Raw genomic sequence first — 142,369 nt, forward strand, 5'->3', positions numbered from 1 at the left:
AACATGTATTCTCAATTAGGCCCACGGACAAACATTCACTCACTGTTAGAGCCACACTCCGATAATTAACATGAGCAACCTTTCAGGCAAAGTGCTCATTCGTGGCAAGGCTTGCAAGGAGCATCCTCTATCTCACATCAGAGTAGGCAGCACAGCGGACGAAGAGAAGTAATCACTCAATCCAACTTAAGTTCAACCAACAGCCTGCGAGTTACCCGTTCTCCTGCTAGGAATATACTACATACACCGCACCCGTGACATAGACGAGTCGAACACATGGAAGAACAACTTAGACCAGCATGTAACGACTGGGGGTAACCGAGAGCTCCACCACTGCAACAAAGGTAAATTATGAAGAAGTAGAAAGGCTCTTGACCGAATGATTGCGTAATTTCTCGCGCAGTGAAGCTATTGACAATGCGTTCCAATGAGACATGACCAACATAAGCGAGTCATCTTTCAATGACAAGATCAAGTAGACGAAACTACCCCACATAGATTATGGGATACAAATACTAATTCTGTTCTGACAAACACAACAGCTCACCCTAATGGCGTGCCGGGGGCAGACAAGTACCATAATGACACATCAACCCAACTACCAAGAACCGGGGGCAGGCTTTGATCTCAACAATCCAGACAATTCAATACTAAAACAGCACATCACCAGTAGCCAAACATCACGGATCTAGTGGTTCTATTCCTCTTACTGCACACAACTTGGCCTAAGCCAACCCCAACTCTATTTTCATAGTTGTGCGTACTTGCTCCACGACTCCCGGCAGCCATTGACCTATCACTATGGCTCATAACTGTGCTAAACCAACACCACGGCTCCCAGCCGTGCCGATTTTTCCATGTTGCTCGCGTCAACCAAGCCTCAAAAAGGCACACGATGAAACACCTAATGAGAGCGTAATAATTATGGGAGCAACTCACTACGCTTACACCCTTACGTGGGTTCCACAAGCAGTTTGCCAAACAAGACCTCGCATGCTGAGGATTATTTCAGTTGTCCAGTAGTCTAACTTTCCTCAACTACACTCACGACAACGACTTCCAAGGTAAACTAATAGCTCTTCAGTGCGAGAGGGTAAACTAATTGCTCTCCAGTGCGATAGGGTCAACTAATTGCTCTCCAGTGCGATAGGGTAAACAAATATCTCTCCAGTGTGAGAGGGTAAACTAATAGCTTTCTTGGTAAACTAATTGCTCTCCAGTGCAAAAGGGTAAACTAATTCCCTGACACCCATTTGGGTAAGCTCTCTAATGCGAGATGGTAAACTAATTGCTCTCCAGTGCGATAGGGTAAACTAATTACTCATAAATGTGAGATGGTAAACTAATTGCTCTCCAGTACGAGAAGGTAAACTAATATATCTCCAGTGCGAGAAGGTAAACTAATAGCTTTCTTGTGCGAAAAGGTAAACTAATTGCTCTCCAGTGCGAGAGGGTAAACTAATTGCTCTCCAGTGCAAAAAGGGTAAACTGATTCTATGACACCCATCTGGGTAAGCTTTCCAGTGCAAGAATGCCACATAGCTCAAAAGATCGAATGCTTGAAGACCAACTAGGCCGCGAATGGTCAGGGAGCAGCAACCACTTTGCACTCAATAGTTTGCTCATCCGACATTTCATCTTAGTAGCTTCGATCTTGGTAGCTCCATCTACGGCAACTGAGAAATCAAACTCAAGCAGTTTTGTCATTTTTTACAAGCTGCCCAAACGAGGCAGCCCAAACTATGGCCCATGCCACGCTACTTCCTCGGCCCATCCTTAGCGTCAGTCAAACCGAGCAGCACAAGCAATGGCCTCTGCCACACGACGTGTCGCACCACCCGACAGTTGCTCCGTGGCAACACCACCCAAGAAGAAGACAAGGAGAATTAAGTTTTTCTTACATCGGTGCAGCGCGGAGAAGACAAAGAAATCAACGGAAGACGGTTATTTGCACGGGCAAGCAAAGAAGAATGCTAGGGGAAGGGGAATTAATATCTTCTAGTTTTCTCTCTTTCTTGTAGGAATAAATAATTGCAATAATTGCCCTCCGAAGTTGATTTAATCCCCTACTTAAGGTAGGCTTAAATAGGCTTTGGAGGTGATTTATTTCCCTTTCCTAGAAGAATCTAATTCCAAGTCCACCTGCTGCCATTTCCTATGAGCAGCCCAACAGGTGTGGGGGCATTTGTGGAGCCAAAAATAATCATAAGGCGACACATGGATTTTTGGATAAAAATGACAAAATTAGCCTCGAGGCATATCGGGATTCCTATGCTCGAGCAGTGGGCAATCATCCCTCAACCAAGTCAAAAGTGCCCAAAATAGGTAATAATTCAAAACTTATTTCATCCATCCCCATCAAATTCTGTCCACAAGGTAACTCCCAAATCATTCCTCTTTTATTATATTAATTAGCTAATCAATTAGGAAATTATTCTATTAATTAGCTAATTAATTGATTTATTATTCAATTATTCCTAATTAGCTACAAATCATGAACCTTACCCAAAATACCAACCAAATGGCCGGTCCTCCTCCTCCTAAAGGGGTCGGCCACACCCCTATAAATACTACCTCAATATCTCCAAAACTCAATTCAAATCTCTTGCTAAATTCTTTAAATTCTCCAAACACTTTTCTCTCAAAATTTTAACTTTGGCATAAGAGGTTCTTCAACCAAAGCCCCCCCACTCATCATGGGCACGCGAGGCTCTTGGCCTTGACTTAAGGTGTTATTTGTTTTGTAGGTGCAATTTTGTCCAAGATCAAGAAGGAAGAAATTTGTATCCACAAATAGTTTACTCGAAAACATTTACTTTTGAAGGGATCCACTCACAGGTATGCTTAGTGTAACTTCTCATTAGGCTCATTGCCAGATTCCCTTTTTACCTTGCTCAACCTAGGAATGTAACGTTTAGCTTAATTAAGCATTTCTAGACATCTTTTGGACATTCATCCAAAACAATCATTTAGACATTGAATTTGCACAAACGGAGGGTGCTACATGATTTAGGACACTGAAAAAGCTAGGATTAAGTCACAAGTCCTACATGTGCTGCCCACACACCACCATATGTCGCGTGCTCCAACCACGCACCCATGCAGTGGTGTGACGCCCCGCCACAGTTCGGCGATTAGACACCACAATCGTCATCTCAGGAGTCACACGCCAATCATCTGAAAGATTGACTCAGGAAGATGGAAAATACCTTTTCCATTGGGAGATACCGCTATTTCTAAAGGGTTCACCATTGCCGGTGTCAAAGTGAACGACATTCACAGCTTACCTTCGCCGAAATTTGCAAAATTCTAGAACACGAGCAAGCTTAGTTCTAAGCTCAAATTTGATGCATTTATACTCCTCATTCAACCAAAACCACAAAAAGAAGTCTAAGAATTTACCTACAATTAGATTGGCCCAAAGGATGTTGAACCCTCATCGTATTCAATAGGAACTCCCCGAACCTCATCGCTGGTCTCTGGAAATGCGAAAAACACAACATGTAGAAGGTTAAAACCTCGAATCCAAACCCAAATTTCACCCCACAACATGAGTATTGGCTTAAGGAAATTACCCAAGTCAAACGCATAAGAATTTCAGAACGGATTGCACCTTAAACTCGCTGGAGCCTGTCCGTTTCCTTTTACCGGAAACTGAAAATATGCACAATGAGCAAACAGGGTTAAAAACCTTCTATTGGAGCTCAAAATTCACCACGCAATATCTCAAGACACATAATCATTCAAATTTATAAGAAATATAGCTAACACCCTCACCTGAGTTCAAATTGGAACTCGAAGCTCTCAAGCTCAATCCTTTCCCAGCCACTGATCGTACATGCAAGACCACCCTCATGATCCTTAGGTCACGATGAGTCTAAATATAGTGGTGTGGGGCTAAATATTGAACGAAAAATGGTTGGGGGTTGTAAGGATCCAAATAAAGAGGTTAATCCAAGTGAAGAGAATATCAAGAGTCATATTAAATGACAATTGTCAATAGATTAATGAATGAGCTATTATAAGTTGTTACAAGTTAGTTGAGATAAGGATGAGAATTAGTTTTTAGCTAAATATCAGCTAAGTAACGAAGAAATATATAACGACCATTGTAATCATAGCTTGTTCATCAAGAAATCAATATACATTTTCACTTTCTCTATGTTCTCTATCTCTCTTTTTCCATGTCTCTCATTCTTTATTCTTCTGCATTCTGTGAACCTTTCAAGAACACATTCATCAATATTAACATGGTATCAGAGCCGGCGAATGAACTGGTGCTTCTGCACATTCATTAAAAGCATTGCTTTCTTTCTTTAATCCTCTGTTTTGCATACTGTTATGATTCTACAAATTGGGATCTTCTCTTATCTCCGAGTTCTTCACGATTCTATTGTTCTTCGATTGCCTTCTATGTGTTTGATCAAAAGTCTCAGTGAAAGTTTCTTCTCAAAAGTTTAACAATGGTAACTGCAAATCAATTGAGAATTGTTTAGTCTCCGATCACAAACCTTATTTCCACGGTTTCTACTTCGGTTATAGTGAAGTTGGATGACTCTAACTATTTTACTTGGAGTTTCCAGATCATGTTGCTATTTGAAAGCCATGACATCATGGGGTTTGTTAATGGATGACTCTAACTATTAAACTATCTTACTTGGAGTTTCTAGATTAGCACCCTTGTTTCAACAACACTATGGCAATCTTATGCTCAGTTCACTTGAGCATACGATTGAGGGGGGATGCAAGGATCCAAGTGAAGAGGTTAATCCAAGGGAAGAGAAGATCAAGGGTCAAACTAAATGACACTTGTCAATGAATTAATGAATGAACTATTATAAGTTGTTACAAGTTAGTTGAGATAAGGAGGAGAATTAGTTTTTAGCTAAATATCAGCTAAGTAAGGAATAGAGATATAACTACAATTGTAATCATAGCTTATTCATCAAGAAATCAATATACAGTTTCACTTTCTCTTCTCTTTCTCTCTCTCTCTCTCTCTCTCTCTCTCTCTCTCGCTCTCTCTCGTTCTCTCCATCTCTATTCTTCTGCATTATGTGAACCTCTCAAGGATTCATCAATATTAACAGGGGTGAGTGGTGGTTCTCGATGAGTTAGATAGAGTGAGGGTGAGTTGCAGAGAGAGAGTGTAGAAAGAATGAAAGAGTGAGAAAGAGGGATTGTAAGAGAGACGGAGTAGGTTAATCCAACTCAATAATTTCCTTTCTTAGAAATTACTAAAATGCCATCAAAAATTTAATTTCGTAACTTAACTCTTGTAACTCAAATTCTAATTTCGTCTTCGCCTACATAATTGTGAGTATGAAAACAATTTAAGAACTAAGAAAATACGAGAAAATGATATTTAAGCTCAAGGCTCGTTAGTTACTTAAGAAACCCAACCAGGAGCATTTTGGTCATTTCACATCATTCGAGAATAAAATAAAATATTTTTAAGGTACAGGTTGCAACATAGTTGTGTCAAATAATATTTTCATGTGAATAATATTATGTTGCCCTTAAATAAGTTGAATAGCAAATCTAAATTTTGCGTTATTTTTTTAGTTTAAAATTTGCGTTTGGAATCTTTAAACGTTCATCGTACGTTGGCTAAATTTGTTAAAGAAAAGTTACAAAAATTAGATAAAGGGACTTGAAAATAAGACACAATAATTTTAAGAGAACTTTCAAATTACTCTTGAAAGATGTCATTTGGAAGAGCTTTGTATTGTCTTTCAGTTATAGTGTTTTTTTTTTATAAATAAATTATATTGATGAGAAAAAAAAGAGAAAACAAGCTACAAAGAGTAGCTAAAAATACAAACACATAACAAGAGATGCAGCCATAAGAAAAAAAGACAACAAAGCTAACAATGTCGCGTCAAAGCAGCAAAAACAAGCATTAACTATTCATAGTTGTATTCCATTCTCGTAAAGTAGAGTCATTAGCAGTGGAATGAGTGATTTTCAAAGAACTTAACCGAAGTCTAATGGTAGACATAATTGAGTTAAGAACCACCGCAGCAGATTGACATGAGTTCTTAAATATACGGTTGTTCCACTCCCTCCAAACATAATACACAGCCTTCACGTGATCACATTAGGTGTTCTGACTCATAGGTGACTTGCGATAATTCGCACAACCTTCACGTGATCGTAGCACTTGAGAGTATTTATTTACACACATCCTGTCATACAAACCACATTAGGTAGTTCTGACTCGTGTGGAGGAATTCGTATATGAGTTATAGGCTTAGCCACATAGGTCATGTTGGGTGACTCCAGCTGACATATCATTTTACATTGATTTATTCCTCCTAGCTTACTTATTTCATTGCTGAGATGCTTGACATGGCATACACTTGATTTTCACTACTCTCGAGCATGATTTCTATATACGTATGTATTATTATTTTCTGGGAAACTATATGGGTTTTACGGTGAGGGGTTATTATTTCTAAAAGGAGAAATGGTTCTGAAAGCTTTGTTTTTGCCCACTCACGTTTTCTATTTTGCGCCCCTCCAGGTTTTAGCTGCTGAACGTTTGTATCAATGAGGATTCTTGGCGAATCTCAGTATAAGTGGCTACCTATGAGGGTATGATCCTTACCCACACTACTGTACTTTACTTATACTCTGACATCGAATGTGAAATGGGTTCATTCCCGCTCACCAGCTAATAGGAGCATATTTATGTTACTTTGTTAGCTTGTTTCTTTGCATTGAGTGAGTTAGTCTCTGTTTATTATAGTGATTTATGCTATTTTCGTGTGTTTGTAGGTCCAATTGGCAAAAATGACAATAAATGGCTAAATGGAGCAATTTGGAGCAGTTTTGGACTTGGATTGGATAATATGCGTAGTGAGCACTTTGGATGGACGTTTTTGGTGTTTAAATAATGCTAGAAATGTGCTACAATCTGGAGGAATTAAGAGTGAGGCTTGGGAGACAAGGAATCAAAAATTAAAGGGAAACCTTATCCTTAACAAACATTATCTAATCCTATCATTTCCTTATCCAAACTTACCTTATCTTATCCAGTCTTGTTTTATCTCAATCTTATCTTATTTTATCTTATCATATCCTAATCCTACCTTACCTTATCTCAAGTTGCAAGGGGGATTCCTTATCACATTCAACCACTTTTAATCTGATTTAAGGAGTCCTAAAACACTGCAAACAACTCAATCTTTTTCCACCACAAAGTAGGCCGTGCCCTAGCCCTATAAATACAAGTTATTGTCGCAGGTTTCTGGAAAAGTTTAAAAGAAAAAATATAAATAGTGATTCAACTTTGCAAGGAAAGAAAGAGAACAAGAGTTTTGTGCCGTGACCTGCCATCCAAAGCCATTGGAGTGCTGGAGCGTTCCTGGGTTCTTTCTATCCTTAGTTTTCGTTTAATGTTTAAATTAGATTGGTTTTGTTTAATTGCAAACATGTGGAACTAATTGAAGGAATTATTTTGTAAAACATGTTCATTTGAGCAACATCATATAGCATGCAATTAACAATTAAAGGCGGAATCATGCTTGTATGCACCCAAAAACAAAACATTACCATGAAATTCAAAGCCTAGTATATTGGTGAACCAATAATCAACTCAAAACAAAGTGAGTTGAAATTTTTACCTTTGTGGATTCCTCTTTGCATAAGCAAAGGCTAATCACCCAAAGAGATAGGGCCTTCATTCCTTGCTTCTTAGATCCATGGATTTGGATGGAAAAATAGGTTCTCCAAGTTCCCAAAATTGAGAACCTCTAAGTCTCTTCACCAAGGTTAGATTGTAGAAGAAATGAGTGACCTTGGAGTTGTTAGGATTGCTAGATGTACCCTCCAAGGTGTTGGCCTCTTTAGAGAGAAATGGAGAGACTATTCTCACCAATTTCCCCAAAATAAAAACCCTTAATCACATAATGAATATTTGGCTATAAAGTCCTTTATATAGTCCCTTCAAATAAGTGACCTAAAGAACCAAAACCCTAATTCATCTAACATGGCCGGCCTACCTAGGGATTTTTGGGCTTTTGGGCCTTTGTGAATCTTTATTCATTAAGTTGTCATACAACTTAAGTCAATGGGCTTGACTTTCGAAGCCCATTGGGCCTTAAGGTCCAAAACTATCCCGAGGTCTTTAACGAACTTATTCGTTTGATTAATTAACATATTAATTAATCCTTGCCATAATTTAAATGATTAAACCATTTAATCATTCTTACTCATCTCCGTTTAATCTTCAATCTCCACCTTTTATGGTGTGCGATCCATTAGGTTCCTTTTAGCGAGGTAGTGGGCGATTAAAACCATTTTACATCGATTGTGAATTGAAACTATTTTCAATTCTCCATTTAGTGATTACACACGTTTAGGGCTTCCACAAACCATGGTTGACGCCTAGCAGCATGTCATGGTTACCCAAGCTAATCAGAAGAGGTTAGAGAACCTATTCAGTTCGGGATTACAAATGCAATACGGTCTTTCTCTAATCTAATACTCTTGACCACATTGTTTGGTTTGATAGTTTATTTGTTCATGTCTACTATCCAATGTGAATCTTGTGCTTATATGATTTACTTGAATGTGATTTGGAACGCATTCCCTAATCTCATTCATACTCTGGCCAGAGATTCTAAATCATATCATAGAGTATTCTCCCTCAACTGTTTGAAGGTTAGAGATCCCTTGTTGCGCATTCACTTGTCTCCATAGCTAAGTCACTTGACCCCAACGATGCCATGGACACCCCGAGGGGGTGACTTTGACATAATCAAAGATCAAGGACTTAACCACAAGACAACTGTGATGCCTCAGGTCAAAGGACTACTTTGCATTATCCCAACCATGAGTTCTTATGTGACATGGAATATGAGAACTCTTCGTTGATCACGTTCAGTGTACTCATTCTCTATTGAGCACCTACGTACTTGTCTTGATGTCACACACACCAATGACTCGAGACTAATCACTCTCCCTGAGAGAAGACATAGTACGTACCGATCTTAACGGACTGTCAATGCCCAATTGACAATCCTATGATCAGGAACATTTAGGATGTGTCTACGAAAGAATGGTCTCATGAATCTAACTTCATTAGATTACATTCTCCCAATCACATATTCCTTGGACTTTATCGTTTAAGCATTTAACATTTATATGAGACGGCTCAAACAATAATCTTTGCCCTTTATATGTAAAACTAGATTAGTTTAACATGTGAAATGTCCGTAAAGTATCATCACATGATTGGCTTTAGGGCACATTTCCAACACTAATTTCATTTTAGTTAGAGGTGAATTCGAAGCCATGATCATATGTTTTATATGAGTTGATTACATCCAGTTATTGTTTCATAAAACATGAATGTGATTTACTTATCTGTTTATTAAGAACTTGTTCTTGTGTGTTGATTAATGGTGCACACTTAGTTTGCATGCAAGGATTTGATGCTAGAATATAAGGGAATTTCACCTAATCGTTATGAATTTATATTTACAAGTAGTAAAAGTCACTAGTCATGATTGTGTTAAGTAAATTCCTGGCAGGAGTATCATGCAGTTTATAGTTACGAATGCCTTGTCAATGCTTATGACTTTCGCAGAACTTAATGATATTTGATATGTATCTTTATCATGCTGTTCATATAGGGAACTTGATAAGAATAATTTGGTTGCCTCGCTGAGTCCAATTTAATGAAATTAGGAAAATCTGAGAGTTAATTAGTGTTGTTCACAATTAATTTGGGGCATTGTCGTTCATGGTTTATAGGAATAATAACTAGAAATCGATTTGTATGCATATGTTTCACGTGTGGAAAAGAATCCTCTAGCTAGCCTTTCACCCAATTTTCTTCCAAATTCACTTTGTTTCTGCAATTTAGTTGTTTCAGTTTAAAATTCGTAAAAAAAAACCCCCTTAGTTCTTATTTGTGTTAGTTTAGCCTAGTTTTCAGTTTTTAAGTCTAATTTGTGTTGATTAGAAACCTTGCTAATCCCCGGCCTAGAACGATCCCTACTTGCTCATACTATAACTGTCTAAAAATGGTTTAATTTGTGTGTTAGTTTTTATCACATCACCAGCGCACTCTTGTATTTAGGCACTTTTAGGTTTAAATTTATTCACTTTTTCCACATCATTACACTTTATGGCTTCGTCACCTTCCAGGTGTTAGCCAGCACAACTCGATTCGGAGTCCTAGTAGACTTTCCGGGTTGGGGTGTGTCACAAAAGCTCTCATCGATGCTACTAGAAATTCAAAAGCTAACTTTGGTAATAGTTGTTGCAACTTGAAAGCTCAAGTTTTACCTTCAGACTCACGCAGTCATCCTCATAACGCATTATTCCGCCCAATCCTGAAGCACGACGATAAAGTCGTAGACATTAGCGGATGCAAAGTTTTCTGACGAACCCCAAGGGCAAACGAACATTAAAAGGACACAATCGGAAGCAAGTTTTGTCCATCGCCCCAAAAGATTCTACATAGGAGCAACATGTACCGGCAATTGAACATCATCTCCTGCTACATGTCATACGGCCCCAGCCGATCCTTGCTCCATAATTCAGCTCTAGAGTCGCCCAATATCGGCAGTTGAGTATCTCCTGCTACGTATAATATGGCCCAACTCCACGACTCCCTACCGCGCATTTACGACGCAACAGGGTGACCCAACGAAGCCCCGGAGGTAGCAGAGCACTCCCTAACAACGCTTGCTCTACCCGATGGAGACTTCTGGCATTTGCATGTAGGCAATGCATCCAACTACGAAGGGTCAGAGGCAAGCGTGGTCCTTGTCACCCAACACGGTTCAATGCTTGAGTAGGCGATCACTCTAGGCTTCAAAGCATCCAACAATGAAGCAGAGTACGAGGCCCTACTAGCAGGCCTCTGAATGGCAAAAGACTTGGCAATGAAAAAGCTCGTAATTCATTCTGATTCCCAGCTAATCACTAGCTAGACTACTTGAGGCGTCTCAGACTTACGTTCCGTGGGCAAACAACGCTCAAATGGATGCACTAGCCGGTCTAGGCTCCACCCTTAACAACCAACTCAAACGCTATATTCCGATGGAGTATCTAAACAAGCCAAGCATAGAAGCGGAGCCAGCAGCCAAAATGTCACAGGTTAGTACAACTCCAAACTGGCAAAGTTCTGTTATAGACTACTTAGTCAATGGCACATTCCCCAAGGAAAGGTTGGAGTTTAGAAAGCTCCAAATAAAGGCAACACGCTGCTACATGTGGAACAACATTCTCGTCTAAAGATCCTACACTAGATCACATCTCCCCAGCCTAATGCCTCATGACGACCTAAAGGTTCTAAACTCAATCCACGAAAGCGTTTGTGGAAATCACTCTGGAGGCCGATCCTTAGCACATAAGGATCTTAACGTAGGCTACTACTGGTCTACCATGCACCAAGATGTTAAGGAGTTAGTACAAAAATGCGACTGCTGCCAACACTACAAGCCGGTACCAGCACTGCATGCTAGCAAGCTAAACCCGCAAACGAGTCATTGGCCGTTCATACAATGGGCAATCGACCTGGTAGGACCTATGCAGCTTGCTACTGGGGGCAGAGGCATGATGATCATGGTAACCGACTACTTCACCAAATGGGTAGAAGTAGATCCCATGACGACCACGATTGAGACAGACATAGAGCGCTTCATATGGAGGAACATTATTTGCCGATTTGGCATCCGTTAGTCCATTATCACTGACGAAGGCCCGCAATTTGTGGGCAAAGATTTGGCGAAGTTCTTCCAAAAATATGGCATCAAGCAGCACATGTCCATGTTGAGATATCCTCAAGGCAATGGGCAGGCTTAAGCATCCAACAAGACGATCCTCGATCGCCTCAAGAAATCCTTCACCGACAAGTAGGGAAAATGACCATACGAACTCCTCGGATGTCTATGGGCATATTGCACCACTAAAAGACGAGCAGCTGGTGAGACTCATTTCTCTTTAGCATTTGGTTCGGAAGCAATTATTTCTTCCAATTCGTGCCAAGCATCAGCACTTTATTGCCAAGCATTGAGAAGAACAATAAGGAGATGACCACAAGCTTAGATCTGGCAGAGGAGAAGCCCGAGCAGACCATCACCCGCATCGCAGCCTACCAGCAACAACTCATCTCCAGCTACAGCTCATCTCCAGCTACAATAAAAGGGCTAAAATACGGTAGTTCTAACCTGGAGATCTAGTCCTAAGAAAGGCATTCATCACTGCCCGCAGATAAGACTCCAAAAAGATGAATCCCATTTGGGATGGTCTGTACAAGATCAGCAGAGTAGACGGCATTGGTAATTACACCCTCGCCACTATGAACGACAAGGAGATCGAAAAACAGTGGAACACCTATAACTTGAGGAAGTACCATGTGTAACCTTCCATTATATCAAGATTTGAAGACTCAAGCAGCTTATTGGGCACCACCTCATAAGCCAAGGACTATCCAGTTGTTATGTAGTTTTTACAGTTAAGTTATTCGTTCGTTTCACTCGTTCTTCAATGGGAAATTCAGAAGTAATTTACAACTTGGCTTGACTATATGTCTACAACAACTTATCTCTCCTGCACTTCCAAAGAAGATCGCGCCATTCCTAAAGACTCATCGCAGGAATTGCACCCCTCAAGGGACCAACTATGCTCTCCAGTGCGAGAGGGTAAACTAATTCCCCGACACCCACATGGATCTGCATTCCAAAGCGGGAAGATAAACTCTACACTCCGAATATCCAGATGTGGATAAGCATGGCTGCCGTAATATAATTAAATGCACGATGGCTTATGCCTAGATTCCTAGAAGTAGCCACAATGGTCTTTTTCAAGGCTTAACTAATTGAAGGATTTTGGGTCTCATGGCCTAATCTGTGAGGAACAGGGCCCTAGAGACGAATGGGGCACATTACGCAGTACGCCCTATGGACGGCTACCCTGGAAACCTAAAGTTGCTACTGAGTGCACTAAGGTAGCCTATGACTTTTGGAAAACTGCCTACAGCATACCCTTCGAGCGATAAAACCACACTAGACTTATAAGGATGGATTTGTGAGGGTGTATGGGTGATGTAGGACAATTGTCCCACACAAGTACCAACAACACCCATATTTTTAAGTCTAGCACTTGCGTGATAAGCTAGATACATTTTGGCTCAATAACAAGAAGTCCATGTTTACGAGTAACGATGTAAACAAGCTCAATTCAACTCAATGATGAATATTTTATTTCATCTTAATTATTAATATGAAGATAAAATTTCTTAAAACGAAATCTAAAAAAAAAAAACTTATTACAATGAATTTTATTTCTATATATAACTTAAGTCCAAAGTTGAGCTCGAAGATCTATACAACCAGTGTTACTAACTATAGAGAGAAACTATTGTACTCAAAGAGTCAACTACCATGCTTCTCCCGTGAAGAATATGCTGTAAAATTGGGTGAAAACCAAAAATAAAATAAAACAATGGGAGAGAAACAGTAAACAAAATAAATTAAAATAATAATGGAAGAGAAAAAAAAAAGTACGAGGATGTGGCGCTGGAAGAGAAAAATAAATTAAAATAAAACAATGGGAGAGAAACATGATTATTTTCTAGATATACGATGCACTACTTCTATTGTTCACTGCCCAAATCTCTCTACATCAATAAACTAGTTAAAAAATTAAATAATATTTTTATTACTATTCTAACAATCTCAACTGTATCAGTGTTCGTTGAGAATACTTTTGTTTACCACAAGTAATGACAATATTCATTACTCTGTTTATTATCGTTAAATAAATTTAAATTTTAAGATCTGAATATACAACAATTTCAAAATTTAAACTGATTTAATAATGATAAATAAGGTGGTGAGCGTTACCACCAATTGATGGCGGCACGCAAAAATACACCTTCCCTTAGTGGTTACAATAAGTTACCTATGTTTAAGATTGATTCTTATAACACTACTATTACACTAATTATATTGTTTTACGAAATTTCTACACTATGCATCACTCTCATTGCACTCGAATTCTCTAATTCAATGTAAAAATGTGATTCCTATAATATCGGTATCACAATCAATTTTTTATCTAATATGAAAGGCCTAAGTGGTAGATTACAATGGAGGTTTGTTCTAGGTTCAAACCATCTCCTTCTCTTTAGACTAGTTTAAAATAAAAAAATCACTTGTATTTAAAAAAGAGTAAAAAATTGTACAAAAAAAAGAGATAAAAGTTTGAACACGGAACGCCGTAAGTTAAAAAAGGAAGACTCTATTTACAACAGCAACCACTACTTACAAGTAATATCGTATTGTTGACCTGGTTTTGGGTAAAAATTTTACTTGGACAACACATTAATTTTTACTGCTTTGTGTACCAAGATATAGCATGGAATTTTACTGAGAGACAATCATTTTAAATTTACTAAATTACCCTCCAAAGGCACATGTGAGTAGAAGAGTAGGGGAGAATTTGCTTTACAGCTATAGTTTGGTGTAACGATGACCATAATTTTCACAAAAAAAGGATAAACAATTTGGTCAAAAGGAAAGGTGGATAAGAAAATGTTAATTCATGATATAAAGAATGAATATGATTTTTCTCAATGAGTCTACTATATAATATATTGATATCAAAATTGTTAATAGCGTCAAATTTAAGATTTTTCGTTGAAAATAGAGACTAATGCATACTAACAATAAAATTATTAGGTGACAAAGGAAAATATAACTCAAAAAATGATAATCACAAACCTTTTTTCTTCCGCAATATAGATGATTAATGATTGGGTAATCCAACAAATTAATATTTTTTTTGGTAAAAACAACAAAGTAACATTTAATGTCTCCATATCATCTTTCTCTAGTTAAGTAAGTTTGGATTTGGAGGGATTTATTTAAAAACTAATATTTTGAGCAGTAAAAATGGAAATAAAAAAAGTAAATTTTAATGAAAAACTTTTGATATTATTAATTTTAACGAAAGATAATATTTTTATAATAAAAATTAATTTTAATATTATTTACTTTATTTTTTATATTTTATATTTAATTAAAACTCAAAATTTTTCTTAAAAAAAAAAAAAAATTGGGCGGGGAGTCATTAAAGAAAAGTGGCGGGTTTTCCGGTGCAAAAAGGACTGAAGAAGCCAAAAGCTGGCGCTAAGACACGTGGCGGGGAGGACGATCGTTGGATTAGCATGCGAATTTAACAGTGATCTGATCTCATTCTTTCTTCCGTTTGAAGATGAGATTATGACATCCTAGCCAACCAAGAGAGAGAAAGAAGAGAGAGAGAGAGGTTTTATGTTACACAGTCACACACACACACACAGAGAAACAATAGGCACTGCTCAGAGCTAAAAAGCTCATCACCTGCAAACAAATCAGAGAGCGAGAGAGAGAGAGAGAGAAAGAGACTTAAATTTGTGTGAGTAGAGAGCGCAGAGGAGAGAGAGGGTATGGCGGCGTTGCAGAGAGAGGGAACTTCTGCGGGAGTCATAAATGCTTGGAAATTACAGACAAACAGAGTAGCACAGTGAAGGGGAGGAATTAAAAGCGCGATTAACGCTGCCAAACAGAGTCGTAGTTACTTCTTTCTCACTCTCTCTCTCTTCAACTTTTCATTTTTCACTGCAATCTCTTCAAACATTTACAAAAAGATTAAAACTTCAAGGTGAATAGTAAATACCCATTAGAGGAATTGGGTCGGAGTTTGAATTTGATATGGATTTTCTGTCACAATTTGGGTCTGGGTTAAGGAAGAAGCAGCAGCAATGGCTGGTTTTTTCTCATTAGGCAGAGGCGGCAGCGACGACCAACATAACAGCAACAACCCGCCGCCGCCTGATCACCACCACCGCCATCAAATTGCTCCGGAGACGTTGTTCTGGTACAAAAATGAGGACGTGGCAAACCAGCCGTACAAGGGCTTCGAGCTGTGGCAGCAACAGGAGCAGCTCCTTCAGCTCCAAACCCAGCCGTCGCAGCGGCTCTACCAGCCTCATCCCCACCACCATCAAGATCTCTACGCTTCTGCGGCTGCTCTAGGGGTGGGTCCCAGCAGCAGGGGATCGGATGACACTTCATCGTCGAGGTCGGCCGCAGCGGCGTTTACGACGATGAGTTCGTCGTCAGGAGGAGGAAGCGGAGGAGTCGCCAGCTGTCAAGACTGCGGGAACCAAGCGAAGAAAGACTGCATACACATGAGGTGCAGGACTTGCTGCAAGAGCCGAGGGTTCGACTGTCCGACCCATGTCAAGAGCACGTGGGTCCCGGCGTCGAAACGTCGTGAGCGGCAGCAGCAACACCATCACCAACAGCAAGATCATATGCAACACCACCATCACCAACAACAGCAGCAGTTTCAAGTGATTCGAGGAGAAAATTCGAAAAGACTGAGAGAAAATCCGAGCTCGAAACCCTCTCGTCGTATTCTCACAAACACAAACACTTCAGGTATACTATATGTTATATACATACACATTTTTTTCCTGAGACATTTTGATAGTTTGAGATAAAAAAAAAGGAGGGTTTGAGTGAAAAAATGAAAGAATGGAACAAGAAGAGAAAAAAGGGGAAGGGTTTTGGAAGGTAGCGTTTGAAAAAGCCCAACAAATAGTGGAGAATATCGATTGCGTGTGAGGAAGAGGTCGAACACTCCATAGTAAAAAAACTCAATTCTTCCAGAAACCCCATCAGAAATCATCGGCTTTCTTTCTTTTCATCTTTTCGTTTCCCAAAAAAAAAAAAATACTGTTCTTTAGTAGTCTTGACGTTTATAACATTGACAGGGAAGAAAGAAACTAAGAAAGAAAGACACTGTTTCTCTCTTTCTCTCTCTCTCTCTAAAAACTCCGTGTTCATGTATATTTCCGTTTTGCTTGCTTTTGTGTGCCTTTTTCTCTTTTTCTTTTTTCTTTTTGTTAAAAGAAACAAAATCTAAAGAAGATAAACAATTTCTTAATTTAATATTCCAACTTTGGGTCTTTTGTTCTCATGAAAACTACATAGTTTTATGTACTGGGGTTTGGGATTTACAATTGTTTGTGTATGTAGAGTTGGATGTGGTGAATTTCCCGCCGGAAGTGAGCTCGCCGGCGGTATTTCGCTGCGTGAAAGTGAGCGCAATCGACGAGGAGGATCAGTACGCGTACCAGACGGCTGTGAACATCGCAGGCCATTTGTTCAAAGGAATTCTTTACGACCAAGGACCCGAATCCCCTAACTACAATATGAACATGGCAGCTGAAACCTCGTCTGCTGGTGGAGTTAATTTCCAACCGCTCAATCTCGTCGTGGGAGCCACCACCGCCGTTAACACAGCTTCCATTGACGGTGGTGGAGGCCATGAGGGAGTGGCAGTGGCGGGTTCGACGATTGTTATAGATCCTTCTTCTCTATACCCAGCTCCAATTAACACATACATGGGTACGCAATTCTTCCTACCACCAAGATCTTGATGGAACAAAAAGTTACACTCCCCACATTCTTCTTATTCTTCTTGACTACCCACGTACAACGACCAACTATTCCGTAAGTGTGTCCTCTCATCTTTTGATAATATTTTGTACCAAAAATTGACCCCCCCCCCATTTGGACTAGCTGTAGCTAGGAAGCTAGAAAAAGAGAGCAGAAAGAAAATATTGATGCGCGACGAGGAACGTATTTGTTTTGTTGACAGTTTCTAGTGCTTGTTAATTGGTTAATTTAAATGTCATCATCTATTATGACGAATATCTTGTTCAAACTCAAATATGTTTAGTGGCTACATATCTTCTTCATTTTGTTTGAATATTGGAGATCTTAAAGAGTGGTGGTGTTTTGCTGGTGGCTTGTCCTGGACAGGTATTTCTCTTCAACCTAGTGCGTCTAGGGTTAAAACACTTTGCCATCGAGTAATTTAGATGAATTTAGTGTAAACAAAAAGAATGGAGGTGTTTTTATTTATGTATTTATTTTTCCTCTGCTGGGTTGAATCATACCTCTTTTTTGGTTGGATCTGAACTTGGGATCCGCTTTTTTCCTGTTTACCTGTATGCCTGCCTGTTTGAATGGATCACGAAAACTTGAAAGTTTTCGTCTTTTGTTGGACAAACTACAAAGACTATTCCCTTTTTATTTCGGTATGGGCGGTCCAGCCATGCATGAGTGAACCAGCATCCAAGTTCAAAAGGTCAAGCAGCCCTCTCTCCCTCCCTCTCCTCTCTCTCATCTCTCTCCTCTCTCTCTCTAGATTTTCATAGAATATTGAAAATTGTTCAATATTTTCTTCATTTGTTCCTAAATCTTGAAATGCATAGATGTGACTTTGATGTTGAAAACTGTAAGCTTTGCTTAATCTTCACCTGCAGTGGTTTAATGCAGCTGCAGGAAATGAAAAATTTAGGAATTGTAACCATAGCAGAAAATTTAAAGACTTTCCTTGGTTAACAAACAATCTGATCTTTTGACATGTTCTCTGCAATTATCTATTTCTCACTTCCCTATACAACTCTTTTTTAACCTTTCAATGCTGCCACATAATTTCAGTTAGGCAATAATATTAATATGTAGTTATCTCTACTAGTTCATAAAATATCAACAGTATGAAGTATAAGCTTTATTCTCCAAATAAATGAATTTACTGTGAAGGAGCTTGTATCTGTAATGAAACTGGTAGTTAGTTTAATTTACCTCAACAATGTAGATAAATTTTTAATTGGATTAAGTACCTAAATCTTCCCAACCTTTTTGTGACATTCCGTCAACCTTATAAACATTCCAAACAGATATCCAAGCTATTGAAAGTCACATCTGTTAAGAGATAAAAATCTGGTAAATTAATTAGGGTTTACTTTGTCATCAAAATCAATAGAAGGCCAAGGAAACATAGGCTCCACGAATTAACGGTCACCACCACCTCCATCATGACATCATCTCCAAACCCAACACAAAACCACCATCCCACCCTATCGAGCTGCCAACATCGAGAAAGAAATCATGGAGGTTGCTGAAATGGTATGGACTGTTATGATGCTGCCACCACCATCTTAACTGCCCACAAAAAAGAGTTGGAAGCTTTACAAGCTCAGAACCGGCGTATGAGAAAATTATGTAAGCCGAAGCAAACTCCTTGAAATCTTATTTGAATTCTTAACTCTCCTTTTTGTTAGAAGATTACTCTCCTAATGTAATTTCAGTTTGGGTCCATTTTTTATTCAATTCAAAAACTCGTTTGTTAATTAGGTTCTATATTACATAATCTATATTTGAAATTCAAATTTTGAGGCAACTACTATTAATGTTGACCATAATCTACCAAATTTTGGTAGATTCTAAATATAATCAATGATTGAAAAATTAACAAGGGCTTAACGGATGTGACATTTTTAATCGGTTGAGTACTTGTTTGGAATGTTTAAAAAAGTTGAGACTAATTTGGAATGACATTAAAATGTTTTTTTTGGGAGGGGGGGGGTGTTAGGTAGAGACATCAGAATCATTGTAGTTAATTTAGGTTGATAAACTAAATAAAATTGAGATCTTTCAGCGAACGAAGCATTAGAAATGAATTAAACAAGAATTAAGAATTATATTCTAAAGGAGTCATCTAATGTAAATCAATCAATTAATCCCGGTAAAGTCTGCTAAGAGATTTTTGAATGCACGAACACATGTTCAAACTCTAAAGGCTAAACCTAATATAGATAAGGAGTCACCTAAAATTACACTGCAATTCATTTGTAGACGAAGAGAAAATTTATCTTTTGTTTGGTGAAGTATTTGAGTAACTAATCCTAACGAAGGGCTGTCTTCCATGCCTCGAAATCAGTCTTTTCGTCACTGGCTCCAAGTCTGTCTTCTTGTTGAACATAATTGAGAGATCCCTTACTTAATATAGGTTTAGGCTTGAATATGTGTACCTTGGGGTGTAAAGAATATATAGAAACTTCTTTCTTGAAGAGTACCAAATATTTGCAATTGAGTTGAAGCACTTTGCCTGTGTTCGGTTCTGCATTATAATTTTTTTTGATTTTTTGATAATTAAGAAATCATAAAAGTTGTAATTGCATAATTCGAATGACGATAGTGTTTGGAGTTTAGGCAGGTTGGTGGCAATTCGCTCTCTCTCTCTCTCTTTCTCTCTCTCTGGTTTTGTTGTCATTGCTTCAAGCATGTTAGTTACTCATTTAAGAAGTCCATACATGGAGTTGCCATGGAAATGAGTCTAGATTCGTAACCCAAATTATGTGTATTGTCCTGCTGTTTATAATTAATTTGATAGCTTATAAGCTATATATATAATGAGGACTTCGCAGGAAATATTACAAGATTTGTAGTGATTCAGTGAAATTTCTAACCTGGGACCTTCATTGAGGAAATGCTTTTCATGTATAGAAAATAATTGCAGTTGAAATTACTTGTAAGTTTTTATAATACAAATGGAATTGGGAGAGGGGGGAATTGAACTCAAGACCTTGGATGCAGGAGTGAATGATCTTAAAACAATTCAGCTACATACCTCTTACAAGAAATTTCTGATAGAAAATAAGAAGGCTCCAAACAGTGCTTATTTCCTTTTAGTTGTGTTGATAAAATTCTATAAAGCAGTATACGACTATGACCGAATTGCTTGAAAATTTATTCTTGCTGTGGAGCTTGAAATGTTTGCCATCTGATGAAACTGAATTAGCTTTTGAGTAATCCTGCATGGATATGGATGGATGGATCGTAGCAGTTTAGATTGTGTAGAGCTATTTATTTGGATGAGAAGTTAGCCCTCTGATGAATTGAATCATCTTGTAATCCTAAACATTTTTTACCTTGTTAGAAGTGAGGACAATCTCCACTCTTATTATTGTCCAGATTAAATCTCCATGCATGCGATGAATAAAACAAGACATTTGTATTCTCCGTTTTGGGAAGACTATTTGATATGCGGAAAGATATTCATTCTCATAAATGTCTCGTCATTTTCTAGGGGATGGGAAATACAATTTTTATAAATATGTTTAGTAGGGATAAGAAACTAATTGAGAAATTGTTGATCCTGTAAATTACAAAGCCTACAAGGTGCACAGACCAAGGAACTAATGAGGTAACTACGTTTTTTTGGTAATGTGAGTATGTTAACTTGCAATCGAGCACGGTTGGGCGAGTAAAATGGATGTGGTAGTGAGGAGTCAAATGCGTTGATGACTTCTGCACTTGGGTAACTATTAGGAATGGGCAACGGTTATGACGGGTGGGTAACCGCGATTATTTACCTATAACCGTTTATGCTCATACCCTCGTAACCGTTTACCCGTTGGGTAATTGCCTAAATGGTTATATTCATATCCATAACCGTTTATAAACGATTAATTATATCCATAACCGCATACTCATTTAACCGTAACCATTTAATACTCATTTACCTATTTTATCTTTTTTAACCATTTTATCTTTTTTTTTTTTACCATTACCCATTTTTCACCCGTCAACATGTTTTTTAACAACTTGAAAATTAAAAAAAATTGTCATAATTATCTTTTTTTTTTTACAATTAAACACCGTTATAGGTACATTCATCATACATTTTCATATTTTAATTTTTTAAGTCCTTATACCATTCCAATAATTGAAATAATAGCTTACAGACGATATTTTTAACTGTTATCAATGAAGGTAAATATAATATTTGCCAAGTATTATTGGGTTACAAAAATTGTTTAGAAGATATTTATGTCAAAGCATTTTTGTCAATTTCACGGTTACCCGCAAGGAATTTAAATTAATTTGGCCAATTCCTTGATGATGAGAATCATCATTCTTGTAGCAGTGTTATTGAGAGAAAGACCGATGAATTCCTTGCTAATTTATTGGGTGCTAAGTATTATTGGATCGAGAACATGGTTTGTGTTAGTTTTACATATATAAAATAAATGGGTAAACAGTTACCCGTTTATACCTGCGGTTAATACCCATAACCGCCCATTTAAATTTCGCGGGTAAACGGTTATACCCATAACCGTTTATTTATCTAAACGGTTACCCATAACCGTAACCATTTAATTTAAATGGGCGGGTAACCGCGGTTATCCATAACCAATGGGTATTTGCCCATCCCTAGTAACTATGGCTGAGGAAGGAACACTCTCGGCCTAAGGTTTTAGAACATGAAAATAAGGTTACTTAATTCACTGTGAAGTTAAGGATCATCTCCACCAGGCTCGACAACTTCAACTATATTTGTGAGATTGGCCATCCCTAGTAACTATGGCTGAGGAAGGAACACTCTCGGCCTAAGGTTTTAGAACATGAAAATAAGGTTACTTAATTCACTGTGAAGTTAAGGATCATCTCCACCAGGCTCAACAACTTCAACTATATTTGTGAGAAAATGAGCGCTGAATCGGTATCAGGCTATAGGGGTAAAGATACTTAAAGGATATAAACACTTTTATGGTGTGTTGATAGCTTGAATGCAGAACTTTGAAGTGCACCTAAGAGTAACCGATTGGAGAACATTATACTTCACTAGGAAGCTATGAAGTGGCATCTTTTGACTAAAGAATTGCAAACTCTTCACTTGCAAAGACTTGTATAGACAACAAACCAATTAGAAGTAATGTTGTTAACCCAAACTGAGATGTCTGCAGTTGCCAACACAGTGTTGTTAAACTAAACTGAAGATGTGTTGATGAAGGGTTATGATGGTATTTTTCGCAGGGACGTGAGAAGCTTTCGCGTATAGCATTTGAGTGTGTGTTGAGTTGAAGGATTACTCTACATTGCAAAACCCTGTATTTATAGGGGTGAATTTCGTGATGGACAAGTTTGTTGAGTTGTAAAACTCTAATGATATTTTAATTTCTCGACATATTCTTGGAATTATTTTCAGCCTAATTTCATTAGTTTTTACTGTCTTTGATTAGGACTTTGAATCTAAATTGATTATGCGATTGATCTAACTTTTATTCGGAAGCTAATCATGATCCTTAATATTGAGAGTATATAGGGCGTGGGTGCAAAATTGTGTTCAAACAGAAACTTAGAGACAATTATGTATATTTTTTTCCTAGGAATAAAATTGAAAAAGAAAAGTTGAGTGTGAAGAGTTATTATGGGCATAATTGATTTATCAATATTTAATGAGGTTAATATTATCCTAAAATAATGTAATTAATGTTAAAATCGTGCAAACACATGGCGTTCATGGTAACACATCACTACGCATTATAGTGGGTTCACTCACATATATATACTGGTAAAACCTTATACGATTGGGATCAAACCTCACTCTGAGACATGTAGGTGTGGTTAAAATATATTATTTATTGTCATATTTATCTCTAAATAATTTATTACAATATACAGTTTATTCAAATACACAATTGAATATTATTTATTGACTTCTTTATTCTAAATTAATGCTATATTTTCCAGTAGGATTCTTGGACGCCAAGTATATTATTTCTTGCATATTTGTGTACTCATTGACAATTATACCTATGTGAAGGCATATTTCCTTAGAGTAATGCTAGGTAGGCTAAGTTTTCAAACTAAGTTTTGTAAATCAAATGATGTGGTTGTAGATGTTTAGATTGCTAATTAAGTGTCGATTAACGTGCTTATTTCTTATTGGTGACACATCATTTGTCATTTGGTTTGCAAATTTAATTTAAAAATTTGGTCTCCCTAATATTATCTATTTCCTTAAGATGGAACCAAGAAAACTTAGAACTTATTACAAGATGGAGTTTATTCCAATACATAATTGGTCCCAAGTTGGATCCATTATTATTATTATTATTATTATTATTTTTTACATTAAGGAAGTGATTCCATTATAGAATATTACTTGAGAGAACTGTACATCTATCTATGCATATATTTGATAAGAATTTACTTATCTCTATCACATAATTTCCACGGTTGCGAGGCTCACATATCACTTTGGTGTTTGTAAACCCACCACGTGGTGTTAACATTTCACCAGTTAGAGATATTGATGCATGATAAATCGTTATTCAACAAATCTCAGTCTTGAGTATTAATATTAATAAATAAATACACGTATGGTTTGGTAACACCACATAGACGTGCCTATCTCATGATATCATTATAAAAAAATACTACGCTTATTGGGTTTTTCATTCCATATTTACCACCTCTCAATAGAGATGATCTTTACCTCTATTATAGAGGTGATACAAATGTAGTAAGTGCAATATTACTCTATTATCCTTCACATTTTACATGAATTAAACTTTTGTTACAATTTATATCGAAATTTTCTAGTATGCAACGGTGTATGGTATATATTGGGTCCTTAGCCATAAATCCCTAATCACAATTCAACCCTTGTTTTAATGCACATCATACACTGAAGCTTAATAAAAATTTCGGTCATATATATCACATTTTTTGGTGAACGAGGAAGGTTTTTGTTCCAACGAATTGGTTCAAGTTTTGACCATATAAATTTACTAAATTTTTTGTAGTGCACATTTAAGATACAAATTTGAACAAAAGTTGTTAGATCCCGTTGATTAAAATATCTAACAGCTCTTATTCAGATGTGTAACTTTTTTGGCCTGAAATAGATTTAGGTTGAGAAAGAAGGCTGCAAGTGCTCGGCCTAATAGTGAAATGTTCCGCTTAGTAGTGAGATGTTGGTGGCTCACTCCAGTCCTAAGTGTGCGTTTGTTATACCGGATTATTTTGGACTGGGTTAGTTGCAGGGACTAAGCTGGACCGGCTTAGACTAGGCTAAGCTGAACCAACTTAGTGAAACGTTTGGTGCAATGTCGGACTAGAAAGGAGGATAATGAAATAGCTATCAATGTTCGAAAGAAATGGGGGCTTTTGAGCTCTCAACTATGTGAAAGAAACTCAACTAATTTTCAAACATTGCAACCACAGTTGGAATCAAACCGGCATCCATAACACACAATCTATGGCAAATAAAATTACAATTCTTCGTCAGTTTTCTCAACAACCAAACAACTTGTAAAATATCCATTGAAGAACAGCACAATCAACATTTCCAAATCTTTATCTTCAATGTAAGAACAACATAAATTCGAATAATAAATGTAAAACAATAAATGACCAAAACAAAAGAACCTATCTATATCACCAATTATTCAAATCCAGAAAACACAGTTGAACCCAATTAAAAATAAACCCAAACAATCCAATTTTCCAGCAGATCTTTTAAACTAGACGACAACAACAACAAAACATTTTCCCACTAAGTGGGGTCGGCAGATCTTTTAATCTAGATAAATTGTTAAAATCCAAGATGACAAGTTCACTGCTTGGATCCCAAAGATCAAAAGAGAGAGTAGTGCTTGGAAAAACCCAAATTGATCCAATTTCTCCAACATATCTTTGCAATCCGTTTTTGCCTTCAAACCATTGTCTTCGAACCCAACCTTCGAACCTCAGTTTTCAAACCTAGCCTTCGGTTGTCAACCCCAGCCCTCAGCCGATCGTAATATCAAGTAAACTTTCTCTTTTCTAATTGATCCACCGGATCGAGCCCGACCCATTGGTGGTGGTAAATAGATTTTGGGATTTAAGTGGTGGGTTGGGCTGGCGGTGCACAGAGATATAGCAAGGGAAGATCCATGCGGGGAGAGAGTAGGAGGATTTGACGGCGAGGTCGTCCAGTAGAAAGAGAACGCGAAGCGAGTAAACAAACTAGACGAAGCAAAGAGTGGTCTTAGCAGTTCGCTTCATTTTGGAGGGACCATCTAAGACCCTCTAGCGAGGTCGATGATCGAGACGAGTCCCACCTAGTCCCACTAAAGTTAGTCCTTATAATTAACAAACACAACACTACACTAATTTTTAGTCTAATCTAGTTTAGTAAAGGCTAGTGAAGCCAAACAAACACACCCTAAGTGAATTAGGATTGCTTAAAAGACAGGATTGGGTTATAGCATGGTCGAGTCCTAAATGATGTAGGGCTTTTGAAGGGTCATGATAGGTTTTGATGAGATTTGGATTAGAATGCTTGAGGATCGTGTCTGGAAAAATGAGTTAATCACATAAGAGGACTAATTTATAATCCTAATTCAAGTTGAAAAGAGTGAGACTCGACGATGATAAAGTTTCGATGGAAAAATGATTTGTCAAGATAATTCTAGATGCATTCAGATAATGTGCCAAAGAGTAGCAGTACTATTGGAATTCTACAACTCGGCAGAATTAGGCATTAATGAATTTGTTCTTATAAATGCAAGAGGATTTGCAACATACGAGCCTTCGACCTTCAACTTAACACACAGATCAACGATCTAATGGAAATATCTCACCTTCTAGAAAAAAACTAACTTGTTCACTAACCATTAATTTTGGCTAGTTTGACGGGTTAGTGTTGATACCAGCAAAGTCAGTCGTATGGTTAGACATGGTTAGAGTTGTGGAGTCAATTTCCTTTGGAGTTTCAACTGTGGCTAACTATTTATCTAAATCTTAGTCGGCGAAGAATTTTTTATTCTTTTGTTGCAAGGTGTCAATTAATCAGTTGTCTCGACAAAAAGTGAAGTGTCCTATGATTGGTTACTCTTACGTTACATTTAGAGTTCACAGACCGCCGAACCACTTTTATAATAAACACACTCATCTCCTTTGAGTATCTTTGTCCATATAGCTTGATACCGATTCGGTAGTACCTATATTCTCACTATATAGTTGAGGTGCTAAACCTAATGTAGAAGACCCAGAACTTTACAGTGATTTGCATAACCTTGTCTTCAAGTTATAGAACTTAAGGTCGAGAGTGTTCCTTCCTCGGCTGCAGTCCCTCGATTTAGAAGTCAGGAGGGTATTTCATCACAATCACCACATTCACAATATTTGCTCAATCGTGCTTGGAAACAAATTGGCACGCCCGCATCAACAATCAAGCGACCGAATGACGTTAGCTCCTAGCTACTTTGGCATGTGCGCCACGTAAACTGTGTAATATTTAGGTCAGCAATAACTTAAGTGTGTGGGTAATGTTAAAGAGACTAAATTTAAAAATTAAATGATGTGTCACTAATAAGAATAATCACATTAATCAACATTTAAGAAATAATATAATTATCAACTTCTATATTATTTTTTTTATAAAATTTAATCTACATATTTAGTCTTCCTAACATTACCCTAAGTTTGCACTTTTAATGTAGACCAGAGAAAAAATACTCATACATTTACAGCTGGGAACGTACAAGTAAAGCTAAATGTGGTGCTACAGTGTTTCCATGTGATGCAACTTTTTTGTGGTGGATTCTTTTTCCTCTTAAGATTACTAAATTTATATAGCGTTGACCGGCAGAAAGAAATGAATCACATTTTGTCGTTGGTAGCCGTAAGAAAAATACTTCATTAGTAGCAGTGAGGATATCCATTTAACTTCTAAACCTAATTATTTGTTTTTTTAATGAACAAAATCTTAACAAAAAGAGAAAACCATATGAATATATACATTCCCAATGCAGAAATAATTTGATATTACTCAGAAATAATGATGAGAATAACGCCCATGTTTTTTTTGGCTCAAAAGACTTCCAACTCCATCAGAATATGTACATATCATGTTTCCTTGAGCAGCACAAAGAGTGAAGAGAGGAGAGGCTCAGTAAATATTCCGTCCCCTGGACAAGTCCAACTGGGCAAGCACCTGTGACTGTCGGGAATCATCAAGGGCCTCCATCTGCAACGGGATATTATCCTTTTAAAATTAAGTTTGCGATCTGTAGCTATTAGTCGCATGTAGTATAATTTTCACTCATATTTTCTCCTTTTGCACTACTTTCTTTGTTGTCTTATGGTTAGATAACAAGGGAGGAGTGCTGAACGAGTAAAAGTCGGGATAGTAATTGGTGCCCTAGTACAAGTCGCACAATTAAGATATGGGAACAATTTTGCTCATTAACCTCTAATGTGATGTAACTATAGTATACATTCTAATTAACTCGGGTTAACATATGTGACTATACATTAATGCATATAAATATAATGCTACACAATGATTAAAGAGATGATGCACGGAACTGTTCTTGAATTATGAATTTTTCTCCGCGAGCCCTAGTGCCATATTCAAGCATATGGCTATATAGATTACATAAATTTTGCTTCGGAAAAGTACAATATTCATTGAAATGTTGAAAGAATACGTACAATGGAATATGGTGCAGTGAAAAATGACCTCATTATAACCTTGTCAAAGCTTTCGATATCCGGTCTAAGAGAATGGAGTGCTTGCACCAACAAATCAAATAGAACTATCCTCAATAAATAAGTCTTAAGATTATATCCAGTGGTTCTTCAAACCAACTATTCGCTTTTCAGGTTTTAATTCCCCCGTTATAATACCGGGAAACCATTCAAACTATATATACACACATAGAAGTTGTTGACAATGGCAGACTGGGGTCTAGCTGTGTATGTACACCAGTTAGACCACAGTTTGTCTCTAAGGGGCTATCAAGAGACTTTATTTTACTATCTTCCAAGTAAAATGGCAAAATTGTCTAGTATTAGGGAAACCAATTCGTACCTATAGAAATTTATAGTGACTTTATATTATAATCCTATATCCCAGATCTATATAGAAAAGGAATATTTTTACTCACCATCCAATTTATCACTGTTTGATGAGTTTAGACACAAACCTCAAAAACTTAAACTCATCTAATGGTTGTAAGTAAGGTGGTAAACATTGTCACCCCTTGAGGGCGATGAACAAAAATGCATCCTATGTAGAAATGTCAAATCTCAATTCAAATTCTTTTTTAAAGTATGAGGTTTTCCTTGACAAATGCATCTTATCAACAACTTTATATATGCCTCAAAATGACTTTTACATTCAAGAAAGTATGTTTAAAATCATATTTTATCCAGCCACTACTATATTAAAAATCAGACAGCATCACTTTAATTTATTGAAGCATCCTTAGAATTCTTCCACTAATGTCATTTTATTCCAAGTTTGATAAAGGGTTTTTCTTCAGTAAGTTAATGTAGGGATGTAGGGAGTATATACTTGTTTTTACCCATTGGATGTGCAGACCAACATTTTATCTAAGGGCAAATCATCTTTATCGTGAGTAGACTAACGTAACAAAGAAACATATTTGTTGTGAGTAGCTAGGAAAACACACTAAAAGAAAATTCGAAAAAAAGTAAGCACGTGTTCTCTAGACTTCTCAGAGTCGACGTACAACATCAAACACTGCTCTCTCCTGTATAAGGCATCCAATCAACCAAAGGGTGGATGCATGATAGCCAAACGACCCCACAACATTGCTCTCTCCTATATATACAAGGAAGGTTTCAAATTTAAAAGGGAGTCCATATACTCCGTTACTATCAGAGTCTCTATACTCCCACATGCAGCAGTCTGAAATCCTAGATTGTAATCTATGGCAGTGTCCGCAATATATATACATCACTGCAGTGTCTGAGATATTCTAGAGATCCAAGAGCAATAACTAAACAACATATTAGGTAGATTAATTCCCTAGTAAGCACAATCAAAGGCATAATTCAAAAGGGAGCACTAGGGTTTGTTATGGTGTATTCGGGCAATTATAGGCAGGCAGGGTTAGCATGCAAATTGATCAGCTCTAGGGTTGGTAGGCTGAGCCCAACACACAATGCGGTTTTGTGTGTTGGCTTGGGGGCTGTGGTCCCAACAAGCAAGCAATTTGGTACCAAAAAAAAAAAAATTTATTTTTTTGGACAATACTTCACTTCTGTGAAACCTCATTTCTCTTACTATGACATCTTGCCCTACAAACGCTAGAATCGTAACAATTCATTATCTTTATAATCATCTAAAGATCATTTCTAGATAAACTCATTTAATTCAAAAACCGTGATATAAATTTAAAAAGTTGAGAGTTCATCACAGGAATGAGGGAAAGTATTATATATACAAGTGCAAAACTCAATGGTGGAGTCAAAATTTTTTGTGAGGAGAGACCTTTCACAAATGTAAAATAAAATGGCGGATAACAATTACAAAGTTACTAACCAAAACATCATAATAACATATTCCTTGATAATGGTGCGTTTGAATGTGCGTTGAAAATGACTGAAGACGCTTTTAATGAAAGTTCTTCTAGAATCAATCCTTAGTTAAAATGCAAGTGAATCCTAAAAAGGAACTTAAGTACTTCTTGCAAGAAGTATATAATTAGTGATTCTTCCAAAATTCACTTACAGTGCTTTTGGAACACAAAAACTTTCCCCAAAAACGCTTTCAGTTATTTTAAAAACACATCCAAACATGTACAATATTAATCGTTCCATGATAACCTTGTCATGTATACTATTATATTTAATAGGGAGAATCAACAAAAAATTATAAACACTAACAGGTAAATAAGAGGTAAGATAGAAGATAAACAATAAAAAGTTATATACAACAAGATAGATTTTACGAATCTTATAGTTGTTGAATCAATTTGAACTTTGGTATTGACTATATATATGTTATATAAATATAATGATAGTGGTGGGATGTAACCAGATTTGGAAGTTGGAAGTTGGAATTAGGAAAGAAAATGTTTGAATTTGTTGCATTGTTGACAAATAAGAGCATGACTGTAAATGAACGAAGCATGATAATTGGCGGAGGGTTGAAAAGAAAAGGTCAGGATAGGCCTAGGCCAATCCTTGTCTCTTCGTCCTCCGCCACTGGCAAAACTATGCATATAGTTAGATAATCAGCTGTTTCCTCCCAAACCCTATTTGCAAATCTGAGAAAGCAGTAGAGAGAGCACCTCTACATATCTGTATGTGCTGAACTGAACGCAAAGTGGTGGGAGTTTAAGTTTTTGTTCCGTAGTCCATAACTTGAAAGGCTGTGCGTGTCTGCTGTCAGCTGAAAACAAGGCTGCAAGTTTAAAGCGTTTATCAGCATATGATTTGTCTCTTCATGGACCAGTAAATATTCTTTTGGTTGCTAGCTATAGTTGCTAGATTTCTCGACCGTTAATTAGTTGTAATGTATTTATCTCACCCATGTTGTCTTTGGAATTAGGTTAACATAAACCATGCTGCAAAACTACGCATATAGTGTATTAGGGTTCTTAAAGTTCAAAATCTAGTGTTTAGCATAGTATCTTTTTGTTTTGGTATTGTGTTTAGAAGAGTGATTGGGATGCTGCACACGAGTCCATTTAATTGTACTTTTTCATATAAAACATCCAAATTCTAACCACGAAGCATTGGTAATAAAAATAGTTCTTCTATAATATATTAGTGTATGAGATGTATCGGTGTTTGAACGGTTAGATTGAGCCTGTCATATACTCATTTATACAAATTAACAGGTCCGGTGTAAGTCAGTGCATCCCATATATACACCAGTATGTTGTAGAATTTTCATAAGTAAACAATTTCGAAATAAATGATATCTTCCCCAAGGTTTTGGATCCAGGAACAAGGGGATGATATTGTAGGGATGGAAGGCATGATCTTGGTTATTTATGTACTTATTTCTGTATTGACTTTTAGTCATAAGGTGCTTGAATGCGAGAGGTAGGTAGAGCTCTCCCACTTGTTTTCACAGCCCCACGGAATTTTCATGTAGCAATCTTACTTTTCCCCAACAAATCTCTTTGAAATGGATTGATATATGCATATGGACGACCTTTCTGAAATGACATGCATCAAAGTGAAGGCCAATAATATTCAGTTTCAAAGAGAATGTCGATCATGAGGTCTAAAATTTCTGTATAATTAAATATATATATATATATATATAAATGATATTTTTATGCAGCCAATCAATATATCTACAAAGGCCAAAACTTATTTTCTTGGGGGATTAATTTTTCCTTTTTGGTATAAAAAAAGGGAAATATCCATGAAAGCAGTATTTCCTGAATTGTGTGTCATCATTTATCCTAAGTTTTCTCCATTTTTAGCCAAAGAAAATTTGTGTACAATGTATGTTCTCGAGTCTGACCAGATAGCCAAAGATAACCTTTTGTTTCCTTGTCTTTCTATAGGAACATCTCCAACGGCTTAGCTAAACCATGTTATTTGGACTCAAAACCAAAGCTTGCTCGACAACGTAGTTATATGCCTGTTAACTTTTGTAAATTGTTCCAAGCGTTAACTACATTGAGAAAGAATCAAAGAGCAATGTGAAATGTAGGAAAATGAAGAACTTGAGAGAGAGGGTGTAAACCGTATGAATTATCTTCTAGACTTAATGAATTGGATCCTTACAATTACAGAGCTTTTATCACACATATCCAACTTAAAGCTTCCTTCTTACACTTCTAACAGGCTAATTAATCTTTGTAACAACTTAACAACTTTAGTATGACATACCAGCCTCATTAACTAACCAATGATGAGCTATCAATTATTGATACTCAACAAAATTTAGTCATAAAAGAAAGAATAGTTAAAGAATAGTTTAACCACCTGTGCACTTTTTGGCACCAAAATTTCCTGTAATTCCTAGAAAATTTAATGAATTTGATACTTCCTATTATACCTAAAATTCAATTATGAACAGGGACATTAATAAAGGTGTTCTTAACTTCACATATAAGACTTTTCGGTAGGAAACAACCGAAATTATGCTAATTTCTCGGCATAGGGTAGCTGAAAGAGAGAAATGCCAGGTCTTGGTCCGAACCATACGTGAACAGTAAATTTATGCTTTTTTTCTTCTCAAATTTTGTGTCATCCCTTCTAAGGTTACACCTATCATAAGCTTTAATGAATATGGTACTAGAAATGCTATTCCCCAAATCCTTTCTGTTTTCGATATGTTAACTGAAAATTACAAAAAATTCAAGCACTCTAGATGATCGCCATACATACGTCAATGAAGCAAGTCTGTCAGCTCATCGATCTGATGCTGTTTCCCAGGTTAAGGCTTAAGGGTTCGATCGGCGTATGCCAATTTTTCTCTACCAAAACACGATTTCAATCAACTCTTTTGCTTCTTTGGGGTTGTGGCGATATACGGTTAGTATATTCATCACGAAAGCTCTGCTGCTTTCAGTGAGAAGATGAAGCACGGGGCTTACCCTTGATGGAGTTGAGGTGTTGGGTCACGAATATGATTCCCATTACAAGTATGAGGCAACCAACCAGGGTGCTGAAAAAGAAAGCACCTGGTTGCCTGGTCTGGACGAACCCGTACACCCCGGTATTGGTCACAACAATAAGATCAGTAAGCCCATCGTTTGAGAAGTCCTCGGTGATCAGCGCGTATGTAGGCGGTGCTGGAAGGTCAATGGATGTTACAATACTTCCTCCAGGAGAAATCACCACAGCCTGTTGTTCTCCACCAGCAAGGACCACTTCTTGAATATCATGAACTCGCAACGAGAATGACTTCAGTGTAGGGACCACGTTACCAGCTTCCGTCATCCCTGATGGAGATGGAAGATTTGACCATATAGCACCCGTCGTCAAATGCCACTGCCAAACGGCGTCATGACCATGCAATCCAGGGGAGTATGAAGTTACCTGAGGGAAAGTACAATTTATAAGTTGCCAATTCAGCATAAGAAAACAGTATCCTGTACCTTACAACTTACCAGATTATATATGAATTTTGTGAGTGATCTCATCCCAATCCATGACGTGAGAAACTTGTAGTAAGGATAAATTTTGACAGATCGGATAATCAAAATGATTTGATTTGGTTATCCAGCCAAAAGTCCATTCTCAAAACAACCACAGGAAGAAGACTAAAGAGGTCAGGATTAGAATGCATACCTCACCACGATTTGTCAGGAAGACAACATCACCATGACTTCCCTTACGATGCCTATGGCCATCCCTTCTTGGAATGAGAATGGGAGTTGCTACCTCCAACGAAGCTAAATCATGAGTTCGGCCAAAGCCTCTAGAATATTCTCCATGTTGGAATACGTTAAAAAGGGAATGATGACATATAGAAGCATTAAATAGTTGCTCTCGTACGGGTACACCAGAGGTCGCAACAGCCCAACAGGGACGAAGCACTTCCATGGATCCACTAGCAACAGTCTGCTCAGCGCCATTTCCCCCTACAGCCTGCAGAGAAGGCACACATTGTCACATTTATCACCCATGATTCAGCCATAAACAAAATGTACACTTCAAATAAGTGGCCACTGGCCACCAGTTGATTATGTCACATTATTCCCTACATTTCCTTTTCTTTTTTTATTCTTTGTGCTTGTCCACCAATCATAAATCTTTTATTAATCATTGTGCTTCAGATCCACTGAGTATTAAACTTTTAGGCTGTTCAGCCAACTGGAATTGAGATAAGAGACCAAAGGTAGAAAGTCAAGAGATGTGAACCTGGACATGATCTAGGACTCCATCACCATTTACATCAGCATGAAGGCCGCCCTCTTGAAGATGAAGCTGATGAGATCGATAAATTTTGCATTACATCGGTTAAGTCTAATATAACATAAATATTCCACTTTTGGTTATGACACAAGAAGGGAAATTGTGTGGGCATTTCGTTTACCTTACAGAAGGTGCGGCCAGTCGCCAAGTGAATAACTTCTATTCCTTCTTTTTGATGAGCTACAACGACATTAGGGACCCACCAAAGCTGAGTGTGGTTTGTTATGGTAGGAATATATTGATATGGCTGCATCAGCAACATAAACAGGTCAAAAAGGAACTTCAGCATACAATAAACAATTTTAGATTTAAATTGTTCACAAGTCACCTTCTTAGGTTTTGCTGAACCAGCATACTGTGTAGCTTTTCCAATCAAGTTTGAAATTTTTTTTGTTGAGTCCTTTCCAGGAAGATGGTTTTCTTCTGGCTTGTGGAAAGGTAAGTTAATAGTCTTTCCGGATGTTCTCTTCAATGTTTTCCTTTTGTGCCGCCTGAAATGTGCAAGTTCCAACAAAGTATCTTCTCTTCTATCCTGATAATGGTATGCAAATTGGCAAATCACTTTTCACAAAATAATACATTGAATTGAATAGGAGTGCAATTAATGGAGTAAAAGACAGTTTTTAAACCTACCCAATGATGTGGCATAACTCCAAGGATAGATTCTCTGAATTCCCTACATTCATACTACAATGTAACATGTATCAGGGGGCTTATCTCAAAATAATCTATCATAAATGAGGTCCAAATAAGCATGATTCATAAGGAGACGACAAGATGAAAACTACCATACTTTAGAAGGTAAAGAAAAATGTGTACAGGAGTGCTTTGTGTGTGTGTGTGTGTGTGTGTGTGTAAGAGAGAGAGAGAGAGAGAGAGATTTCCATAAGCTTCTTCGGGACCATTTCAAGTCGGAACTCAAATATTTCATATGTTACAAAACTCCATAGAATAAGAGTTTCACAGCATTATATAAAAAAAAATGAAAAATTGATTTAACATATCATACATTGGGTGACTGTAACAAGTAACTATGCAGTTTTGTAAATGGCAGAATAACACACCTCTCCTGGGCGACGACTGTTCATAGCCTGAACATCAAGTTTGTAGTTATGCTGTGGAATTAACCGTGAAGCATCTGAAGAATTCTCTTCAATATTCTAAACAATCAAATGACTGAATCAGCTGTTTGAGAAGCAAATACTTGAATATTCTTAACCAAAAGTTGGAATCATCAATCAGATAAGAGTTAAACACCAGGTAGTAGTGTAATAGCAACATGCATCAATAAGATGCTAAGAGAAAAAATTCTACCTTGTACACCTGCTATAAATTTGTTGAATATATTACACCAGAAAATTAGTGTCTTTTAGTTTCTAAGTATACTATGAACTATAAAGCAGAGAAGTGTCAAAATAAAAAGCATATGTACAAAACATATGAAGATCACCTCATTCTTTCTAGTCCATCTCACAGTTCCAGAGTTGCCAGCAAATGCATAAAAAGCAAAATGGCGTAAATCCACAGTTCCTGAACTCCCAGAAGCCTACACAAGATAGATAGAAAAACCTTCAAAACACACTACTACCAAGAACCAAAATAGAAAATAGCTGTTTATTACTGGTTTCATATAGTTTGTCCACCCAGAAGCTCAAATCTATGCATTATCATACTTCAAACCAAGAAATGAGAATGCTCAGTAAATGCAAACATCTGTAGATCAGGTTATCCACTCTAATTACAACATGCAAGAGTTTTTCATCTATAAACCAAAAAATGTTTTTTACCTCCTTTTCAGTTAAATTTCTTCTATGCTGCTCAGCACTTCTCTCTGCCATCCCAATTTCTTCAAAAGGGTCCATGGAAATCTAAAAAATGACAAGAAATCACCTTTAAGAGCACTGTAGACTGAGTAAAAATGTGAGCCTTCAGTTTAAACATTACAATGGCAATAACAGGTCAAAATGTAGAAGTCTGGTTTCAATCAAGTACTCCAAAAAAAGGAGTTAAGACAACAAGAACGGACAACAAAAGGAACTTGTGAAATACCAGGAGCACAGAAGCAACGAATATAGAAAAATGAAAGATGTAACAATCGCAAGTAAGTCCAATTTGAACGCTTTATAATCGATATTCATCTTGACATAAAAGTGAAAAGAAGATTACGGTCCGCATTTCTTTATTGACATCCTAAAAGTTTGTAAAGACATTTAATGAAGGGATGCTAAAGCTAGTAGATAATGCTTGTAAAGGTGGGCTTTAAAGTTCGCAAACAATATTGGCAGTGGGGTATATACTTGTAACCACACATGATTTCTCCATAACGGATACTCGAAAGAAAAGTTGATTAGTAAATCCAGAACAAATGGAAACAAATTAGAACCAAATAATATAACAAGAAACATACATGAGGCTGCATTTCCATCCTCCCACCAACAATCACCAATCCTGTATCCCCATGCTTCAAGGTGTAATTACTTATTGAGATGGCAATCTCCCTATGGTGAGCATTATGTGGAAAATCCTCCTGTAAAATGCCCACTAGAATAAGAATACCCAATCGAATAACACCAACCAAGTTACCATTTCCCTAGAGAGATATGAACAAAATTCCAAACTTTCCACAAACCTGTAAATCGACTTTCCACAGCCTTTGGAGGTTGGAATCAAAGCACATAACAGACCAACCCGACGTAACAACGACCAAAACTTGCCTAGGTCTTTGCCCCGGCCTAAGCTTGTCAATAACCCCGGTAGCCATTGCCACGGCCCGTCTGCCGGATGAGATGCGGATTTTGTCAGGCAAAAGGCTCACCTCCGCAAGCACACGCGCGTTGCTGAATCCTTCGTCCACACGCCTACTATGAGGCTCCAAAACCTAACAATAACAGAAATTACCTATAACATTAAACCCTAAACATACCTAACAAGCAACAATGAAAATTAAGAGAGAGAAACCTGGATTTTGGCATCGTGAGTGGCGATGAGGACTTCCTTCTTGCCGTCGCCGTTGAGATCGGCGACGATCGGCGGAGGAAGGCGGTCGCCTTCGAACTTGATTGGGTAGTCGTCGGAGAGGTGCATCCACGCCTCTCTGAAGGAGAAATCACCCTCGTGCTGAAATTTCAAACATCAAAATCCAATCAGAAACAATTCGCTTCGATTTCAATTGAAAAGAAATGCACAAATTCGATCGTCGTTAGGGTTTTTTAGGATTTTGAAGGGACCTGAAGAGAGAAGAAGATGGCGAAGGCGCAGAGCATGAGAATTGCCAAATCTCGCTTCCTCATGGCGAAGTCTCTGCCGCCGAGAATCCAATTTCGCGGAGGACGGAGAGGACGGAGTGTTGAGCTGCAGTGGTGAGTGGAGCCTTCTAGACTCTCCGACTGTGAGAGACCGTTACTTTCGGGTAGATTTTAGCTCCAGTATTCCAGACAATCGCGTATTACTTCCGGAACTTCCTCTTGCTTTGGCCTTTTTATTTTTATTTTTTTTAATTTAAAAGAAATTATGAAACGAAAGTTTTTTTTTTTTTTAAACCAAAAATATTATGGACGTTAAAAAGGGCAGACTTAGCTTCACAATAGATTATTAATAATATGGTCTAAATTTTTCTTTGACGGAGAATCAACCTAAGATCTCTCAATATTATCGACAAAAAATAATTGAGATATCTTATGTTCAATTTTCACCAAAGATAAATTTAAACTATATTATTATTAACTTATTACAAGGTTTAGTCTAATCTCCTTATTAATTAAAAATTAAAAACGAAATAATTATAAAGGGAAGAGTGCAAGGAGTAAAAGGGTTGGGAGGAAATGATTCCCCTACCATTTTTATCAAGACGAGATATGTAATCCTGGGTTAATACTAACCAACTAACCAAACAAGCCAAAATCACCAGAAACACGCAGATCCCAACTCTCCTTTGACCCAAGTTATACGCCCCCGGGGTCTGCTTTGATCCGAACCCTCAACAACCGCCGGCGGTGCTGCGCTCATTTTCTCCACTGCGGCCCATCCAAAGGTACTCCCTCTGCTCCTCTTCCTCTGTGTCCACGATTTGTGTTTGTGTTACTACTCTTACATTTAGCCACGGTTCTTCAACCGCTTTAACTTTTCCTGACGGTTTCTCTTAGTATTCGGTGTCTGATTTGTTCTGATGCTTCCACGCCTTTTAGTGGTTTCACTTAGCTAGAAACGGTGATTAAAGATGTTTAATTAGAGTTCCTAATTGATAACTGATAAGGAAGTTGGTCAACTTTGTTTTAATCGAGCCATATGCTAATTTAATTTAAACTGTGGGATTCGAAATTGAACTGAAAAGGAGAGGATACTGCACTAACCAACTTGTTTACGCGACTACCGCAGAATTGGTCCTCTTTAGTATGGTAAAGATGAAGCTAAACATTGGTATTTTCAAAATAGGCTAGTAACAATTTGTATGTTGGTTTTCAAATGCGGGAATGGCTATGATACTTGCATGTTTTTAATGAAATCATCATATGGCCGTCGGATATATTTCAAGCTAACCATCGAGGCAGTGCTTGTATTAAATACATGTAAGTATTGTAGCCTGAATTCTATGTTTACTGGGAAATTGCTAGGTTATGATACATACTTGAATTTGGGCTAGCTTCCAAATTATGTTCATCCCCATATTTTGTTTTCCGACAAGTTTGTTGTGTGGAGAGGAGTTGGATGCAGAGCTATTTCGACCACATGCCATTTTACATAGGAGAAATACTAGACAACCACAACTCGATAATGGACAATCGTTTCTGTTTGTGATTCATTGATAATATGCTATTGCGTAGTTTGGATAGAGCTCTTTGTGCCTCCTAATATTTTTTGCCAAGACAAAAGGGGGACATGGCAAGCCACGATTATCCATCTTTTCCGGGCCCAGAGAGGCTATGAGGAATTTCACCATACCTGTGCCCGCAGTCAAGCAGACTCACCGGAGCATTGAACCCGCGACCTCCTACATTTTTTCTGTTTATTGACCTGCTGAACTATGCTGCTTGTTACAATGTGATTCACAATTTCATTTTGGAAGTGCATGGAGTGTGCATCGGAGCAGTTATGACTTGAGGAATGTTTGGCCAGAAGATGTTCAGAAAGCATTCCATTTTATCTTGTACACAACACGATTTGAAAATTCTGTGTCTAATAGTTGATGCCTTTAATTTTGGCAGTGTCTTTCCATTTCGGATGTGAGAGTTAAGATAAACTAGTTTCATATTTGAGAAGTGTCTAATGTTTTTGAGACAATTCAGCAGCTTTTCCAATTTTGGCAATGGAAACAAGTGCAGGCCCCGAGCACAACTTGATGATTGACGGAAGTGATTCACCGACATTGCAAATTGACCCCAAAAGATCCCGGTTCCCATGCTGTATTGTGTGGACACCCCTTCCTGTTATTTCGTGGTTGATTCCTTTTGTTGGCCACATTGGCATATGCAGAGAAGATGGTGTGATATTGGACTTTGCGGGGCCCAATTTCGTGTGCGTGGATAACTTTGCTTTTGGAGCAGCGACTCGCTACATCCAAATAAGCAAAGAAAAGGTACATACCCTCTTCATATCTGAACCCGTATAACCTTCTCGTTCCTGTTTCATTTATGCTCATTAAAATTTGACAAGCAGTGTTGCGCTATTCCCGATCCGTCTGAGTACCTAAGTGAGGATCAATATGGGCAGAATGAACGTGGAAGCGACATAAAGACATGGGATGATGCGCTCCGGAAGGGCACTCAGGAATTCCAACACCGAGCTTACAACCTCTTTACCTGCAATTGCCACTCCTTTGTAGCCAACAACCTAAACAGGTTAGGCTTTCGGTCTGGTGGGTGGAATGTGGTGAACCTTGCAGCTCTGATCTTTCTCAAGGGTCAGTGGGTGAGCACAGCAGCCGTGGTGCAGTCCTTACTACCGTTTTTAATAACATTCTGTCTCGGAGTTGCATTAGCAGGTTCAACCTTCCTAAAGTACTTAGGTTTCTTCACCGCCCTTCTTGTCGGTTGGTTTCTTCTTGGTACGTACTGTTTCAAGAGTTTGATCCAGTTGTAAATTCTGTTATTTGAAGTCTTCGTACAAAAACTTTGGATTCAGAAACGTGATTCAAATGTATAGAACAGTTCTCTTTTCTCTTAAGAAGGCATGCGTTCCAAGAATCCAACGTACGAAAAAAAAAATTCCGTGGTCGTGGTCCAGTTTTGTAGTATATAACGGAAGAAAGTTCTTAGATTAGAATACTCTAGCTTACGGAGAATGAGATTTAAACTTGTGGTGCAAGAGACAGGCATATTGCAGTTACTAACTGGCTTAACTCTCTTTTGCATGTGCTAAGAAAGTTCTTAGACTAACCGGTGGTAGAATAATAAGGGTGTAACGGACTATAATTATCAAACATGTAAATTCCGTTACAGTTATGTAGAATTTTTGGACCATAAATATGGATTAGTACTAAAAAATATAAAACATATCAATCCTATTAGTAGTAATGGCGTTCAACAAATTAATTAGGATTGAATTTTCGACACAATGGTTAACCAAATATCCCTTTGCCAAGAAATGTCAAAGGGGGTTGTAGTTTAAGTGATTAGCAACATTTACTCGTCAAATTTTCTATGCACCAAAGCTTCTTATTAACCCCTTCCCAAAAGCAAAAAAGTGAACCGTCTGTTTTGATATGATTGAATTTTTTGTGCTACACCAATTATGCGACATATTCCGATTCAATTACTTTGCAACATTGAAGAAAATCGGTCTTTAATATCAATATATCACCTTCTGTCACCACTTGAGCTAACCATGGAACACTCAACCAAACCATTCTTACTAACAAATGCAAAAGTCGTTTTCTAATTTTGATTATAATACCAACTAGTTATTGATCTAATGATACTAAGTCTAGTTTTTTTTTGCCCCCATTGATTGGCAAAAGAATAAAATATGAACCAATGGATATGATGCTCTTGATTAATTAGGTCAAGTTCTTAGGATCCAACGGTTGGAATTAAATACCCACAGATGATGCCATGGGTTTGTGCGCAATACGTTCACAGTAAAACCCCCACCTGCCAGCTGCATGCATTACGCGTTCCCGTCCGTACGTTGCATGGGAATCTCTCCTTTTTCAGTCCTTATCTCCCACCCATGGGAATCACGTTTATTTTGTGAGGTGTTATTTTCTAGCTGTTTGTTTCTCGAGAAAATTTTACAGAGCGAAAAATGGCAACGGAGGAGGGACAAGTTTTCAGCTGCCACACTGTGGAGGCATGGGAGCAGCAGCTCCAAAAAGGCAACGACTCCAAGAAGCTGGTATTCTTTTGAATTGCACCAAATCCAAATTCATTACATTTTTTTTTTCTTGAAAGATTTGTTTGATTTTTGTAATTTCGATTTGGTTTTCCATTGTGGTTTTTGGTGATTTGGGTTCTTGTTTTTAATGAATCTGAATATTGGGTTTCGTTTGGTTTTTGGTGATTTGGTTTTTTCTTATCTGATTTGATTTGATTTGCTTAGTTTAATTAATCTAGATTTATGTTCAAATCGTAAATATTTGTTAGACGCTTATGATTTTTGTGATTGTCCTAAATTATTGGTATTGAGATCCTAGAAAATAGGGCCTTTTTTTCGAATTTTTGGAATTTTCTTTTGAAATTTTTTTATTTTTCCATGGAAATTATATGGATCTCTGAGCTTGATTCGTTCTTGGAGAAGATTTTGGTGAAATTGTTCAATGAATTGGCTTCGTTTCTTCAGAACTGCATCATTAATTTGCCTCTGGCTTGGAGTCATTTTCTCCCCGTATACACCTCTGTTTAATTTTTCTCCTCGTTTCCATTTGTTTATTCAACCTGTGACAAAAATAAATATGGTGTGTACAAGGAAAAAAAAAATGTGTAGTTATCATTTCCCTTTCTAGTATACACAAAGTGTATGCATACTTAAGTACCAGGATCCTTGACTGTTGAATCTTTGTTGATTAGATCATGGTGTCTTGACCGCACATCTAACTATTAATTGCTCCGATGTATGTCATGCACTTGTTTCGACGCTACTTACTATCAATTGTCTCTCTTCATATTTTATAACAAAACAACAGTGATTCCATGATTATACATTCTCAAATTGTTTTGTTTTTTTTTTGTTGAATGTGGAGTTTTATAGAGTTAAACGAAGTGCTAGAAAGATTGCAGAACGAGGGCAAACATTGTTATTTGTCATATATGCTATTCATTTACTTTCTCGTGAGAGCTCTTCAATAAAAAATGCAGATGGTTATTGACTTCACTGCTTCTTGGTGCGGACCATGCCGCTTCATCGCACCATTCTTGGCAGAGTTGGCTAAGAAGCTGCCCGATGTCATATTCGTAAAGGTCGATGTCGATGAATTGAAGGTACGTAATATTCAAAAACAAAATGAAGGCATTTGTTTCCAAAAGAGAGAATTTGATTTAGAATCTGCCTACTGTAAGAGAAACTCAGTCGCAAGTGAATTTTGGTGTAGACGGTCGCGCAAGACTGGGCGGTAGAGGCAATGCCGACGTTCATGTTCCTGAAAGAAGGGAAGATCGTGGACAAGGTGGTCGGAGCGAAGAAGGACGAGCTGCAGCGGACGATTGCGAAGCATCTGGGCACTGCTTCTGCCTGAATGTCATAAATACCGATCAATCTAGACTATACTATAGCAAACTGCACACATGGCCACAGACCTTATGATGTGCAAGTAATGTAGACTTATATTTTAACCTTCTGAGTCCTGACTCTGTCCTGAGTATTGTGTGTGGTATTTTTCATATGGTTGTTACATAAATGCAGTTCTATCTAGCTCATACATGGTTTGGATAGTTGTTACTAGATGTGGAAATTCTGTATGTATCGTTGTGGCAGGTTGGTGCACAAGGCCTAACTGTGAGAATTCTATCGTCTGACCGTCGGACCAGGTGGACTGCTGGATTTACTCACAAAGAAATGAGCTCCTTTGTATTTAGGTACCACTTGGCCTTGTGTACCCACAAACCTCCATATAAGGAGAGATTTTCGTACCGAGTATTCAAGGGATACTCTACCGAATACATGAAAGGATAGTGATTTCCACAAGTCCTTTACCGAAAAGCTAAAACATAGAGAGAATTGCATGAGGAGAAAATAGGAGTGCGGAAATCCCGAGTCATGATCAGACACAAGCAAAAACAAGAGGAAGTAACGCCATGAACTCTCTGCACTGTACGTAAACAAATGGTGTCACACTAGGATTCCTCTCCCAACATGAACCTACATTTTACTTATTGGATTTGGGGCATCCTTTTTCCCCAACACTACGTCAACAGTAAAAACACTCAAACAGAAAACACATCATTTCCCAGTGCCCATATATCCCGTTAAAAGGCCGGGTACCGGAGCCTGACTCCCCCTAGGGTCCGAATTGTCGAACCCCGAGGTATATACAAACTCACCTATGTAACAAGATCACTACTTACACAAGTCCTTTAAACTTAAATTAACAGCTAATTGCGCCTTGGCTCCGAATATGAAAATACCCTTCACCAAGAGCTACTACTACTACTCTTCATCAGAAAGAAAAAAACTATGGCACTCCACCCACCTAACCGCTTTTGCTATGTTGCTGTACTCGATCTCTTATTCTTGTTTACTCGCTTCTTCTCTTGCTGTGGTGTATAATTAAGGGATTAGGGTGCAACAATTACGATATGTTATCTCAATCTTTCACTAACCACGTGAATTGGGTTCCACGTTTGTTGAAGTTATGGGAGCACACACAGCTTCTACCGACAGCCGCTTCAACACCTTCGGACATGGATCTCCAAAGTTGCTGTTGGATATGGTGACTGCACATCTCTGCTTCCCTATGCACTTCTGTGATGATCAAAGATAAAATGACAGAACACGGTTCAGTACAAGGGTTATGAATACTAGTAGATTCGGAAAACCAGATAGCATTGTTTAGTACCTTCTGCAATACAGAGTATGACGTGGTGGCATGGCAAGTTCCTTCTTGGTAGCTCCCACAGGTTCCCAAGGGTGTTCCGAAGCTAGCGAATTTTATGGAAGAGATAGCCTGCCCTGGGTTACAGCGCAAATGAACCTTGGGGCTGTGGAAGTCTTCTACTTTTCCATAGCTTTCGATGTGCCAATTCTTGATTGTTGGGTGGTATTCAGCAACTTCAGAGCAAACACTGCTCACAGCTCTCTTTACAAGAGATATTCTAGAGGGATCCCCTCCAAGTTCCTCAAAAAGTACCAACAGATTTTGAGTTGGCTTTAACCAAGACCGAGGCACATGATAACTGAAAAAATGAAATTCACATGGAATTTAAGAGGAGAATTTGTTTGCTGAGCAATCCTCTAAATGTTTATGCCATACTTTCATACTAAAATTGTTGTTGTAAAAATACAAAGTTTTCATCATAGCGTTACTTACTATCGTTGTGTGGGTTTGCCGCAACCCAATTGACACTTTGTAGGCCTAAACCCTCCAGCATAACTGCACCCATTGCAATTACCATTCGCAAATGCTGTCCAATATCTCCCAATACTCTGCCCATTAATCCATATTTGGCCTTTTCCCATTCCCTCCATGTCCAAAGCCAATGGCTCACTTCCTTCGGGTTCATTGAAAATAGTCTGCAAAGTTGAGTGAGTATTAATAATTTTGTTCTCCCGGGTTTACATTACCACATAGAGTTCCAGTTTCCTTAGTTGCATACCTTGTGCCAAGTCAATGGCTGCTGTTTTTGTGCAATTAATGATCCGCCTATCCATTCGACAGAGGAAAAAGCATTTGGAGACGCAAGATTCATGGCTTCTCCTTTCAGTCCGACCTGTTAGAGTAGCAGGGGTAAGGAAAAATGTCTTTTTTTCATAGAAAAGTAAAACGATTTTATTTCAAAGTAAGATCGACTACCTGGTAGGTCCACTTCTGCCAAGATAAGTCCCATTTTCCCTGGTTAAGTCCATGAAGTACAACGGGGCCGAGGATTCCAGTATTCCAAGCCTCAAAGTGTCCGCCCACATTCTTCAACAAGCAACAATAACTTGTCAGAATTAGAGAAGAAGAACAAATAGAATAAGAAAAAATAATAATTGTGGCAAACAATACTAACAGGTAATCCGACGGCAACACTCAGCAGTGCAATTCTGTTTGTTCCGGCACGTAGATTGACCTTGCCAGTATATGTGAATCTCCTACTCACCCTTGTTCCAAAGGCAGAACCTGTTATATGTTTGTTAAGTTTTTTTTTATTGTTCCTCAAGATAATATCCATGCAAGAAGCAAATCAAAATTGTACCTGTAAGCTGTCCATTAATGAAAATGTGCACAGCATGGCCTGTTGATTGAACTATAAGGGTCGGGAGTTCCCCTCCATGCAGGAAGGACTCAGATGAATCAATATCAACGCTGCAGGCACATTGAAAGAAAGATGATGTTTTAATATCTATCTTTAAGGTTAGGAAGGATGTCACTGAAGGCATATGTAACACTGCATTGAGGCATATGTGAGGGTTGTTTGTCTTTTCAAATTGCACACCAAGCTGGTCAAATCAGAACATCCTTTTGAAAGGCTTCCTAAGAAATTCATTACTAAATCTTTCTTGTGTGAGGCAAAAATACTTCAAAGAAAATGGAAACGCAGACCTGCTTTGGAGAAATCACGAATGGTGATAAACAAAAGAGTTAGTCTCAGGAAATTCTCACCTAGTTATGTACCAGAGGTAGTCAGTACTATCCCTAGTGACATTTATCTGTTCCAATAGACCAGGAGCGGTCATTGTTGAGCTGTCATCCAGAGAAGTAAGATCTTCATCATAACTCTCCCATGATAGCATCGGAATATTTGTTGGCAACATTTGCATTTGTGACGTTTGAACTCCAACCTAAGAAGAAGGAACGGCAAAAAGTTTCAATCTCAAAAACTTCTAAATCTTTCAATGTTCAAAGGAGATAAAGACTTCTGTTCCCGAAAGTGCGGGTCTCAGATTCTGTCAGAATAGATGCATCATAGTCCTTGACATGTTCAATGTCAAATACCTTTGCAGTGTTAAAGACTACATTTCTGCAATCAGGAAGGATACTGATGGACCAAGGAGGCAGGTTGTAGTGCATGTTATTAAACATCACTCTCGCAGCTGACTTGGAATCATGGTTTGAAAGAAATGCAGAGCAATCTCCTGATTCGGAAGTGTACACATAAGCCTGGAATGCCAAAAGATACCAAGAATTTAGTAAACAAGATTAACTTATGCAAGCAAACACCAAACGCTAGTTTGACAATAAGGGTGCAAACCTGTTGAAAATTCCCCAGTGAAGTTATGATTGGATCCGCTGATACTAAAGCCCGTTCACACATCTTAATAGCCTTGTGAAGCTCCTTGAGGTGACCATACTTTGGCTGCCTGATTAAACCTATTATATTTATAGTGGAGCAGTTAGCTACATTCTCAAAGTTCCAAACTTACATGCAGTAAACTGGTATCTCACAACACACACAGAGACACCAGATCAGTTTGCTTAAGCATATTTTAATTCTCACCATATTCATCTAATGGAGCATCATAATCGTAGCTGGTAGTGATGAAAGGGCCCCCGGCTGTGCGTCCAAAATTGGTACCCCCATGGTACTGTTTCACAAGGAAACACAAGAATTCAGTTTTCCATGATAGGTTTTAATACCGCACATCTTTCGTAGCCTCAAAATAGCAGTGTATGGAAACTGACCATGTAATAGTTAACAAATGATCCTCCTTTCTGTATGAATGTCGCAACTGCATATGCTAAATCCTGAACTGGTCGTTGGTGAATTGGACCGCCAAACTCCGTAAACCTTGACAATTTTATTGAAAGAAAGAGTCAAATGGATATATTTTCATATAGCAAATTAACAAACTTGGTATTCCTAAGCAAACAAGCATATCAAACATACCAGCCACTCCATGTCTCTGTCCAAATCGTAGGCTTATAGGGTTTGTTGGGAGAGAAAGAATCGCAGTAGAAACCATTACAAGTGTTTATCTGTCACATCACCATCCACAAAACATTTGAGTGACCGCTTTAATACAAATACAAGTCATAAAACACTTTAAGAGCTTGAGAATTGGTATTCCATTGCAGGAATGCGAAATAACAGGAAATGTATAGCAATACAACTATACAAGCTAAGATCTGCAGCATAAAGAGTGTTAATTGCTCACCACTGGATCTGGAGCATCTTCTTCCTTGCACATCACCCATGGCACTCCGGTGTCCAACCCAACCGCCATTTCTGCGGCCCAAGTAATGTAATTATGGCCAGCGGCTCCAAATAACTTACTCTGCGCTCCATACTCATTCTCAATCTGAACCAAATGACCAAATTTAACATCTATTCTTATAACTCAACTGCAATACTTTAATTGACCGTCAAACACGAAATCATAGAGAAACGCAGAAAATTGAAATGGCTCATATACCTGAGAGAGTATGATGGGACCACCCTGGGACTCAAACAAACTTTCACTCTTCATCAGTCCCACAATCTTTTGTGTGAACCCTTGCATTGCCCTCTGTATTTACAGAAGAACACATTAAGAAATTTTACTGAATAGTAAATAGTAAATACCTCCCAGAAAGCTCCATAAATTCAACATGGACAAATTATGCAACATAAGTAGGTAAAAAGATAAAAGGAAAAGAAAATTAACCTTGAAAGGTTCATTGTCTGTCCTGAAGCTGATGCCTGGAACATACTTCAGCCAAACAGGAAAACCCCTACAAACCACGCAATCAGAAAAATTAAATACTTTTTTTTTTATCTAAAATTAGGAAAATCCTAAAAAATTTAAAAAAAAAAGCCAAAATTATAAGATCTAGAGAAAAAGAGTACCCAAAGTTCCACTCAGCGCAAACATAAGGGCCAATGCGAAGGTGAGCATAGAGCCCTGCCTTCTGTATGGTCTTGAGGAACCTCACCAGATCATACCTCCCTTCAAAATTGTACTGAAACCCAGCACAAAGCCAGCAACATTCAGAATTAGAGGGGAAAATAAACAGCAAACAGAGCAGAACAAAGTACCAAACATTGACTGTAAAAAGTAAAAATGAAGAGTTAAAAAGTGAAAGAGTGATACATTGCCAGGAGTAGGCTCATGCACATTCCAGAACACATAGGTTTCAACCACATCAAGCCCTCCATCTTTTGCCTTCTGAATCAGATCTTCCCACATCTGAACCAAAATTACATTTCTCAAATCAAATTAAAAAAAACCCAGAAAATTTAAGAGGGAAATGATGCAATTTCTTAAAACAATTGTTGAAAAAATGAAAAATTAGGGAAATGGGAAAAAAGATTTGGATTACCTCAGGAGTGCTTCTGGGGTAATGTATAGACCCAGAAATTAGGATTCTTCTCTGCCCATTAATCACAATGGCCTTCCTGTCATATGTGACAGCACAGTGAACCAGCTGAAAACCCAGCAGCAAAAACAACCCAATGAAAAAACCCAGCTTGGAAGCTGAGTTTGGTTCCATGGCCTTGCCTTCTCTCTCTCCTCCTCCTCTCTCTAAACCAAAATGGTAGACAAAACTCAAAGCAGAGAGGAATTGTGAAATGTGGAAGGAAGGAGAGAAAGGGCAGCAGCAACTCAGAGAGTGTGGTGAAGCAGCAAGGTGTCCACACTCACAGGTCTGTGAGTCTGTGAGTCTGTGACTCTCAGCAGAGCTATATAATATGTGCGTCTGTGTGTCTGTGTGTCTATTCTCTAAATATATATATATAGGAATCAAATAGGAAAATACTGGGAAATTACAGAAATGTTTTTTACTAGTGAACTTATTACTAGTGTAACATATGCAGACAGATTTGACCGAGAAAAAACATACGCAGGCAGACAGGTCGCAGGGGATCACAGTTGAGAAATCACAAGTGTCATGGCTCGTCACTGCGTGGCCGTTGGCTACAAGTATTACCTGTCAAATAAAGGGGAGGAAATTACATGCTTTTGACTTAATCTGGAAACTGTAGAGCGTTGCTTTTAACCTTAATCTTGTAAAGTCCACTTTTGCGCTTATTTCCATTAGTACTATTGTTTTATTGCATAATAAGTTTGACCCCTTTTTTTCTCTTTCACCAATAATCTTAATGTTAAATCACGAATTTGAAGGTAAATATATTTGTATCTAAAGTTATGTGTTCGAATTTGTTCTCCATCAATATTTTTAAATAGTATGTTTGGGTAATCAAAGTTATACATGAAAATTATATGGATATTGATAGAAGGTGAAGTTGTCTATAAAGACGATCAAGGCATGACGAGTGGTAATAAATTTTAGTAAAGATATTCAGATTTTATAGAACGTTAATTAGATGAAGTAAATTAGAGTTCTATCTTTCACAGCCTCGCTTTCTCTTTTTGCACTCATTTTCTTCTCAAAAATTAAAGACAAATAACACTTGGTAAATCACCCATCTTGTTTCTTTTTCTTTCTTTTTTTGGCCAAAGTTTTTGTAGAGGGCTTTGACCATGTCAAGGTAACTATGACCAAAGGGTAATATCGTCATTATATGCCTCTCTTGTGACCCACACATTGGCAGTTCCATGTGAACCCACAAACCCCTTCGGTTCATGTAAATCCTAATAAACTCCCTTCCCTCCATCGTCACATTTTTGGCACATTTCTTCCTTCGCACCGACTCCAAACCTTTTCTCTCCCAACTCAGCCTAAGTTTTAATCTCTCCACTACACTGCAGAAAAAAATAGTGACATCCTGTGTTAATAAATAAGAGCTTTATTTGGAAAGTGATTTTAAATTACTTGAAACGTTTTAAGAGAAAATGATTTAGGTTTCAAAAGTACTTGAAATGCTTCTTGCATAAAACATCATTTACGTGTTTTTTGCAAGAAACACTTCAAGTGTTTTTCTAATATTGGTTTCAAAAGTATTTTATCGGCCTTCAATCATTTAAAAACACTTCATAAATGAGCTCTAAAAATATGTCAATTTTTTTTTAAATGTCTTTATTCCATTGATATAGAACACCACGTCGGCATGTGGCAGTTTAAATGTGTCTTGCAATGTATGTTGTTGTTCCTAAGGAGATATTTTTCAGTGTGCAACTAACCGAAAACACTGCTCAGTACATCAAGTTTTATATTACAAATGGTTGGATACTTACAAAAAAAAAATTTAATCACTTATATTATAACATTTAATGTATTTAATTATGTTCCAAACACAGTAAAAAATTTCTGGTCCGTGAGCTGCAACCAGTAGTCAGTACATCTGTTATCTCTGTCGGCGAAGATCTCAATTCACAAAGACAGCTGTCATTCAAGATTAGAAGCAATACTAGCTATTATTTTATTGTGATAAAATAATTGCGAAATCTTCTTAGGAATGTGCTATTGTACTGATTTTATATTATTCCTGTACGTCAATGTTACGGTCATGTTAAATTCATTATTTTCATTTTATATTACAGAGCTTGCATCTAGCGAGTAGTGACCTTCTCATGGTCAAATTTATTATTTCCATTTTCCGTTTCACTTCGAGAAGAGAAATTTTTAGATTCGAACAACTAAACCATATAACATTCAATTGAAGACACATTAAATGGGTTATTTATAATTTTAAATTGTCGTACAGTATTTCAGTTTTAGTGGGCAAGTGTAGATAAAATATAGGAAATGTAAAAATGTAACTGAACAGGGTTTTTTTGTATCTTATGTTGGACGATCACGTGATATGGTTGTCCGGACCTCATCAATGGAGAATCAAGTTCCTGTCCCACTCGTCGGTTTATATATTTATGATTGAGCTATAATTGACTGAAACATTTTCACTGTGGTCGAGTGGGACCTAAACGGTCAGTGGATCAATGGTGAGCCGTTCAACTAGACCCTCAATAATATATTTTATTTCACGCCTATAAAAGAAATTGATAAATAAAATTATCCTTCAAACGATATAATTTCTATACGATGTGTACTTCTAAAATTGTAAATTCAAACTTCAAATGAAAAGTATACGTAACATTACCATGGCAACAACGTTATTTTTGTTTATCAATTTAAACAAAGAAATATCAATGAAACTTCTCATATTTTCAAGTATGAAAACTTAAAAAACGTCTTTCAACATTAAAGCACATTCCTGCTCCAATTGTTTTTTGATTGCCGGGAGAAAGTTAGCCGTTGCAGCTTTCTCTTTGTTAAATAATCAATAGTGAACATCAAAAGCTCCTGCTTTAATTTGTCGTTTTTTAATTACTAAAATGGTTTAATTATGACTATAATAATCACATCCTCATGTGCTCTTTAATTATACTAATCCGTTGTGGTGACTGGTGAGTCCAGAGTGGAACAGGGTTGGTCATGGTCTAAGTAATGATCCTCTGTCCATTCATATATCCCCATGTGGCATGCGTAATGTGTAACTAGTAGCCTCATTAATCAACCAATTCACAGGAAGCTTCTCTTTTGCCTATGTTCCTTCCTTCTTTGGTTTTTACCCTAAACTTTTTTAAAGGATACGATAATAATTTCATTGATAGAAAAAAGGATTATAATTAAAATCTTGCAAAAGAACGTCTTGTATGATATCATGAGAGTTCTCCTTCCAAACTACATCGCTATCAATGCCTAAAGCAAACCGAACGAGTCGATGAGCCACTCCATTGCAACGACAAGGAACAAAAACGAAGCTCACCTCTTGGAATGTTAGAATTCCTCTGTTCCACATCGGCCACATAATTTGAGAACAAGCCCTTTAAGTAAAATTAATCTATTCTAATTAACATTGAGGCCTTTTGTATTAAAACCTCACACATAACGGATTGAGCAGGTCTCCAAGTGGGGACAATATCGGTATTGTTGGAGTAGGCCCATAACCCGTCTACCTGAAATTTAAGATGGAACTTGTAAGTTTGAAGCCAAATATTTAACCTGGAACTTGTAAGTTTGAAGCCAAATATTTAACCTCCTCAGTTACACAACCAAAAGTGAAAAAATCAATCTCTACAATGAACGAAGCATCGCTCTCCACAACAAACTTTATATGACATCGTAAGTTTCAAACTTTCAGATCGCCAAAATTTCAATATGAGCAGCGAATGAGACGACCATAAAACGCCAAACTCCCCACGTACTTCTATTTTTTGATACAAAGATAGGTTTTTTTATTAGCATCTCACGCATTGTTGTATACACTCCGCATAAAATGTATTATTAAATTACTTATTTACCTAATATGAAATAACTGTTTAACCCATACGATTTTAAAGAATAGGAGGATCAGCCCATTGATTCCATCCAAGAGGAGTAGTGGTGCGAGATTTAAATGGAATGTGGGGGCGTATAGAGAGTGTGGGATGTAAGGGTAATATTGAAAAGTATGTGAGATGTATTGATATATTTTCATTTAAAAAGTAAATGTGAATATCAATACAATTTTTTTCTTAGGCATTTTACCTTGGAAAAAAAATCGTGGCCGGAAGGTTATAGCAAAAGCCATAAAAATTTTAATTTTATACATTGGAAGAATCAGTTTTATAATTAAACGACTAGGATATGAGAAGGGAATAACTGAAAGAAAGAAAATCGATTAGTTATTCAAAGTAGTAGGTATTTAACATGCAGTCAACAAAATATGACACGTGGGTCATGACTGGTCAGGATCCAATACACTGACAGTTGCACGTGGCCCAACTAGATAACGACAGCTGTCCATTTTAATTCTCTAAACTCATAGCCTAACACCTCTATTTTTCTAATCAAATGTCATCTTCTCTCTCGCCAAAAATCTCCAGCGACCATCATCTCCCACTAGTCACTTGCACTGTTCACCGTCCGCTCCCACCGGCCAAACGTCCTTCATTGGAGTTCTCCTCAAACCCCGAATTAGACCATGATACCAAATCGATGACAAATCCTCCGTTGACAACATTCACGTCTTTTCCTCCTGCCTCTCTCCTTCCTCGACCCCAACCTCAATCCACCATTTTTTTCAGGTGCAACCATGGCAACCAGGAGAGAAAGGTGGCGCGAGTCGCGACCTATGAGTGGGTAGGTGCAAACATCCTTCGATGACGAAAGAGAGGGTTGGATTATGAGTGGGCAAGGCTGGGTTCGACGGAAGATGTTTTGGCGGAAGGGAAGGCTCAACGAAGGAGAGGTTTTTGCAGACGAGATCTGCGGCAGACAACAACATAGGCTTAGGAGGTGAGAGGGACGGAGGAGAGAGTGACTGTTGGGTTATGGGTGCAATGTTAGACTTGGTTGTTTGGTTATAGATTTAGAGAGAGTTTTGGTTGACATGTGTCTTTTATTTATTGGTGGTCAGTAAAACTATACACTGACCAGTCATTGTTGAAGTATAAAAAACCCTAAAGATATTCTATTTTAAAGGGCAGAAATGCAGGTTAAGTTACATAACAAGCCAATTACAATAAGGGAACTTTCATGAAAAAGGCTTGGACTAAGTTTATTTTAATAAAAAAAAAACCATGCTATAACTTTATTTAATTAAAAAGACTTAAATTTTAATGAAAAATCCTTAAATTGTAATAAAAGGACAAAAGAACTTAAATTTTAATGAAAATGACATAATTTTAATATTAAAAAATTAATAAAAAAAAATTTGACACACCGAGCCACACGTCCTCACACTGTTTATGAAACTTAGACACTATTTATGAAACATACTGCACTTTTTATGAAAACTTACGATACTGTTTATGAAACTTAATACATTGTTTATGAAACTTAAAGATATTCTTGTCTCCTCTCTCGAACTCAATCTCTCTAGCATCGAGAGAAGAAGGCTCTCACTCTCCCACTTACCTTCACAAATCAACCCCAAACTTAGCATATTTGAAGTATGTGGGATGCAAAGATCACAGTGGTGGTATTGCATGTGGGATCGGTACAGTGTGGACCTCGGCACCATTAATGCTCGAGAGCTTGAAGCTCTCAAACTCAAACCCAAGTGAGGTCTCTACTTACTTTTGAATTTCTGGGTATTCGATCTCTTTTTTGAGAGTTTCGAGATCGGAAGTAACACAAAATGGTTGATTAAGCATTTGGTAGTCATATGTTTGGACGGAAAAGCATACGCCTGTTGCTTGGTGTCACACCCTCATTGCTATCAACTCTACACTCAAGGTGCCAACTTCACCAGCGAGGTTGCTTTTATGTCTTCCGAGTACCTGGACATGATATGGAGACGAATCTGATTTTTGTCTTCTGGGTTTCAACCTTTGCAACTTCTGCGCATACGAACCCCAGCCCCCACACAAATTCCAACAAAATGTCGTTGAGTTTGAAGTCGGCTGGTGTTGGTAATGCATCCATTCTCCCTCTCTTGTTTCTGGGATGTTTGAATGAAGGATTTGTTGTATCGGTTTATATTGGGGGATACGCCCAGCGCAGGTTGGGTTTTTTATGTTTTTTATGTTTTTGTTCTTTTGTCCTTATCATTAAATAAAGTTAGTGGATGGTTTTTGATTAAAATGTAAAGATTTGAAGCCATTTTCATTAGTTTTCCTTTACAATAAATATTGAATTCTTCATTCATTACATCGTACGTAAGACATTCAACTTATATAAAAACGAAATACAATTAAATCATAGTGATAGTAACATCATTAAAATAGGTTAAATAACCTTATTATTTGTTGAGTACCAAAGCACCCTATCTTTTATTTTTGCTAGATTGCATCAATTTTCGAAGGATTCAACGTACTAATAACTTGCGGGGATAAATTGTGTCCCCACCAAAGGGTTCAACGGGAAAAGGATTTGAGGGATCCCGTGATCGTGATCATGACCGTTCATCGTTCATCGTTCATCGTGCGGTAAAAAATCATTTCAAAATTTAAAATTAAATATAAATAGTATCTAACGAAAACTGACCGCACAATGTACGATAAATAGTAACGATATCGGGATCCTTAGGATCCCCAGAAAAAAAGAATCCGTCGAGAATCCTTTTTCCGGTTCAACGTACTAATAACTTGTGGGGGATCCATCCAAATGGCCATGTGTAGATCCCTAGGACCCTAGATACATCCTCGCTGGTGCATGATCCTAAGTAAATTCGAAGCTTCTTTATCCGAGCACAAAATCATCAATAGCATTAATTTTGTTAATTACCATCAACGAACCCTAGTAAATATTTTTACCCCATTCTTTACGACACATCGTAAATCAAATTCTTAATGAATATGGGTTCCAATTTAATCACATTACCAATGTAGTTACCTTGATTAAAAATGTGGCCTAAGAATATAATCTCTCTAACCACAGCCGGCCTTGAGAATTGGGGGCTCTAGGCGAGCCTTCAAAGTGGGGCCCTATAGTTTTCTAACTCCCGATTCTTTATACATTGATACGTATAAAAAATAATTCACTAAATACATAAAAAATTCTATTTCTACATCAAATATAATTAAAAATTAATATCAAAATAAAGTAGATATACAAACATTACTTAAATATTACATGTCTCACATTTTTAGACGCAAATGTACTAAATATTTGCATTCAAGAATCTGAGATTGAGAGTGAAGAACAATAAAACTTGATGATCAAGAGAGTAATGAACAATAACACTTAATTGACGAGTATAATAGATTGAACAATGCCAATTGTTTTTCTTGTGTTTTTTTTTTAAATCAACATCACACTAACAAATCAAATATTAAAATAATACATTATTGAAAAGCAAAATATAAATTCAAAGTTCTGATTACCTAAATTATAATCTTAAAAACCATGTGATAGTTGATTTAAACATTCGATATAAATGGACATATGGAAAGTTGAAAGAAAAAAAAAATTGCAAATGGACTTGAGTTTTATAACTTTATATGCATTTGGACGGAAGGATTGGGAGCAAATTTAAAAAAACAAGAAAAAACTAGAGACTAAAAATGCAGCTCCATGTTTTGAATTAAACACCCCAATGAAAATTGAAGCTGAACATTTCCCCTACACCAACAAATGAATTATAATATATCTTACTTTTTCTATATTTATATGTTATTTACAAGATATATAATTTTTTTGGTGGCCTTTCGAAGTGGGGGCCCTAGGCGGGGCTCTTTATGGACTACCCTCAAGGTCGACCTTGTCTCTAACCTACAAATTTATTATACTATATCTATATATTTGTTGTTAAATTGTTAGTGAGAAAAAAAAACTGCCAATTAAGACAAGTCGTGATGTATGATATATATCGAGGCTGCATTTAACATCATTGTTATAAAAATCCCACTGCGCTAGGCGGCTGTCCACTGCCTCAATTAATGCCTAGGCATTTGAAAATTAAGAAATTGCGTCTAAACCTACTGAGGCGCCCGCCTAGGCACTCACCTAGCCCGCCTAGACTCACCTATGCACCTGCCTAAATTGTGAGTCATTTAGACAGAAAATAGATAACTTTCATTTTGCATTTTATTTTGTTCAATAAATTGCAAGACACTTGTTGAATGCTTAAATGAACACATATTATATGCTAGTTCCCAATGTTTTCATACTTCATAATACATATGTCATTCTATTTTGTAGTTTATAATGAAATTATATTCATTTTAAGTATAAACAGACACTTATTTACATGAAATATAATAGATTTGCTCAAATCCGCCTATTCCACCTAAGCCCCACCTGGCCGCCTAGGCGCTAGGCTTTAACCCGTTGCCTAACTAACACCTAGCGTCTTTTAGAACCTTGTTTAACGTGTATCTCGACCATACTCAAGCACCACATTGAACACCAAAACATGAAGAAGAAGAAAAAGGCTCGAATGGTACGGCCTTCCATCACCCCCAGAATGAAAGGAGCGATCTCGTAGTTCTTGGTTTGTGAAAATACATTGTTAGGCGGTCCACTTATTGGATAAGGTTTTATGGTCGGTCTGCGACCCCTGTATGTCGAATGTGTCTTTGGGGTGTTCTCATAGTTCCTACGGGGTGGAGAAGATGGGGTTGGTTCATGAATTTTTTTTCCTTTTGCCACATTTCGATCAAAGGGTTGAAGGGAGATTGATTCTTTATAATGAATAAATCTAATCACAACTTCGAATATGGAATTCAAATGGATCAAATAAGAAATGATACTCTGAATCATAGAACTATAATGAAATATACGATCAACCAGCATTTATCAAATTTGAAAAAGAGTAAGAAGAAATGGTTCGCTCTTCTTATTTTATCTAAATGGCCGTCGAGCTTGAGTGTCGGGCCCATCTTGGCGATTATTTAGTGAGTAATGCATATATATGAGTAAACATTCATGCTATTGGTTTTTATATATAACCAAGGCCGGTCTAGATACTTTTGAGGCTCGGGCCGATGCAAAAAAATGTGCCCTCACTTCATATAAAAAAAATTATTTATTTTTACACGTAAGACATCGATAAAATTATATTTAGAAAATCACTTCAAACTCAGTAATTTAGAAACACGGAAAAACTAATTTATTTTTTATCGAGAGAAGGAAACAAAAAAACTTCAGGCTTACAAGTAGATAAATTATGAGTTTTGTCTTCGATCTGAACTTTTAAAGTGTTTTTGTATAAATCGTGAGGTGTTTTTTCTTATTTACTAACCTCTTCAATATAAGACTAAAAAAAGTATGATTTTTTTAAGTCTTTAAGGATATGTATAAGTAATGAATGGGCACCAAACTAAACCTTTTGATGAGACGTCATATGATTTGCAAGTTTGGTCTAAAAATTTAGTCTATGCATTACCCTTTGCTGAATATTAGACTTGAATTGGAACGAATGTTTAAAAATAGCAACCCACATAGTTAGTAGCTAGTAATTAAAAATAAGTTAACAACCAAACAAAAAATCGTAAAAATTGAAAAAAATAAACATTCACATAGCATGTCGACTTAGGACCTCTCGTTAAATTTTAAATACAAAAATCATTGCTTCTAATTAAACTTCTAATCATTTAGCCAAATTTTATAAATTTATACTGTTACGAAAAGAAATTTGTAAAAATTGAAATTTAATTAAGCACACATTGTGTTTTGAACCCAATATGTAACATCCCACATTGCCCAGGAGAGTGGATCCTGTAAGCCTTATATATATATATATATATATATATATATATATATATATATATTCTCATCTCTATCTAGCACGAGGCCTTTTGGGAGCTCACTAGCTTCGAGTTCCATCGGAACTCTGAAGTTAAGTGAGTTCACGCGAGAACAATCCCAGGATGGGTGACCAACTGAGAAGTTCTCGTGTGAGTTCCTAGAAACAAAACAGTGAGGGTGTGGTCGGGGTCCAAAGCGGACAATATCGTGCTATGGTGGAGTCAAGTCTGGGATGTGGTGGGGGCCCGGGCCGGGATGTGACAATTTGGTATCAGAGCCAATCCCTGGCCAGATGTGTGCCAATGAGGATGTCGGGCCCCTAAAGGGGGTGGATTGTAACATCCCACATCGCCCAGGGGAGTGAATCATGTAAGCCTTATATGTATATTCTCATCTCTACCTAGCGCGAGGTTTTTTGAGAACTCACTGGCTTCGGGTTCCATCGGAACTCCGAAGTTAAGCGAGTTCGCGCGAGAGCAATCTCAGGATGGGTGACCCACTGGGAAGTTCTCGTGTGAGTTCCTAGAAATAAAACCGTAAGGACGTGGTTGGGGCCCAAAGCGGACAATATTGTGCTATAGTGGAGTCGAGCCTGGGATGTGATGGGGACCCGGGCCACGATGTGACACGATACCTCCTCATTAATTTCAAACAACAAAATCACCATTTCTAATCAAATTTCTTTATCATTAAACCAAATTTTATAAATGTATACTCTTATGAAAACGTATATAAATATGTCACACTAATAATTTTAATGTCTTTAATTTTTTGGACCCCGAACAATCGCCCTGCCCGCAATAAACCTAAGCCGGCCCTATATATAACAATATGTATCTTTTTAATCATGTGATCACTAATTCTACAATCATAGATAAATCATATAATTGTATACAACTCGTAACACATTTTATTGCAAAAATGACTAAGAAGGGTAGGTATGCATGCATGGACACTTGCCTAAGTATTGAGAAGAGCACGTAAGCACGTTTTTGGGCATGTATGAAGTTTCTGACCTGACAGATGCCACATGCCATGTTATCATGCCAGACTAGGACGTAAGCTCGAGCATGGGGAAGATGAGGAGCACACCTAGCCAGCAGTGGCGGAGCCAGAAATTTATGTCAGGTGGGGCCCTTAAACTAATGAAAGAAATTAGAAGAAAAAAATTAGTAACATCACGGAAATTTTGAATCAAACAAGAGTGATGGAGCTTTAAAATTTGTATGAAAAAAATTAGTATTGAGAGATGTCATAGTAAATAGAACCTGTGTTGACATCTAACACAACATTGATAATAACGTTATAACTAGCTCAAACTATTATTATGATATTTTTCTTTTAATATTATTGAATCTTCCTCTCGAATATATATACCTTGTTTTATATGAACTAACAAAAAATAAGCTATTATTACGATACTTTTTTTTAATATCATTCAATCTTCCTCCCGAATATATATACCTTGTTTTATATGAACTAACAAAAAAATAATTGGTTTAAATGAAATCAGAATGTTAGCAGAAGGGTAGTTATAGGGGTGTGATATCCACACACCCCTTTTTACTTCTCCCACACCTTTTTGGTTTTCGGCCATCGGATCGGATGAATTGAAGAAGATCAACGGACATAAATTAACAAGGGGTGTGTGAGAAGTAAAAAGGGGTGTGTGGTTATATATGGTAATTGGTAAAAAAATACCAAAAAGTAACTTTCCGTCAGCAGGTGTCGACCACAGGACCTAATGAAACCTTTAAAAGGTGACATACACATGCACATTATTGCAAAAATTACTACATAATTGATATAAATTTATTTCCAGGATGGGCCATGGACTACCCTAGTCTTCATGTGGCTCCGCCACTGCTAGCCAGGTAAGTGTCAAAGCATATCTGTAAACTTGGATGTCCTATTCACAACTAACTTCTTTCTCCACGATTAGCAACTTTTCGATGTATTTGAAATCCTATCACGAAACATTATTAATTTTAAGTTGTAACATCTATAGCTCGTTTACTAACCCGTAATTGGAATGAAAATAAGGAATCCGATTTCGATTATGGATTATACATGTGTTTACTAAAATTGGGAGGAATCAAAAGCGCATGGAACCCACACAAAAAATGGATTCTAATTCCTGAAATTGGAGGATTTGGATTCGTAACATATTCAAGGTATTTGGATTCCGGATTGCCCAAGCAATCGGAATGATAATTTTTTTCCCTTTATGCCCTCACTTACTTTCATTATTTCCAAGATTATCCTTTTTAACCCTAGACTTATTTTTCTTTTCACCCAACTCCTAACAATTTCTTTCCATATCCTTCTAGCTCATTAAGCATAATTTTATACTCATTCACATTATGCAAAACTCCATACATATGTCGAAGAGAAAAAACTACAACTTGAGCGAGAAAATTTAGATATTAAAGTCAATAATTAAATTTATAAAAAAAAAGAAACAAAATCATTTTAGTATGTCTATGAAATAAAAAAGCAATTTAATTTTTTCTTACTATTATATACTATATCAAATTTTATAAAAAAAAAAGTATATAAAATATTTGATTTGAGACAAGGGCATTTTAGTAATCATATTGGTTTATATTCCGATTCTGCTGAATTAGTAAACAGTTTTATAAAATTGTATTCCGATTCTGGACAGTTTTAGTAAACAACTTCGACAGGAATTTAATTCTGATTCCACCTCATTTCAATTCCTCCTCAATTCAATTCCTCTCAATTTGATTACGGATTAATAAACGTGCTACTAGAGTATTATTATTTTTTTAATTAATGAATCCTAGAAATAAGGCTTGTAGGCCATATCGTTCATCTTTTTTATTAATATAACACGTCACTTGTGCTTCCAATACCTATCAAACATTTTCTCCTCCATGAGTAACAAATGAAGCAGCTTTCTTGGTCAAGTGAACAGGATTACAGGGAAGACAAGTACAGAGTTAGTGCTGAAGAGTACCAATACACCAACGTCTTTTATCAAACAAAACCACCAAAAGAAAATAGATAAAAGAGGAAGTAGTGCACCCACTGTGGTCTCAATTTCACTCTTATCGTTACCAAAATTGCAAATATTCCACAATATTATTCCGGGTGTTTTAATTAGTGGTACAAATACAATGAAATTAAGTTTTTAAAAGTAGCTCGAGATTTGAAACTCGATCAAATTAAAGCAGTCCAATATTCCCCTTATAAAAAAGTAATTTTTGCACTTTTCTTTTTCACTTTTTGCACTTCCTTTTTTAAATTATGTTCGTTAATTTGTTTTTTCCAATCATTCAATCTAACTACTAGAAGAAGAAAAAAAATAAAGAAATGCATATCACTTCCTTTTTGCATATATTCAAGTGTGAATAAACACCACCACTAATTACTTAAAGCATACACACATCAATCTCTATGGATACGTCTCACTCAAAAGAAGGAAAAAAACCAAGGCATTTTAATTTGTAGGTAGAGGAAAGCGAAAGCACATTTGTCTTTAGATATATATACATGACACGTAGGGCTGGTTTTGTATTGCTGTGCTTTGAAAAAAAACTGATGTGAGAATAAGCGGCTGTGCTATGAGAATAAGCAGCTGTGAAATACAGCTGAGTGTTTGGTAAACTTTTTTGTAAAAGTGCTTTTGGAAAAAAAAAAAAAACAGTCTGATAGTGGGTCTTTTCATTAAAGGAGCACTGTAGCTCCGTGTGCTTTGAAAAAAAACCAGTTTTCCAAAGCTGCAAATAGCAACTTCAGCTTTTTCCTTTGATTTCAGCTTATTCTCACAGCAGCTTTCAAAATAAGCCATTTTTTTTTAGTTTACCAAACACCTAAAACCCTCACAGCTTTTTTTTCATGGGTGTTTTTTTAAGCACCTCACTTCCAAACCATCCCGTAAATTCTTAGGAAAATCACATCAAAATGTATTTAGAAAAAGCGTATATGATGTTATTACTTACAATTTTTCCGATAAGTATTACTGATAGTCCGATAAATTAAAGGATATATATTTTTGGGTTAAATACAAAAAATACCTAAAGTCTCAACATTCTAAGACATTTCAAATAACTACTTAACGTTTTGAAAATGAGACATCTAATAGGTCACAAAGGACTTCACTGACATTAAGTGATTCCACTACTAGCATTAAATGACGAGGTGAACAAACACTAAAGTTGGTTTTCACTAATCGACGTCTTTAGAGTTCTAATCCCTCAAATTGACCCATTTTAGCCAATTTAAACCATGAATTTGCATAGCGAAGTAGCGTCGATTTAGAAATTCAAATCTCCATAGATGACTTGAGAGTTAAAACACGTTTAATATTTGTTCATGTTATCACTGAATGCTAGTGAACTTAATGAATGTTCATTTTTCAAAACTTGAGGTTGTTATTTGGAATGTTTTAAAAGGTTGTGACCAATTTAAAATCAACCATAAAGAGGTTAGATAGTTAGTATAGTTTTATACAATAATCCAATAAATCTTGACAATAGTTAAATCTTCCATAACTTGTATCGATACTACTATATAGTATGTACTATTATAGCAAACCTTGTTATTTGATTGATTTTAAATTAATATCTATAGAGATCCTCCATATAGATTTTTCTTCTTAAAAAAATGTATAATAAAATAAATCACATCACACATGTGACACGTGCAACGTTTTATGATCATTAAGGAGACCAAGATCATGACAGGTGCCACCGTACAACACTCCAGCGACGGCGAAGCACTGCTACGGCAGCCGATTGACGGTCCGCATGAACGAAGATAGGCCCCCGTGTGGTGGTTGGTGCGGGGTCCGTTCGGAGATACGTCGGTGCACGGGCCTTGCATTATTGCCTGAGGTTATAGATCAACTTCGCCCCGTTTTCACACCGTCACCCGCCAAAATTACTTAATGGGTGGCGTGCTTTCATTGGCTGGGGACCCTGCGTGATCCTCCTTCCGTTAACGTCGGTGGAAACGTTTCCCGTGATCGTTCGTTCTCGTATGGGAAGATTCTCTCTATGCTTGTTTCCCGCACGCGCCATCAGTGTCTTGTAGCCTGACGTGTCCTTGTATGACTGGGTGAAAATCTGAGAGGACGAATAGTTTCGGCTAGTGAGGATTCTTTTTGTGAGGATCCAGATGATCATTTAATCGTGTTCGTTCATCGTAAATCATGGAATCAGTTTTCGTTGGATATTATTTATGTTTTAAATAAAAAATTTAAAATGATTTATGACCTCACAAAAAGACTCCGAAGAGGATTCTCATTCATTATTGGCTATTTCAGCCGGCTATGTCGCGCATACCTAAGGCGCATCTTACCGAGTAATAAAGATCTAACGAAACAATGTATTTTACCCAAGAAGACCCTCTTCGGATCCTTTTGGTGAGGATCTGAGGATCCATAAATCATGTTCGTTTATCGTACATTGTACGATCAGTTTTTGTCAAATACTTTTTATATTTATTTTTAAATAACAATATTTAAAATAATTTCTAACCGTATGATATACGATGAACGAATATAATTTACAGATCTTCCAGATCCTCACAAAGAGGATCCTGACTCGTATTTTACCGTTAAACAACAAATGCATCAAAGCAATATGGGATCTATTTTGGATGCATTGCCTTGCTGCCACGTGGTTGGCTTAGCCCTCTCTCCTTTTGGCAAAACCTCAAACCTACGAGGGGGATGTTAGGTAAACCACATTTTATAATTTGAATTATCTTTTTTATAGAGGTAGGGTTCATAATATAAGTAGGTCACACCTCTATTAGAAAGATAAATTACATATAATCTACAAACTATGTTCTTTGTAGCATTTTCTTTCTACTATTTAAACCATAAGGTTGATTATTAGTCTAGAAGGATTGGTCGTTTACATACAAGTGAGCTATTTATAGTTGATCTTACTTTGTGAGTCCTGCAAACATGAATGATGGAAATTAGTCCAGACACACGTGCCACAAGCAGTGGCGAAGCCAGGATTTACCGAGGGAAATGGCGAAATTCAAAAGAGTGCAAAGTCCAATCAAAATGGTTACTTTCACAGTAGAGAGGGGCAAAATTCCTCGTAACTTGTTATTCAAGCTCAACCAAATTGATGTACACAACTAGAGTTTTAGCCTAATTTTTCTAAGTTATTATTGAATTTATTTGAACTTGGTCAAAGTCGATAGGATTTCCAAACTAAAATTGAGTATAATGAGTTCTTGAGATCACCTCTCTTCTATTTTTAATGAGTGAATAAAGGCTCCAATTTTCCAATATATTTTTTCACCTCCGTTTCTTTGATTGAGAAAAAGAAAAGATTAGAAACCACAAAGGGGCAATTTAATAAAAAAACCCAGAAAAATCAAATGGTCCACAATATCCCCAGATGGCTGGCTCTCTGCAAGTCTTACTATTTCTTCCCAAACCCATCAAATCAATTTAACTCAATTTTGTGCTTCTCCATCGAAGTGTGCTGAACAAAACCCAGTTCGTCAAATCTTTGATCTCCCTCTACCAATTGATCAAGACACCATTTTTCCACAATCCACACCCATAAATTGAGTTAATTAGAACAACACAGTTCCCAGATCTTCCCCCTTTTTTTTTCTACTACCAATATACTGCAATCATTCTACTAAACAGAACCCAATTTGTCAAATCTTTGATCTCACCCCACCAATTGATCAAGCCACCATTTTTTCCACAACCAACTTCACAATTCTTCAACTTTTTCCTTTTTCCTGAACTAATTTTCTTGACAATAAAGCTTCAATGGAATCCAATACCAATACTTTTACACCTTTTTCTTCTTCAAATTACCCTTTCCACAGCTTTCTCTCCAAGCCCCATGAACTGTACGGACACAACTCACCCGTGCACCTCCTTTTTGGCCTTTAAGCCTGAACCCAATGAGACTCTGCCAGTGATTCAGAGCTTACTTCCAAAAATCAACCACAGCGTTTCATGAGTCAAAAGCAAAGGGGCTGAACTAGTGCTCCAGGCTTGTTTGTCCGGTGAGGGGAGTGGGGGCCGCCACTCCTCGCCCTCACGTGGCTTCGCCACTGACCACAAGTTCTACTATTTCCCAAATCACATAAACAAGATCGATCTAGTTAGTAAGCTAATCAAGAAAACATAGTTGCTCCAAAACCTCAAACACACTAAATCTTGTAATTCACATCTATGACTTAACGCATTATACTTCTAGTATGACACAAATACATCACAAAACACACCATAAAGTTAACCTCTTGTTTTACCACTCGTTAAAGTAAAAAAGGAAAAGGAACCCAAAAGGTATAACTAGGAAAAGCCATTCAAGACACACAATCTAACAACAAAAAGGAAAAAGGGTAATTAAGTCATTAAAACAATGATTAGTAAGTAGTAATTAAGCACATGAGCTCCAATCACGCTCTTGCAAATTAAGATTGTGGCATCAAACCCAAATACCAATTGCATAATTTGCATGCACGAGTTGTGAAGTGTGGAATTTGATTCATTAGGGTTTCGGATTCCTTCACGCACAAGTTTTACTTTGGATAATCCACTTTTTGAAGCCATCTTTATCTTCGCGACAATCTTCTTCCCACTATTGGGGCCTTAGATGCAGGTCTTCATTATTCTTAAGGTTCTATGCATGCAGAAAATTTTCAGTGTACTCGAAACACGGTGTGGTACATCACATATCATTATATAAGTGAAGGGAAGTTTTACTTTTCAAGTGTTCATCTACTTGTATGATGACATATGATGTACCATCTTATATTCCGAGCACATTGAAAAATCTATCGTATGCATGGCGTAATGGCATTGTAACATCAACAACCACTCCTTGAGTCTAGAAACTAATCATTTATTGTGTTCCACAATTGCTTCAACAAGACTACACTTTGTAAAGTAGATATTGGATACCTCACTTTTCTCATTTCCTTGTCCTGCGGGACATCATCAAACGACTTAATAGAAAGACCGTTCCTTAAAGTATTTGAGTGATTTGTAGCCGTTGATACATGGGGTTAACTTTCATTGGCGTCAACAGTTAAAATCTTTTGAGTTTAGACTTGTAAACTAGATCAACATACGGCCATTTACTCATAATGTTCATGTTTATGCATTTGAGAGCTGTTATCAGTCAGCACTTTGACACAGTCAGCATGCTCTCATTTCTCCTTTGTCGTGTTTTTTCTTTCACTATAAAGAAATGTGTTCTAACAACAATTTTAAAACATTTTTTTGGAAAATATAAAGGAAAGTATTTTTAGAGATTTGATTTGATTTGGTCTAAGTTTCCTTGTCTTGTGGACAAATGTTTGATTGATTGATTTTTAATATTGCTCTATTGTATTTTTATAAATACCTCCCTATGAAAAAGAATAAATTATTGAAGTTGTAATTGAAAATTGTGAGACTGTAGAGAATTCTAAATTTAATAAATAAAAGAAAAAACCCTTTAATTTCAATTATACTTCACTGCTTTTGTCGGTGCCCTGCAGGCTAAGGTTGCATATTGGCATACTGAATTCTGGTGAGTCTAAATGATCATGTCTCTTGTTATCTTATCTTGCGACCAATGCAACTATGTACGGGGGCACATATATTTTTTGGGTATCAAAACAAGAAGGAGTGATTCCGCACGTTGGTTTTATTTTATTTATGATTATTGAATTGAACAAATCACATGATAATCGAGGGGCATGAAAAAAAATTAAAATTAAAAAATTGCAAAAGGAAAAAAATGAGTGTGAGAAAATCATTTCGCAAACACAATATTGACCACAACAAATCAAGAATTTTAATAAACCAAACTAAATCGATCATGTAGGGTTGGCTATACTTTGGCCAAATCATTACCAACATGGTTAGTTCAGTTTACAGTTTTAGGTCATAAGTTGAAAGAAACCAAATCTTGTCCACCTTTACTCAATACTATAACGCTACGTAGACAAACAAAAATAGCACGTGGGTTTCATCTATATTAGAATAGATAAGCGATGAGCAACGTGAGTAGTTTGTCGTGTGTTTAAATTTAAGAAGTCCACAATAGTTGTGATAGAAAGTATTTTGGGCCCGAAAATGACCCCACTTTTCCATTCCAAAACAAAACTCAGATAGCCCAATTTTTGTTCGAGTTTGGGTCACACGGGGCAGCTGCTGGCCCAATAACAAATTTTAAGTTTTCAGTGCGGAAGCCAAAACTCCCACCACAGCAACTCAAATTTAAATCTCAACGGTGATACGCTTCGACTCCTAAAATCTCTTTCTGGACTCAGCCCCAACCTACATTGACTATGGCAGCTGCAATTGAGGTCCAGGTATCGCTGCTACCCGAAAACTGATGGCGGCGCCGATAGGGCTTGGAAACGGAGGAGAAAAAGGATGGTTATTTGTAGTTACACAAGAGCAAAGGGCAGCACCTTTTAACCAATCAACGGATTCTCGACAAAATTGTTCAAAAATCCGCAATAAAACCCACCGACACCGTCCTCGAGATTGGACCCGGCACCGGAAATCTCACGCTCAATCTTGTAGAAGCCGCCCAGAGCGTCGTCGTCGTCGAACTCGATAAGCGGATGGTGGAGGTTCTCCAAAAACGTGTTGAGGAGAGTGGGGTTCAAGACCGTTTGACTGTAAGTTAAATGCCGCACAGGTGTTCGACGAAATGCCTGAATGAATATTTGAGCTTTTGGAATGAATGACATTGGTTAAGGCCTTTGATGATTGGTCTTTTTGTAGGTTATCAATAAAGATGCATTGAAGGCGGAGTTTCCTCCGTTTGATCTTGTTGTGGCGAACATTCCATACGGCATATCTTCGCCTCTGGTAGCTAAATTGGTTTACGGGGCAAGGCTGTTTCGTAGCACCACACTGCTGCTGCAAAGGGAGTTTGCGAGGAGATTGTTGGCTAAGCCAGGCGACTCGGAGTTCAACCGCTTGGCTGTGAATGTGAACCTGGTGGCCGATGTCGAGTTTGTCATGGATGTGAGCAAGAAGGAGTTTGTCCCGTGCCCAGAAGTTGATTCGTCTGTTGTTATAATCCGCCCGAAAGCTGAAGTTCCGAATATTAATCTGGACGAGTGGTGGGCTTTCATAAAAGCTTGTTTCTGTAAAAAGAACAGAACGCTTGGGGCAACCTTCAAACAAAAGAAGAAGGTGATGGAGCTACTGGGGATGTTCAATTTGGCAGGCTTAAATGGTGAAGGCAAAGATTATATTAGTAGCAGCGACAACGATGACGATGAAGGAAAGAGTGATGAAGAGGAGTTTTCTCCGTCTTCTTGCTCGGAAATAGGGGCGAGTTCTTTCAAGGAGAAGTTAATTGGGGTTCTGAAATCAGGTAATTTTGAAGACAAGCGGCCTTCAAAGCTGTCGAATGAGGAGTTATTGCATTTACTGGCAATGTTTAATCAAAAGGGAATTTACTTTCATGATCACTCTTAAGAGTGGGAATGCAGAGAATGAAACATTTACTGTTGCTTACACTTGATAGCTATTAGCTTAAACTATTTGGAGGGAAATTCAAACTTTGAGTGCAGAGAAAAGCACACAATTCTAGTCAATTTGGCTACATCTAGACTTGCGATAGCTATTAACCTATTAGATACATGGTCTCACAATCTCACTCATTGGTTGGGATGTCACGTTTTGGGGATTCTTGAATCCAATCAGAGAGCACATCTCGCTATTAGTATCTGTCTCATAATGTGACGAGAGAGATGCCAATGGGGACATATCCCGATTACATGTTAGAATCTGTTGACATTTAGAGGCTCTCACACCGAATTATAGGAAAATTAACGTTAATATGACAATAATCTTATGACGCTTTCACAAATAATTGTTTATGGTTTTTGTTTTAGCTAAATTGGTTGAAATGATAATACCTAAATCTCAATGGATGAAGTAATGACTTTTTTATGTTTTGATTGATTTGTAGTCAGAAATTGATTTTGACCGGTTTAGTGCAATTATAATTTGTAAAGTTGATGATTTCAGTCAAAGTTCCTTGCGTCTATTCCTTTTCATCATTTTCATCGTAGCTATACCACAAGCCTTGGGAAAACAAATCAATTTATTATGGTATTTTAGCCAAAATGGTCCCTGAGATTTGCATAACACTTCACTTTAGTCCATGAGATTGAAAATCAATAGAAATGGTCCCTACGATTGTCCACCATCCATTATTTTGGTTATTCCGTTAAAAACTCTATTAAGTGTCGTGGAGCTCTTGGTTGGAAGTTTGGGCAATTTTCAAAGCTTCATAACTCAAGTTTTTTTTAACCAAATTCGACCCATAATATCTCAAAATGAAGATAGGAAAGTGTAGAGCAAGATTATACCTATTTGGAAGCCCAATGGTCGCTGGAGATAGCCGAAAAATAGCCTGAAAGGTGACTAGTCCGCGGGAAAACTGAAAACTCGCCGGAAACTAGGTAAACTTTCTAGAAACTAGGTAAACTTTAAACGTTCATAACTTCTTCAATACTCAACGAAATCGAGTGAATCAAAAACAAAAATCATACTTCTCGATGAGAGGAAAAGAATGGTACCTTTCTCGATGGCTAAATCGTCGTGGTTTGGCCAAAAAAGGGCTTGAAAGTGGCTATCTTGGTCTCAAGTTAGCCACTTTTGAGCCATTTTCCGGCCAAACCACGGTGAATTAGCGATCAAGAAAGGTACCATTCTCTTCATCTCGTCGAGAAATATGATTTTTGTTTTTGAATCACTTGATTTTGTTGACTATTGAAGAAGTTATGAACGATTAAAATTTACCCTGTTTCTGGTGAGTTTTTATTTTCCCGCGAACCAGTCACCTTTCAAGCTATTTTCTGGCCATCTCCGGCAATCCAAATAGGTATAATCTTGTTCTACACTTTCCTATCTTCATTTTGATATTATGGATTGAATTTGGTTAAGAAACGATTGAGTTACGAAGCTTTGAAAATTGCCCAAACTTCCTGCCAAGAGCTCTGGGACATTTAACAGAATTTTTAACGGAATGACCAAAATAATGGATGATGGACAATCTTAGGGATCAAAGTGATGTATTATGCAAATCTCAGAGACAATTTTAGCTAAAAAGTCATTTATTAATTCCCAAGACACTTGAGTGTTCCTCAAATTGAATGCAAATTTAATCTCATTTAGGGGTGGGTTGGAAAAACCGAAAACCAAAAAAACCAGACCGAAAACCGAACCGAGGCCGAAAAAACCGAACCGAATCTGTTGAACCGAATCGAACCGAATCTGGTTGGTTCGGTTTCAATTTCTGGGGTTTGGAAACCGAACTGAACCGAACCGAACCGAACATCTTCACAACGACGTCGTTTTATAATATTTTATTAATTAATATCCTAATTCTAAAACGACACCGTTTTATTCCTAAACTAAAACTGCAACCCGAAAGTAAACCAACCCTAGCCCTCCTCCTCTCTCGGTCTCTCTCTTGTTTTTCCCAATCCCCTGCCCTCCCCAGATCGCAGTCGCACTTCGCATTTCGCACGCAGCCTCGCAGCAGCCTCATTCATCTGTCTCTTTCTCTCACAGCAGCAGCCTCTCTTTGTCTCTCTCATTCCCCCTTGCAGCAGCCTCACCTCATATGTCTCTCTCGCATCAGCATCCTCTCTGTCTGTCTTAGAGATTCGCAGCAGCATCCTCTCAATCACAGCAAAAGGTTAGTTTCACGTTTAATTTTCAGTTCTACTTATACAGTTTTAGAGATTTGATTTGTATTTTAGTGAATATATTGATTGAGTTGTAATAACATATTGGGTATTTTTATGCTTCATAAAGTAATTGAATTGAGTTCCCACAATTGATTGTGCTTCAGATTGGGTATTTTTATGCTTCAAAATGTCACTGGGGCACATAGGTCAGAAATTAAGTGAGCAAACTGTACCGTGTAGGCTTTATGGTTTTTTTTAACTCATAAAGTTGCAACTGTTGCGGTATCAATTGAGTTCTAAAGTGAGGTAAATGTGAATTAATCCAAGGATTTGAAGGCAACCTATGAACCCAAGAAATTAATTATTAATTACTCACAAGAAAAATAATAAAGAAATTAAGAGAAAAGAAGAACATATTTGTATTGATGAAAATTTGTATTTTTTTTTGGAGGTGAATTAATTTGATCTAAGACATGTTAACATGCACACTAGCGTTCTTGCTTCTTGGAACCCCTGTAGGCTTTAGCTAAAGCTATAGATATATAACAGACATAGGTCAGATTAATTAGTTAGGAAGGATAGATTATCCGTGTGTTTGCACACGAGTTTAATTTATCTCGCACAAAACGTTGTTTAATGAGAATTATATTGTAAAATATGTTAGACTTCTTGAGAAATATCATTAAACTCTAACACTCAAATGTTATATTTTAGCTAAAGCTAAAGATATATATATATATATATATATATATATATATATATAATGGCTGCAGGTTGTGTATATATAATGGCTGCAAGTTGTGTATGTGTGTGTTTGAAACAATATCCCTAATGAAGGGAGTTTGGCTGCAGGTTATATATATATATATATATATATAATGGTTGCAGGTTGTGTATGTGTGATTCAGTTTTTATTATATATATATATATATATATATAATGGTTGCAGGTTGTGTATATATAATGGCTGCAAGTTGTGTATGTGTGTGTTTGAAACAATATCCCTAATGAAGGGAGTTTGGCTGCAGGTTATATATATATATATATATATATATATATATATATATATATATAATGGTTGCAGGTTGTGTATGTGTGATTCAGTTTTTATTATATATATATATATATTGTGAAGGGAGTTTGATTCTTGCCCTCCATATTTTATCGTGATTTTGTATCATTGGCCTTTCATATTTTAATTAACATTTACTTTTGTATAAGTTTGTAGTACTAACTACTATCCTCTTATTATTTTGTTTGAATTAGATGAATTCAAAGGTGTCAAAGGTCTCAAGGGCCTCAAGCTCAAGTTCAAACTCAATGAGATCAAAATCAACTAGCCCTCATGATCAAACAAACTCATCTTCAAGTATACCATCGGAAGTAAGTACTAAGTAGTCATATCTTTCTATTACCTTAGCCTTTATGTTTAATAATTAATTCATTAATTGTAATGATAAGAGTGAGTAACCAACCATAGCAAAAACCTACCATACCCATCTTATTTGAATAATTAATTGTATGATTCTCTTATTTTAGATGGACATTGTTGGTGAATCAACTCCGCCTCAAAACGCCGTGGTGGCACCTCGACAAACCCCTACTTCTCTTGGTGGATCCGGAAATCCCTCCGATGCAACTCCAAAAGAAGGTGACAAGTGACCAAGTAAGTAAAGAAGAAGCTCTTTTGGAATCATTAAAAAGTTATGAAAGGTCTTCAGTTTGGGAGCACTTTGATAGAAAAATTGAGGGTGGTAGAGTTAAGGGGTTGTGCAAGTATTGTGCACAATCATATATGGCCGATCCGGATAAAAATGGTACAACTAATTTAAGAAACCATTTAGCAAGATGTAGAAGCTACGGTCCTAATAAGGAAATATTTGCCGCAAATAGGCAAAAGATCTTAACCTTTGCCGGCACGAAAGATAAGTTGGAAACTATAGGTTTTTCTCAAGAGGAAGTAACTAAGGCTTGTGTTGAGATGATAATTATAGATGAGTTGCCTTTTACTTTTGTTGAGGGAGAAGGTTTTCGGCGTTTTTGCATACAAGCATGTCCTATGTGGAGAGTGCCTAGTCGTAAGACAATTGCTAAGGATGTACTTAGCTTGTTTTATTCCGAAAGGGATAAATTGAAGAGTCAATTGAAGACAATTAGGGTGTGTCTAACAACGGATACATGGACTTCTATTCAACAAACCAATTACATGGTTCTCACCGCCCATTTTATTGATGATGATTGGATATTACATAAAAAGATTTCGAACTTTTGTGTCATTCCAAATCATAAAGGACAGTCCATTGCTCAACTTTTGGAGGAATGTTTAGTGGAGTGGGGTATAGAAAAGGTGTTAACTATTACAGTTGACAATGCTTCCACAAATGATTCCGATTTAAGGGACTTGGTGCACCGAATAAGGGGGTGAGGGATTCCTAATGCACTCTTGCATGATGGAAAATATTTGCATATGAGGTGTGTTGCTCATATCCTCAATTTGGTTGTGAATGATGACATAAAATTGTTGAATACAGCTATACAAAGCATTCGTAATGCGGTTAGGTATGTAAGATCTTCCCATCAAAGGTTGGAAAGCTTTAAAAGGTGTATTGAGAAAGTGAGAATAGATAGCAAAAGGCTTGTAATTTTGGATGTCCCTACTAGATGGAATTCCACATTTTTAATGTTGGAATCGGCTTTAAAGTTCAAGATGACTTTTGATAGATTAAAAGTAGATGATGGTCATTACCTTCCATACTTTGTTAAAGACAATCATGATAGTACGAGGGAGGGGCCACCTTCGATGGATGATTGGAGTGAGGCGGGGATATTTGCAATTTTTTTTAGACCTTTTTATGAAGTCACTTTAAAAGTATGTTGTTCTAATACTCCAACCATTCATACTACTTTTGGTGATTTGTTTAAGATCAAAAGTCTCTTGCATGAGAGGAAAAATGATGAACTTTTATCTATGATCTCCATGTTGATGCAAGAAAAATATGACAAGTATTGGGGTTCAATTGAGGACATGAATCAATATCTTTTTATTGCACTTGTGCTTGATCCTCGCCACAAATTAGAGAAAGTTGTTGATTATTTTGAGATACAATTTGGTGAGGATGAAGAAAAAGTTGAATGTGCCACAAATGCGGTGAAGGACTTATTGATTGATCTTTACAAGATTCATGAAGATATGTCTTTTAGTACACAACAAAATATAAGTAGTAGTGCTAGTTCTCAAACAACAAGTGGAGACTCTTCATCAAGCATGACCGAAATAGAAAGAAAGTTGAAAGAAAAAGGTGAAATGAGAAAAGCAAAGAGAGCTTGGGTTGTGCATAATGATGTCGACAAGTATCTTTCCGATCCTAATGAAGGAGAAGAAGAGGAGAACTTTGATATATTGAATTGGTGGAGGGTGAATGGGGTTTCTAAGTACCCTATTTTGGCACGTGTTGCAAGAGATATCTTAGATATTTCCGTATCAACCATTGCTTCGGAATCTTCCTTTAGCACAAGTGGACGGATAATTGATCCATATCGTAGTTCTTTAAGTCCAAAAATGGTAGAGGCTTTGATATGTACTCAAAATTGGCTTAGGTCTATTCATGTTGCATTACATCATGAGTCAACCATTGAGGAGATGGAGTTTTGTGAAGAAGTTGAGAAATGTAATTTTATTTATTGCATTTGATTTTGTTAGATTATTTTAAATAACATTTTAATTAGTATCATTTGTTTTATTATTTGTATGTAGAAATGACAAGTGGAAGTTCAAAAAAAGGTGATATGTTGCCCCCTAGGCCGCCCAACCGTTAGTAAGCAATTTGTCATTCAAACTCGAAATGGTTGAGCGTTGATCTTGAGAACTTGAAGAAGTATGTGCAAGGATGGAACTTTAGATGTTTATTGAATTTATAATCTTAGTTGTAATGTTTATTTAGGTGTGGAAGACTTCTTGAACTTTGAAATGTTTATTTTAGGTGTGGAAAACTTGAACTTTGATGTGTATTTTAAGTTTGGACTTTGATTTGAACTTTGATGTTTATTTAACTTGGACTTTGGAAGGCTTGATTATAATTGAACTTTGAATGGAATGTTTATTTTCATTATCTTTGTTAGTTTGTTTGATGATTCTATTAGAAATTTGGAATGCTTATGTTGAAATGAGACTTTGATTTTATTTATACTCCTTTGAAAGATGTATTACAAAATGGCTGCAAGTTGTTTTCTTAGAAACTTTTTTTTTTTTGCTGCTAAAAAAAAAAAAAAAAAAAAAAAACCGAACCGGGCCGAAACCGAACCAAACACAAACCGACAGAAAATCGAACCGAACCGAACTGAATAGTAATTTCGGTTTGGTTTCCGATTTTGACAAAAAACCGAACCGAACCGAACCGAAACCACCCCTAATCTCATTAACTAAAATGATCAAAGATCCATTTTCCATCATTTGAATGCTTGATATGGAACATTATTATCTTTGATGAAACTGAAGCTAAATTCATTCCATCAAATTAGCAATTGGAGTAGTTACTCGTTTGATTTTACAATCATATACCTATATTTCTTTGTCACGTGATTGCAGAAAAGTTTTTGTTCTGATCTATGTGGATGCAAATTTCTTCCTCCTTATTCTTAGACAAAATTGCACCTACAAAACAAATAACACCTTAGGTCAAAACCAAGAGCCTCAAGCACCCCCACAATGAATTGGGTTGGGAGAGCTTTGGCTGAAGAACCTCTGATGTCAAAGTTACAATTTTGAGGGAAAAGTGTTTGGAGAATTTAGAGAATTTAGCAAGAGAATTGGAATTGAGTTTTGGAGAAAATGAGAGGGTTTATATAGAGGTGTGGCTAGCCCCCTTGGGAGACGAAGGACCGGCCACTTGGATGATTTTGTGGGTTAGGTTCTTGATTTGTGATTAATTAGCTAATTAATTAATTAGTTAATTAATATAATTGTTTGGGCCCAAAATAATAGTTTGGGCCGAGGGTAGGATCATTCTCGGCCCGGGAGGCCGTGCGGCGAAAGAGCCATGGATCGTTCAGCTCATGGGCTTCCAAGCCTAGGTCGGTTAAATCAGAACGCAAGTCGAGTCCTAGTACAACAGGGAGTCTCGACGGGATCAGTAATCCAAAAAGCGAATCCAGCTCAGTTAAAGACTAGATTCGTAGTTCTAGTGAAGACAGGACTGGTCGAGGTGATGTTGATCCGGAGAGGGAAACCTAGTCCGAGTAGGATTTTAACTCGGACTCAAGGTCCAGTGCTATAAATAGGGGAAGCTGTGCATCAAGGAAAGCCCCCTGCAAATCAATACAAAATTGCCCCGCGCAAATTCTCACAACTTGTGATTTTTCTTTTTCCTTTTTCGCTGACACATCTTCCGTTGGCATCAACAGCACTGTGGAAGCAACCGGTGATATCTTAAGTCGGCATAGATAGCTCTGTCACCGTAGAATCAATCGGTCTCGCAGTATCTTCCATTGGCATCAACAGCACTGCGGCGAGAACGGTTGATTACCTATCCAAGTCTCGGTCGAGAAGGGTTTCTGAACCCTTATTGGTCGAGGTCATCTCATCAGCCTTCTCGGCGAAGTGAGGTGTTACACGTTATTACGTTCGGCACATTGAAAGCCGAATTTGATATTGAACTTTGTAAGAATAGTAACCTTGTCTTCAGGTTCAAGAACCCAAGAGGCCGAGATGTGTTCCTTTCTCGGCCGCAATCGCAAGACGCAGAAGTCAGCCGCGCACCCAAAGCAACATCAACAAATTTACTCCTCGGCCGAGCTCGGCCGACGAGTTGGCACGCCCCGCAATCACCGAAGGACGTAGTTAGCTTATAGATTACTTGGCCTGCGCGCCACGTAGGCTTTGTAGTTTCTAGGGTCAACATTTTGGCACGCCCGGTGGGATCCAGTGCTAAACTACGAAGTTCATGCCAATTGAAACACGATCGGTAAAAAAGAAAACAGCTATGGGAAAGTCGACAGCCGATTTGCCGAATCAAAGCATGGGACAAAGTGTGCCACAGGCGCAGAATCCCCTTAGCGCTGTGACACCTGAGTCCACAAGCGCGACCCACCGAGAGAGAGAAGTTAATCTCGGCGGTCAGCTCCGCGGTCTAGAAATCCCTAACAGAAACACCTGCGTTCTCACTGAAGGGATAATAGAGGAGTGCGACGAGGATGGTGGTGAAGGATCTGATCCACCGACAAGGTCGTTTCTTCGAAAGCGACTAGACGAGCAGTCTCGGTCAGTCGAGCAGACGTTTAGTCGAGGCATTGACAAGCTGCATGACGTGATACTCAGTTCCAATGAGCGACAAACCAGATTGCTCGAAATGCTGGTTAGTAAAGTCAGTGACAGCAGGCCTTTCAATCTTCTACAGCACTTACCACCAGGAAACAATCCGTTACCAATTGTACCGGCCGAGCCTATTCCTGCTCGGCTCAAACAAATTGACTTGGAAAAATGAGGAGGGTCGAATAGTAGGTCAGACGGAACCGACCAGAGGGTCGAAGCAACACCTGTTGACATGACTGAAGTTCAGCGGATGATCGACTCGGCCATGAAGAAAGGGTCGAAGTTTCCTAAGTTTATCCATCCGTACCCGGCCTACGTGGAAACGTTCGGATACCCGAAGGGTTTCAAGATCCCAGATTTTAGCCTTTTTACCGGTGAATCGTCTCTGTCTTCGTTGGAGCACGTGGCTCGTTTCACCGCGCAATGCGGGGATGTTAATAGTGATTTCCATAAGTTACGGTTGTTCAACTTCTCATTGACCGGTTCAGCATTCGCCTGGTATATCAATCTCCTTCCTAATTCCGTCCAAAACTGGGAGGGGTTGGTCGAGAAATTCCACGAGCAGTTTTATCGGCCAGGGATGGAGATGTCAGTTTCCTCATTAGCAAGGATGGCTCAAGCATCTGATGAGTCACCAATGGATTATCTTACCAGGTTCAAATCAGCTAGGAATTGGTGCCGAGTGCCTTTACCCGAAGTCGAATTTGTCAGGCTTGCTTTGAACGGCCTCGACGTCGAATACAAAAAGAAATTCTTGGGGGCAAACTTTCGGGATATGTACGAATTAGCCCACCATGTCGAGCAATATGATTACTTGCTCCGCGAGGAAAAGATTTCGAAGGTTCCAACTCGGGGGACGATTTACAAGAATCCTACTGTCAATTATGCATCAACCGAGGATGAATGCGTTAGTGTGGATGCAGCTGAGATAGTGATAGATAAGCCATACGTCTGCAAGGCATTGACTCAAGTTGACTCTAGGGAAGTCAAAAGCCGTTCGGCCACTGAGGGAACGTTGAAACCGTCAAAAGTTTATACTTTTGATATTACAAAGGCTGACGCAATTTTTGACCAACTGTTATCAGCAAGAATCATCAAGCTTCGGCCTGGTCACAACATTCCCAAGGCCGAAGAGCTTAAAGGAAAGGTATATTGTAAATACCACAATTCAAGCAAACATACGACAAACAATTGTGTCGTGTTTCGAGACAACGTCCAAAGCTGGATTGATAATGGCAAACTAAAATTTCCAGAGAAGAAGATGAGTGTTGATACTGACCCGTTCCCCACGGCAACGGTAAATATGGTTGATGCATGCCTACCTAAAGACAAAGGGAAAGGGAAGGCCGAAGATGTTGCGACGCAACGCTTTCGGAATCAGAATTCTCGGCCACGTTTCATGGCCGATTTTCGTTCAAACAAACCACCTACAGCTTTAACGGGACCCGCTATTGTCAAACCTATGGTAGATTATACCACCGATGAAGACAGTGGGACAGCGGTTTTGTGCAGCAAATGCAGAGCCAAGGTCGGTAGTGAGCCAGAGGAGAAGCCATCTTCGCTTATAACGGAACGACCTACGGCCGCAACCCAGCAGAAGGTTGCCGAAGTAGGCCAACATCAAGGGGTTTTTGATAGGCTCGGTCCTAAAGTACGAATGGAAGAGACACCCCCGGTCAGGCGGCGCTTCGATTTTGATGCTTCATTCTATGACGATGATTACTATAAACGTAATTCTAGTAGTTCAGAATCATCGCGGAGCCAAAAAACCTTCAAACCTCCCGAGCCTAGAGATCAACGTTGGTATACATATCATTCTTCGAAAGGCGTCTACACCGCGTTGTCCAAATCTCAGAAACGCCGGCATCAAAGGATAGATTGCATGGCCCACCGACGGGCAGCCCAAGAAACTTCGGTCCCTAAATGGCGGCCGAATGACACAATGGCTACTGATGATGAACGACCACCTCCAGCCATTATGACAGAGTTGGCTCAAGGGAGACGGCTGGTCGACCAAGATGTCGAAACCACGTTTGAAGAGGCCGATAAACGGATCAAACTTCTTCTTCGACCAGGGGAGATGAAGGCGCGCCTTGAACATTTCAGGCAAGAGGTCGAAAGCAAATTAGCCCCGCCTGCTATACAAGGACCTTTGATCAAGATCCGATGGAATTTGCACCCCCCGTTCCTTGGGGAGGCTTTGGAGTACATGCGAGAATTCCATAAGAAACATTCGGCCAATGATCTGTATGGCTTGCCAAAGGCATGCCAGGACACCATTGATTTAGTCCTGACTTGTCCTGATGTCGAGCGAATCATCCAGAAAACCTCAGACCCAGGGCTGAAAGCAAGGTTCCAGCACATACGAGAAGCTCGTGTCCTTGGATTTGAAGTCGACCCATACACTGATATTGATGCAGCCGACCTTCCTTTCTCAATGGAGGACCTTCAGTATTTACGATATCACTTCGAGGTATTCTCGGCTGTTTCGCTCTTCGGCCTTACGACCGATGAAATAGCACGTGTTGCACGTTTGGATGCTTATCTCGACACTAGGGATGCCCGGCTACACTACCAGGAGCAGGTCCTTACCCCGAGCACACTGTCGATCTCAACCTCACATGAGTTAGGTACGCAGAACCAACAAGAAGCAGCACCGCAGGATCAAACCATCGAAGAAGGAACAGAAGAGTCTCGTTGTCCAACCTTGACAGCAACAGAGTCAGCAGTTGCTAACCAGACCAGAAATGAAGCTAGTGAGGAGGGTCCTAACCCGATAGGCCCGTCAGTTCTGGATAACATGGAAATCAGTATGGTCCATGTGTTACCCGCTGATTTTCAGTCAAGCACGACCCAACCGAATTTCCTCGATGGTGACGTAGTCGCCGAAGAAGCCGGCCATGTTGATTTTGTATCTGTTGTTGAAGTTGAGTCAACAACAAAAGATGATAGTCTAAAGGCGGCTTTGGCCAAATTGTTTCCTCGTTCATCATCGGCCAAACTTCACCATTTAAAGCCTTTGTATGTGACGGCCCATATCGAGGGGTATCCAGTTTTCAAAGTTTTCGTCGACTGTGGAGCTACCGTCAATATCATGCCTCTGAACATCATGAAGGCTTTACGTCGCTCGAATGACGAACTTATTCCGTCAGGGATCACAATGAGTAGTTTCATCGGCGATAAATCCCAAACCAAAGGTGTACTTCCGTTAACTGTAAACATTGCTGGTCGCACTCACATGACCGCCTTTTTCGTGGTTGATTCCAAAACCGAGTATAATGCACTGCTCGGTCGAGACTGGATTCATCAAACCAGCTGTATTCCTTCATCATTGTATCAAGTGCTTGTATTTTGGGACGGCAACTCGGTCACTGTTTACCCGGCCGATAGCCAGCCCTTCGAAGCTAACATGATCCAAGCATGGTACTATGATGACCACGTCGGCTACATTACATTGCAAGGCTTCAATGAAGAATGACGGCCGACTCGGATTTCGGTTCAGAAAGCTATCGAGGTTGGCGTCGAGACTGTCCAGCAGGATTCGGTGAGACTCGGATTAGCTAATTTCCTCCCCGAAGCTGATGTTTAACACCGATCGGGAAACACATAGGGCCGCGGTTTCATCTACTATGGAACGACTGCTGGCCCATTGGTATACTATATCTAAACAACCAAATTCGGGCGTTAACCTCGTCGAGTTCCTTGCTGAAGGAGATAATGGTCTTGTCTTGTCTCTTGATAAAATTCAAGCCGCCCCGGCCGAACTCGAAGATCATCGGCCCCAAGTTAAGGACCCATTGGAAGAGATTAATGTTGGGACGGCCGATGACCCACGGCCTTTGTTTATTAGTGCGTTACTTCCCCAACAAATGAAGGACGAGTTTCGTGCCTTGCTTACGAAGTTCAAGGATTGTTTTGCTTGGAGCTATCATGAAATGACCGGCTTAGAGCGTACTCTGGTCGAGCATGAATTACGTATTAAGCCCGGATGTAAACCTTTCTGTCAACCACCTCGTCGATTCTCGACCGAAGTGCAACTCGGCATCAAGGACGAATTGGTTCGGCTTTTGAAAGCCAGGTTCATTCGGACAGCTCGATATGTTGAATGGTTGGCAAATATCGTGCCTGTTTTAAAGAAAAGTGGTGCACTACGCATCTGTATCGATTTCAGAAATCTGAATCTGGCAACTCCCAAAGATGAGTATCCAATGCCGATCTCAGACCTGTTAATCGATGCTGCGGCAAATCATGCAATCTTATCCTTTATGGATGGACACGCCGGGTACAACCAAATATTCATTGCCGAAGCCGATATGCACAAAACTGCTTTCCGTTGCCCGGGGGCACTCGGCACTTACGAATGGGTTGTTATGCCATTCGGCCTCAAGAATGCCGGCGCCACATACCAACGGGCGATGAATACCATCTTCCATGATTTAATTGGAACCATCGTCGAAGTTTACATCGACGATGTTGTCATCAAATCTAAACGCCGACAGACACATGTAGACGATCTCCGACAGGCTTTCCTCCGCATGCGTCGGCACAACCTCAAGATGAATCCTGCCAAGTGTGCCTTCGGCGTATCGGCCGGGAATTTTCTTGGCTTCCTCGTGCATCACCGTGGGATTGAAGTCGATGAGAATAAGGCCCGCGCAATCCTCAATGCCCCACCCCCAACGACGAAGAAACAACTCCAGTCCTTACTCGGACAGATCAATTTCCTCCGCCGATTTATTGCCAACTCAGCAGGTAAACTGAAAGCGTTCTCCACGCTTTTGAAACTTAAGGATTCAGATAAATTTGTGTGGAACGACGAGCATCAGGCGGCGTTTACGCAAATCAAAGTCTCCCTCACGAACCCACCTGTCATGGTTCCTCCTCGGCGCGGTAAGCCTCTTAAGCTCTATATCTCGGCGGCCGAAGAGTCCATCGGCTGCCTCCTTGCGCAAGATAACGACGCCGGACGAGAGCAGGCTATTTTTTATCTCAGCCGCAATCTCAATCAACCGGAGATCAATTATCCAGCCGTCGAGAAGCTGTGCCTGGCCGTGTTTTTCGCCGCTTCCAAGCTTCGGCATTATATGCTCCCATCAGTTACCCAAGTCATTGTTCAGACCGACGTCATCCGCTACATGCTCACCCGACCAATCGTAAAGGGCCACATTGGGAAATGGACCATGGCACTGTCCGAATTTAGCTTGCAGTACGTAGCCCAGAAAGCTGTCAAGGGCCAGGCACTGGCTGATTTCCTTGCTCAACATCCCTCCCCATACGGTTTTGGGGGCAACGACGTTGAAATCGGCATGGTTCAGACGCGCGACAACCACTGGACGATGTACTTTGACGGCTCCAGTACGTCATCTTCGGCGGGCGTGGGAATTGTCATTCAATCCCCGAACCACGATCGCTGGTTATTTTCGCTTAAGCTGGATTTCGAATGCACCAACAATCAGGCCGAATACGAAGCCCTAATCGTCGGCCTTGGAATTCTTCATGACCTGCGGGCAACTCTCGCCCTCGTCCTCGGCGACTCCGAACTTGTGATTAACCAACTCAATGGTTCTTTTCGTTGCATGAGTTGTACCCTGGCGCCTTACCACATGATCGCCAGCTATTTGGCCGAGTCCTTCGACGGTATTACATTTAAACATATTTCCCGGAGTCTTAATACCGACGCAGACGAATTGGCTCAAATTGCCTCCGGCACACAACTCTTGGGGGGCAAGCTAGGCCAAGAAATACCCGTGTTGCGACAGCTATACCCGGCCTTGGTTAACCAACAAGTCCTCCAGCGCGACAACGTGATACGTACAAGAGTCATGTCCTTACCTTCGTTGTTAGATAGAGACGACCCTATGGACGTTTGTGCCGTCGAGGCAGTACCAGATGATTGGAGAAAGCCCATTATGCAGTACCTCGACAATCCCAATGGTAAACATGATCGCAAGACGAGAGTTCACGCCACGAACTATGTCATGTATCAGAACGAGTTATACCGAAAAAGCGAAGATGGTTTGTTATTGCTATGCCTCGGCCCCCAAGAGAGTGCTCGGGCGATTACAGAAGTCCATGAAGGGATATGCAGAGCTCATCAATTCGGACGGAAAATGCGATGGCTACTTCGACGGCCCGGCTATTTTTGGCCAAGGATACTAAAGGATTGTATCGAGTTTGCACGAGGATGTGTACAATGCCAAATCCACGGGCCTATACAAAGGGTCCCGGCCGAATCTTTGCATTCGGTCATAAAGCCATGGCCGTTTAGAGGATGGGCCATGGACGTAATCAGCAAAATCACGCCGTCTTCTGGAGCCGCTAAGCACGCATGGGTAATAGTCGCAACTGATTACTTTACTAAGTGGGTCGAAGCAAAATCATATGCCGAACTAACATCTAAAGAAGTTTGCGATTTCATGGAGGAACACATCGTGACCAGATTTGGCGTACCAAAAACGATCATAACTGACAATGGAACAATCTTCACAGCCGAAAGGTTTAAAGAGTATACGGCGAATTTGAAAATTCGGCTCGAACAGTCTACACCGTATTATCCACAGGCGAATGGGCAGGCCGAGGCAAGTAATAAAGTGTTGATCGGCATCCTCGAAAAAATGATAAAAGAAAGGCCTGGCATGTGGCATTTGAAGTTGAACGAGGCATTATGGGCATATTGAACATCGCCCCGATCGGCGACTGCGACAACCCCGTACGCATTAACCTACGGACACGATGCAATGTTACCAGTCGAGTTAAGCATAAATTCGTTGCGATTAATCGAACAAAGTAGTTTGTTTAGCGCCGAATATAATCAGTCCATGAGACAGGAACTCGAAGATTTGGAAGAAGCACGACTTGACGCTTATAACTTACTGGTGGCACAAAAACGGATTGCCGAGCGAGCCTATAATCAAAAGGTACGACAGAAAACATTCGGCGAGGGTGAATTAGTGTGGCAAACGGTGTTACCCGTAGGACTAAAAGACCCTAGATTCGGCAAGTGGTCGCCAAATTGGGAAGGACCGTTCGTTGTGCATAAAGTATACGGAAAAGGGGCGTATCATCTTAAAGACCGGACCGGTTTGGTTCACAGATTGCCGATCAACGGGAAGTTTTTAAAAAAATACTACCCAGTCACGTGGGAAATGCGGGAATAGAAAATCAATTCATTAATATTGGTAAACATGTACAAGACAACTGAATTGATCGTTTTTACATCCAAGTGCCTTTAAGGCGAAGAGGGTAGGAGGGTGCCAAGCAGGGCCTTCAACTCCAACCACCGTACCTCGGCCATAATAACTTCAGCTTGCCGATTCCTCTTGTCCAGCTTCAACCGCTCGACCAGTTTTATGGTCGCCGCGTACTCAGTTAGGCAATCCTTTCCGCCCGATTCGAAGTCTTTAGCAAGCTCGGAAGCAATGGCCGACCGACGTTTTGCTAGTTCGGCCATCTGACGGTCAAGCTCGGCTAAGGCATCTCCTTTTGCCCTTAGATCGTCGATTTTCGGATGGAGAGTGTCTTGAACGGCCGTGGCAGCTTGCAGGTCGTGTTCGGCCTTTAGAGCGGTCTGGAAGATACTAAATATCTCCCGAACCCGCTCCAAGGCAGACGATGCCCGAACGATGGTATCTCCGCTCAGGCGACCGTCGGCTCCAAGGTCGTTCAGACATACGCCAAGCAGATCAAGACCGTTGCGCTCGAGTACTTGCGACGTTGAAAGCGACAGGACTTCTCGCAACTGAGTTAGAGCGCTTGGATCGGCAGCTTCAGTCGTAGCGGCCGAATGACCGGACTCTGCAGTTGTGCTGGAGATGAGGGCTTTGAATTCGACCTCCCACGAAGCCTGCACATACAAATCAGGTTAAGCCTAAAACAAGTCATGACAAAAATAGCAAGAAGGTTTCGTTTTTTTTAACCTGCCGAGAGGAGACCTCGGCCATATCTCCAGGATCGTTGCTCGAACCTAAAGAACTCAATGGCTGAGCCCAGTGTCTCAGGGTGCTTCTCAGTTCACGCGGTCGATGGAGGCTATCTACGTTTGATGGCCACTGAGGCGGCCAAGAAAGATAGATAACGCCCTTCGGCGCGTAGAATTTTCGGTGAAAAGAGTGTATAGGCACCTGACATTTAGTATTTTCTTCGTTTAGAATTCTAAAGTAGAAAAGCAATCAAGGAAAGACGGTAGAAGGTACTTACGAAGGCCGAAGTAACCTCCTGCGGAGGAATGTGGAAGCCCTGGTCTTGAGGATGAACGGGCGACTCCGCCGTTGCCTCGGGTTCCTCGACCGGTCGTTTGCCACAGTCGGCTGTGGAGGGGCCGACCGGGACAGCCGCTTCGGATGAGGCAGGGACATCCTGGTCCTGAGAACGAGCTAGGGGTTCAGCCACAGCTGTTGGTTCCTCGATCGGACGCTTGCCACGATCAGCCGTGGAGGGGCCGGCTGGAACCACCATCTCGGAGATTGGAGGAGGTTGTCGGCGAGTATGAGGACGATTTGCAAGCGGGACCTCATCGCTCCCCTCACTCTCTTCCAGAATGAAGACCGAGGGCTTTGGATTTTTAGGGGAAGTTCCATCGGTCACAGAAACCGCCTTTTTCGGAACAGGTACCTCCTCGACAGAAGGAGGCACAACTGGTGTTCCGGCCCCAGAAATAGGCCGCGTTTGAACTGTCCGTGCGGCCGGAGCTGGCTGTTTCTCGACCGAGGGTTGGCCGACGGCAGGAGAAGAGGAAACACTGGGAGTCGTCGCCCCTGAAGTTTGACTGGAGATGACGTGGATCTCCCGTGCGCCCTTCTTTGCCAGCTTTTTTACCCGCTTGGCAGGCGGTGGAGATTCAACAGCCGGCTCGGCCTCTTGGCGAGGCCGTTTGGTCAGCACGGCCCGAACAGCGGTTTTATCCTTCTTAGCCACGACTGGTTTTTTGGCGGCCGCAGCAGCGGCAACTGCCTCCACTTTTCTCAATGGCCGACTACCTGAGAAGATAAAACCAAATCAGCAAGGCAAATCAATATGCAAAGCTGGAGGAAAAGAGGAGAAATGAACGGTTACCTTGAGTTTGGGGGGCCGAGGCCTTCTTAGGTCGGTCACTGAAGAGTTTGTTCAGCACATCTTCGACCGGAGCACCAAAGAACTCCTGGGTGTAGTCTTCCCACCAATCACCGAAGGTGTCAGTGCAAAGGGTTTCTGGGGTGGCCGGTCGAAGGTGGAATTTTTGGCAGTGCTCTTGGAACTCCCTCGCGACAGTTTTGCACTCCTTCTCAGAGGAACGGGGTTCACGTCCATGGCTCAGAACTGTTCGGGAGGAGAGAAGGGGGACCGGGCAGCCCTGGAGATAGCCGAGCTATCGAGCAAGGAAGTTAGGATGGTACACTTCCCAACCCGCTCGTTTCCCATCGCAGCCGAGAGGTAGGTCGCGAGTGAGCACAAACGACCCCCAGGACTGACGAAGGTCGGCATCTTCCCCCGCGCCCCACATGGACGTGGGCAGTCTGATGGAGGAGGGATAGTCTCGACGACGACATATCAGGAATTCGTCGTTGGAAAGGTCATCAAGAGCGAAGAGGTACCTAAATACCTCTTCGGCTTGGTGAGGAGGTGTCGGTCGGGAGGCCAGCTGAGGTCCAAGCGCCTCCGTTGGTGAGAAGTCGGCTATGGCCGGCCGAAGGGAGGCGAAGTAAACTTGTAACCAGAGTTGGAAGACCCAGAGGGGACCATTCTGGTGAGGGTCGATTTTGTGAAGGGTCGCTTCGGCTAGGCAGCGGAAGAGATGGGCGAGAATGTTGGAGCTCAGTGACAGGACGTGACCGCTAGCCAGGGCCTCGGCTACCGGCATGTTCTCGACCAAGCATTTGTTCGACTTGGTACAACAAATGTACTTGTTGTACCAATAGAAGAGGAAAGCTTCATGTTCACCTTCTCGCAGGTCCTCTTCTCCTCGGCCGGCGAAATGGAGATAGAGGGTGTTGTAATTGAAGAAATTCTTGTGGAGCTTCTGAATGTCTTCTTTCGACGGGATTTGACCTTCACGGTTCAGCGTCTCGAAAGCCCGTCGATCAAAAATAGTCTTCAGGTCAATATTCGACGGGTACCCAGAGAGGGCCGCGTCGATAGGGATCCCAGTTGCTGAAGTCCCCAAAATGGCGGTGACATCAAGAATGGTGGGACCGATGGGACCAAGGGGAAGAACCATGGTGTTGGTGACCGAGCACCAGAAGCACAAGGCGGCTAGGAGAAGCTCCTTGTCAAGAACAACATCTATTGACGAGAGGAGGATGGCGTCGTAGATGCCGAGGGCCTTCCATTGCTCGCCGAAGAGCCTTTCCATTCGAACAACCCAGGCTGCCCAGGTCGTGGTCGTCGAGGGCCAGGAGCCTTGGGGCTTCGCCGCATCCCATCTCGACCATTCAAACCCTTGGAGCAAGGGTGTTAGGCATTGCTCCTGGAGAAGGCCAGTAATGGTCGACGGTACTGTCGCCTTGAAAAGATGACCCAAAATTTGGTGAGGAGTGCTCATGTCAGTTTCAAACCGGATGGTTTTGATCGAGCTCCGATCAAGAATTTTCTGATGCTGTTCACATTCCCTGGAAAGCTTAGAGATGAAGGACGCCATTGTAGGAAGGAAGCACGGCGTAGAAAAGTTTTCTGGGTTGGGGGAATTGAAGACGGAGACCTGGAAAAAGGAAATGTGCTGGAAAATAAGGGCAAGAAATTGCAGAATGATTTTGGAAGCGTAAAGTATGAATGAGGGGTTTCAGTATTTATAGGATTTTGGCAGGAAGGGAAATCATTTGAAATTCAAAACAAAGGGCAAGATCGACCGAAGGGATCGCTGATCATGATGAATATTTGGGAAATGCGGTTGAGAAGACCGAAGGTCTCAGGTTTTGGGGGCACACGATTGCGTGTGACGGCGAAATCAATGGCGAAGAAACGTTTCCACGCCTGCACGATGATGAGTGGCTCACGGATTGAGGTAGTGGCCGTAGGGTCATAATGGCAAGACGGTTCAGGCAGCCGCACGCCCTAGACGTCATTATTGGGGAATGGCCGTGTTGGAGGACGCCACGTGGCGAGTATGGTTAGCAGAATCAAGATCGTGCAGTCATGTTCAATAAATGCGCCTTGGAACTCGGGCACTAGGGTTCTGAGTGGTAGATTCGCTTCTTCAAGGTCGAAACTCGGCCGAAGAATTCAGGCCAAGGACCTCAGAAGCGAGGGGGCAATGTTTGGGCCCAAAATAATAGTTTGGGCCGAGGGTAGGATCATTCTCGGCCTGGGAGGCCGTGTGGCGAAAGAGCCATGGATCGTTCAGCTCATGGGCTTCCAAGCCTAGGTCGGTTAAATCAGAACGCAAGTCGAGTCCTAGTACAACAGGGAGTCTCGACGGGATCAGTAATCCAGAAAGCGAATCCGGCTCAGTTAAAGACTAGATTCGTAGTTCTAGTGAAGATAGGACTGGTCGAGGTGATGTTGATCCGGAGAGGGAAACCTAGTCCGAGTAGGATTTTAACTCGGACTCAAGGTCCAGTGCTATAAATAGGGGAAGCTGTGCATCAAGGAAAGCCCCCTGCAAATCAATACAAAATTGCCCCGCGCAAATTCTCACAACTTGTGATTTTTCTTTTTCCTTTTTCGCTGACACATCTTCCGTTGGCATCAACAGCACTATGGAAGCAACCGGTGATATCTTAAGTCGGCATAGATAGCTCTGTCACCGTAGAATCAATCGGTCTCGCAGTATCTTCCGTTGGCATCAACAGCACTGCGGCGAGAACGGTTGATTACCTATCCAAGTCTCGGTCGAGAAGGGTTTCTGAACCCTTATTGGTCGAGGTCATCTCATCAGCCTTCTCGGCGAAGTGAGGTGTTACACGTTATTACGTTCGGCACATTGAAAGCCGAATTTGATATTGAACTTCGTAAGAATAGTAACCTTGTCTTCAAGTTCGAGAACCTAAGAGGCCGAGACGTGTTCCTTTCTCGGCCGCAATCGCAAGACGCAGAAGTCAGCCGCGCACCCAAAGCAACATCAACAAATTTACTCCTCGGCCGAGCTCGGCCGACGAGTTGGCACGCCCCGCAATCACCGAAGGACGTAGTTAGCTTATAGATTACTCGGCCTGCGCGCCACGTAGGCTTTGTAGTTTCTAGGGTCAACAATAATAAAAAAGAAATGATTTGGGGATTACCTTATGAAGAAGGTATGATAAGGATGAATGAAATAGGTTATAAATAAATACCTATTTTGAGCATTTTTGACTTAATTGAGAAATGATTGTCCACTGCTCGAGCGATGTAATTCCGGTGTTATCTAAAGGTAATTTTGTCATTTTCATCCAAAAATCCACGCGTTGATTATTTTTAGCTCCACAACCTACATGGCGTGCTTCAACTTGCCATGGTCACCTTGTTACAATTATGGTACTATGCGTGGCTCCACCAGATTAAAATTAATGGAATGGCGGTACTGGAACTGGAGCCTGCTGTACGCAGCTGAATAGGACCAAAGGCAACATATCTTTCTTGGAGTAGATAACCACCACTCAACTCAAGTCATCGGATGAATGCAAACAGAAAAACTAATGGATGGGGACTTAGACAAATCCCCACTTGTATAATTGCATACAAATTTTGAAGGGCAAGATAAAGGAGCCTGCCAAAGGGCCCAAAAGCACCTGCAATTTACAAGATAGTGACACAATTACTACCCTATAAGACCATCTCCAAACCTGGGCTAAAAACCAAATTACCCCCCCAACACTCTCCAACCCATGTTAAAATTTTAAGCTAAATGCCAAATGTTATTTCTGAACCAAATGCCCCCCAGCTTTCCCCCCAGGCTAAATGCCAAATGTTTATCGGAATTTAAATTTTTTTAGATTAAAATGTTCATAAAATTAATTTACAATAATCTACATTTTTTTTTAATTGATTTAAAAAAAATTAGCCTAAGTTCATTCTTTGATAATTCCGGACTAAAATTTTAGGGCAAAAGGGTTTGAGCAGAAAAGATGTTTCTGGGCTAGAAGTTAAATTTTCCGGGCTAAAAAATTTGGCTTTTAGCCCAAGGGTTGGAGATGGTCTAATACATATATAGGCCATCCAACTAACATGGGGACTTGTTAGATACCAAGATTGGTCTTTTATGGTTCAGAAAATGCTAGGATTAGTCACGCATGTACATGTTAGCAACTCTGGCCATACAAGCTTGTGACGCACGAAGTGGAAGCCAGTCCTGACCGCTCATGCTTGTGACGCCACATGTGTGACTGATCTTAGCAACTCTTCGTTTATTCAACAGGTTGTGATTTGTACAGATAAAATTAAACATCCTAAGTGCTTATGGATGTGACTGTAATGGGCAGCTTCCTCTTCATCTTGACCGTTGGAAAGTGAACAAGGCCATCCTTCTCAGCTACCCATCTGAATTGAAGAACAAAAAAATATCAGCAAGTGGAAATTGCAGCAATTGGGTTTTATTTAACAATCTTTTAATTAGGAACAATTTTAATACCTATAATTAGTGACAAGATGATGAAGAAAGACTGATAATTCAAGCCTGGATAGCTCCAAACCAGGGCAAAGCCTCTGTCCTCCACCAAATGGTGTAAATCTAGTGTTGTAGTTTACAGCAGCTTCTAATTTCTGTCAAAGAAAACATATAAGCATAGAACATTTAACAAATCAGAAACCGGACGTTCTATTTATAATTTGTTGGCTTTGCGGTACAACTAAAGGTTAATAGATCTGATCTTTGATTCGACTGACACGTGATTGGATCATCATTACGCCAACTATCCCATCTTGCCAGCGCAAATTATCTCAAGTGGTATAATTTGAGCAAGCCAACAGGATAGTTGGTGCGATCCAACTTGACAGTTAAAGTGCTGGAAATTGTTGGCAGTGCAAGGGAGTCATCGGTAATGGTAAAAGTGAATTGTAAAGTAAACGTGCAGTGTAAATGTTCTTAATCACTCGAGCTACATGCTCTACGAAAGTTTAGTGGCTGTTGCATTGTATTTAAACTTCAATTGAGCACATCAGATCAGAATTACGAAGTGTTGGGATCTAGGTACAAGTCTAAGAGATAACTAACATGATTTACAGGAGAATTATCAAGTGATATAAACAGGATCAGATCAATTAAAACTAAAAAAAGAAAGGAGTTTACCTCCCATCTCCATGGATCAAACTGATATGGGCTTTTGTAGTTTTCTTCATCCATATGAACAGAAGTAAAAGATGCCAAGACACACCATCCTTTTGGTATCAGATAACCTGGAAAAAAACAAAAAAACCAGCATAAATTCATAAGCAAAACATAAAAAGAGATATTACTGACACTTGAAAAAAGTCGTCTTATATACCTTTGATTTCAACATCCCTTTGAGCTTTTCTCCAAACAGCATTGATGATATTTGCCATTCTAAGAGTCTCACTTATCACCTTAATAAAAACAAATTAATAAAAAAGTTAGGGCAATTGGCTAAAATGAAAACTAAATATCTTGATTGTCGAAATAATGATACGTTTATAGACTCGTCATTTCACCCTTATAGACCCATCATTCTTTTGAGATGGTTAGTATAGCACTTAAATGTCGTAGAATCATTAGAACAGTCCATTCCAAAAACTTGGCACCTTCAAATTTAATTTTTAACAGAAAAAAACAATGTAGGAAATAATATGAAGAATCATTTTATATTCTCTTTGAAACAACTTGTGACTCACATTTTGAGTAAATGGCAAGGACATGTAATCAGTCCATGCATAATTTTCCGAGGAATCAAACTTGTTCTTCTGCCTCTTGAATTCCATGTTCTCCTCCTGCAAATATAAATAAATAATAACAAAAAGCACGCAACAGAAGCTTTCACTTTTAAATCGAAACAAGAAATTGAAGAAAAGCAAGTTCATCTGTCTCCTTTCACTGAAATGTTCATCAATTCTTACGCATATATGGAAACCTACTTTTGTAGATATACAGCAATGCTACTAAAAATATCAAACTCACTCAAAGTATTTCACTTTTTCACCCCCTTTCTCAGCGTTCTTATTGCCAGAGAGAAGAAGAAAAAGAAAAGAAACAAAAAGGTTTTATTCTGTGACAATGCACAGAGCATCAAACAGTTATTAGATTCATCTTCCACGGTGTTCTTCTTCAAATGAACTACCTTTAGCCCTACCCATGCAACCCAACTCTTTTCCGAACTTTTTTGTCTCGCATGAAAGTGAGATAATCTCGCAAACATAATATATATATATATATATATATTCGTTTTTTGCCCAAATGCGCGTTCTGGATTCTCAGTTTGACACTCATATTGAACTTTCGCAATGATGTAATTCATACAGTATATCATGGACTATAAACACTATCAAAATTTAACTAACAATACGGCTGCTGAGCCGATCTAAGTGTCGTATAGTGAATGTATGACTATGCCCTAGTGGTCGAAATTCGCACATAACCGTCACCCAAGTGGTGGTAATGCTCAGGTGGATTAATTATTATTGGATGAGTTTAATTTTGTAATTTATGCCTTTTCAGTACACATAATTCAAAACTTAAACTCATTCCACTGTGATAAATAGGATGGTGAGTGTTACATTCACTTGAGGTGATGAGAATATTCTCATGTTTGTAAGAGTGGTCCTCACCACTCACCAGCAGCCATTGGATTCAAATCCTACGGATAAAAACCGTTACATCACCACAAAGTGGGCCCCATTCGCTTCCACAAACTCTCCGTGTCTCACTCAGTGCATGCATTCGAGTTTCCAAATGAAACGAAGGGAACTTTTATAAAAGAAGTCAAATACTTCAGAGATAAAAGTGACTGGGCCCACAGACCCAGTATAAAAACGAATTCTAGCCGTTCGATTAAGAAGCAATGAAAATGCCTTGTGATGCCAACTGATGCGATATACGTACGTACCCGTAATTTGTCTAACGCCACAGGGCTGTCACTTAGGAATTTGACCGCTAGGGTCATGGCCATGGGAACAGTCTCCTCTCCTGGGATCATCATCTCTATTATATTTCCGGTGATGAAATCCAACGGCAGGCCATGAGTCTCGTTGTTTTGTTCACCACCTTCACGTAACAGCACATCCATTGCGTCTTTGACTGGAATTGTAATTTGGGTACAATTTGTATTTTCCATTGCCATCTTTTTCACCTCTAAAATTTTCCCCACCATCTTCAACAATCGCTCTCTAGCCTGCCAGCATATGGATTATGATATATCCACACAAATAAGACCAATAATTGAAACACAACCCTAAGTATGAGTCGTGCTGGAGCAGCGGAAATCGAACTTGAGATCACGGATGCAAGAGTGAATCAACTGAGCGACAAACCCGCAGTCATAACCATACACTGTAAACACATATAATACACGCGTACTTTACCTTGAGAGATTTATACAGCCTAGTTCCAGGGAGCTTGATAGGTATGCAAATTAAACCCTTGATGAACTCTTCAAATTCTCTCTTCAGAAGGTTTAAGTCTTCACCGGGATCAATGCTCATTAATACTTTAACCAAAACTTCAAATGTAATCTGAAACGCCCAAAAAGAAAGTATACATTATCACTGTTCTCACACGTATGATGAAAGAAGAGTACTAAAATACAGTTAGTTGCTAATGCACGCAAACTGATCTCGGTTGTTAATACATGCCCAAAATGCATCAACCCCAAAATTTTCACATGCAATTGGAGGACTTACATTTGCACTTCTCTATGTGAAACGCATAATGTTTTGTTATCGTGTATCTAGCAATGTTATGTTGTAACCAATTAATATGATTATTTTATTTTATTTTATTTTTAACCAATTACTATGGTTCACTTTATTCAAAATTTTACTTTGGCATATAAAATGCACTTCTTGATCATAGAGACATAGATGGGGGACCTTTTGGGTTTCATCTTGGACGTAAATGGGAGACTGCATGTCTCTCCAAAGAGACAGGTTGAGCTTGACTGAGTTTTCGATGTCGGCGGTGATTCGAGCTTTGAACTGTGGTGATTTCAGAAAACCAGCGATGAGTCCATGCACTCTCTTATGAAGGCTTCCATTTATTTGGAGAATTGAATATTTTCCCATCAGTTCTGTAATTGATTTCGGATAAGCAGGAATGAAGGTATTTCCATGGTTTTGCATTACCACCTTGTTCACCTCAGCATCCGTAGACACTATGATAGGAGTCCCCAATATGTTTGTCTTGAACACCTTTCCATACCTAAATATTCAGAGAGGGAGATTGCTACTCAAAAATTCTAGCATGCTCCGGCTTATGACATGTATCGTATGAACACAGGGTTGAATATACTATACAGTTAAGAATTTGAGCAACCAAGAATCTAACAGTAAAGAATTCCAATACACTATACGCTGATGCATATTAAAAAATCAGTTAAGAATTTGAGCAACCAAGAATCTAACAGTAAAGAATTCCAATACACTTACGCTGATACATATTAAAAAATCTTATTGCGAGTACATATACACGATCATGGATGTCAATGTATACCATATATTGATGAATACTAGAAAATCACATTGTGTGTAAACTATACATTATCAAAAAACCCGTTGCATACTATATATACACTGATAGATACTAGAAAATCCAATAACTCATGGCAATTAAATTTGCTACTTTTGAATTGATGACATGATATGTATGGTCATTTTTGTTGGGAGGCTGAAATCTATGGAGAATAGGAAGTGTTGTTAACTTATAATTAGTATAGAAGTGCAGAAAACAATAGAGATCGGTGGAAGGTCTAGTTTCTAGCTAATTAGTGTATGTAGCAGGCTTTTTCTTTCCTTCTTTAAACTTCTTGGGGTTGCTCCTTTCGCACTCTTGTTTCCTTTTTTCTGGTATGGTCACCGTCAGCCATGAATGAAGAAATTCCATTCTTTTATTTCTTTTCTTTATTTACATAGTTGTTGGTAACACTCTCTTGTTGCCCTGCCAACCCAATAATATCTTACTTTCTTTGTTTTTAAATTTTTTAATAAAACAATATTCTATTATGTACTTTTTTTTAAATTAGCGGTAAGCATGCGTTCAAAAGCTTTAACAAACAAGCAAATACATTATTCTATCCAACTAACTCAACAATTATTTTTTTAAATCATTTTGGGTGGTTAACAAATGTTCTTTTATACGCAATATTTTACTCGAAGAAGGTGGAAGACACATATGACCTATTATAATAATTAAATATCGAATTTATCATCTAAGTGAATCAAAATTGAGACTTCCTACTTATAAGTAGAGAAAAATACTTGTACGGCGCAATGTAATGAGTGCGTTATTTTTCATTTTTTTGTATTATTAAGAGATACTTTGTAAAGGGAAATTTTAACTTAAAACTTAGGGTGGAAAATAAATATTGTTAATAACAACTTTTAACCATACAAGTGGATTTTTATGGTGAATATTACTCTTCAACTCACTGTATCACAAATTTAAACCTTTTCCTCTTCTTAGTGCAACTTAAAATAATAATATTTCTTAAAAACAACTTTGCTATAAAACCATGATTTCATGTCTCGTCGTTGATTACCACTTTATAATTAAAACATATATATTTGAAAAGAAAAAAAGCCACTAAAACATATATATATATATATGAGAAAACGTTAGAGAGACCAATTTTTTAAACTAATTCATAAATCAAATGACGTGTCATCAATATAAACTAAGCATTAATTAACACTAAAGTAATAATCTAATAATCAACAACCGTATCATATAATTTATAATATTTGATTTAAAAATTTAATCTTCCTAATATTACCTTATATAATATTTAGTAGTTTCCATCGGTTATTTTTTTTCTTTTAATTTATTATTATTAATAGGAGCAAAAAGGATTCGAAACTATTACAATAATTTAAAGAAAAAAAGTTTCAAATCTGGAATGCATAAATGAAAACTCAACGCTCCATACATTAAGATATTGAACCACTCGGTTATCGTTATCCTTTTCTTTCATCTTATCTCTCTTTTCTGGTACATGTTAGATGATTCCCATTAAAAGCTATACCTTTACCAACTCGAATCTCTTTTACCCACACATGAACCGATCCAACCCTTAACTTTTTGGGATTTAAAAATTATATTTTTATTTATTCAACATCAATTAATCATGGTTGAATGGCTGGGAAAAAAACTATAAAATTGAAAAGAAAATCATCAAAAAGCAGGAGTTCGTTTTAAGTTCATTGAAGTACAATATAATTAATTGATCTCATGCTACTTGTAATACTATCTCTATCATTGAAAGCATAAGCAGGAGAGAACATATATGTTCATATGATCTGAGAGAGATGTGCTTTTAATTAGAATACTTGGATACTTGATCATCATAATTCCCAGAAATTAAATCAGGAAACAGTATTTTCTGACAAAATAATCTAATATTAGTAAGGGTAGAGAAAAGGGAAGAAGAAGAAAGAGAGAATTCTTACAGAGATCTGCGTTTTTCCATGAAGCTGACAGGTCGAGAGGTGTAGCCACAAGCAATGAAGTCAATGGTTTCTCCTATCAAAGGCCAACCTAACTTTCCTTTTGGAACTTGACCCTTTTGATTTTCCCTCTCGTTCTTGTTCTGGTTCTTCTTCTGCTCATTAAACCAGTACAATGATCCTACAAGAATTCCCACCAAAACCCAACATCCCAAAACCCATCCCATCCTCACAAAAAGCAAAAGAACCTTTTGGTTCTATCCTGAACTCCTTGTGATGTTTATGTAAAACCCTAGTTGTAGAAACCTAGCTAGATCAAACGTTCCAAACCCTGGAGTAAGCCAAATGGCGAGGATGGATAGAACGATAAGTAGGAGCAAGCTAGGTCCAGAATCCGAAGCGGAGTAACACTAGGATATTTTGAGCAACCCAACTGCTGCTTATGAGTTTCTCACTGTTCCATGCAACTCCAACTAGCTAGCTATCTCTCTCTCTCTCTCTATATACTGTAGTGTTTGAGAGAGAGTGAGTGAGTGAGTGAGAGAGAGAGAGAGATTGACAAGTCAATGGAGAAACTACTTGTTTTCGAGGGGTGAAATGAATGAGGGGGATCGAGTGAGAGATTCGGAAGATCTATCAGGTCTCAACAGTCATTAATGAGGTGGTCATATTTTTATCTTTATTGGGTGCACCAAGTCCCACGCTTTCCATTTGGTTTTTTCCCCTTAAATATTTATAATCTTATAGAGTGAGGATATATGACCAATTGTAATTTAAAATCTCACAAAGGATTTTACAGTGGATTTTAGTACTTAAAGGGTGCGTTTGTTGCACCGGACTATTTCGGACTGGACTAGCTACAGGGACTAAACTGGACTGGCTTAGACTAGACTAAGCTGGACTAGTTTAGTGAAGCGTTTGGTGCAGTGTCAGGACTAAGGAACAGACTAATAACAAATTCTAATATTATATTATTTAATTCATATTTATTAATATTTTACATTATTTAATAAATATTTAGTAATATTTTATTATTAAATCTGCCTTATTTCTCATTCTAGAAGTCCTTCCATTCCCAATTCCGTTCATCCTCTCTTTCTGCCTTTTCTCTGCCCATCTCCCTCTGTTTTCTTCCTAATTTTACTTCGTCCCTCTCCCTTTTTTTCTTCGTCCCTCTTCCTCTTCATCTCCATCTTCTTCTTTTGTTCTTCGTTCAAACGACAAAGCAAGAAAGAGAGGAACGAAGCAAGAAAGAGATTGAAAATTTAGGAGTTGGGAGCGGGTTGCATGTGCGATTGGCTCGAAAGTGGGAGATGGAGAAGGTCTGCAATCAAGGAGTTTCATGTTTTCTGGGTTCGGTTTGCCTTCAGTCAATCCCATCGTCGATTTAAGCTTATACCCACTGCAGATTTTTTTTTTTTTTTTTTTTGTGTTTTATGGTTTCTGGGTTCGGTTTTCTGCGTTCTATTTTGTAGGTTGGATCTGAATTTGAAAAATGGAACGACTGCATATTTTTTGTTTTGTTTTGAATTTTGCGGGATGTGGGTTTGAAAATGGTTGTGGAAGAGAGGAAGAAGATGGAGCAGGGCAAGGAGGGAACGATGTGCGACGAGCAGGACGAGCGACGTTGGGTCTTGGACGACTGACTCTCGCAATTTTCTCTCTATCAGAAGAGGGCTTACGAATCCGGCCGAAATTGGGGTTGCTCGTTAAGAACGGCTAAGGAGGTAGTTAATCCAAGCGAGTCCGGGTTAAGCTCATTAAAGCTAATCCGGATGCACACCAAACAAAGGACTATAGTCTAGTCCAGTCCAATCCTTCTTAATCCTGTCAAACAAACGTGCCCAAATGGAGAAAGGGATACAGGACTAATTTCCCTATCATTTTATATGAAATGGACTAGCAAATAATCTCCCTATCATGCTTTTTCATTTTTATTTTTTGGAAATGTTTTTCACTCTTCTTTTTCTGGTCATACATGTATCTCTATCATTACTTTTATTCATTGATTTATTTAATTTAAAGAGAATAAGAAAAGGAGGATATGTTAGATAAGAGAAATAATGGGAGTACAAAAGTAATTCTCATTTTTTCTTTTGGACTTAGAAACCAATAATGGGGACAAACATAAGACAAATAAGAGTAATAGGGAGTTTAGAATGGTTTTTAGACTAGTATTGAATTACTTTAAGCTAATTTAAAATACGGAAAAAATCAGAACTAAAACTATAGCTCTTTGATGATCATATATTCTTTGGTTTATGTGGCAATCAGTCTTCACTTTTTTCAAAGAAATTAGTAGTTCAAAATCTCATAAAAGTAGTTGTTAAAAGAGTCAAAACATGTGTTCACTTGCATAATAAATTAATAATTCAAATCTCATAAAATTATATCTTGAATACAAAATATGAGTAATTCAAATCTCATATAACTAGTTGAGTGATAACATAACATCGACATATTCAGAGCTCCACACGAATGATGTAATTTAAATCTCATAATGTTTATGTTACGTTATCACTCCACTAAGTTTATGAGATTTGATTACTAATCTTATTACTCGTGTGACCTAAAGTACCAAATGAATTACTATTTGTCTACTAATTCAAATCATATCCTGATCATTATTCGTTAGTGCAAAGACGTGTTCTTTGAGGCAGATGGTTAGAGGGAGAAATGTGGAACTCGTGCTTTGTTAATGTTATTTTAATGAATACAGAAGATTTAGTCATAGAACCTCAACAAAATAAAGGGCTTTTAATTAATTAAGCTATTATCGCAAATTTAGATGAAATTTAATAATGTAACTTTGGATGTTTTTTAACAAACAAACAGCCAAACACACTTTTTTTCTCTCCTTCTGTGAGAGCTTCTCCCCCCCCCCCTGTTTTGGTGAGGGTCTTCCTCTTGCCCACCTTCTCCGACGTGGACTCTGCCTTCGGCTGAAGTCAGTCGCCCCTTTTCCCTTCCTCCTCCTTTTCCCTTCTCTGCCAGTTCCTCTTTGTTCTCTACTTCTTCTTCTTCTTTTCTTTTTTGCTTCTTCCGATGCTTCTCCCTTTTCTCCCCTACTCTCCTTTCCAATCTGGCCATTTCTTCCTACCCCCAGTGGCGTTCCTCCTTGTTCATCTCGGCTCCGATCTGCAGCCGCTTCAAAACCATGATTTGTTGCGGTACTTCGAGATGGTGTGTAGAGTTCTAGGGGTCCCACTGGCTCGGGTGTTCAACACCACCACCTTTTCACTGTCTTTGCCTTTTCTAGTAGTGTTGTTCGTGGACAGGGCCGGTCCAGAGATTTTTGAGGCCCGGGGCGACGTAAAAAAAAATGCCCTAACTTCATGTAAGAAAATTATTTATTTTCACACATAAGACATCGAAAAAATTATACTTAGAAAAACACTTCAAACTCAATAATTTAGAAACACAGAAAGACTAATTTATTTTGTATTGAGAGAGGGAAACAAAAAAACTGCGGGCTTACAAGTAGATAGATGATGAGTTTTGTTTTCCATTTGAACTTTGAATGTGTTTTTGAATAAATCGTGAGGTGTTTTTTTCTTATTTACTAAACTTGTCAATACTGGACTAAAAAATAATGATGTTTTCGAATCTTTAACTAATATGTATTATTAATGAATGGGTACTAAATTAAACATTTTGATGACACGTCATATAATTTGCAAATTTGGTCTACGTATTATTCTTTGTTGAAGATTAGACTTGAATTAAAACGAATATTTAAAAATAACAACCCACATAGCTACTAGATAGTAACAAAAAATAAATTACCAACCAAACAAAAATTTGTAAAAATTGAAAAGAATAAACATGCACATAGCATTTCGAACTTAGGACCACTTGTTAATTTTAAACAACAAAAATCATTGTTTCCAATTAAACTTTTTGATCCTTTAACCAAATTTTCTAAATTTATACTCTTATAAAAAAAAATTGTAAAAAAAGGAAAGTAAATAAGCACACATGGTGTTTTGAACCCAAGACCTCCTTATTATTTTCAAATGACAAACCACCGCTTCTAGTTAAATTTATTTGTCTTTGAATCAAATTTTATAAATTTATACTCTTATAAAAACATATGTAAATATACCACCCTAATAATTTTGGTGCCCCTAATTTTTTTGGGCCCTGGACGATTGCCCCTCCTGCACTGGGCCTGGGCCGGCCCTGTTCGTGGGTTGCCACGAACTTCATCCTGATAGTTGGCTTCTTCTTACCACTTGTTGGCTATCCTTTCTTTACGGTTGTGCTCAGGACGTTCTTCGAGGTGAGATGCTGCAATTACTCTGGCGATGCTTGGATGTGGACAAGGACTTGGTTGGATCGAGATCGGCGGTGCCTGGTGTAGAACTTTCTTGTGTTTGTGGTCTTTTGTGCGTTTTAGGCTTCAACTTCTGGTTGGCCCTTTGTAATTTGTTTTTTGGGCATGTGTTTTGCTTGTTTATTTGTGTTCTTTGGGTTTGCTTATGTGTATGGTTTAGTTTGTAATAAAAGTGAATAAGCTTTTTTCAAAAAAAAAAAAAAAAACACTTTGGATGTTTATAATTTTGTTTCAATATTTTATCTGAGTTAAGTTGGGAAATCTCTTTACATATTCTAGTTAGAATTCATCCCATAAAGTATAGTAGTCTTTATGTTTTATATGAAAGTAAAGCTATGAGAACTAAATTTGTAAATAAAATTTTATAAACTGAATGATATAGAAGTTAATGGTTTGATTATTACTTAAACGTTGATAAACGTGCTTATTTCTAATGGTAACATATTATTTAATGAGAATTATTATTAGCACTCCAAAAATCTTATTATACATTCCAAACTTTCTATATTTGGAAATAAAAATACACTTGTGAGGAATGTAGAATGAGATTTTTGAAGTGTCAATAACACTTTCCTATTTAATTTGTAAATTTTATCTTCTTAGCATTACCTTTCGCATAAAGTTGATGATTTGATTATTATTTAAACGTTGATAAACGTACTCATTTTTAATGATAAAATATTATTTAATTTGTAAATTTTATTTATAAATTTAATTCTCTGGTGTTGCTACAATACTTCATGATTTTAAGGGCACCTATATATTCGTATCTGATTTGTTTTCTTTAAATATCGCTGATTCATTTGAGATTGTAGGGCAGATATCCCAAAGTTTGATATCATTCGCATTTGGCAATTCATTTTAAAGTTGCCAAACATGTTGACTGGTATGAAATAAATTATGTGAAAGAAAAGAAAAAAAGAGAAGGCAAGGACAAGGGTGATGACAATTGAGTACTGACTACTCAGTGCGGACAGACAGGTGTCTAGTCGATTATACATCAGTAACAATGCTATTATTTTGACCAAAAAAAATTCAACATAAAAAAAGACAATAACAATTAACAATGGTAGTGCGTAAACACGCATTTAGAAAATAAAAAAATTAACAAAAAGTTAAAAAAAAAAAGTTTTTATGAAAAAAGATAAATAAAGGTGCAGTAAATAGTATCGAAAAAATGTAAAAGTGTGATTTTTCGTTAAAAATGAACAATACCAGAAATGTTTCGTTAAAATTACCTAGAAAAAATGGGTCGAATCATCTTCATCAACCTCATGTTTATAGCATGAGAATTGTTAATGGGTTGTTTCTTTCTTTATTTAGAAGTAAGATGTCTTAGCCACTTAATACTATAAATTAGTGGTATTTTTTCAATCGTAAGTGAGAGATTTTAGGTTTAATTCTTTCTAAAGGTAAATTTAAACCTCACTATCGCTACTTTATTGTAAGGCTAAACTCATCCTCTCTTTATTAATGTAGATAATATAATTTTTTTAAATAAAATAAAATATCTTCAATTCGAATTTCAAAAATTAAGAATTTACAATTATTTTATTTATCAGCCCTTTAATGTTGATGTATATCGTTGTATCAAATAAAATATTGTTGTCACACACTCATAAGTTTTAAATGAAATTTAGAACGAGTATTTTCTAATTGCAATTATTGAAATGATAATTTTCAGTATGTTGTTAATGTTTGCTCACAACAATTAAATATGGGTGGTCCTATCCAAACTTATTTTTACTTCTCACAAAACTTTCTTAATTTTCGATTATCAAATCGAATGACTTGAAGAAAATTAATGAATACAAATTAACAAAGATATATGAAAAATAACAAAAAAATGTATGATTAGCGCTTTAAATTTAGGGACATACTAAAAAGTTGGCTGTTTTGAAAATTAAAAAAAAATGATGGCAAAATAAAATGAATGGGGACTAATCTAAAATTTGACGTTTGACGTGAAAAACAAGTTGTCCCAAAGAGCCTCTTTTCTCTCCCTGTGAGAGTTCTTCCCTCTGTTTGAGGGTGCTTCTCACCATATTGTGTGAGTGATTTCCCAATCGTGCTTCCGTTTGGTGCCGCTGATCTTAGTTGCGGTTGGGATCGGTGGGTGGTTTTTTGTATTTTCTTTTTCTTTCTTCTCCCCTTCCATCTGCTGATGGCCTTTCTCATTTTCCTTAGTTTTTTTGCTTTTGTTTTTTCTTTCATCTCCCCTTCCATCTGCTGATGGTTCTTCTCCTTTTCCTCTATGGTTTTTCCCATCCCTCAACCCCCGTGGATATCCCTTTTCATGGCCCTTCCGTGCTTTATTTTTCAACCATGGTTTCTGTAGAGTTCGTGTGTAAAGTTCTGGTGTTGTATCCGGCTCGGGTGTTTCCCACACCATCACGTTCTCCTTGTTGTCTGCCGTTTGCGGCTGTGTTGCTCGAGATTTTCCCAAAGCTTCTTTTCAATGGTTGGCTTCTCTCACGCCGACTATCTCTTGTTGATGGCTATGTGCAGGTGGCGCTGTGGATGTGATGATCGGCGGTGGACAAAGGATTGGATGGCTGGCTGCTTCTCAGATCGACGGTGGATAGCACAATGGATGTTTCTCGGATGTTCGTTTTTGTTTGGTCTTCATTGTTGTTGGGTTTTATGTGTTTTCTTTGTCTTTAAGCCCATTCTTTGTTTGTTTCTAGGAGTAAATTGGGTCTTTGTTTTGTTTGTAAGTGTGTGTTTGTTTTAATAAAAGCTCATCGTTGGCGATCCTTTTGGATCCCACTTTCCAAAAAAAAAAAAAAAATTGAATGAGTGCCAAAAGAATGAGTGGTTTAGGGTTGGCAGCATGTGAATGCAATTAGTGAAAAGATGAGTGTGGGGGTGGTGCACTCTGAAAGGTTAGTGCCACTCATAAGTAAGTCATCACCCCTTTTATTTGCGAAGTAGGATTCTTTTTCCTCATTTTCTCATATCATTTCCTTCCTTCCTCTCACGTATTGTTTTTTGTCTTCTTCTGACTATTAAAAAATTAACACAAAATGTTGATGTGGCTTAACCATAACCATTCAAATAGAAGGGGAGGGAGACTTGGAGGGCAGAAAATCTTACTCCTTTATTTGTTGCTTGTATTATCATGACTAGCCTTCATGCACGTGCGACTTACACGTTTTAAATGTATTTATACGGGTAAATTGACAAAAGGAAAGTCAAATATTTGAAGTAAATGAATAATCTTAGATCATGCTAGAAGAAACCTCTCATAAACTAATTAAAGTAGTTGAATTCACATAATAAAATTGGTCTATATAGAATTTAGGGTTTAGGAATAGAGAAAATAATATTTAATAAGAAATTGATTGAATCACATTATTTCTAACCCATTGTGAGGCTAAGTTAACCCCCTATTTCTTAGTATAGATAATATCGTTTATTAAAACAATCATTTGACAACTAATTTGATCACATTATTATCCGCGTGCGAAAGACATTTTTTTTATTGGCATTACACTTCTCTTAAGATGTTTTGAACGTGATTAAAAATAGAGAAAATAATATTTAATAAACAACTAATTGAATCACATTATTGCTAGTCTATTGTAAGGTTAAACTCACCCTTCTCTACCTTAGTGTAGTGTAGATAATATCATTTGTTACAAAAAAAAAATTGACAACTAATTTAATTACATTATTATCTGTGTGCGAAATATCATTTTTTTATAACCTGTATTACACGTCTCTTAAGATGTTTTAAACGTGTTTAAAAATAGAAAAATTGAATCACATTATTGTTAGCCTATTGTGAGGTACTAATATATTCTATTAAGAGAAGATGGCTTGTCAACTTTTTGCCCCCATTTTTTCTAATTTTGCCCTCACTTTTGAATACACAATGTTGACATAAGGAGGGTAAAATAGTAATTTTGTATATTTTGAACTTTTCCCCCTTTTTTCCTATTTTGCCCTCATTTTTTATACACAATATTTACATAAGAGGGGCAAAATAGTAATTTTATATCGAAATATTTACATAAGATAAAAAATATGCACTTATTAAGAGAAATTGTCCCACCATCATTTTTTTCATACACATAAGTGAAATCATGATGTTTTTTTGGATAACTTGAATGAACTGAAGCGGTTGTGCTTGAGGAGAACGTGGAAGGAGGTGGGCGGTTGTTTACACACACATAGTGTGTGCTCATCTGCTAGTTATTATTTAAAAAAAAAAGAAATATACCAAAAAATTAATTATTAAAAAAACACTGTTAAAATGATGAAAATGCCCCTGCCTTATTTGATGCATTATTTTAGGATGCCTTTGAAGGTTTTTGTCTTGGGGACATTTTTATCCAATTTTTTTTATAGGAAAACTAATGAAAAGGGCTTGAGAACTTTGAGTTTTAACGATAAGGACAAAATAAAGGGTAAAGTGAATAGTACCATGATTGATTTTTTAGTGTAAAAATGTAGTTTTTCGTTAAAGTGAACAGTACCGGGAGCTTTTCATTAAAGTTCCCTTTTTTTATTGAAGCTTGGTGACACCAAATCACTGTTCACCTTTTGTATTCTCTTTATATATAGAAGATTCATGACACTTCGATGTCACCTGTTACCATATTCAATATTGATTATGATCATCATGAACATGTATCACACGATTGGACTAAGTTTCACATAACAGAATTTTTTTTTACAATCAATGCATAATTTTAATAGTTTGTTGTGAATTTAAATAATGTAGAGTCATTGACTGCATGAGAATATTTCTCGAAAGTCTGGATCACATTATTTTCTAACTACTTTCACAAGTGATTGATTTGTACATCATTTACTGTTGGGGGCTTTAGGTCACTGTTCTAAAAATCTCCGCCTAGTGCCGCCTAGGCGCTAGGCAACTGGCTATCGCTCCGATTAATGCCTAGGCGTTTAAAAATTAAGAAAATACGCCTAGACCTGCTAAAGTGCTCGCCTAGAACGCCTAGGCACCCGCCTAACCTACCTAGACTCGCATAGGTCACGACTCACTTAAACAGAAAATAGATAACTTTCATTTTGCATTTTATTTTTTTTTCAATAAATTGTAAGAGACTTGTTGCATACTTAAATGAACACACATTATATCATTGTTCCTTATGTTTTCATTATGTCTCAATACTTCATAATATATATGTCATTTTATTTTGTAGTTTATGATTAAATTATATATATTTTAGTGTTAATCTCAGTTTACTACCCTCAAGTTTCGTGGTTTTCAACATTTGGTATGAAGTTTTTTTTCATCCTAGAGTCATACATATAGTGTTAATTTTGGGACACTTCATACATTTGTTAGTCTGGCTGTTAAGTCTCCTGTTAACTGATGACGTGGTGTCCATGTAGACAATGATTGGACGCCACATGTCATTAAAGGGTCCACGTGGAAATTAAAAATTAAAAAAAAATAATTATTTAAAGAAAAGTATAACAAAAAAAAAAAAAAAAAACCCAAATCCCCTTCGTCTTCCCCATAATCCTCACCCGTGCCCACCATTTTAATTCCCCAGCCACACTTTTGCAATCAACCCTCATCACCATCCACCTTCTAATCCAACCCCATCGCCACCCCCCAGGCTCCCATCCAACCCCTTCCACCCTTCTTTCTTCTACGCCCACCAAACCCTTTATACCCGACCCATCTCCCTCTCCTCCAACCTCTTCACCACCCCTCCATTCTCTCTCCTCCACCCTTTGCAAAAACCCTAACTCCCAAAATCTTTTGAGTTTTCAAAAAAATTGAGCAAACCTAGCATGAAATCCATAATCCCCAAAATCTTTCCGACCCGTTTGAATTAGACTTCAATTTCGTCAAACACATAATGAAAACACAAAAAGACTTCGAATTCGTAGAGCAGCAAAAGCAGGCCACGATGCTGCTGAGGAAATCGAAGTCGAAGTCTTTTTCAAAAGAGAGAAGGGAGGAAATCGGCTTCGAACTCACATACCGAAGAAGTCAAAGTCAAAGGGAGGGAGGGTTCGGCACTGAGCAAAACCCATTGCTCTGCCGTTTATAGTCCTTCTAGCCCCCTCAGATTTTCGAGGAGTTGCTGAGTGCCACCATCTCTTTGTTCTCCCGTCCCGACACCCCATCAACCCACCATCTTTCTTAGGCATTTTCTTAGTAACCAAACAGGGAAGGCGACTCCAGAAAGGGAATGGTGAGGAGTGAAGAGCAGTGACGACCAGTGAAGGTTGGATCGGGGAATGGGCACTGAAAAGGGACATGATGCTCCATTTGTTATCAATTGATGCGAAAGGAAAAGACTGGTGAAGCAGCAGAGGGCAGGACCGAAGCAATGAAGAAGAACAAAGAGACGAAGGGAGAGTTTGGTGCTGAGCAAAATCCATTGCTCTCTAGTCTCGATGTCGGCAATACCAGCCCCTCACCACCACCTCCCAACCCGACCCATCTCCCTCCCCTAGTCCTCCATATATGAACCGGATCCCAACTAAATTCTCGATTCGAATTCCCCATCAACAAACCTTCTTAACCTTCCTTCACCAGCTTTGATGACTGGGACGAAGGCGAGATCGAAGACCCCTCGAGGACCCAACAAGTCCGGTGAACTGCAATTCCAGATTTTTAATTTTCAAAGTTTTTTTGGAATTGATTTTTTCCCTATTTAATTTGACTTTTTTTTTCAAAATTTTTTGGTGGGAAAAAATGTAAGGTACATGGTTGTGGGAAAAAAATTTTGGCCAGGAAATTTTTTTTTGAACCCCTTCTCTTAAAAAAAAAATCCACGTGGCACCCAGTCATTGTCCACATGGGCGCCACGTCACAGTTAATGAGAGACTTAACAGTTTGACTAACGGATGTATGAGACTGTCCCAAAATTTACACTTTAGGTATGACTCTGGGATGAAAAAAACTTGATGTACTAAATGTTGAAAACCATGAAATATGAGGGTAATAAACATAGATTAACCCCATATTTTAAGTATAAGCAAACACTTATTTACACGAAATAGAATAGATTTATTTAAATCCGCCTAGTCTGCCTAAGCCCTGCCTAACCGCCTAGGTGATAGGCCTCAACCCGCCATCCGACTAGCGCCTAGCGTCATTTAGAACCTTGCTTTGGGTCAAAAGGAAGTGTCAGAGTTTAACAGAGATATGAAAGGGCACCACAAGTTAAAAAGTGTAATCGTTTAAGATTTTGCTATTGCAGGAAGCACTTGTGCTATAAGAGCTTTTATTAGAAGCATGTCAACCTTTATAAAAAAAAATCCAAATGCTACTTAGAAAAGAGATTTGGATCCCATCCAAATTCAAGTTGTGAGATCTTAATGATTCTTGTATTCTAACCGTTTATAGTATATCGTGCGGTCAGAAATTATTTTAAATTTATTTATTTAAAATTAACATAAATAGTACCTAACGAAATTGACTGCACGATGTATGATAAACGACCATAATGTGAGGATCCCTAGGATTCCCACAAAGAGTATCTAGAGAGGATCATCATCCTTAGAAAAGCACTTGAGAGCACTTTAACAGATGCCTCTTATAAAATTTTATGATCCCTTTTGTTTGCATAAATCGAGAAAGGCTTTTTAGCCAAAACGGTCCTTAAGATTTGCATAATTCTTCACTTTGGTATATGAGATTTGAAATCAATAGAAGTGATCCCTAGATTGTCCATCATCAATCATTTTGGTTTATCCATGAAAAATCTTCATTAAATAAGAGTAAATGACAAAAAAACCCTTAATTTTTTGTCAAATCATTTTAGCCTATTGTTTGTTAAATTGAGGGTATTTTTGTCATTTTGATCCTCATTTAACATAATTTTTTGGGAAATGACCAAAATGATTGATGATGGACAATCTTAGAGACCACTTCTATTGATTTCAAATCTTAGAGACCAAAGTGAAGGATTATGCAAATCTCAAAGACTATTTTGACTAAAAAACCATCGAGAGAAATGATCTATTATGAATAATGATGCAATGTATAACGGTCCTGCTGAATTCACACATTCATGAAAACAAATGGAAAGCCTATTTGAGAACTTCTTGCCACACGAATGCCGCTACAATGGCATTTATGTTGTAAGTTGGTTTCTATCATATTTGAAGAGATTCAAATTTCATAGAGTAATGCTATTCATGCCATGTTTTTATACCACATTTCTATACCACCTTAGGTGGCATTTGATGTGAACATCCACATCATTTGAAAATTTTTTAAAACCCAAGAAAAGGAATGAGAAAGACTCCTCATATACCATAGTCATCATTTAATTAACTAATTTTTTTCTTAATTATTAGTTTATTAAATAATGAACTAAATTTAAAAATATGATTAATTCAAATGATATGACTGTCCACATCAAATGTCATCTAAGGTGGTATGAAAATGTGACAAAAACATGGTATGAATAACATTACTCAATTTCATAAAAAGAAATTGTTACATTCCATCAACTTTAACCCAATTGAAATAATGGTTATTCAACTAAAAACTCATGATGATTGATCCTTAACTCTATAAAACGTGCAACTATAGTCATTTTCTTCAATTCCGTTAAAACTTTCATTAAAATGAGTTACGTGCCATGCACATGAGGTTGAATTGTGAGCAAATATAGAAAATTAAATGAGAAAAATTGTAGCAATGATCCCTCAACTTTAACTCAATTGTAGCAATGATCATTCCAACATAACTCATTTTAACAGAATTCTGAAAGAGTTAACAAAAAGGACCATACTTGCATGTTTTAATGAGTTAAGGGACCTATGATCATGAATTTTTAATCGAAATACCATTGCCCCAATTTAGTTAAAGTTGAAGGACCATTGCTACAATTTTCTCAATTTCATAAATACCAAAATGCATGTATTTTCATCAGATCGTTGTATCAACGAAAACATGCATCAATGCAAACAGTTGCACAGCACCCTAAACCTTCTTGAAGTTTGAGGTTTTCACTTGTCAGCGAGAATGTCGAAGCCATACTCTCAAAGAGGGAGACGAAACGCCAATTTGAAACCGATCCTTGTTTTACCAGCATCCACAAATTCTCAACTCTCACACAAGAAGCAGCTCCAAGGTCACCATCGACAAAACATGAATGAACTAATCCGTAGGGATATGCTGTGTAAAAAAGTAAACCTGGGACATCCATAAAAAGCTCGGTTCAACTTCTACTTCCACAGGCGGCAACGACTTCTTCATCCACATTGTTGTAAAACAAGCTCAATTTACTTATTGCAACAGCCTCTCCAAATAGTGATGCTCTTGTAGATTTCAATATACGAACTTCAACGTAATCCCCCACTACGGGATTCCTTTCCTCATTTGAATCAGCATCTCGATGTGCTAACGGCACGTTAGCAAAAGAAACTCTATGACCTCTATCACTTTTGCCCATGAGTTCTGTATCTGGAGCTCTCTTATTAGGTCCTTCTACTAAGACAAGCTGGGTAGTTCCCACCTGTGAGTCGTAACACTGACCTGTGCTCTTACGGAAAGCCTCGATAAGTTCAGTCAGCCTCCTCTGCTTCACATCCTCTGGAACATCATCATCGTAGTTTCTATTTGCATGGGTTTTCTCCCTCATGCTATATGCAAACATGTAAGCCATGTCGTAACCAACAGCCTTTACAAGACTAAGTGTGTCTTCATGGTCCTCCTCTGTTTCCCCACAAAACCCTGTAACAAGAGACATACATGTTAGACGGGGAAACAATGCATATGCTGAAAGAAAAATGAGATATTGCAGCTTACAATCATCTGGTAACCATAAGAACATGCATAAAAACAATCTTGGGCAAAGAAGGCATGCTAGTGAATAAAGGTCGTACCCAGTGCACAAGGCTCCAGCTTTACGCAGGGTCTGGGAGAGGCATGCTAGTGAATACATGTGGAAAATTAACAAGAAACAACAATTCTGCTTTTAAGTTCAGCTTTATAAAATCTAGATAAAAAACTGAAAGTCTATAATAAAATTATGTAAGGACATTGAAAAAAAGTGAGAATACGATGCAATTCCCGAGTTAGACAGTAACCATTTTACAAAAAAGGCAAGTAGCATAATCTTGAGAAAACTAGAAAACAATCCACATGAAAATAGGACAAACGTAATAACAGGTTTGCCAGTAGGATTCCCCAAATCTGGATACAAGAAGTGGCCGAGAACTCTGAAATTTAGTTTAAACAAACATGAACCCACAGTTAAACATCAAAAGGGAAAGAAAAAGGCATGCACAAGTCCAAGCTGAGCCTGAAGGATCAATTAACTGATCTCATGTGCTGGTAGCGTCCAAAGTAAAAAATCGAAGTTGGTCATAAAATTCCGATATCTCATAACAACCTTTAAAGAAAGAAACTAGATGTTGCAAGTAAAGCCCTCCTTTCAAGAACTCACTTCTATTACCTTGTAAAAGATTTCCACTGGGCACCACAAATCACACATACAGAAATATAGTAGACAAAGGAAACAGAAGCTGAAAGTTTCTTCTCACCGAAAGTTGATTGCAAGTTTAGTAAGCAAGATTACCAAAATATATAAAACATTGATAAGAACATTTACCACATATGAAATCACTGCTGATGCCCACATCTGGAATAATTCTCCGTATCTTCTGCACAAGATCTAAGTATGCCTCGCGGGTATAGCCACGACGCATCCTTTCTAGCACTGTGCTACTCCCAGTTTGTGCAGGCAAATGAATACTTTTACATATATTAGGTCTGTCTCGCATTAAATACAGCAACTCATCAGGGAAATCTTTAGGGTGTGGGGATGTGTATCGGAATCTCATCTCTGGATATTCTGTGGACAGTCGATCCAAGAGATCAGCAAAACGCGAACCAACTTTTTTCACCTTGCACATGCTGGAAAAGCCTTCGCTGTATCTCCAATTATTTCCGGTTTCCACTTCTTTTTCATTCTCAGAGGCATCATTGTAGCTGTTTACATTCTGTCCTAGCAGTGTTACCTCTTTCACGCCTTCTTCCCAAAGCTCTCCCACCTCCCTCACAATAGATTCCACAGGACGTGAGCGCTCTCTGCCTCTTGTGAAAGGAACAACGCAAAATGAGCACATATTGTTGCAACCCCTCATAACAGAAACAAAAGCAGTAATTGAATTTTTGGAGATTCGAACTGGACTAATATCAGCATAAGTCTCTTCCAGCGAAAGAAGAGTATTGATTCCTTTTTGACCATAGTCTACATCTTCTAATAATCTCGGCAAGTCTCTGTACGCATCAGGCCCACAAACCACATCAACCATTTTGTCTGAATCAAGTATCTTGTCCTTTAACCTCTCCGCCATACATCCCAAAACTACAACTTTTGGAGGACATTTGGACTGCGACCTCCCTATTTTAACATTGTCCTTCCATTCCCTCTTAAGAAACCAAAAATAATTAAGCCGATGCCACACCTTCTGTTCTGCATTGTCCCTGATAGCGCAGGTGTTAATAAAAATAACCTCTGCTTTCTCAGGAACATCAACGACTTCACTATACCCAGCATTCTTCATAATAGACAGAACGATCTCCATGTCATTAATATTCATTTGACACCCATAAGTCTCGTGATAGATACGACCTATTGGAGCAACTTCAGTAGCAGTCTCATTCACATTCCTATACATAAAAATAAAAAAATATAAAAAAATAAACATAAAAACAAAAGCTGAGCATGAGATACAGTGTGCACGACATATAATTCGGGTGCAAGAACGTCGAAAGACATTGATCAACTTTCCTCTATGAACTATCCGGACAATTTCTCCTACAAACATGGCAAAACACCACAGTAACATTTTGGACCAAATGCACTAGCATTGCTCACATAAAAATTTCAACTTGAACTTGTATCTCCTATAACTCCACAGCCAGCTAATTTTGGATGTTTAAAAAAGCTGCTTTTGTGCAGCAGATTGTACATCAAAGATCATTACTTTAAGCCTTTCTAAGACAACCCAATTCGAATCATTGCATAAATTCCTCAAAAACTAACAAAAGCATTGAAAGCCACTGTGTGTGGGCGTGAACTGTGGACTCACTGAGGCTGGGCTTCAGCACCGGCGAGAGCAGCTTGAGCGACGAAGTGGCGGAGGCTGGGGCTACCGGACTGGCCGGAGAGAGAAGCGTTGGTGCTGAAATTCGAGAAGCTTCTGGAGATACTGCGGCCAAGACTCCTCCTTTGCGGCTGAGGCGGCAGCTGCTGGCGGTGGTGGTAGCATTGGAAACTGGACTTCTCCGGTCCCCAATTGAGGAACCTCAGAGTGAAGCGGCACGGCCTCTGGAGCTTGAGACGCAGAGCGCAGTGGGGCTGGTTCAGGATCGAGGACAGGGGTGACGACAACGACGACGCCATAGGTGAGATTGTATTCGCGCTCCTCGGTTTTTATGCGTCAGAGAGAGTTGGATAGGGGTTACGAATACTGTCAGGAACCCGGTGATAGTGTCAGAGACGACATGTCGTTTCAATTGGCCGGCCCAATAAGGTTTCTCACTTTTGTTATTTGGGAGAATGTCATAAATGGCACCTGCACTTTCAGTTTTTGTGCAATTACCATATGAACTAAAATCTTTTTTACAATTAAACATTCAAACTGATAAACTTGATAGGCCAGGTAGGTCCACCATCAACATTATTGATATTGTTTTAAATTAACTACCTATTAGTAAGAGGTGTATAACCGTAGTTTGTCACCATTTGTCCTATTTTTTAAAAAGAACAAAACCACCTATTAATAAGTGTTGGGTTTATAAAAAAAAAATGTCTCAGTGATACTAGGGGTGGAAACTCCCATATATTAATTGGATATTATTTCGTTGTATGACCGATGTGTGATCCAATTATTATCCAACCCAAACTTCATATTTTGTTACATTTTGGCATCCAAACTGCTCGATCACCTGATCCATTGTGCCACACGTGACACGAAACTTAACTTTTTGCAAGAAAGGAACGCGACCCGCTATATGTAAGACTTTCCTTATGTTATGGTCTTTGTTTTTCACTTAAGAGTAATGTTAGGCGACTAAACTTGTAGATAAAATTTTATAAATTAAATAACATGAAAATTGATGATTGGACTATTACTTAAGCATTGATAAATGTGTTTATTTTATATTAGTGACACATCATTTAGTTTGTAAATTTTGTTTAGCGGACAGTGTCACATAGGTGCTGAAGGGTACAAGGGTCTAAAATTTGAGTGCATAATTGCAAAATCTCTTGATTTCATGTGGTAATTTCACAAAAATGAAAATGTTTTAGGTGCTATTTCTGCAAATCTTCCAACATGGAATGTACCAAAATCATTTCCAACCGGAAGCTCAAACTCAGAAACTGAAACAGCAAAAACTGAACAAGTCACAACAATGGAGAGGGTGAGAGCCAGTAATCGTCTCCTCAGATACTCCTCCAATAAGTCACTCCTTGATCGTCGATTGAATCCCAGTTCTCAGAATTCAATCCACAACTCCCCTTCTGGTAATTCACAATCCAAAAGCTCCAATTTTTCTTATCACTAATTTATTTATTTATTTAATTTTTGATGTTGTTCGTTTGTTTATTTGTTTATTGATGTTCTAGCTAAAATTGCTATGAAAAATTTAAGGCATGTGATTATTTACTATGGTTGAGAAATGCTTCATTTGGTTGATCGGGGGTGGCATTGAAGAAAATGTAAAGATGAATTTTTGTTTTGTTTTTGGGTTATTGGAGTTCAAAGATTGTGTTTAATTTGTTAAACTAATGATTTTTGGATTAATTTCTGGTAGAAATAATAAGAAATTGAACTCTTGAATAGGTTATTCTCATGGTTTTGTCAACAAGTGTAGAGATTTCCATCTCTACAATGGTAATCACAAGTGGAGTGTCCAGACATGTTTCGGATTCTTAAGATATCGGGGAGAAACTTTTCGGGATTCTGTCGAAAGGGGTTGTCTTGAAAAGGCTTTCCGGTGTCGAGGTTTTGGTTCATTGGCGGCGAAGGTTGAAAGGAACCCGTCTTTTTCGACGTTGAATGCAGATGATATCAGCTATTTTAAGGGAGTACTAGGGGAGAAGACTGTAGTTCAAGAGGAAGAGAGGCTGGCCATTGCAAATACAGACTGGATGCACAAATACAAAGGCTCGAGTAAGCTTCTGCTGCAACCGCAGAGCACTGAGGAGGTTGACTTCTTCCTCTTCAGTAGTCTTATTATTACTATACAAGTTTCCAGGATTCTTTTAACTTTTTAACTTTTAAAAGTGGGACTGGCCTTCTTCCTACCATTGTGGTGAAGTGTGTGGAAGCATGAATCCCCATTGTTGTGGGTTCGAAGGCTGGTATCCTCAATGGAAATATGATCATACACATACACAAATCCTTGTTCTTCCTTCCAATGAGGTATTACAAAATAGCACTGTTTTAAAAAGCCACTTAGTACTACGGGCTAGTGGTATTCCTCTTCACTTGTAAGGGAGAGGTCTTAAGTTCGATTCTTGCCAAAGGCGAATTTGAACCACATTATTGCTAGCCCATTGTGAAGCTAAGTCCATCCCGATAATATCGTTTTCCCAAACAAAACAAAAAACTTTTAAAAGTGGGAATGTTTTTTGTGCCTATGTCTCATATTGCCTTCGGTATTTTAAAATATATTACCGAATTAAGGGGTTTTATGCATTTATTTCTTCCTTGCAGGTGTCACAAATTCTTAAATATTGTAACTCCAGATGCTTGGCTGTTGTTCCCCAAGGCGGAAATACTGGTCTTGTGGGCGGAAGTGTTCCAGTTTTCGATGAAGTAATGCGGTTTGTTCTGCTTATTTGATGGATGAGTGGTTGCTGATGGCGTTTTCTACCATCTGCCTATATATAAAAAACGAAAGCTATATCTGAATGTTTTGTTGTGACAGATTTTTATAGTACGCATAATCTGTGTGGTTTTGTAAAAAAATTTCACCTGAATAGCCTTCGGTGGTGTTATTTTGCAGGTGATTATCAATATGAGTTTGATGAATAACATTATATCTTTTGACCAGGTAGACATGCAGTGATATTTATTTCTTTCTGGCGATCCAACAATTTTTTAAGTCAATTTTACCGATGGTTGCGACAATGGAAATGCATGCTTGTAAAGTAATTTTCTATTGCCAACTTTTCAGGTGAGTGGTATACTGGTATGCGAGGCAGGATGCATATTGGAAAATCTGATTACTTTTTTGGACAACCAAGGGTAAGTATCTATATGTTATAACTTTCTCTGCTTATAGGACCTGCACTTTCCCAATATCTTTACCAATATGCTAGGATCAAATGCTATAGAACAGAGATACAGTTTTTATTTTTTTAGTTCTATATCCTCCCTTATAACCTCGTCCTGACCTGCCCGCTGCCCTTTCCCGTATTCATAATTAAATGCTTCCTTGTACAATTCTTACCTCTGGTTGCGCAACTTGCTTATAATTCAGTCTTGGCTTATATACTGTTTTGAACTGTTAGATTGTTGTCAGGCACATTTCCCCTCTTTTTAAATTACACCTGATTGAAATCTAGGTAGTTTTGTCCTTGTCATATTTAAGCACTTTGTGCTTCCATTCAGATTTATTATGCCACTGGACTTAGGTGCAAAAGGAAGCTGCCAGATTGGTGGAAATGTTTCAACCAATGCAGGTGGTTTGCGCCTTGTTCGCTATGGATCACTTCATGGAAACGTACTTGGTAAGAAACACACATAACTGTGATGTTTGACATTCATCTGCTTCAAAAGTCATTGTTTATCTGAGTTTAGAATCCACATAACTTTAACCAATAATTATTGACTTAGGTTATGAATTCTTGTTTTGACTTCTGAAGTATTTTAGAGCTGCTAGAAACTTGGTCATGGTTAATTTTAATGACCTGGTTTGTAGTAATTCTTTTGTCAATAGTTGTTCTGCACTGAAGTATATTTTACCGTATCTTGCAGGTATAGAAGCTGTTTTGGCTGATGGTAATGTTATTAACATGCTTGGAACTTTACGCAAAGATAATACTGGGTATGACCTAAAGCATTTGTTCATAGGTATTTACTGAACACTTCCTTTTTTCTTTCTATGTAGAAGACTGCGGTTCTTTTAGTGAGGATTGCATCTTATAATTTTTGTTTATCACTGACGCAGGAAGTGAAGGATCTTTGGGTATTGTGACCAAAGTTTCTATACTTACCCCTCCAAAGTTATTCTCAGTAAATGTAGCTTTCCTTGCATGCCAAGATTACTTTAGCTGTCAAGTAAGATAGTTTCGTTGCACCGGAAATTCTCATCCTTCTTCATAAGTTTTACTAAATTAAGCCCAGTAGGATGCAGATGTTGATACCCAGTTATTGTTTTTCCTGTCTAATGTTTATCAGAATCTTCTAGTGGAAGCAAAGAGGAAGCTTGGGGAGATTCTATCGGCTTTTGAATTCTTGGATAGCCAGTCACTGGATTTGGTCAGCTTTCTGTGACCAATTACATCTTTTCTTTACTAGTGCATATCAGGCTTTCATCTTCAGGCTCCATCTTTCTTCTTTGACTACCAAAGTATATTACCTCTTCTATTTTGACTTCGATGACAATATGCTCCAGTACAAATATCAAGTGCATGGCATTGGGAAAGTTGGATAATTTGTGCAACGAAATTTGGCTGTTTTTGGACATAGCCTGGCCTATTGACGCTCCGATTAGAAGATGCGACTATGGGACAGAGGTTCAGGGCCGAAGGGGTAGAGGAAGACCTAGGAAAACTTTGGAAGAGACTCTAAGAAAAGACTTAGAGTACTTGGATCTAACGAAGGACATGACACAGGACCGAGCACAATGGCGTTCTAAGATTCATATAGCCGATCCCACTCAGTGACTTGGATTTTCCAAGTCTCCAACCGAGAAGTTTTCCTCACTCGAAAAATTAAGGGAACACTACCCCAACCTACATGCTCCACTCAGAAAGCTTCAACATACAAGCTTCAACAAAAGAAAATTCAAAGAACTTAGCGAAGAAGGCTTTGGTGTATTTAACACAATACGTTGAAATGAAGGAAAACTTATTTATTGATATTCCCGATAAGCTACAAATATGTACATATACATGAGTCAAAATAAACAAACAAGATGGAGCCTTCACAAAGGTTGCTTAGGAGAAGTCTCAGCAGTCGGTAGAGCCCCAGAAAGAGAAGGCATCGGAGGGGGATCATTCGGAGCCTCAGTACTGGACAGAACCCTAGAAGGAGGAGGCATCAGAGGTTGATCATTTGGAGCTTCATTACGCGGTACAGCCCCAGAAGACGAAGGCAATAAATGCCTTTGGAACAAACCCACAAATCTCTGATGATCAAGTAAAACCTGACCATCAGTTTCCTTCATCTGGTCAAGCTTCCTCTTCATGTTTGTAGCATAGTCATGTGCGAGTCTGTGCAACTGTTTATTCTCATGCTTGAGCCCTCTAATCTCCTGTTTGAGACTCATCACTTCGGCCGCCAATGATTCAACTTGGCGGGTTCGAGCAAATAGGCGTTGGGCCATATTAGACACAGAACCTGCACACTGAACACTAAGAGCCAGTGAATCCTTAACAGCTAACTCATCAGACCGTTTGGAAAGTAGTCTGTTATCTTTGGGAGTGAGAAGGTTCCTGGCCACCACCGCAGCGGTCATATCATTCTTCATCACGGAATCCCCAACGGTAAGAGGACCAGTAGGGGAGACGAAGGATGGGCGCCATATGTTGTCTGGAGAAGGCGGGGCTGCCTCTTCAACAAGGTTCAAGTCAAAACGACGGTCGGAGGGGCCTGACATTTTCAAAGGTATTGAAGAGAGAAGAGGTCGGACAAATCAAGATCTTAGAAGTGCAAGAATGGAGCTTCTACTGGTGGAGATTCAAGTGTGCTTTGGAACTTAATGCCAGCCCCTATAAAAAAGCTGCACTCGACGGAACTTCAGACATCGAAGAGGCGCCTGCTCAGAAATCGAAGAGGCGTTTGCTTTCTCAAAAGCTGGGCTGCTTAGAGATCACGAGGGTTGATCTCATAAATCGAAGAAGTGTTTGCTTTCTCAAAAGTTGGGCTGCTCAAAGACCACGAAAGCCGATCTCAGAAATCGAAGAGGCGCTCGCTTCCTCAAAAGCTGGGCTCCTCAGAGACCACGAGGGCCGATCTCAGAAATCGAAGAGGCACCTACTTTTCCAGCCTTGTCAGCACCTGTCACACGCACACTCAGCTTTGCGGAAATTATGGGTATTCTGTCGAAGACTTCTGGGGAAGTAGAAAACACATGAATCTTATTGTCCAATCACCCACTTCCCACACGCAGCAATAGCTCATGGGTACCACAGATAACTTTGCCAAAGTTCTCTGCCAAAGTTGAGCACATGAAGCTTGCAGCTCCCACTACATCGCTCTGACCAAGAAGGGTAAAAGAATAGCAAAGAAACAGCACTAACAAAGTTTAGACCCATAAATTTTGAAGGTCTAGCTACCATATTATTACCCACAAGGGTAAAGGAACAGTACCACTGTTGGATAATTGGAAAGTCCCTGTGTGTCAACCTCTGTGCCTCGTGGCAAGGTAGACTAGCAAACATGCCCAACCTTTACTCACATTCGAGAAAACACTCCCAATAAGATTGCTTGCTCCAAAATCGAAGAGGCACCGTCCTCCGAATCTCGAGAGCCAAACTCCTAACATGACTACTTTCTCAAAAATCGAAGAGAGGGTAAAGGAACAGTACCATTGCTGGATAATTGGAAAGTCCCTGTGTGTCAACATCTGTGCTTCATGGCAAGGTAGACTAGCAAACATGCCCAACCTTTACTCACATTCGAGAAAACACTCCCAACAAGGTTGCTTGCTCCAAAATCGAAGAGGCACCGCCCTCCGAATCTCGAGAGCCAGACTCCCAACATGATTACTTTCTCAAAAATCGAAGAGACACTGCTCCCCGAATCTCGAGAGCCAGACCCCCAGCATGATTGCTTTCTCAAAAATCGAAGAGGCATCGTTCTCCGAATCAATCGAAGAGGCACTCGCTTTCTCAAAATCTGGGCTGCTCAGAGACCACGAGGGCCGATCTCAGAAATCAAAGAGGCACCTTCTTTTCTAGCCTTGTCAGCACCTGTCACACGCACACTCAGCTTTGCGGAAATTATGGGCATTCTGTCGAAGACTTCTGGTGAAGTAGAAAGCACATGAATCTTACTGTTCAATCACCCACTTCCCACACGCAACAATAGCTCATGGGTACCATAGATAACTTTGTCAAAGTCTCTGCCAAAGTTGAGCACGTGAAGCTTGCAGCTCCCACTACATCGCTCTGACCAAGAAAGGTAAAAGAATAGCAAAGAAACAGCACTAACAAAGTTTAGACACATAAATTTTGAAGGTCTAGCTACCATATTATTACCCACAAGGGTAAAGGAACAGTACCACTGCTGGATAATTGGAAAGTCCCTGTGTGTCAACCTCCGTGCTTCGTGGCAAGGTAGACTAGCAAACATGCCCAACCTTTACTCACATCCGAGAAAACACTCCCAACAAGATTGCTTACTCCAAAATCGAAGAGGCACTGCCTTCCGAATCTCGAGAGCCAGACTCCCAACATGATTACTTTCTCAAAAATCGAAGAGACACTGCTCCCCGAATCTCGAGAGCCAGACCCCCACCATGATTGCTTTCTCAAAATCGAAGAAGCATCGTTCTCCGAATCTCGAGAGCCAGATACCACATACCACTTTTTCAAAGTGCTCTGACAGAGTTAAAACATGTGAAGCTGGCAGCTCCCACTACCGTGCTATGACCAAGCAGGGTAAATGAATAGCATTACTACTTGTTGTTAGGGAGACTCCTATATATGTCGACCTCCATCCCCAACGGACAGGCAGACCTGCAAAAATGCTCAACCCTTCCTCATATCTGAGAGGGCACTCCCAACGAAGCCTTTCGAAATATTCAGCTTTCTTTCCCCCCGATAATACCTCTGCAAACAAGCTATACTAGAGCAAGAATATCTCATATCATCAGGGTTAAAAGCAAGAGTATCCCATATCATGCTCTTTCCCTGTCTTTTCCTTTGGCCTTGTTTTTACCTGCAAGACAAGGAGAAAGAGAGCAATCAGTCAGCACTTGAAATCAAGCTCCCAGCCAGGAACTGACAGCCTGGAATCCCTTACCTGATTCCTTACCTGGCATTGCTCTCGAGTACTCATCTTCAACATCTTATGTTGCCAGGGAAGATACCGCATCTGCTTGAGGAACAGATAGGGCAAGTGCGAAGGATACAAGGAAGCATGTGGAGACAAGCGTAACAGCACACGTGCCGATCCATCCATTACTCTGTCAAAAGCAAAAGTATCCCATATCAGCAGGGTCGAACGTACTCTAGATTTGATGGACTTGTTTTGACCCTCAAATTCTTCAGTCGGCCTTATACTCTGGAGGAAACCAGAAAACCCTCCAGCTCAGTTCAAGAATAAGCCTGTGGAAAGTTACTTCTTCAAAAGCAAAAGTATCCCATATCATCTCTTCTCATTTTTCTTCTCTTTATCCTTCATGCTGCTGCAAGATGGGGAGAAGGTGAACAATCAGCCGGAGCTCTGATTGCTTACCTTGTCTGTCACCTCTTTCAGCAAATCCCCTAGCTCGGCGACTTGGGGGACTCCTACTACATGGTCTGTATCGCGCTTGACCAAGCCTGAAACTACAAGTAAGCTTCAAGTGAAATTGATACATTACCTTGTGCATCTCCACCAGTTAAAGATACCATCCCTGGATAGAGGAAGAGTACTTCCAGAGAAGCTGCCACATCTACTTATGAGACAGATAAGGCAAGTCGATACCACACTCCGATACTTAGAAGTTTCGTGATTATGAGATCATTCTCCCACAATATTTCCTAATGTCATTTGTACTCTAATGTCATTTGTACTAAATCATTCACTTGTACTCACTAAAGGAGAGCTTGAACCTATGTACTTGTGTAAACCCTTCACAATTAATGAGAACTCTTCTATTCCGTGGACGTAGCCAATCTGGGTGAACCACGTACATCTTGTGTTTGCTTTCCTATCTCTATCCATTTATATACTTATCCACACTAATGACCGGAGCAATTTAGCGAAGATCACAAAAAGCGACCGTTTTCGCTACCTAGGATCTATCTTACAAGAGAACGGAGAATTAGATGGAGATCTCAACCATAGAATACGAGCTGGATGGATGAAGTGTAAGAGTGCATCCAGCATGTTGTGTGACCGTCGTAGGCCACTGAAGCTCAAGGGAAAATTTTATAAGACGGCAATAAGGCCAGCGATGTTGTATGGCACAGAATGTCGGGCGGTGAAACATCAACACGTACACAAAATGGGTGTAGCAGAGATGAGGATGCTTCGTGGGATGTGTGGGCACACGAGAAAGGATAAGATTGAGAATGAGGATATCCGAGGTAAAGTAGGAGTAGCCGAAATTGAAGGAAAGATGAGAGAAAATCGGTTCCGGTGATTTGGACATGTGCAAAGAAGGCCGACTGACGCTCCGGTTCGAAGATGTGACTACGGGACAGAGGTTTAGGGCCGAAGGGGTAGAGGAAGACCTAGGAAAACTTTGGAAGAGACTCTAAGAAAAGGCTTAGAGTACTTGGATCTAACGGAGGACATGACACAAAACCGAGCGCAATGGCGTTCTAGGATTCATATAGCCGACCCCACTTAGTGGGAAAAGGCTTTGTTGTTGTTGTTGTTGTTGGACATAGCCTGAAACATTGACCAAAGAAGAAGAAAGCATAACATAGAAAACCCTGCTGCCTTATCACTGTTTCATTGAAGCTTATTATACTTTACGTAACAGGTTCTGAATCACTTGGATGGCGTCCGGAATCCATTACCTCCCACAATGCACAACTTTTATATTTTGATTGAGACAACAGGCAGTGATGAAACTTATGACAGGTTGGCATCTTTTTCTTTATTCACCTGCTTGAGTGACAGAGCTTTTACCCTCACTTATATTATTTTTCTTTAGCATTGAGGTCTAGTTCCTCACATCTAATTCTGAAATGAATTGTGGTTAAAAAAGATGAGACTGAGACGCCACTGAAAATATAATCTCCACAGTATCTTTGGTTTGTAATTAACAACAAGCAGGATGCGAATATTTATATAAAACCACGTGAGTTGTTTGGATACAGACAGAAGCTTGAAGCCTTCCTACTATATGCAATGGAAGCTGGTTTGGTTTCTGATGGTGCTCTAGCACAAGACATAAACCAAGCATCATCATTCTGGCGTATTCGTGAGGTATATTTTCTCCTATTGTGGTTAACGAATGCGATGCTTTGCATTCGACAGTCAGGAGTCTGATACGTAATGTTCATATAGAAACTACTTTTTTCTCTCTGCTAAGCCCGCATTTTACTCTCTATTCCCAGCTATTGTAGTCGACAGTTGATACTAAAAGTTCATTTTTCTGGTTGACTGTCTTTAGCTCAATAAAAAAAGCTCTATCATTTTCTTGTCATTAACAGCTATTTAATACAAGAAGCAATAATTTCGGCCATCATGTCATTAAAATCTTCATGGATCGTCTTCGCCTCAAATAATTTTTTTTCATAAGTGCCTTCGCCCATAAGCGGTAGGTCTCGGGTTCGAGACTTGGGAGCAGCCTCTCCATAAATGGGGGTAAGGCTAGCCGACATTCACCTCTCCCAGACCCTGTGTAAAGCGGGAGCCTTGTGCACTGGGTACGACGACCGACACGAAGAAGCAAATATTTCCATCTTTTCTTAAACATCCTAAGTAGGTCCTTCAGTCGGTCTTCTATTTGTGGTGGCAGGGAGTACCAGAAGCTTTGATGAAAGCAGGAGCTGTTTACAAATATGATCTATCATTACCTGTTGAAAAGATGTATGATCTTGTCGAGGAAATGAGAAAAAGACTTAGTAAGGAAATGCATCTTGTTTGCTTATGATATGTGAAATATTTCTCAGCTTCTTGCTGCAGTGGCCATGTGACCTATTTAGGGTTGGGCGGTTAGGTTGTGGACGTAATGTGATCTTGCGATATCTATATTTCTTTGTATTTTGAGGATAGTATTTTATATAATTATTTTTAAGTTTTAAGTTTTTGTATTTTAAATGTTTAGGTGATTCAGCTAACGTAGTTGGATATGGCCACCTTGGAGATAGTAATTTGCATCTCAATATTTCAGCTCCACAGTACGATGATAGGGTAAGTTCCTTCTACCTTTAGTTAAAGAGCTACTTATATATTTAATTTATTGCGGTGTATTTAATATCTTCAACGAATTAGCAGATTTTGACACAAATTGAACCATTTGTCTACGAGTGGACGTCTAAGCACCGTGGGAGCATTAGTGCAGAGCATGGCCTTGGATTGATGAAAGCTAATGAGATTTTCTACAGCAAGCCAACTGCTACGGTGAGTGTTATTTAAAATGAGATGGAGAGTGACCTGCTTGGTTTCCCTCTGTTTCCTGCTTCAAAAATGTGCAGTTTCTTTTTAGAAATGTGTGAACATATGATCTACGTGGACAGGTGACACTGATGGCTTCCATCAAGAAAATGCTGGACCCGAAAGGGATACTCAACCCATACAAAGTTCTTCCGCACTCCTTTAGTTCCAGCTGAATTAAGGTTTGTGAATAATCTTTTCCGTTCTTAATGTTTACGCAATTATTTCCTCAAGACTGGTCTTGCATTGGTTTGTGAATCTAATATGTGTACAGCAAAAATGGCCACTGACGACTCAAAGCCAAAACACGGAATTTTAGAGCTGACAAACTATGATGGACAACATTTTCCAGAACATTGGATTCGATGTTCTATAAAAATCTCGTGTAACTAAAATTGAGAAACAAGATATCCAACTTGCTACGAGTCTTATATCCTGAATTGTAACTGCTTACCGAATAATGGCAAGTGCCTTCGCCCATGAGCGGTAGGTCTCGGGTTCGAGACTTGGGAGCAGCCTCTCCATAAATGGGGGTAAGGCTAGCCGACATTCACCTCTCCCAGACCCTGCGTAAAGCGGGAGCCTTGTGCACTGGGTACGACCTTTTTAAGCTTTTAGAGTTAATACTTTGTGCAGATGAAACCGAGGCTTTCATCATCTTTACCCTCGAGTTGTCTCTTGTCCATTGCAACTTTACACAGCTAACTCATGTTTATGTCAACGGTTCAGTCGCTCTGGCACCCTCGAACTCCTGCTGCTAAATTTCAAATCCTAGCTCATGGCGCTCGCAAGCCAATATCACAGTTTTCGTCTCCAGAGGTTGAATCTTCCCGACAACAATTGCTTCGAATTGGAATAGCTTGTTCTCATATTATGGGATTATGCTTAGTGCATGGTGCTTGCACTTGAGGATTGTATGCTTCATTTCTTGGTGTGAGTTAAGGCCATTGCCTTGGGTTGCCACTTTCGTTGTACCAGTAATAAGTGGGAGTTCTTAGCTTCTGAAAATAATATAAATCAAAAGTTATTGGCTATGGCAAAGCGCGACGCCTTTAAACATTACACGATTCTGAAATCGCATTGAAACATGACACAATTTGATCGTTACTCTTAAGATAATTCTGATCAATGGTTATGATGAGGAGAGGAAAAGAATACTTGTAATGGGTGTTAAGGCCATCTCCAACTGAAGGATCCAGAGGGCCAAAGAGCTGAAAATAGACTGAAAACCGTCTCCAACTGAGGGTTAGGCCAAAGGGCTTGTGGGCCCCATTGGACAAAAAAAGGCCAAAGGGCCAACTGGCTGGCCCAATCCAGCTAGCCTCGGGTCGGGCTAGATTTGTCATTATTCTTGTCGATTATATCCGACAACATTGTACTTATTCTTGTTGGTTATATCCGACAATAATAGTAGGCCAAAATTTTAAATACAACGGCTAGTTACCGTTGAATTCAATTTATTTATTTAATTTTTTTTTGGGCCAAATTTTTTTTTATGAATTTGATTTGTAGTTTTTAAATTTAAGTTGTTGTAGTTTTTTAATTTAAATAATAAATTATGTTTGGCCTTATGATCTTTTGGCCCTCGGTTTGAGACGATTTTTTGTGACAGGGCTAAAACGAGCCCTATGGCCCTTTGGCCCTCGGTTGGAGATGGAGGCAAATATAACCATGTACTGTTAATTAAAATATTAATATCTTGGAGGGCCAGATGACTAAAACAAGTCATTTGACCAGCCTTCAGTTGAAGATGGCCTAATAATCAAACATTGGAAGATTGAATTCCCAATGGACAAATTGTCCGGGAACATTCCATTAATCAAGGTAGTAGTATGCTTGTAACGACCCGTCCTCAAATATTTCGGTTTTTATAATTTTATAGCATGAATTTATGAAAATGCCATTCGAGGAAAAAAAACATTGATTTTTGTTAACCGTTGTGTCGTGTCACGTAGGGTTCTTTTCCTTGGCGCATCCTTATAGTACTTGTCGTTACGAACGCAGGCGCGAACAGAATCAGTTTGGAGCAAAAATGAAGCTATACGAATCTTTGAACGTAACGACATTTTGGTAATCTTCCAAATAGAGATATTTTCCACTTCGGACCACTCCCAGGCTGACACGTGGCAGGTTTTCTCCCAGGGTGCTCTTTTCTCCTCCCGTGACTTCTCTCTCTAGAACTCTATTCTCTCATCTTCACTCTTTCTCTCAGCCTTTTCTCATCTATCTCTCTGTGCAAATGCAGAGATCATGCCACACCACACCTTTCTTCGGCGAGCCACCCTACAGACCACCACCTCAACTCAAAGTTCTCTCTCTCATTAACTCTATCAAATTCTCTTAACTACCTCTCTATCTCTCATTCTCTGTAAACAGACACGCCACATCACCACCATGACTTGTTTCGGCGAGCACCTCACAGATTCTCTCCCCGGTGATCGATGATGGACTCACGAACCCAAAACAGGCCGAGAAACCCCTTGTTTTCCCTTTCTCCCTCGCTGCACAGTACCATTACTGTGCAAAACCGCATCCGATGAGTTATCACCGTCCTCCACGAAGGTAAGTCACGAACCATCCTTTGATTTTTTCCCAGATGGTCTAGATTACTTAGTTGTTGAATAAAAATGGTTTTGGTGAAGGTTTAAACACGAAAATAACTCGGGGAAGCGTTTTCCAGATTTTTAGGCGAGGTCCAATGGCTTTCGAGCCATTTTTCGGCCAGCTCCGGTGGCATCTTAGTCCCATTTAGGTATATTCCGAATCTTTGTTTTCCTAGCTTTAATTTGGTTTTTAAATGGTGAGTTATGATTAAGATTAAAAGCTAAAGGGAGTTGGGGAAGTTTTCCGGCCAAAATTTCTAGTTTCTGACTTTCTTCTTCATGGGTCCGGCTGACCCGTGAGCCTAATCGGATCCAACCTGACCCGCAACCCATGATCGGGCCCAACCCAATAAATGAACCCAATCCAATAACCCGGCCCAAACCTTTGGTCCATGTAACCCAAACACTTGGCCTATTAACACTAACCCGGATCCAACCCAGCAATCTAAAACCCAGATTCGGGCTAACCCAGACTCAATGCCCTGTTTTCCATGGTTGGCGCGTGGGTAAGTGTAGCGAGCTGTCATGGCCGGTGCGCACACGCGCCACCGCTGAAGGTACTGCAGTGCTAGCGAATTTTTCGACGACTTTTCAGGCGACCCATCTTGGCACGTGGCCTCCCGAGATCCCTCCTTAGGTTTTTCGATGTGCCGAATCCAAATTTGCTGTCCGTTTTTCCAAATTCTATCGTTTTGATGGAGTCTATTAAATGGCCTCCATTTATGTTTAGGTGCGTCGGTGGGAAATGACATCGTTCTCTCTAGTTCGAGCTGTTCTCCGGCAACAAAATATCTGTGAATGAACCCCTTCTTAACTTGCATGTTTTTATAAAATGCCAGACTTGCATTCATGAAAAGCATGATTTCATGATTTTATGTTTTATGCACTATTTATGATTTATTGAATTTACATTTTACGAAAGGTTATGAATTATTGGATTTCCACTTTATGAAATATTACGGATTTACGAATATGGTTTATGATACGATGCTTTGAGCTTTGAGCTTCAATGATTTGATTTGGAAGGATTATGTTTTACGTTTTCGGTGCTTATCTAGTGAGTTATCATACAACACTTACACACAATCGAGTATGTAGATATCTATGGCCATAGGACACAGTTGAGGATATTTATGACATACTCACAACTTTACTAGCCACGACCAGTGTCACTGTGTTATGTGTGTGTGTGTGTGTATATATATGTATATTTCTTCTTTGGAGTAACTCAGAGTCGTACAGCTTCACCTTCGGGTGATGGACCCTTATATTTCTTCTCTGGTATAACCCAAAGTTGTATAGCTTCACCTTCGGGTGATGGACCCACTATATATACATATATAAGTTTTGTTGATGCACAAAATCGGTGAGGACTTTGGTACAACAGAAAGTGTTAAGTTTGTGACATTCGCTAGATTGCTTCGGTCACTAGTGTGGATAAGTATGTAAATAGATAGGGACATGGAAGCAAACACAAGATGTACGTGGTTCACCCAGATTGGCTACGTCCACGAAGTAGATGATTTCTCATTAATTGTGAAGGGTTTACACAAGTACATAGGTTCAAGCTCTTCTTTAGTGAGTACTAGTGAATGATTTAATACAAATGACATTAGGAAATATTGTGAGATAATGATCTCTATTTATAGAAGAGAGTTTATAGTTTCATTATGACATTGACACGTGTCGTGTTGTGATTGGCTTTTGATGTTGACACGTGTCGCGCTGTGATTGGCTTCTGATGTTGACACGTGTCGCGCTATGATTGGCCTCCTGGTTGGAGGGAAACTCTTCTGGGTCCTTGATGGTATAACGTTGACCGGTGCTCAGTAGTTTCGGGATTGGTCAAGTATGGTACAAACAGTACTCCCATAAGTTCCCGAGTGAGGGAAGCTCCTCGGTTGGGGACTTGCAAGATCTAAGCCATTGAGTAATCACGAAACTTCTAAGTACCGAAGTGTGGTATCATTTTCACTTTCCTTATCTGTCTCATACGTAGATGTGACATCTTTTATGGAATTACTTTTCCTCCATCCAGGGGTGGTATCTTTAACTGATGAAGATGCACAAGGTAATGTATCAATTTCACTTGAAGCTTACTTGTAGTTTCGGGCTTGGTCAAGTGTGATACAAACCCTATAGTAGGAGTCCCCCAAGTCGCCGAGCTAGGAGATTTGCCGAAAGAGGTAACATACAAGGTAAGCAATCAGACTTCCAAGCAAGCAACCTGGATCGGAGGTTCAACTTCGGCTTCCGGTTGATTGTTCTCATTCTCATTGTGTCGTAAACAGCAACAAGGATAAAGAGAAGCAAATGGAGAAGAAATGATATTAGATACTTTTGCTTTTGAAGAAGTAACTTTCCACAGGCTTATTCTTGAACTAGGTTGAAGGGTTTTCTGGTTTCCTCCAGAGTATAAGGCCGACTCAAGAATTTAAGGGTCAAAACAAGTCCATCAAATCAAGAGTGCATTCGACCTTGATGATATGATATACTTTTGTTGTTGACGAAGTAATAGATGAATCGGCACGTATTCTGTTGTGCTTGTCTCCACATGCTTCCTTGTATCATTCTCACTTGCCCTATCTGTTTCTCAGGCAGATGTGGTATATTTTCTGGAAGCATAAGATGTTGAAGATGAGTACTCGAGAGCAATGCCAGGTAAGTAATCAGGCAAGAGGTTCCAGGCAGTCAGTTTCTGACTGGAAGCATAAGTAATCAGGCAAGAGGTTCCAGGCAGTCAGTTTCTGACTGGAAGCTTGATTCCAAGTGCTGACTGATTGCTCTCTTTCTCATTGTCTTGCAGGTAAGAACAAGGGCAAAGGAAAAGACAGGGAAAAAGCATGATATGGGATACTCTTACTTTTGACCTTGATGATATGAGATACTCTTGCTCTTGTGTGGCTGGTTTGCATAGGTATTATTGGAGGGGAGAAAAGCTGAGTATTTCGAGAGACTTCGTTGGGAGTGCCCTCTCAGATATAAGGAAGGGTTGAGCATTTTTGCAGGTCTGCCTGTCCATGGAGGATGAAGGTTTACATATATAGGAGTCTCCCTAACAACAAGTAGTAATGCTATTCCTTTACCCTTCTTGGTCGTAGCAATGTAGTGGGAGCTGCAAGCTTCACGTGTTTTAACTTTGTCAGAGCACTTTGAAAAAGTGGTATGTGGTATCTGGAAAGCTGATGTTGCGTATGAAGATTGCAGACAAGCTTTATCCAAGGAAATTTGGCTCTCGAAGTTTGGAGAGTGGTGTCTCTTTAGTTTTCGAACAAGCAATCATGTTGGGGATCTGGTTCTCGAGATTCGGAGAACGGTGCATTTTTGATTTTTGAGAAAGCAATCTTGTTGGGAGTCTGGTTCTTGAGATTCGGAAAGCGGTGCCTTTTCAATTTTTGAGAAAGTAATCATGTTGGGAGTCTGACTCTCGAGATTTTGAGGGCGATGCCTCTTCGATTTTTGAGCAAGTAATCCTATTAGGAGTCTGGCTCTCGAGATTTGGAGACCGGTGCCTTTTCAATTTTTGAGCAAGCAATCTTGTTTGGAGTGATTTCTCGAATGTGAGTAAAGGTTGGGCATTTTTACCAGTCTGCCTTGCCACGGAGCACGGAGGTTGACACACATAGGGGCTTTTCAGTTATCAAGTAGTGTTGTTGTTCTTTTACCTTTGTGGGTAATAGTAGGGTAGCTGGACCTTCAAAATTATGTGTCTAAACTTTGTCAGAGATCTTTGGCAAAGTTATATGTGGTACCCGATGAGCTGATGTTGCGTGTGAAGAGTGGTGCCTATTCGAAATCCGAAGAGTGGTGCTTCTTCGATTTTTGAACCAATGGCCCTGTTGCCATTTCTTTTATAAGGGCACCAATTATGGCAAGAAGTACATTCAGAGAGTTATTGCTTGTAGAAATTTTTCCCTTATTTTTGTACTTAAGAGATTTATTGCACCTCATTTCTCCTTCATCATTTCTGAGAATGTCTGGTCCATCCGATCGTCGTTTGGACTTAAACTTTGGTAAAGAGGCAGCCATGCCTTTTCAAGAAAACATATGGCGCCCATCCTTCTTATCCCCTACTGGTCATCTTACCGTTGGAGACTCTGTTATGAAGAATGATATGACCGTTGCGGTGGTGGCCAGGAACCTTCTCACTCCTAAAGATAACAGACTACTTTCCAAACGGTCTGATGAGTTGGCTGTTAAGGATTCTCTAGCTCTCAGTGTCTAATATGGACCAACGCCTATTTGCTCTAACCCGCCAAGTTGAATCATTGGCGACTGAAGTGATAAGTCTCAAACAGGAGATCAGAGGGCTCAAGCATGAAAATAAACAGTTGCACATGCTCGCACATGACTATGCTACAAACATGAAGAGGAAGCTTGACCAGCTGCAGGAATCTGGTGGTCAGATTTTACTTGATCATCAGAGGTTTGTGGGTTTGTTCCAAAGACATTTATTGCCTTCGTCTTCTGGGGCTGTACCGCGTAATGAAGCTCTAAATGATCAACCTTCGGTGCCTCTTCCTTCTGGGGTTCTGCCCAATACTGAGGCTCTGAATGATCACCCTTCGGTGCCTCATCTTTCTGGGGCTTTGCCGACTGCTGAGACTTCTCCTGAGCAACCTTTGTGAATGCTCTCTCTTGTTTGTTTATTTTGATTTATGTCTATGTACATATTTGTAACTTATCGAAGATATCAATAAACAAGCTTTGCTTCATTTCAACGTATTGTGTTAAATACACCAAGGCCTTCTTCACTAAGTTCTTTGAATTTTTTCTTTTGTTGAAGCTTGTATGTTGAAGCTTTGTGAGTGAAACTTGTATGTTAAGGTAGTGCTCCCTTAATTTCCCGAGTGAGGAAAACTTCTCGATTGGAGACTTGAAAAATCCAAGTCACTGAGTGGTTGTGAGACTTTCCAGTATCAAGGTGCAGTAGCATATGGTAGGAGTCCTCCAAGTCTCCGGTCGATGGAGTTGACGAATGAGGCATTTCCTTTCTAAGTGGTAGCCCAAAACTCCTCATTCATATATATTTGTTATGAAAGTTGCTAGGCCCAAAGAAAATGAGGCCTAGGCAATTTTTTTTTACGAATTTTCGAATTTTCGAATTTTTTAATTTTCAAATTTCTGAAAAAATATATATATATTAAGCTTTGTAGGTGAAGCTTTGAGGTTGAAGCTTTGTTGGGTACCATGAATTGATTTTGCTTCACACTATCTTGATTAAGATAGTGAGAAGTTTTTGTAGGTTAAGCTTTTGTGTTGAAGCTTTGTAGGTGAAGCTTTTGTAGGTAAAGCTTTTGTGGGTGAAACTTTTGTGGTGGGTTAAGCTTTTGTTGGTGAAGCTTTTGTGAGTGAAGCTTTTGTGGTGGGTGAAGCTTTTGGTGGTGAAGTTTTTATGGGTGAAGCTTTTGTAGGTGAAGCTTTTGTGGGTCAAGCTTTTGTGGGTCAAGCTTTTGTGGGTGAAGCTTTTGTGGGTGAAGTTTTTGTGGGTGAAGTTTTGTAGGTCAAGTTTTTATGGGTGAAGCTTTTGTGGGTGAAGTTTTGTAGGTTAAGCTTTTGTGGGTGAAGCTTTTATGGGTGAAGATTTTGTAGGTGAAGCTTTTGTGGGTGAAACTTTTGTGGGTGAAGCTTTTGTGGTCAAGCTTTTGTGGTCAAACTTTTATGGGTGAAGCTTTTGCGGGTTAATCTTTTGTAGGTGAAGTTTTATGGGTGAAGCTTTTGTGGGTCAAGTTTTTGTGAGTGAAGCTTTTGTGTTGAAGCTTTGTAGGTGAAGCTTTGGAGTTGAAGGTTTGTAGGTGAAGCTTTGGAGTTGAATCTTTGTAGGTGAAGTTTTTGTGTTGAAGCTTTGTAGGTGAAGCTTTGGTATTGAAGCTTTGTAGGTGAAGCTTTGGAATTGAAGCTTTTGTTGGGTACCATGAATTGATTTTGCTTCACACTATCTTGATCAAGATAGTGTGAAGCTTTTAAGAATTTATAATTGTCCTCCATTGATGAAGCTTTTGTGGTGAAGCTTTATTGGGTACCATGAATTGATTTTGCTTCACACTATCTTGATTAAGATAGTGTGAAGTTTTTGAGAATTTGTAGTTGTCATCCATTGATGAAGCTTTGTTGAATTTCCCAATTTTTTTTTTGGAAAACTAGAAATTTGTTGAATTTCCCAATTTCCTTTTTTTTTTTTGGGAAACTAGAAATTTGAAAATGTGGGAGAGACAACATATACAAATTTTGTTTCCACATTGTTGAGCAAGAGATTGTGATGCAAGCCACACCTTATAGTAGTCGAAGGTTTGGATGAACCATATAAATTGAATTTGCTTCGAACAGTCTTGATCAAAAGTGTGTGAAGCTTTCTATGAGTTGTAGTTGCCTTTTATTGATGAAGCTTTTGTTGGCACCATAAATTGGTTTTGCTTCACACTGTCTTGATCAAGAGTGTGTGAAGCTTTTGAGAATTGTGGTTGCCCTCCATTGATGAAGCTTTTGTTGGCACCATAAATTGGTTTTGCTTCACACTGTCTTGATTAAGAGTGTGTGAAGCTTTTGAGAATTATGGTTGAACTCCTTTGATGAAGCTCTTGTTGGCACCATAAATTGGTTTTGCTTTACACTGTCTTGATCAAGAATGTGTGAAGCTTTTGAGAATTATGGTTGTCCTCCATTACTGAAGCTCTTGTTGGCACCCTAAATTGGTTTTGCTTCACACTGTCTTGATCAAGAGTGTGTGAAGCTTTTGAGAATTGTGGTTACCCCTATTGATGAAGCTCTTGTTGGCACCATAAATTGGTTTTGCTTCACATTGTCTTGATCAAGAGTGTGTGAAGCTTTTGAGAATTGTGGTTGCCCTCCATTGTAGAAGCTCTTGTTGGCACCATAAATTGGTTTTGCTTCACATTGTCTTGACCAAGAGTGTGTGAAGCTTTTGAGAATTGTGGTTGCCCTCCATTGATGAAGCTCTTGTTGGCACCATAAATTAGTTTTGCTTCACATTGTCTTGATCAAGAGTGTGTGAAGCTTTTGTACGAGTTGTGGTTGAACTCCTTTGATGAAGCTCTTGTTGGAACCATAAATTGGTTTTGCTTCACACTGTCTTGATCAAGAGTGTGTGAAGCTTTGTACGAGTTGTGGTGTTTGCATTGTTACAGAGGGGAAATGTCTGAAGCAGATGCAAAAGGGCTGAATAGCTTGATCTTCGTATGCCATGCACTGAAGTTGTTGTTAGCTTGTAATAAGACTTTGTTGGTGACTATACCTCTTGTTGGGCATAAATGCTCATCTAGTTGAGTTGTCAAGCCTGAGGATTTTTGATTATTTGTGAATGCTAGGAGTTCACATGTACAAGTTGTACCACTCGTCTTCTGGTAGGTGGAATGAATGGTGAGTTGCTTTCATCACTTGGTTGGTGGTACGAAGGTGAGTTCCTTCATCACCTTTCATCACATTTCATCACCTAGTTGGTGGCACGAGGATGAGTTCTTTTTTCACCTGGTTGGTGGCATGAATGGCAAGTTGCCAAATGATATTAGAGTACGGGTTGTACATTTTATCACCTGGTTGGTGGCATGAAAGAGAGTACAGGTTGTACATTTCATCACCTGGTTGGTGGTATGAAGATGAGTTCCTTCTTCACTTGGTTGGTGGCATGAGTGGCAAGTTGCCAAATGATATTAGAGTACTGGTTATAAATTTCATCATGTGGTTGGTGACATGAAGGAGAGTACGAGTTGTACATTTCATCACCTGGTTGGTGGCATGAATGACAAGTTGTCAAATGATATTAGAGTACGGGTTGTACATTTCATCACGTGGTTGGTGGCATGAAGATGAGTTCCTTCTTCACCTGGTTGGTGGCATGAGTGGCAAGTTGCCCAATGATATTAGAGTACGGGTTGTACATTTCATCACCTGGTTGGTGAGAATAAGGGTAAGGTGTCTAGGTACATTGTAGCAAGTGTCGAATGACACAAAGTATGTTGAACCCTTTCAAAGCATAGTTGGCTTATGTATGAATATGTTGGAATGTATGATTGAACAAATATACTGTGAAGCTGTTCGTTTATTTGTATAATCTTGTTGACATATACTTAGACTTTGTTTCATGTTGGAAACATTCATGTTGAAACTTTAAACCCGAGTGTTTCATTGCTAGGAATGTAAGAGGATTAGGATCGAGTTGTCTAAATCACCTCTTTATTGAATTCATGCCAAATAGTCTTCGTTAGATAGGATGTCGAACAGCTGAAGCTTAACACTTGTACAATGTGAGTTTATTTGTAATAGTACTTCAAGTGATTAGCGTTCTATGGATGGCCAAGGGTCTTGCCATCGGAGCTTCTAAGCTTGTAGGAGCCAGGGTGACTAATGCCAATAACTTCAAACGGTCCATCTCAGTTTGGATTAAGTGTTCCTTCACTTGAGACTCTGTCGCAGAGTAATATTTTCTTCAATACCCAGTCCCCCACTTTCAAAGAACGAGGTTTGACCTTTGAGTCATAGTAGTTGGAGATGCGCTGCTTGTAGGCGACATTCCTCAAGTGAGCCTAGTTTTTATGTTCCTCGACTAGATCTAAGTTGAGGGTAAGTTGTTTGTCATTTTTGTTTTGCACGTAGTTTTGAACTCTGAACGTTGCTTGCTTAAACTCAACTGAGACAACTGCCTCTGTACCAAATGCAAGTGAGAATGGGGTTTCTCTTGTTGATGTCCGATACGAAGTGCGGTATGACCAAAGAACTTGGGGTACAAATTCTGGCCAACAACCTTTAGCCTTGTCCAAGCTGGTTTTCAAAGTTCGCTTAGTTATTTTGTTGATGGCTTCAACTTGTCCATTAGATTGGGGATGAGCTGGGGAGACAAAACATAAGTTGATGTTGAACTTAGAGCAGAACATCCTGAACTTATTGTTGTCGAACTGTCGCCTGTTGTCAGTGACTATCGTATTGGGAATGCCGAATCTGCAAAGGATGTTCTTCCATACGATGTCTTCTATTTTTACCTCAGTAATGGTTGTCAAGGGTTGTACTTCGGCCCACTTTGTGAAGTAGTCAACTGCAACGATTGCATAGCGAACCTTGCCCTTCCCTGCAGGCATTGGGCCGATCAAATCAAGTCCTCATTGGGCGAAAGGCCAAGGGCTGATCATAGAAGTGAGCAGCTCGGGATGGGAGTAAGGAATAGTTGCGTAGCGTTGACACTTATCACATTAGCATGATATTCTGATGGCATCTTGGTGGAGTGTTGGCCAGTAATATCCTTGGCAAAAAGCCTTGTGTGCTAGGGATCAAGATCTAGCATGATCTTCGTAGACTCCTTCATGTATTTCCCGAATGACAGTTTCCGCCTCTGCGAGCGTAAGACATCTTAGGTATGGTAGGTTAAAACCCCGCTTGTAGAGTTGGTCATTAATGATCAAGTAATGGGTAACCTTGTATCGAATCTGCTTAGCTTGGACTTTGTCATTTGGAAAGGTGCCATGAGCAAAGAATCTATAAATCGGGGTAATCCAACTATCCCCATGTTGTAAGTTGCACACTTTCGCAGCCATGGTGCTTGGTGCTGCCAACAATTCGACCTGAATTTTTCTCCCAATCTTGTCTTCCACCGCTGAGGCGAGGCGAGCCAAATCATCTGCATGACTGCTTCCTGCTCGAAGAATTTGGGTAATCTAGTAGTGGAAGTGCTTGAGCAACAATTGTGTTTGTGCCAGATATGCTGCCATGGAGCTATCCTTAGCGTCAAAGTTGTTGGTGACCTGGTTAACCATCAATTGGGAGTCACTGAAGATATCAATTCATTTAACCCCAAGGTGTTTGGCAAAACGTAAGCCTGCTAGGAGGACTTCATATTCGGCCTCATTGTTCGACGCCTTGAATTTGAAACGAAGAGAATACTTTATCGCCACTTTGTCAGGGGTCGTATGAACTAGTCCTGTTCCACAACCTTGTTGGTTGGACGAGCCATCAACATATAGACTCCATGCTGGGGCTGTTGGTTCTATTTTCTGAGTTTCCGAGAGTAATGAAACCACTTCTTTAAGCGTAGAAACAATGTCAACAGGATATGTGAAGTCGGCGATGAAGTCTGCCACTGCTTGGCTCTTCTCAGCTGGCTTTGGTTGGTAAGAGATGTCAAACTCACCCAATGCTATCGCCCATTTGATCATTCACCTGGAAGTGTCAGGACTTTGGAGTATCTGTCGAAGAGGATGATTGGTAAACACGATGATGAAGTGTGCTTGGAAGTAAGGGCGAAGTTTTCGAGCAAATATGACCAATGCTAGAGCAAATTTCTCAATGTTGGAGTATCATGTCTCCGCATCTTGTAAGCCTTTGCTAGCGTAGTAGACAGACAGTTCGACATTACCATCATTTCGAATGAGAACGAAACTTACTACTGAAGCCGATACCGACAGATAGATAATGAGAGTGTCACCAACCTCAGGTTTGGAAAGCAGAAGGGTTTTACTCATGTAGTCTTTGAGGTTCTTAAATGCCTCAACACATTCATCAGTCTATGTAATGTACTTCTTACTTCCCTTAAATGTTTTAAAGAAATGAGCACATCTGTCTGTAGCCTTAGAGATGAACCTAGTTAAGGCTGCCACCTTACCAGTAAGGCTTTGGATGTCTTTTGAAGTTACCGGTTCCTTCATGTCGATGATTGCTTTGATCTTCTCGGGATTAGCCTCAATGCCTCGTTGGCTTATCATGAAGCCTAAGAATTTGCCAGAGCCTACGCCGAAGGCACATTTGTTGGGGTTCAACCTCATTCAGTACCTCTTCAGAATGGTGAAAGTTTCAGATAGGTTGGTGATATGTTGGTCAACATGTTTACTCTTGAATAGCATATCATCAACGTAAATTTTCATGCTCTTCCCAATCTGTTCGGCGAATATTGAATTGACCAATCTCTGATAAGTCGCTCCTGCATTCTTTAGGCCGAAGGGCATGACTTTATAGCAATATAGTCTCCTGTCAGTAGTGAAGGTTGCGTGTTCTTGGTCCGGAGGGTTTATGATGATTTGGTTGTATTCTGAGTAAGCATCCATGAAGCTCAGGAGTTCACACCCTGCCGTAGAGTTTATAAGTCTGTCTATGAGAGGAAGAGGAAAACTATCATTCGGGCATCCTTTATTTAGGTCGGTGTAATCGACACACATTCTCCACAAGACCTTTTGGAGCAGGAGACTTTCCTTGGTCGGATTCTTCTTAACAAGGACAACATTTGCTACCCAAGTTGGATAATTGACTTCGCGGACGAAGCCTATGCCTTTGAGTTTTTCAACTTTTACCTTCATTACCTCGTACCATTCAGCGTTATAGGATCTTCGCTTCTGTCTCACTGGCTTGGTCTTGGGGTCAATACTTAAGCGATGACAGATGATATCGAGAGAGATGCCTGGCATGTCCTCGTATGACCAGGCGAAGACCTCAGTGTTCTCTTGCAAAAAAGAGATCAATGCCAACCGAATAGGTGGTGACAAGGTGGTGCCAATCTTCACCATGCAATCCGGATAATCTTTTGAGATAAAGACCTTCTCCAACTTTTCAGCGGGTTGTGTTTGCTGGGTGAAAGAGTCATCTCGAGGATCGTCGGGTTGACTGTTGCCACCGTGAAGATCCAAGTTGGCTTCGTCTGGGTTGGTCTTTATGACTTGGTCATGTATAGAAAGGGTTTCCTTGGGCATATGCAGGTGTTGTTGCTTGACCGAAGTGTTGTAACATGATCGTACACTAAGTTGATCTCCTATGATGTAACCATTGCCATAGGAGGTTGGAAATTTCATCAACAACATATGTGTGGATACCATGGCCTTGATATCATTGATGCCTGTGCGTCCTAAGATGACATTGTATGCCATTGGGTAATCAACCACCAGGAAGTTAGTGGTAATGATAGCTATGTAAGGGCTCGTACCAATGGTGAAAGGTAATTGTATGCTCCCCAAAGGTTTCACGATATCACCAAAAAAGCTTATCAGAGGAGAAATCAAGCGATCGGGCAAGTGTTCAGCTACATTAAGTGCCTTGAAAGCTTCAGCAAACATGATATTAACTGAAGCCCCCGTTTCTACCAGGATTCGTCGTACTTCATAGTTGTCTATGTGAGCTTCCACAATTAGTGGGTCATTGTAAGGGTATATGATACCTCTTTCTTCCTCAGGGTAGAAACATATTGGATCACAGTTAGGCTTTTAAGTGCCTCCCCTGATGTCTTCCACGTGAAACACTTGGTAACCAGGTCTTAAAGCTCGTTCGCTGTTTTTCATGGCTCTGTTGGAAGATTCAGATATGGGTGTGCCGCCACTTATGGAATATATCACATTCACTTGGCGTTGGTTATAGTTATCCCTTGAAGGGTGAATGAGGAATTGATCAATTTTTCCTTCATGCGCCAAAGCTTCAATATGATCACGAAGGGTGATACACTTCTCGTCGTCATGGCCGTTATGCTCGTGGTAGCTGCAAAACGTGCCCGCGTTCTTCGTAGGCTTGTAACCCAACTGCCTCGGCATTGGCTTAGGTATTAGGTGTGCTATGCTGGGGTAAATGGCCACGCATGTGGCGTTCAAAGGTGTGTATGTCTCATACCTCGGGGTAGGGCCTGTCCTGACACGTGCTTGGCCCACTGTGTTGATTGCTTAGGGGCGGGCATTATCATGGCGATACCCTTGGTTATCGCAATAGTGTCCCTTACTCCTTTTACTAAAATGAGATTCGCCGTACTGACTTCCAAGGTATGACTGTCGGAACATCTCTGAGTCCCCTATACCTTCGTGTTTCTCTAGGACTTGTTGCCCCTTCCCTAAATTGGTAGTCGGCTTAGGACATGGGAGGGGACCGAGTTTTTCAGAGACCTTTGGATTATTGATCTTCAAGCTTACATGTATGGGATTGTCTCGACGTTGCTTTAGGAAATCTCGACAGTCGCGAAATACGGCTTTCGATCATTCCACTCCTTCTATAAGGAGATGTCTTCCTCCACTTCTCCTGCTTCGGGTCGAAGTAGCTGGGTTGAGAGAAGTCTCATGTTGATCAATGTTCTAATGATTAGCTCGCTCTTCATCAGGGATACCCATGTCGAAGGAAGGTGACCCTCCGTGTAGGGGGCACCCAAATGTTGGTTGATGTCCACAGGGGTAACGAGCTCGTGTGTTTGAGTACGCCTAATTTCGTGGAATGTCTCAAAGAGCTTCTCATACTGCTCTTGGAGGACCTCATTCTTCATTGTTATCTTGTTGTTCTAAGCTTCCAGCTCATAGACTTTAGCTTGAAGAGCAACCCTCTTTCCTTCCTTCTTTCGTTGCCTTGCACCAAGTGCAAGAGGGGTGTCATTCTATGTGCTGTGACTTCATTCGCTTCCCATGTTGAAGAGGGATGCCTGGTCAAAAGAGAGTGTACAAATAGTGGAAACCACCTTGACAAAGCTGAAGAGAGTGGGAATAATTGTCGTTCCCATAGACGACGCCAAATGTTGATGTACAAAATCGGTGAAAACTTTGGTACAACAGAAAGTGTTAAGTTTGTGACCTTCGCTAGATTGCTCCGGTCATTAGTGTAGATAAATATGTAAATGGATAGGGACAGGGAAGCAAACACAAGATGTATGTGGTTCACCCAGATTGGTTACGTCCACGGAGTAGAGGAGTTCTTATTAATTGTGAAGGGTTTACACAAGTACATAGGTTCAAGCTCTCCTTTAGTGAGTACTAGTGAATAATTTAGTACAAATGACATTAGGAAATATTGTGAGAGAATGATCTCTATTTATAGAAAAGAGTTTCTAGTTTCATTCTGACATTGACACGTGTCGTGTTGTGATTGGCTTTTGATGTTGACACGTGTTGCGCTATGATTGGCTTCTGATGTCGACACGTGTCGCGCTGTGATTGGCCTCCTGGTTGGAGGGAAACTCTTCTGGGTCCTTGACGGTATAACGTTGACTGGTGCTCAGTAGTTTCGGGATCGGTCAAGTGTGGTACAAACATGTTTCTTCTTTGGTGTAACCCAGAGTCATACAGTTTCACCTTTAGGTGATGAACCCCTATTTTCTTCACTGGTGTAACCCGGTGTTGTACAGCTTCACCTTTAGGTGATGGTTATGCCTTCGAGCCACTATGATACCCCTAGTTGAGTACATCATTGATGTGATTTACGGATGTTTTGCAGATTTGCCTTCCGGCAACTAGATTACCATTACTGAGCACTGGTTTACACGTACATGTTTTATGAATGTTTTTCATAGCATGCTAGAGTTTTCAGAAAACCTACTATGTAGTACTATATATGTGTTTTCAAAATAGGGGGTTAGTATGTTAAAAAAGAAAATGGTTTTCATATTATTAGTACTATTATTATAAACTTTGGTCCACTCACCTTTTGATTTTGCGCCCCCTTCAGGAGTTAGAGTCGAGGCACAAGATCCCGGCGTCAAGACACATCCGCATAGATATCTTCGAGTCTTCTCTGTGTAGAATCCACTTTCTTTGTAATCTCATTTATTTTAAAATATTCCTTTTGTACTCTTCTTGATTAGTTGTATGTGATGAACACGTTCCTGCAATTGCATACTTCATTATATTTAAATTTACATATTTTACTTACGTTCTTTCTTTCTATATAACTTGCATGCATGTTCAAATGGTTTCATCACCCTCGGGTGTCAGCCAGCACGTGTCTACTCTAGTATATGGGAATATTAGGGTTGCGGGGTGTCAATGCTAATCCTAATTACACACGTTGGTTTTCTTTACATGGTAGAAAGATTCAAGGATACTGGTCTTTTTAGGGTTTTATATTAGAGAGTTCTGAACCCTATACCTAGTTTATTTCTACCCACCGTCGGCATTAGGCTAATTCGAATGGCTTAAAGAAATTGATCTTCCTTTAACTGCTTAGTGTGGAACTTCGAACATTACTAAAAGCAATTTTTGAGCAGAAAGTTGCCTCAGCTGCCCCTTAGGTTTGATTTGGTTTTTAATTCAGCCGACCATATAGACTCATCGTTACAACAATAGTTTAAAAACCTCAATGTTAAAAGAGGTTTCAAGT

At 39.0% G+C, this 142,369-nt stretch overlaps 10 protein-coding genes and 1 long non-coding RNA gene across 17 annotated transcripts; 7 read left to right on the top strand and 4 right to left on the bottom strand.

The window, feature by feature from the left end:
- The first annotated feature begins 15,229 nt into the window (after nucleotides 1-15,229).
- On the top strand, nucleotides 15,230-17,726 carry LOC103401093 (protein SHORT INTERNODES-like). The gene is made up of 2 exons (XM_008339799.4): nucleotides 15,230-16,448; nucleotides 17,049-17,726. The coding sequence occupies exons 1-2, from the start codon at nucleotides 15,767-15,769 to the stop codon at nucleotides 17,450-17,452; spliced, it is 1,086 nt and encodes a 361-aa protein (XP_008338021.3). The 5' UTR covers nucleotides 15,230-15,766; the 3' UTR covers nucleotides 17,453-17,726.
- A 14,879-nt stretch (nucleotides 17,727-32,605) lies between these two features.
- Nucleotides 32,606-38,162, bottom strand: LOC103401097 (uncharacterized). Its single transcript, XM_008339806.4, has 13 exons — nucleotides 37,565-38,162; nucleotides 37,296-37,454; nucleotides 36,967-37,215; nucleotides 36,745-36,864; nucleotides 36,125-36,205; nucleotides 35,788-35,883; nucleotides 35,402-35,497; nucleotides 34,971-35,024; nucleotides 34,666-34,869; nucleotides 34,459-34,584; nucleotides 34,284-34,349; nucleotides 33,711-34,010; nucleotides 32,606-33,458 (listed from the first exon to the last, which is right to left on the bottom strand). Exons 1-13 carry the CDS (start codon nucleotides 37,625-37,627, stop codon nucleotides 32,985-32,987), a joined length of 2,088 nt encoding a protein of 695 aa, XP_008338028.3. The 5' UTR covers nucleotides 37,628-38,162; the 3' UTR covers nucleotides 32,606-32,984.
- A 69-nt stretch (nucleotides 38,163-38,231) lies between these two features.
- LOC139192250 (protein RTE1-HOMOLOG-like) lies at nucleotides 38,232-40,516 on the top strand. Of its 3 annotated transcripts, none has more exons than XM_070814022.1 (3): nucleotides 38,232-38,367; nucleotides 39,620-39,909; nucleotides 39,990-40,516. In XM_070814022.1, exons 2-3 carry the CDS (start codon nucleotides 39,640-39,642, stop codon nucleotides 40,410-40,412), a joined length of 693 nt encoding a protein of 230 aa, XP_070670123.1. In that variant the 5' UTR covers nucleotides 38,232-38,367; nucleotides 39,620-39,639; the 3' UTR covers nucleotides 40,413-40,516. The 3 variants fall into 3 exon arrangements, with proteins under 3 accessions (XP_070670123.1, XP_070670125.1, XP_070670124.1); XM_070814024.1 differs by having other exon boundaries at nucleotides 38,234-38,367; nucleotides 39,656-39,909; XM_070814023.1 differs by having other exon boundaries at nucleotides 38,235-38,367; nucleotides 39,623-39,909.
- Nucleotides 40,517-41,393: 877 nt separating this feature from the next.
- Nucleotides 41,394-43,183, top strand: LOC103425136 (thioredoxin H-type). Its single transcript, XM_008363206.4, has 3 exons — nucleotides 41,394-41,666; nucleotides 42,626-42,748; nucleotides 42,859-43,183. Exons 1-3 carry the CDS (start codon nucleotides 41,577-41,579, stop codon nucleotides 43,000-43,002), a joined length of 357 nt encoding a protein of 118 aa, XP_008361428.3. The 5' UTR covers nucleotides 41,394-41,576; the 3' UTR covers nucleotides 43,003-43,183.
- Nucleotides 43,184-43,554: 371 nt separating this feature from the next.
- Nucleotides 43,555-49,286, bottom strand: LOC103401095 (beta-galactosidase 3-like). Its single transcript, XM_008339801.4, has 19 exons — nucleotides 48,706-49,286; nucleotides 48,477-48,572; nucleotides 48,233-48,345; nucleotides 48,051-48,117; nucleotides 47,820-47,912; nucleotides 47,562-47,705; nucleotides 47,294-47,382; nucleotides 47,089-47,194; nucleotides 46,904-46,991; nucleotides 46,658-46,776; nucleotides 46,402-46,566; nucleotides 46,069-46,247; nucleotides 45,662-45,771; nucleotides 45,476-45,585; nucleotides 45,277-45,387; nucleotides 45,080-45,193; nucleotides 44,794-44,996; nucleotides 44,323-44,659; nucleotides 43,555-44,228 (listed from the first exon to the last, which is right to left on the bottom strand). Exons 1-19 carry the CDS (start codon nucleotides 48,874-48,876, stop codon nucleotides 44,082-44,084), a joined length of 2,562 nt encoding a protein of 853 aa, XP_008338023.3. The 5' UTR covers nucleotides 48,877-49,286; the 3' UTR covers nucleotides 43,555-44,081.
- An 18,378-nt stretch (nucleotides 49,287-67,664) lies between these two features.
- LOC103415951 (ribosomal RNA small subunit methyltransferase, mitochondrial-like) lies at nucleotides 67,665-69,021 on the top strand. Its single transcript, XM_070814711.1, has 2 exons — nucleotides 67,665-68,091; nucleotides 68,198-69,021. The coding sequence occupies exons 1-2, from the start codon at nucleotides 68,035-68,037 to the stop codon at nucleotides 68,900-68,902; spliced, it is 762 nt and encodes a 253-aa protein (XP_070670812.1). The 5' UTR covers nucleotides 67,665-68,034; the 3' UTR covers nucleotides 68,903-69,021.
- A 12,042-nt stretch (nucleotides 69,022-81,063) lies between these two features.
- Nucleotides 81,064-83,956, top strand: LOC139191760 (uncharacterized). The gene is made up of 3 exons (XM_070812771.1): nucleotides 81,064-81,592; nucleotides 82,070-83,766; nucleotides 83,924-83,956. The coding sequence occupies exons 1-3, from the start codon at nucleotides 81,064-81,066 to the stop codon at nucleotides 83,954-83,956; spliced, it is 2,259 nt and encodes a 752-aa protein (XP_070668872.1).
- Nucleotides 83,957-90,555: 6,599 nt separating this feature from the next.
- LOC103431557 (3-epi-6-deoxocathasterone 23-monooxygenase CYP90C1) lies at nucleotides 90,556-97,573 on the bottom strand. The gene is made up of 9 exons (XM_008369726.4): nucleotides 96,929-97,573; nucleotides 94,358-94,685; nucleotides 93,851-94,000; nucleotides 93,376-93,660; nucleotides 92,168-92,263; nucleotides 91,804-91,882; nucleotides 91,608-91,714; nucleotides 90,951-91,081; nucleotides 90,556-90,859 (listed from the first exon to the last, which is right to left on the bottom strand). The coding sequence occupies exons 1-9, from the start codon at nucleotides 97,150-97,152 to the stop codon at nucleotides 90,769-90,771; spliced, it is 1,491 nt and encodes a 496-aa protein (XP_008367948.3). The 5' UTR covers nucleotides 97,153-97,573; the 3' UTR covers nucleotides 90,556-90,768.
- Nucleotides 97,574-103,164: 5,591 nt separating this feature from the next.
- LOC114821813 (uncharacterized) lies at nucleotides 103,165-104,218 on the top strand. Its single transcript, XR_003769634.2, has 2 exons — nucleotides 103,165-103,373; nucleotides 103,770-104,218. It is a non-coding gene; the product is annotated as an uncharacterized lncRNA (long non-coding RNA).
- Nucleotides 104,219-109,874: 5,656 nt separating this feature from the next.
- Nucleotides 109,875-113,710, bottom strand: LOC103401098 (CDK5RAP1-like protein). Its single transcript, XM_008339807.4, has 3 exons — nucleotides 113,310-113,710; nucleotides 111,824-112,887; nucleotides 109,875-110,943 (listed from the first exon to the last, which is right to left on the bottom strand). Exons 1-3 carry the CDS (start codon nucleotides 113,621-113,623, stop codon nucleotides 110,429-110,431), a joined length of 1,893 nt encoding a protein of 630 aa, XP_008338029.3. The 5' UTR covers nucleotides 113,624-113,710; the 3' UTR covers nucleotides 109,875-110,428.
- Nucleotides 113,711-114,491: 781 nt separating this feature from the next.
- LOC103401099 (D-2-hydroxyglutarate dehydrogenase, mitochondrial) lies at nucleotides 114,492-141,921 on the top strand. Of its 5 annotated transcripts, XR_011576829.1 has the most exons (17): nucleotides 114,561-114,748; nucleotides 115,068-115,432; nucleotides 115,944-116,045; nucleotides 116,236-116,283; nucleotides 116,407-116,477; nucleotides 116,844-116,962; nucleotides 117,210-117,305; nucleotides 117,403-117,512; nucleotides 117,633-117,713; nucleotides 123,097-123,197; nucleotides 123,437-123,545; nucleotides 124,081-124,186; nucleotides 124,390-124,475; nucleotides 124,560-124,685; nucleotides 124,802-124,900; nucleotides 124,993-125,313; nucleotides 125,448-125,752. XR_011576829.1 is itself a non-coding variant. In XM_070814889.1 (16 exons), exons 1-15 carry the CDS (start codon nucleotides 114,637-114,639, stop codon nucleotides 124,892-124,894), a joined length of 1,725 nt encoding a protein of 574 aa, XP_070670990.1. In that variant the 5' UTR covers nucleotides 114,492-114,636; the 3' UTR covers nucleotides 124,895-124,900; nucleotides 125,355-125,752. The 5 variants fall into 5 exon arrangements, 4 of the variants coding, with proteins under 4 accessions (XP_070670990.1, XP_070670992.1, XP_008338030.2 ...); XM_070814889.1 differs by lacking the exon at nucleotides 124,993-125,313 and having other exon boundaries at nucleotides 114,492-114,748; nucleotides 125,355-125,752; XM_070814891.1 differs by lacking the exons at nucleotides 124,993-125,313; nucleotides 125,448-125,752 and adding an exon at nucleotides 141,719-141,921.
- Nucleotides 141,922-142,369: the final 448 nt, after the last annotated feature.

Source organism: Malus domestica, chromosome 15 (assembly GCF_042453785.1).
Source record: "Malus domestica chromosome 15, GDT2T_hap1".
NCBI classification, from domain to species: Eukaryota; Viridiplantae; Streptophyta; class Magnoliopsida; order Rosales; family Rosaceae; genus Malus; species Malus domestica.

What these genes read in the sequence shown, in the direction of transcription:
- LOC103401093 (XM_008339799.4), top strand. Translation starts at nt 15,767, where the DNA reads ATGGCTGGTTTTTTCTCATTAGGCAGAGGCGGCAGCGACGACCAACAT. An exon ending in CACAAACACAAACACTTCAG is followed by an intron (nt 16,449 to 17,048) that starts GTATACTATATG and finishes TTGTGTATGTAG; the next exon opens with AGTTGGATGTGGTGAATTTC.
- LOC103401097 (XM_008339806.4), bottom strand. Translation starts at nt 37,627, where the DNA reads ATGAGGAAGCGAGATTTGGCAATTCTCATGCTCTGCGCCTTCGCCATC. An exon ending in CCATCTTCTTCTCTCTTCAG is followed by an intron (nt 37,455 to 37,564) that starts GTCCCTTCAAAA and finishes TTGAAATTTCAG; the next exon opens with CACGAGGGTGATTTCTCCTT. An exon ending in GTTCAGCAAAACCTAAGAAG is followed by an intron (nt 34,585 to 34,665) that starts GTGACTTGTGAA and finishes TTGCTGATGCAG; the next exon opens with CCATATCAATATATTCCTAC.
- LOC139192250 (XM_070814022.1), top strand. Translation starts at nt 39,640, where the DNA reads ATGGAAACAAGTGCAGGCCCCGAGCACAACTTGATGATTGACGGAAGT. An exon ending in TCCAAATAAGCAAAGAAAAG is followed by an intron (nt 39,910 to 39,989) that starts GTACATACCCTC and finishes TTTGACAAGCAG; the next exon opens with TGTTGCGCTATTCCCGATCC.
- LOC103425136 (XM_008363206.4), top strand. Translation starts at nt 41,577, where the DNA reads ATGGCAACGGAGGAGGGACAAGTTTTCAGCTGCCACACTGTGGAGGCA. An exon ending in GCAACGACTCCAAGAAGCTG is followed by an intron (nt 41,667 to 42,625) that starts GTATTCTTTTGA and finishes TAAAAAATGCAG; the next exon opens with ATGGTTATTGACTTCACTGC. An exon ending in TCGATGTCGATGAATTGAAG is followed by an intron (nt 42,749 to 42,858) that starts GTACGTAATATT and finishes ATTTTGGTGTAG; the next exon opens with ACGGTCGCGCAAGACTGGGC.
- LOC103401095 (XM_008339801.4), bottom strand. Translation starts at nt 48,876, where the DNA reads ATGGAACCAAACTCAGCTTCCAAGCTGGGTTTTTTCATTGGGTTGTTT. An exon ending in ACCCCAGAAGCACTCCTGAG is followed by an intron (nt 48,573 to 48,705) that starts GTAATCCAAATC and finishes ATTTTGGTTCAG; the next exon opens with ATGTGGGAAGATCTGATTCA. An exon ending in GGCAGAAGTGGACCTACCAG is followed by an intron (nt 45,194 to 45,276) that starts GTAGTCGATCTT and finishes CTACTCTAACAG; the next exon opens with GTCGGACTGAAAGGAGAAGC.
- LOC103415951 (XM_070814711.1), top strand. Translation starts at nt 68,035, where the DNA reads ATGGTGGAGGTTCTCCAAAAACGTGTTGAGGAGAGTGGGGTTCAAGAC. An exon ending in GGGTTCAAGACCGTTTGACT is followed by an intron (nt 68,092 to 68,197) that starts GTAAGTTAAATG and finishes GTCTTTTTGTAG; the next exon opens with GTTATCAATAAAGATGCATT.
- LOC139191760 (XM_070812771.1), top strand. Translation starts at nt 81,064, where the DNA reads ATGGAACGACTGCTGGCCCATTGGTATACTATATCTAAACAACCAAAT. An exon ending in AAGTGGTGCACTACGCATCT is followed by an intron (nt 81,593 to 82,069) that starts GTATCGATTTCA and finishes GTGGGATTGAAG; the next exon opens with TCGATGAGAATAAGGCCCGC. An exon ending in GAGCCGCTAAGCACGCATGG is followed by an intron (nt 83,767 to 83,923) that starts GTAATAGTCGCA and finishes CAATCTTCACAG; the next exon opens with CCGAAAGGTTTAAAGAGTAT.
- LOC103431557 (XM_008369726.4), bottom strand. Translation starts at nt 97,152, where the DNA reads ATGGGATGGGTTTTGGGATGTTGGGTTTTGGTGGGAATTCTTGTAGGA. An exon ending in TTGATCCATGGAGATGGGAG is followed by an intron (nt 91,082 to 91,607) that starts GTAAACTCCTTT and finishes TTTCTTTGACAG; the next exon opens with AAATTAGAAGCTGCTGTAAA. An exon ending in CATCTTGTCACTAATTATAG is followed by an intron (nt 90,860 to 90,950) that starts GTATTAAAATTG and finishes TCTTCAATTCAG; the next exon opens with ATGGGTAGCTGAGAAGGATG.
- LOC103401098 (XM_008339807.4), bottom strand. Translation starts at nt 113,623, where the DNA reads ATGGCGTCGTCGTTGTCGTCACCCCTGTCCTCGATCCTGAACCAGCCC. An exon ending in GGTGCTGAAGCCCAGCCTCA is followed by an intron (nt 112,888 to 113,309) that starts GTGAGTCCACAG and finishes TTTTATGTATAG; the next exon opens with GAATGTGAATGAGACTGCTA. An exon ending in CAGCAGTGATTTCATATGTG is followed by an intron (nt 110,944 to 111,823) that starts GTAAATGTTCTT and finishes CTCTTGTTACAG; the next exon opens with GGTTTTGTGGGGAAACAGAG.
- LOC103401099 (XM_070814889.1), top strand. Translation starts at nt 114,637, where the DNA reads ATGGAGAGGGTGAGAGCCAGTAATCGTCTCCTCAGATACTCCTCCAAT. An exon ending in GTGTTCCAGTTTTCGATGAA is followed by an intron (nt 116,046 to 116,235) that starts GTAATGCGGTTT and finishes GTTATTTTGCAG; the next exon opens with GTGATTATCAATATGAGTTT. An exon ending in AAGATTACTTTAGCTGTCAA is followed by an intron (nt 117,513 to 117,632) that starts GTAAGATAGTTT and finishes AATGTTTATCAG; the next exon opens with AATCTTCTAGTGGAAGCAAA.